A 128,552-nucleotide genomic window follows, 5' to 3' on the forward strand; every position below is an offset into this window, starting at 1 on the left:
GCCTGCATCAGCTGACTCGAGCTTGCACTAGCACTCTAAAACAGCTGTATAGGGAGCACTTTGAAATTGCAGCTCAGGGATCCGAAGCCCGCCCCTCTACCTAGCCGAAGATCCCGAGTTCCAGTCCAAGCTGCCACTTCAAAGCACTGTCTGTACAGCAATTTTTAGAGCGTGAGCATGAGCCCCACTAGCCCAAGACTCTTGACCAGGTTGGGTGGCTTGCTCCATAATGCTATGTAAACATACCCTACGAGGGCTTCAGCTAACCCAAAGGCTGGAGTAGACTCTGCTGCCCCCTTTTGTGGCAACAGTGAATTTTTGGCTCTGTCTCCTGGCCCACCCATATCCCCCCCACACACATACCCCTCGCACACAGTGACATGTAAGGGGCCTCAGTAGAACACCCAAGAACCACACTGGCCCTCTGCCCAGGGAGTCTCCATGTCTATGGAGGAAGGGACAAGATTTGCCCTCTGATGACCTGAGTGAACAAATCTAAGTGTGCTCAGTATCTGGTTTTTAAATGTGCCTAACTAGGTCAAATCAAGACCAGTTTCCTTTGGAACAAGGCCTTGCACTGTTCCTCAAGCCAGATGTCAGCTTGCAGATCTCAGCCACTGTGGTACTAGGATTCTTTTTAAAAGGCTGTAAGAAATTTGCTGTTGCTGAAAAAGTGTTTTCTTTCTTTCTTTCTTTCTTTCTTTCTTTCTTTCTTTCTTTCTTTCTTTTCTCCCCCCTCACATTCAAAAATGACTAACTTGTTTTTCAGAGCAAATTTCCACTCCCACCCTCTCCTTCCCAAACCAAGTTTGTGCACAAACCAATGATGGGAAATGTCAGCTTCCAAAAGGGAACGTTTCAGAAAGATGCAAGCAACTAACGACAGGACTAAAATGGAAATAGTTGTGCAACCTTAACATGATTGGCACCCCACTATAAATAATTATATCCCCTCTGGAAGGAGCAAGCATGTCTAATAGTGGGTGTTGCCACAGTAGGCTCTGGTATCAGTATCCATATCATAATCTTATCCCAGTTTGATTGCTAATACATGGGCCCTACCATAGGACTTTATGAGGGAGAGTAGGACTTTGACCTCACTTTTTTCCTGCCTCTCCACAATGCTTGAAATGCTGTATCTCATTCAATGGCATTTGACAGATGGGACCATAATGTTCTCATCTGTAAACTTCAGTCCACAGGATTGGCAACTGAACATGTTAGTAACTAAAAAATTACAGACCAGATTGTGCCTGGCTCTCGCCCAGGGCTCTCAGAAGGGTGAGGTAGGCGAATGAACAAGTTCAGTTTCCAAGCCCTGCAGAATTACAAGCTTACAGATAATGATTTTATGGTTCTGCATATCATTTGTGATGAACTGAGAATCGGCATGACTGTGAAGGCCCAGATCAGGCAAGCCAGGTCAAATTTACAGCCACAGAGGTGAGTTCTGCAGATTGTCAGAGAGCAGTTCACACCTTTCTAAGTAATGGTACAAGAACCATGACAGCGGTATCCAGGAGACATTGTGACTCAAATCGTTCCTCTGAGGCAGTGGTTTTCAAACTTTTTTTCTGGTGACACAGTTGAAGAAAATTGTTGATGCCTTCAAACCAATGGAACTGGGGATGAGGGGTTTGGGGTGTGGGAGGGGCTCATGGCTGGGGCAGAGGGTTGGGGTGCAGGGGTGGGGACTATGGATGTGTGGGGGTGAGGGCTGCAGGAATGAGGGGTTCAGGCTGTGGGAGGGGGCTCCGGGCAGGCAGTTGGGGTGCAAGAGGGGGTCAGGATTCTGGGCTGGGGGTGCAGGCTCTGGGGTGGGGCCAAGAATGAGGGGTTTGGGATGCAGGAAGGGGGGGCAGGTTTGGGGGAGGCTCAGGGCTGGGACAGGGGATTAGGCCGCCATGACCCAGTCCCTTCCATTCTGCGACCCAGTACTGGGTCACAATCCGCAGTTTGAAAACCCCTGCTCTGAAGCACAGTTCCTTCTTTGCTTCCCCCTTGCTCTGGGGGTAGACAGGGAGAGATAAGTAATCTGCTACTGGCCTATACCAGTAACACCATTACAATCGACTGCACTGCCTGGTGAATGTGTGTGTGTGTGTAGGGGTGGGGGGAAGCCCAGGAGCTTTATCTATTTGTCCTGCTGACTGCAGACCAATGAAAACAATGAAGACAAACTAATCCAGTGCAAAATTTGAAAAAGCAGTCTGAAATTTTGTTTCTAGTGCACAGAAATTTTCAAGTTTCTGAAAAATGGCTACTCATTTGGTAAAGGTTCCATAAAATTCAAACACAGATACATCTTAATAAAACAGTCTGATGTCAAAGAGACTACAGCTGGAAAAATCATCCACTGTAAGTAAATTACCTGATGAATTTAACACTTTTTCTATGTGTTTGATAATTTTGTGTGAACAAATTCTGATTTCTGCAAATATCTTAGTTATTCACAAATACGACCCAAAGAGATGGAATTAACATGTCCCAGGCTATGGCTTGCTTGCAAACCCTTCATTTCAACTACCCATTCCTTGTCATGTGAGACTGGTCCGCTGTCAGATGGCATAATTTCAGCTTCCTAATTGGTTGTCTGCGACTTTAAAAAAGGAATAAAAAGTAACAACTTTGAATAACAAACAGTGAATAATGAAAAGAGGACAGTCTTGGACACACATGTGAATGTGTACATTTGTATGAAGAACAGACATTCATATGAACAAAAGCTGCTCATGTGAATGTTCCTGAATAGCAATTACTTATGTAAGAGTCTAAATGAACTGAATGAATGCTTCCCTGACAGCTAGCTGGGTCGGGGAGAGATAGAGCAGTGTTTTGCTCAAAGTAATCAACTTTGGCTTGTGTTGGGTTACAAATCACTTTAGTACTAAATGCAGGGGTAGTGAAATGCTGTATGTTGTAATGTCAATGTTATAATTATTATAGGAATACAGGGAAGCAGGACTGTGCTAACCCTGTCCCAAATAAGGGGGCCACCCTTTGCTGAAAGGACCTCATTTAGCCAGGGGCATGAATGCCAGAGCCCTGTAAAGGTAAGAGGGGTGGGGACAGGTGTCTCAGTCATGAGGATTGCAAACCCGCCCCAAGGGTTCCCCCTGGAATCATAGAATATTAGGGTTGGAAGAGACCTCAGGAGGTCATCTAGTTTAATCCCCTGCTTGAAGCAGGACCAATACCCTGGTCTGGTTTAACCTGTTCCTCCTCACTCTTCAAAGAAAGAGCTAACTAGGCTTAATTAGGAGTCTCTTTTGTTATTTTAAATGCTCAATCAGAGCTGAAATCACTTGAGATGGGGCAGTGTTTCTGCCCAGCCTGAAAAGAGCTGAAAATCATTAAGAGACTGATGTACACAGCTCACAGCAGAAAGGCAGGTGGTGAATGAATGGCTGAAGAGGCACAGCGAGTGGCCAGCAGGGCGGCTGGTGGAGAGGCATAGGGAGTAAGGTGTCTCCTTACCTCCACCCAGGGTGGGAGGTGAACTCTGCAGCTGTACCTCTGAACTCTAGCTCCGCACTGACCAAGGTCTCTCTCACCAACAGAAGTTGTTCCAATAAAAGGTACTAAGTTACCCACCATGTCTCTCTAATTTCTTAGATAGTCATCACTAAAAAAAGTTGAAGAATGAGTGAAGATTTTGTTTCTCTACCCACACAGAGCTAGGATGAAGAACAAATCCATGACTTTTAGCTTCTATTATTGCACACGCTTTAAAATAGCCAAAGAATATTTGTTAGGGTGATTTTTGTGGCTGAAGAAATCTGACTCACTTTCTGTCTGTATTTTTGGTGGTACTGTGACTATCCCAAAATTCAGCCTCAAATTAGTATTGGTCTGAATTCCAGCCAAAATTCAAACTCCCAGCTTTAGGGAAATACATTTTTCAGCACCTGTTTGAATCTGAATAGTAAGGAAGCAGCACAGCTTAGTCCCTGTGATAACTGCACCATGGGTCTTTTCCTGACGGCAAGGTCAGCCTGGTTTGGGTGAGGAAAGGAGGCTCTGTTCTCTTTTGGTCTCTCCTCACATCACCAACTATTTCTTCTCCCCTTCTCCTTATGGTTTATTAATGACAGCTCCCCTATTGTGCTGTTCCCCTGTCCCATTCAGGCACTTCTTCCCTTCTCACGGTTATTGCCATCCCACTTTCTTCCCCAATGTCAGATTGCTCCCTACTTGTGAGCCAAGCAGACTGAAAGGAAGCTGTGTGGGAGGGGAAAGAGACTATTTGAAATGGAAAGATGGCCTGTGTCAAGGTTCCTTCCCCACTCTGAACTCTAGGGTACAGATGTGGGGACCTGCATGAAAGACCCCCTAAGCTTATTCTTACCAGCTTACATTAAAAATTCCCCAAGGTACAAACTTTGCCTTGTCCTTGAACCCTATGCTGCCACCACCAAGCGTCTTACACAAAGACCAGGGAAAGAGACCACTTGGAGACGTCTTCCCTCAAAATATCCCCCCAAGCCCTACACCCCCTTTCCTGGGGAAGACTTGATAAGAATCCTCACTAATGTGTACAGGTGAACACAGACCCAAACCCTTGGATCTTAAGAACAATGAAAAATCAATCAGGTTCTTAAAAGAAGAATTTTAATTGAAGGAAAGGTAAAAGAATCACCTCTGTAAAATCAGGATGGTAAATACCTTACAGGGTAATCAGATTCAAAACATAGAGAATCCTTCTAGGCAAAACCTTAAGTTACAAAAAGACACAAAACCACAAACATGCATTCCATCCAGCACAGATTATTTTACGAGCCATTAAACAAAAGGATTTCCAGCTAGATAGCTTACTAACTAACAGTTGTAAGGCTGCATTCCTGATCTGTTCCCGGCAAAAGCATCACACAGACAGACGAACCCTTTGTTCCCCCCACTCCACCGTTGAAAGTATCTTGTCTCCTCATTGGTCATTTTGGTCAGGTGCCAGCGAGGTTATCTTAGCTTCTTAATCCTTTACAGGTGAAAGGGTTTTGCCTCTGGCCAGGAGGGATTTTATAGCACTGTATACAGAAAGGTGGTTACCCTTCCCTTTATATTTATGACAGCCTGTGATAAAACCAATGGTGTGGAGGTCAAGATCTGGGTTCCATTTCTGCCAAACTGCCATAAATTTCCTGCATCACCGTGGACCACTCACTCAGTCTTTCTATGCCTTGATTTCCATGTATGAAAGGGGGTTAATAATACTTCCTTTCTCTTGCAAGCATTTGCAGACAGGAACTGCTTCAATGATAGCTGGAGCCTCACAATTCCATTCTAATAGTAAATAGTGATATTAATGTTTTGTATTTTTTCAAATTCCAGTGGGCATATAGGCCAGGTTCCATTGTAATGAAACATAGAAAAACGATCTACTTGACTATCAGTGGCTGATCTCAATTATTAGGGATGAATTCCCAGCATTGTCTTGTAAAGTCAGTTTCCTCTCCTCAAGTGACATCAACAGTAACAAAGATTAAAGCCGTTCCATATTTGTATTTAGTGGATATGTATAAACAAATTACTTGAGCCACATTTCATTTCCCAGCAGGAATGTTTAATCAGGAGGGTTTTTTCCCCCAAATATGTGATCTTAAGTAGTTTTATAATTTGTTGTGATTATGTCATGACTCTTAAAACCAGAGATAGGCCTAAGCAAAACACCCCACAAGTTTGAGCAATGCGGGAAGGAAATCTAGATCCAAATTTTGAAACTTGAGGCCTTCTCAAGAGAGATTTTCTGTAAAGAGATCCTGTCATTCATTTCAGAAGATCAGTTTATTGGAGCTAGATATTCACTTTAGGAACCACCCGGAGTAATGGGTGGTGCAGAAAAGCAACACATGTCACCTCTGAGACACAATTCATTTGCTGCTTCCTTCTTGCTCTGCTGGCCTCTTCTAGTTTCAAATTGTGACACCCTCCCACCAAACCAGTTCAGCTTCTCTGGCCACCAGCTGTGGGGTGCGACCAAGTCACTACCCCTCTTCTCCAGCAGAAGCAGGGAATAAGTAAACATGCAGCACCCATTTAATCTTATATACATGAATCTGGGTAGCCTGTATAGGTGAGTAAGGTAAGGTGAGTTCTTACTTCCCCTCAATCCCTTGCATAGGTGTTTAGTCTGAGTCACAATCTAGCCTGTAGTGATTTGTGTTGATGTAACCCACACACCTCCTGGGTGTGGTGTTCTGTCCCATCTAGTGGCACTGAGACCACTTAGAGAGAGCTTATGACTCTGCTCTACAGCCTTAGTTAACATTGGGCATGGGGAAAGAAAGTGGAAGGTTTTGCAAATGTGGACAAGAGAAAATTATCTGTCCCACTGGTCTTATACAGGACATTTCTTATTTTGGGTATTCAGGGAATCTTACCAGGGACCTTGTGTCACCGTGCCTCAGTGGATCACAACTGAGAACGCCAAATTCAGGACAAACTGCTGAGAAATAGGGCAGACACACTCCAAAACTGGTGGGTAGTCTTCCCTAAAATATACTATCAAACCAGCAACAAAAGTAAACTTCTGTCTCAGCACGCTGGCTAACAAGAAGTCAGAAATGCAGCCTCCCTAGGTATTCCAGTCCTGGATTCAACACTAGACTTAATGATGAGTGGTTATTTAAAACCAGTTTAATCAAACAAAGGGTTCTTGTGATCCCAAAGGACCAACCACAAACCCAGGTCAATATATAACTCAGATCTTACCCAATAATCACGCTGTTGCCAATCCTTTAGTATCTAATATCTAAAGGTTTATTTATAAGAGAAAACAAAGAGGTGAGCGTCCATTAGGTGGGGATGGGCTTCTTCCATGGCCCATTGTGTTCATTGATGGGCCGTCAACTTAAACATTCCCTTCACAATGTGCTGGCTAGACTGTATGTAAATACCTTGTGGGTGTTACCAGGACCAAACACATTTGAAATACAGTTACATAGTCAATATTCATAACTCCAGATACAAAAATGATACGAGCATACAAATAGGACAATCACATACATCAAACCATAACTTTTCCATTAACACCTTACATGGCATACTTTGTACAAGATTTATTGCAATTGTATAACAGTGGTAGATCCAATGAGCTACATGGTCATATTTTACTCATGTAACGTCACACCTTGCTCTTAGATTCATATTGTTTAATGCAAAACTGGTAACTGATACAATTCCCACCATCTGTGATTTAATCATCGATATGGCCTTTAACTCAATGGCCCCTGAGTACTGGTCCATGACTGAAGCGCCTAGGTGCTATCACAATATACATACCTAATAATGATCAGTGGCTGGTGAGTTGCACCCATGTCCTTGGGGCTAGTGACAGGAAGTGGAGGGAAGCATTGGGCCCACTTGTTCCTGTAAGGGGGTGCTAATATCAGCAATAATCGTTGACATTAATGCTTCTCTTCAGGTGGCTATTTCCCTGAAATGAGCAGCAGTTAGGGCATTATTCAGGAAGCCATTACTGGATGTTGGCAATTTTGCCAGTTATTGCCCTGTTTTTAATCTTCCTAACTGAGGGAAGAGTACTGCGTATTGATAACAATAGTTGTCAGCTGAAGCCCTCAGATCTCCTTGAGCCGTTTCAGTCGTATTGCAGCTCTGGGTATGGGACAGAGACCATATTGGTCTTGTTGTTTGTAGTTCTCCATGTGGTGGTCCACACTCACCCTTAGAGAACTGTCAGTAACCTCTTATACCACTGACCATGGATAACTCACCCACAGTCCCCACCTCGTAAACAGGACCTCTTTAGAGTGCTGCTGTCCTTTTACCTCTGACAAGGGTCAGAGGGTTGTTTTAGGCTGCGGTTCTATGTTAAAGGCTCTGTTTTGTGGAATGCTGCAATGGTCTGTTTTGTATATGAGAGCACCAGGGGAAACAGTGAGACATTCTGGGCCGGGCTGTCGTCAGCACACAGAAGTGGTGGCGCACAGCTCCATACCTTGTCTCCGTCATACTTGGATAGTGCACTGTCTGTGCTTCCCTCAGTGCCTGGCTAAGATTGGGACTTCCAAGATGGCAGAAGGAGAGGGGAGCCTGCGACTGTGCTGAAAGTGGAGTGGTAATTGGGATTGTTTGAATTTTCTGCAGTCTCCATCCTCACCAGAGGATATTTTCAAAACCTGCCCGTACTGAATTCAATGACATCCAGCAGTTCTTCCTATTTAGATGCTGCAAGAATCACCAGTGGATCGTGTCTCCGAAGTTGCCACTCCACTGGACAGGAATGCCTCTGCCACGTGGGCATACCCTGTGCTCCAGCCAGCCCTCAACCAGCTGAGAAATCCCCTAGCACAGGGGTTTTCAACCTTTTTCTTTCTCAGGCAACCCACAACATGCTATAAAAACTCCAGGGCCCAGTGGGGAAGGGGGAGCTCTGGGTTGCGGGAGTGGGGTACGGGCATAGGTGTAATTTGACTTCTATTTTGGGTGGGCAGGGGTCAGCAGGGCTCAAGCTAGCTCTGCATGGCAGGGTCCAGGAAGGGAGCACCACCTCCACCCCCTGACTCACCTCAGCAGGCCACTCACCTGTCTGGGTTGTAGTGGGGCGGTGCAACCAAAAATTATAACTCAAAGGTAGGGGGCTCAGCTCAAAAAGTTTGAAAACAGCTCAGGGTGCAGGGAGAGGGGTACCTCAGGACTGTGTATGGGCAGGGGGGTAACTCAGGGTACAGGGAGGGGGTAGTTAGGGGCTGTGTGCGGGCAGAGGGGTAGCTCGGTGCAGGGAGGGGGGGTAGCTAGGTGCTGTGTTCCGGGAGGGCTCCCCTGCGGTCCCTGTTCTCCAAGGGCTCTGCCAGCTGGGTCCCCCAACCCGGGTGGCTCTTACCGACTGTGTGAGCAAAGAGGGCTGGGAGCTGAGGAGCAGCTTCAACTCCCTGCACCAGCAGCAGCAGCAAGAGAGGAGGGAACGCCGTGGCTGCCTGCTCCATGGCACCAGCCAGAGCAGCAGCTGCCCCTCACTGCCTGGCTCCGGCTTCCTGCCTCTGACCTGGCCATGGGACGGGGAGAGAAGGAGGTGGAGAGGGGTGTGTGAAGCTGCCCCGGGACTGCCTGTTCTTGCACTGTTGCTTGGGGAGGGGGGGAACACCCCCTGGCCCCCCAACTCTGCCCATGGGCTCAGGAATTCAGCCCAGCTGCTCCCAACTGCAGCCCCATGGGGGGCGCCGGAGATCAGGACTTCAACCCCACGGGGGGGAGGTCGGGTGCCAGAGATCGGGGCTTCATCCCTGTAGCTCCAACCCCAAGGCTCCTGGCTTTAGCCCCACAGGAGGTGGTGGGGCTCGGGTCTGGGTTTTAGCCATGGGGCCTTGCAGCCCCCCTGAAAGGGTTTGCGCACCCCCAGGGGTCCGCGGACCCCCTGTTGAGAACCGCTGCTCTAGCATAGGGGAATCCTCAGCTAAAGTGGTAAAGTGGTTCTGCCTGCCAGCATAGAAGAATCCTTGGCTGCTGCCTTGGGGCTGCTCTAAGTTCCCATTGCCACACTGCAACAGCGTAAAAGGGATGTAGGAGGACTGAGTGTCTGGTCTATTGTCTTTATAATAATACTAAAAAGTAAACTATTCTAGAGCATCAAACCGAAGAGGTGATGTTGGGAAACAAATTTTGGGAAGCAAATGCCTCTGTTGGGAAACAAAATTTGCTCAAATTGTTCAGCTAACATTATTGGCATTGATATGACTTGAGGAGAGGAAAATGACTTAACAAGTGAGTGCTGGAAATTACATCTCAGAGAACTGAGGTCAGCAAAAGCACCAGATGATAGCAAAGAAGATTGTTTACAATGTTTTGGCTGTTTATCACTGGTTGATTATACTCATCTAAAAAAAAAAGTTCTGCACTCATGCAAATGGACTTTGGCCAACATTTCAAACTTGTGTGGCCTGATTTTCAAAGATGCTTTAATGCAACAAGAGTGTTCTCTGTCTGGTTATGTGTTAATAGCTAGGTAATAGAAAATGTGCGGCTCTTTACATCAGGTAATTAGCGTGTAGCACCACTGAAAATCAGGTCAGAGTTTAGTAACCTGCCTGATATTAGGACCCCAGTTGGAACAGTTCCAAGCTGAGTTTGACTAAATACTAAAAAATAGTAATTTCATAGTCATTGTCATTTCTGTGCATGACTGGCATATATTCCTCATATAAGCTTGACCCTATGCCTACTGCAGGTAAAGGAAAAGTGCCCATTGATGTCAATGGTATAGGATGAGGCCAATAGTAAGGCATAAATCTAAGTGTTTCTGTTATTTTTCCATTTTAGAAATGGCAGGAACTTGATTTAATCTGATTACTTGAAACACCAAATGCTATTAAGAAATATCAAGTGTGTCACATTCATGATACAAAAAATGACACATTTTCAAACTAAAAGACAGTTAAAAATATGCCAGATATAGTCATTTGATTTCTTATTTATTATAAAAATTACGGATAGTGTCAACAAATCAAGAACCAAATCTTGTCCATTTTACATTCATGACTTAGTGATGTATGATGTGTATAACAAAGGGCAGAATTTGATCCTTAATATTAAATGAAACAATCTTTTTACACTGACAGTGGTTTCTGGGAATCTGACCTAAATTAGTGTTACAGTGGTTATTCAATATGCCTTTGACAAACAGTAGCTTCCACCTAATCACAAGAGTACAAGCAAGCCTCATCAGGATATTGCATCACTTCAGGTTTGTAAGAACTGATCACAGTCTCATCCTTCTTTCTCCTAGCTGCAAAAGCCCATTTGGATGACTCTTCACACATTAGAGACCAATTAATTTGCTCTCAGAGATATGTAGACTAATTTGTGATAGCAGACTATAAATCTAAGGCAAACTATTGAGGTTAGTCATGGAGATTAGTATCCTGAAACAACAAACATTTACTGAGTTCACAATGACTGATCCAGTTACCCAGGAAGTAAAGTATTTTATTGTATGAATCAAGCATTATTGTTCTCAATACTTACAAACTTTGTGTTCTTACCTGTTCCTCTTTTAATAAAGCATGTACAGGCATGCAGAAAAAGCTTTCTTACTCTGTCTATGATATATATGTATTTTAGCAATAATAATTTTTTTGCTTAACTTCCTCTTTAGTGACAATTGTTAAGGCTTAAAAATAAGTCATTTTTACATTTGCCTCTTGGATTGTGACAAATAAGATGTGTCTTTACTTGTTTGTTTTCATTTATTCCATTTGCTTATAAAGCAAAGAGAAAGAGAAAATATAAAAATAATTACTATGAAATAAAAAAATAGACTCTTTGGAGGAAAAGACTTGTTCATGTAACATACATGTGTCTTACAGAACTGTCAGTGGGCCCGGGGAATGCACTGTACCATTATAAGTTATTGGGCTCAATACAGTGGTAAATGGGTGAAATTCTATGACCTGTGTTACAGACCACCGAACCAAACTAGAGAACAGGATGAGTTAATCCTTAAACACCTGTGTGTAATGTATACAAAGAAGCATTGTATTGGTATTGGGGACTTCCGCTAGGGAGACAATTGCTGGAGGTGTCATGCAGCCAGTAGTAAATCATCATTACAGTTTCTAAAAGTTAGAGATGATACTTTTCTAACACAAAAGATATTGAACCAAACTCTCCTTTGAACCTCATTATGATGGATAAAGATGGATTAATCACTGGACTAGAAATTGGTGGTTGCCTAAGGACCAGTGATCATGATCCAATTGCATTCAATATGGGCAGAGGACAGTCTTAACTAGTAATATATATACTTGGTGCTTCAAAAGGACAAATTTCCAAAACCTGAGGAAAATTGTTAGCAAAATTAACTGGAAGAAAAAAATGTAGACAGAAAAAATGTGAATGAAAATTGGGAGTTCTTTAAGAAGAGTGTATTAGGTAGCCAAAAAACCACAATTCCATAATCAAGAGAGAGGACAATTTTGGGTCAAAGCCCAACTTGCAACAGGGGTGAAGTGAAGGCAGTAATTAGAAATAAAAAAGCAATATATAACAAATGGTAAAAAGGATAAATAGATAGCAATCAATATAAATTAGAAGTTAAGAAGTGAAGAAAATTTGTAAGAGAAGCAAAAGACATCAGGGAAAGATAGATGGCTGGAGGGCTAAGGTCAATAAGAATTTTTTAAAAAGTATATTACAACAAAAGAAACCCTAGCAGTGATATAATCCCATTACTAGATTTAGATGGTAAAATTGTTAATGATAATGCAGAAGAGGCAGAAATAGTCAATAAATATTTCTGTTCTGAATTTGGAAACAAGCAGGATGATATGTTTGTATCTTGTGAAGTTAATGAAATCCATTCCAGTCCATTAGAAACTAAGGGGGATGATAAACGACATTTGCTAGAGATAAACATTTATAAATCAACAGTTCTGGGTAACTTTCATCCCAGAATCCTCCAACAGCTGGTCAAGAAGATCTCTAGCATGCTGACCTTCATTTTTAAGAAATTTTGGAATACTGAGGACTTTTCAGAAGACTAGAAGAGTCATAATGTTATGCTAATATTCAAAAAGGGAAAGCAAATCCCTGCTAAAACTCATTACCTGTGTAATCCCTGTGAGTTGCAAGTTGATCAAAACAAAGAAAGAACCACAAATAGTAATAATAGCTTGCTTTCCTCTCCTCTTCATTTGCCAGTGCATCCTGTCCTCCTCTATATTTGCATTTTAGAATATAAGCTCTTCAGAGCAGGGAACTGTCTTTCGGTTTTCATTTTGCATAGCACCAAACACATCTTCAGCATTTAACAAATTAATAACTACCAGCAACAATAATAATAAGTGGTCACCTACCCCTCAGACTTAATTTGCTGAGTGGTAATAAACATAAAAGATCAGAAGGAATAGATGGTAGCCTGCTTTCTCACATTTTTATTTCACTTTTTCAATATGTTTGTGTTTCTTGATTTAGTCACTAACTTTGGATAAGACTCAAGCTTGTTTTCATGACAGGGGTAAGTCGACCTAAGTTATATGACTCCAGTTATGTAAATAATGTAGCTGGAGTTGACTTAGCTTCGGTCGACTTACCCCGGGTGTCTTCATGGCGCTGAGTCGATGGGCGATACTCTCCAGTCAACTTCCCTTACTCTTCTCAGAGAGCTGGAATACTGGGGTCGACCGGAGAGTGCTCTGCCATCGATTTAGTGGGTCTTCACTATACCTGCTAAATTGGTCCCTGCTGCATCGATTGTGGAGACCAGCCCATAGTGGACATCAGCCCTCGGGAAATGGGCATTAAAGCACAGATCTAGAGTGAGGTGGGAATATCCTCACAAGAGCTAATATTGTATTATTAATTGTCTTGTGGGGATATTGCAACTGCCTTGGAACATCCACATTTGGGCCTGTCATAGACAAGCGTGATGATCTGAAAAATCTGTCATTGTACAGCTTATGAATACTCATTAATTTTATGAAATTGCAGTTCTATTGAATGCCTCAGTACGTAATACTCAAACATGGGCTGACATTGTCCCTGACATGCATCACCCACCCTATTTGGAAAAAACTAGAGAACAATTAAAAAGACATTGTTAACTTTAATGACTGTGCTCTCGCCGAACAATGGGTATGCTAAGGTGGGTGCCTGAACCAGAAATCCAATTTGACCAAGTTTATCTGCAAAGAGGGGGAAGTGGAGACTGGAAAATCCCCAAACAGGAGGTCAAAGGGGGAAATGTGACAGAGAGGGAGTTTAAAAAGACAAATTAAGTTTAGGCAGGAGAGAGGAACAAAAGAGCATACTTTGGTAGCAGTGTGAACCTTTTCTGACTGAGGGACCAGCCAAGTTTTAAAATGCTGGCTGGAGGGGAGAAACCAGAGCAGCAGGTGAGAGAGAGAGACTCAATGATTTGGAGCAGAAACCATGTGCAAAAGTGGATATCCTAGAGGATTCTGACCAAATTCCAAAGAACACTCAAGGGTGGTGAAACAAACCGAGGCAGGGGATGGCATACTGATGTTTTACTGTTTTTACCTAGTTCTGTATATTTCTTGTGCTGTCTAAAGTAAACAGTAACTGTGTTAGGAACCTTTACAAAGCTTGTGTGTTATGTGCTTCAACCATCATATATCTTGAAGAGGTAGACTGTAAACCAGATTGTGTATGGGTTGGAGCCCTGGAAAATGATGTGCTTAAGCAACTGGGGTGTTTTGGAGGTCAGTACTTGTCTTGGGGCCTAGAGCAGCTGGGCTGTGGGGTCCTACTTGTGTGAAGGGGTCGAAGACAGAGAGCCTATACCCAGGAAGTGTGATAGAGAGGTCAAAGAAAAAAGTGCAGGAGTCTACTCAGACCCAGCGATGCTTAAGAGCACATGGGTCCAGCATGGTGGGACCTAAAGACAACAGCCTGATGAGTGTCCAGCCAGGGCCGTGGCAACAGGATACTGGAGTAAGCAGAGCATTGGTCTGTTCCAATAATGTTCATGTCCCTGTATCTGCTTTTCCTTTTACCCTGTGCACATACCTTATATCTATGTGCTTTGAGATCTACTGATGAAAAGTGCTATGTAACAGCTAGTTATTATTATGACTTCTTTCAGATGACATAAAAATCTTATAAGAAGAAAAGTGTCTGTCTCCCACATATGTTCTGGAAAAATACACAATTTGAGCCATGCAGATAATTCTTTGACATATTCATGGGATAGTTTATTCAGTACATTTCATAACATTTTCTAATAAAATATTCAATAATATATTTTTTAATTATTTGCCCAGTGCTGGCAAAGGAAAAATTAATTCACAGTGAATTTTTACCAAATATTTACAAATAAGTTTTCTCTGCATCATTTGTGCATTTCCTCCCCTTCATATGAATATTTAAGGCCAGATTTGCCTCTTACCCTGGTGTAAAATTAGGAGCAGCTCTACTGAAGTCAATGGAGTTACACTTATATAAAACCAGTTTAAGCGAGAGAAGAATCTGGCTCTTCAGTCCCACTAGCATCAATCGGAAATTCATTTTTGCAAGAGGGAAGAACAGATCCCTAAAAATGAGAGAGAGAAAATATATTCAACTATAATCGCAATAATTCCTGAGCAAATAATGAAAAATATTGTTAGCCATTTGAAAAATATCATGCAATTGGTCAAAAGTCATTTACTGAACGTGTCCAGATTAGTTATGCAAGATGACTAAAATGTTGTGTGAGGATTCTTCATTAATTGTCTCTCTCTTTCTCACACACACACACACACAGAGTGAAAACTGTTTGGTGGCATCTCTGTATTTTTCTTTTCTCAGCCAATGAAGTTTCCTCTCCCAGGAAAGTTAAACAGCCAAATGTGTGCAAAATTCCCCAAATATATTTTTGCCTTCACCACTGTATATCACTTAATTTGCCTTGAAAAATAGCTCATTTGTGCTAGATTTAGAACCACTTGAAAATCATGGATTCTAGATAGAGACCAGAATTCAAAACACTTGAGGTAAGAATTCTGGCTGATTCTGGCAAGTCATGATTTCTGGGATTCTACACATTTTTATTTTATTTTCCTGTCATAAATATAAAGGGAAGGGTAAACACCTTTAAAATCCCTCCTGGCCAGAGGAAAAACCCTTTCACCTGTAAAGGGTTAAGAAGCTAGGATAACCTCGCTGGCACCTGACCAAAATGACCAATGAGGAGACAAGATACTTTAAAAGCTGGAGAGGGGGAGAAACAAAGGCTCTCTCTGTCTGTGTGATGCTTTTGCCAGAAACAGAAAGGAATAGAGTCTTAGAACTTAGTAAGTAATCTAGCTAGAGATGCATTAGATTCTGTTTGTTTAAATGGCTGAGAAAATAAGCTGTGCTGAATGGAATGGATATTCCTGTTTTTGTGTCTTTTTGTAACTTAAGGTTTTGCCTAGAGGGATTCTCTATGTTATGAATCTAATTACCCTGTAAGGTATTTACCATCCTGATTTTACAGAGGTGATTCTTTTACTTTTCCTTCAATTAAAATTCTTCTTTTAAGAACCTGATTGCTTTTTCATTGTTCTTAAGATCCAAGGGTTTGAGTCTGTGTTCACCTATGCAAATTGGTGAGGATTTTTATCAAGCCTTCCCCAGGAAAGGGGGTGTAGGGTTTGGGGAGGATTTTGGGGGGAAAGACATTTCCAAGCAGGTTTCAGAGTAACAGCCGTGTTAGTCTGTATTCTCAAAAAGAAAAGGAGTACTTGTGGCACCTTAGAGACTAACCAATTTATTTGAGCATAAGCTTTCATGAGCTACAGCTCACTTCATCGGATGCATACTGTGGAAAGTGTAGAAGATCTTTTTAAACACACAAAGCATGAAAAAATACCTCCCCTCATCCCACTCTCCTGCTGGTAATAGCTTATCTAAAGTGATCACTCTCCTTACAATGTGTATGATAATCAAGTTGGGCCATTTCCAGCACAAATCCAGGGTTTAACAAGAACGTCTGAGGGGGGGTGGGTAGGAAAAAACAAGGGGAAATAGGTTACCTTGCATAATGACTTAGCCACTCCCAGTCTCTATTCAAGCCTAAGTTAATTGTATCCAATTTGCAAATGAATTCCAATTCAACAGTCTCTCGCTGGAGTCTGGTTTGGAAGTTTTTTTGTTGTAATATCGCAACTTTCATGTCTGTAATCTCGTGACCAGAGAGATTGAAGTGTTCTCCGACTGGTTTATAAATGTTATAATTCTTGACATCTGATTTGTGTCCATTTATTCTTTTACGTAGAGACTGTCCAGTTTGACCAATGTACATGGCAGAGGGGCATTGCTGGCACATGATGGCATATATCACATTGATGGATGTGCAGGTGAAGGATCCTCTGATAGTGTGGCTGCTGTTATTAGGCCCTGTGATGGTGTCCCCTGAATAGATATGTGGGCACAGTTGGCAACGGGCTTTGTTGCAAGGATAGGTTCCTGGGTTAGTGGTTCTGTTGTGTGGTGTGTGGTTGCTGGTGAGTATTTGTTTCAGGTTGGGGGGCTGTCTGTAGGCAAGGTCTGGCCTGTCTCCCAAGATTTGTGAGAGTGTTCCCTCAACCCACCCAGCAATATTGTTAACCTATCCAACTATACTCTTAGCCCAGCAGAAGCAGCTGTCCTATCTCAGGGCCTCTCCTTCTGCCCCTCCACCCCCACGAACATGATATAGTTCTGTGGTGACCTAGAATCCTATTTTCGACGTCTCTGACTCAAGGAATATTTCCAACACACCTCTGAACAACATACTAATCCACAGAGACCTCCCTACCAACACTACAAAAAGAAGGATTCTAGGTGGACTCCTCCTGAAGGTCGAGACAGCAGACTGGACTTCTACATAGAGTGCTTCTGCCGACATGCACGGGCTGAAATTGTGGAAAAGCAGCATCACTTGCCCCACAACCTCAGCCGTGCAGAACACAATGCCATCCACAGCCTCAGAAACAACTCTGACATCATAATCAAAAAGGCTGACAAAGGAGGTGCTGTTATCATGAATAGGTCGGAATATGAACAAGAGGCTGCTCGGCAGCTCTCCAACACCACTTTCTACAAGCCATTACCCTCTGATCCCACTGAGAGTTACCAAAAGAAACTACAGCATTTGCTCAAGAAACTCCCTGAAAAAGCACAAGATCAAATCCGCACAGACACACCCCTGGAACCCCGACCTGGGATATTCTATCTACTACCCAAGATCCATAAACCTGGAAATCCTGGGCGCCCCATCATCTCAGGCACTGGCACCCTGACAGCAGGATTGTCTGGCTATGTAGACTCCCTCCTCAGGCCCTACGCTACCAGCACTCCCAGCTACCTTCGAGATACCACTGACTTCCTGAGGAAACTACAATCCATCGGTGATCTTCCTGACAACACCATCCTATCCTGGCCACTATGGATGTAGAAGCCCTCTACACCAACATTCCACACAAAGATGGACTACAAGCCATCAAGAACACTATCCCCGATAATGTCACGGCTAACCTGGTGGCTGAACTTTGTGACTTTGTCCTCACCCATAACTATTTTACATTTGGGGACAATGTATACCTTCAAATCAGCGGCACTGCTATGGGTACCCGCATGGCCCCACAGTATGCCAACATTTTTATGGCTGACTTAGAACAACGCTTCCTCAGCTCTCGTCCCCTAACGCCCCTACTCTACTTGCGCTATATTGATGACATCTTCATCATCTGGACCCATGGAAAAGAAGCCCTTGAGGAATTCCACCATGATTTCAACAATTTCCATCCCACCATCAACCTCAGCCTGGTCCAGTCCACACAAGAGATCCACTTCCTGGACACTACAGTGCTAATAAACGATGGTCACATAAACACCACCCTATACCGGAAACCTACTGACTGCTATTCCTACCTACATGCCTCCAGCTTTCACCCTGACCACACCACACGATCCATGGTCTACAGCCAAGCTCTGCGATACAACCGCATTTGCTCCAACCCCTCAGACAGAGACAAACACCTACACGATCTCTATCAAGCATTCTTACAACTACAATACCCACCTGCGGAAGTGAAGAAACAGATTGATAGAGCCAGAAGAGTTCCCAGAAGTCACCTACTACAGGACAGGCCTAACAAAGAAAATAACAGAACGCCACTAGCCGTCACCTTCAGCCCCCACCTAAAACCCCTCCAACGCATTATTAAGGATCTACAACCTATCCTGAAGGATGACCCAACACTCTCACAAATCTTGGGAGACAGGCCTTAGGTACTTTAAATAGAATAAATACAAATTAATGACTACAAAACATACACAATTAAAACCGCAATTCAAATCAATATAAAACCATAAATAAAATCAATTACACCAGAGGCTTCCCTGAAATCTCCAGAGTCTAACAATCACTTCCCATCAGAGCACTGGGGAGCTAGACACTCAGAAAGGTGTCTGTGATTCTACCTATGAAGGGTTTCAAAGTTAAGAGCAGGCCCGCCGACATGGGGTGGGGGGGCAAAGGGGGCGATTACCCAGGGGCCCAGGTGATTTAAAAGAGCCTGGGGGCCCCCGGCTCCTGTTGCGGTAGCGGTGGTGGTGGCAGGGAGCCCTGAGCCCTTTTAAATCACCCGGGCAGGCTGCAGGGCTCCTAGGCGCATGTGGGGTGGTACCAGCAGCTGCAATCCCTTTCTAGGGGGCCCACTGACTGTTCTGCCCTGGGGCCCGGAATTGCTGTCGGTGGGCCTGGTTAAGAGGAAAACCTTAAACTCAGTCTAGGCCCACACAGGCAGCTTCACAGCTCTGTGTGGCAGTGGGTGAACAGCATGAGCCTCTCAGGGCAGAAAGTACAATGGGTGTTTATTTTTCTGTGTGGCGAGTTTGAATCCCATTTACCCTAAACCTTTTTAAAAAATTAATAACAATTCTGGGGTTGGTGTGGCGAAAGGGGCTCTGAGGAAAGCATGTTTATGGGTGAAGGTAGCAAGTGGAGGAGATTCCTCCTTCTCACTAGCAGAACGAGCCTGGTGAAGGAAGTAACTGGAAGTCCCTCTTCTGTGATCAGAACTGCTGTAGGGGGTGGAGTTCAGCAGTTGAAACCATGTTCCCCCTCAGTAGCTCTTAGTCTCAGGGCAGCACAGCAGGACCATGGCTCTAATACTGAGAGCCATCTGCATGGTCCTAACATGATAACAATTCCACAGCCCCCTCTTATTAAAAGACATGGAGGCAAGTATGATGGGCTGTTGTGGAAGCTAAAAATACAGTACAGTGTAAAGAATTCCAGCATGGGGACTGGCAAACATGGAAAAATCTGGTTACATGCGTAGAGATTAGAGCAACCCAGGGCACCGTGATTGGGGATGAATGCCAGACTTATCTTTATTTCCTGTTCACACAGACTCATACCTCCTTACTATATATACGCCCTCAAGTGGCCACCCTGAAGAGTGCCTCGAAAGGTCCAAAACTAACACCACACCATGTGCCTTTCCTGCACAACATATGTACAAATGTAACTGATCCACACATGGTAGTGGGAGGTTCATTATGAGGAATATAAAGGTAAACTGAAGGGGCCAGACAAATGGAGAAAAGACAGCATGATCACTTTTAATGGAAATTGAATGCAGAGGGCACAGTCGGCCTTACATCAGTATATTACATGCAGCAGTTGTCAGTGTGACTATGACAACAATATGTTGGGTACATTCATCAAGAGATGTTATCAAAAGAAAATTCCCCAGTGTAGTAACTGTTACCAGATGCCAATGGTTGGACTAACTTGTCTATGTTAGTGCCTCCTCCCAGGAGGCATTCCCAGAAAGAGATTGTCTAAGTTAAAGCGTGTTTCTGCAACATTAGTTTGATTCAGTGGTCCGTAGCCAGATTACTTGTACCTGGAGCTAATAACTCTTTAAGATCATCGACATGACACATGACTCATATGTTTTTGGTTCATTTAGCAGAATGATTAAACGATTAAGGCCTGCTTGGGGCTCTAGTATTTAGCAAAGACCGTTGGCAGGAATGTGCTTTTCCTTGCAGCAGTCATGTCCCCACTTTCCACACGTGGCAGAGTTATGCAGAGGGACACTAAGCAAAGAGACAGGAAACACAGCTGGGACAAGGGAATACTCGGGCAATACCATGGTCTTCTCTCACAGATAGAAAAGGAGTACTAGTGGCACCTTAGAGACTAACCAATTTAGAAGTAATAACTAGACAGCTGATACATGCAGTGTACTGCAAGAGAGAAAACTTTCTGAGTGTAGTTGATCAGATGCATCCGATGAAGTGAGCTGTAGCTCACAAAAGCTTATGCTCAAATAAATTGGTTAGTCTCTAAGGTGCCACTAGTACTCCTTTTCTTTTTGCGAATACAGACTAACACGGCGGCTACTCTGAAACCTCTCACAGATAGTTTAGCATGTGTCTCTATTGAACAGAGCCATGCTAGGAATCATCTCAGTGGTGTGGGATCCATTATAGGTCTTCTGAGCCTCAGCTGTGTTAGGGGTGAGGAGGAACTGGGGTACTGCTTAGCAGCCATGCCTGGAGGTGTTAAGCGTTTGCAAAGTATATACTTCCTGGGCAGTACAGGGAGACATACCTTTGCTAAACCTTTGACAGCAATGTCAGTTCACAGCTAGGGCATGGAAATGATCCCTGCCCAGACATGTCCCTCTGTGACCATTAGCAGCACAGCCAACAACACTAGCTGCCACTCAATCCTCTAAGCTCCCCTGGCTAATGACCAAGTGAAGCTGCCCTTTACACAGAGATACAATGAGGAAGGATTTGCTACAGCTTCTCCCCCTGGAAGGCAGTTAATCTGCAGCTCATATAAATTGGTCTCCACTCCAGCATCAGAGTCATCAACCCCCACAAAGCAGCTGCCATGTGACACTGTCATGTAAATTATGCAGCCTTCCACAGACCTAAAACATGCTTGAGGAAATTCTTGAGCCCCCACCCCCATATTTAAAGCTCTTCCCCCAGCCTTTCCATAAGAGCTATCAATCTTAAGAAGGCTGATCACGACACTAACCCCAATGGGTCAAATTCTGGTCCCATTTACACCCCTGTGAAAACTCAGAGTTATTCCAGATGTAGTCAGAAAGCAGAGTTTGGCCTACTTTATCGAGGGCCAGTGGCAATGGCTATAGAAGAAAAAACCAGGAGCTTTAAAATAAATGGAATCCAGTTCAGATTTCTCTACCATCGACCTGCCTTTCTCTACTCCCTTCCTTACTCTCAACACACAGCAAGTACTTGCCTCTTCTCTGAATTTTCCCACAATCTTGCAGTGTTTGTGCAAAAATATTCTCAGGCCACAGAGCCTTCCTGTATTTTTTCTGCCTTGTCAGCTTCTAACATCTTCAAATTACACCGGAAGATGTATGTGTAATATACCGGTGAGCACATGTCACAGTTCCCATTTTCCACACACACACAGCCCCCATGCCCAATACGCAGGCGATTAACTTATTATAGCCCCTACCTATAGTGCTCAAGCTGTACCAGTTCATGCTTTTAGCTGGAGAGGTCTGCTGTTCAGTCTCTCATGTGTTGGTCAAAAGGGGTGCTGTCCCATACGCAAATTGGAGATTTATCAATTCACACCAATATACTGCCTGGGACTACAATGTTCTTTTCTTCTTTACCATGTATTATTCACTTTATACCTTCTGATCAACTATGCTCAGAAAGTTTTCTCTCTCTTGCAGTACACTGGTGAGTTTCAGTAGTTCACATCTGGAGCTTATCCTTGTAGATGAGGCTCATCTATAACCTTGGAATGCGATCCAGGATAGGTCTCCACATACTCATGCAGGAAGTTCCTACATTCAGTAGTACACCACTATGTTTTTTCATATGAAGCAATAACTGCTAATGCTTCGATCCAGGGTGGTTCATTATCTATCCAGTGTCTATGAATGACTATTTCTGCCACCCATTAACAACACTAATATCATCTAGCATTTATATTATTTGTTCAGCCTTGTCAACTGGGGCCCACTAGTATCCGCTATCTAGTTATTACTTCTAAATTATCCTCTAATATTGAATGTGGGCATCAATGATTTAGATTATGGCATAGAGAGTACACTTATAAAGTTTGCGGACGATACCAAGCTGGGAGGGGTTGCAAGTGCTTTGGAGAATAGGATTAAAATTCAAAATGATCTGGACAAACTGGAGAAATGGTCTGAAGTAAATAGGATGAAATTCAATAAGTACAAATGCAAAGTACTTCACTTAGGAAGGAACAATCAGTTGCACATGCACAAAATGGGAAATGAGTGCCTAGGAAGGAGTACTGCAGAAAGGGATCTGGGGGTCATAGTGGACCACAAGCTAAATATGATTCAACAATGTAACGCTGTTGCAAAAAAAGCAAACATCATTCTGTGAAGTATTAGCAGGAGTGTCCTAAACAAGACACGAGAAGTAATTCTTCTGCTCTACTCCGTGCTGATTAGGCCTCAACTGAAGTATTGTGTCGCGTACTGGGTGCCACATTTCAGAAAAGATGCGGACAAACTGGAGAAAGTCCAGAGAAGAGCAACAAAAATGATTAAAGGTCTAGAAAACGTGACCTATGAGGGAAGATTGAAAAAACTGGGTTTGTTTAGTTTGGAGAAGAGAAGACTGAGAGGGGACATGATAACAGTTTTCAAGTACATAAAAGATTGTTAGAAGGAGGAGTGAGAAAAATTGTTCTTCTTAACCTCTGAGGATAGGACAAGAAGCAATGGGCTTAAACTGAAGCAAGGGCAGTTTAGGCTGGACATTAGGAAAAACTTCCTAACTCTCAGAATGGTTAAGCACTGGAATAAATTGCCTAGGGAGGTGGTGGAATCTCCATCATTAGGGATTTTTAAGAGCAGGTTGGAGAAACACCTGTCAGCGATGATCTAGATAATACTTAGTCCTGCCTTGAGTGCAGGGGACTGGACTAGATGACCTCTTGAGGTCCCTTCCAGTTCTATGATTCTATGTGACCAGATCTGTCAGGTTCTCTGCCCCCTGCTGGAGGTGTCAGTGCCCTGACATCCCCCTGCTCAAGGAAAACCCATTCAGTCCAGGCTATCAACAAGACTTAGCCTCCAGAAGCCTAGAAGAGTCAGGAGGCAACACTGACCAATTGGGAGCCAACAAACCAGTTAAGAAGGCTTGCTTGCTTCTTCTCAGGGCAGTATGGGGTGAGACTGGTTCTTGATATATCTTTCTCTGCAGGACTGAAAAACCCTCCATTATCAGATTTCTGTTTTCCCTGTAGGTACTTACAGAATGTGATCAAGTCACCCCTTGACCTTCTCTTTGTTAAGCTAAGATGACTGAGCTCTTTAAAGCCTGTTTTCACTCCAAGGGCTGTTTTCAAATCCATTAATCATTCTTGTGGCGCTTTTCTGAACCCTCTCAATTTATCAGCATCCTTCTTGAACTGTGGGCAGCAGCAATGGACACTATTCCAGCAGTGCCAGCACCAGTGACAAATACAGAGGTGATATAACCTCTCTACACATCCTCAAGCTTCCTCCATTTATACATCCAAGCATTGCATTAGCCCTTTTGGCTTCAGCATCACACTGGGAGCTCAGGTTCAGGTGATTAGCCATCAGGACCCCTATGTCTTTTTTCAGAGTCACTGCTTCCCAGGATAGACTCCCCCATCCTATAGTACGGCTGACAGTCTTTGTTCCTAGATGTCTGACCTTACATTTGGCCACACTGAAATGCATATTCTTTGCCTGTGCCCGGTTTAGCAAGAAATCCGGATCGCTCTGTATCAGTGACCTATCCTCTTCATTATTTACCACTTCCCCAATCTTTGTGTCATCTGCAACTTTGTCAGTGTTTATTTATGTCATTTTCCACATTATTGATTAAAAACATTAGATAGCATAAGTCTAAGAGCCAATTTGTGAGGGAGCCCAGCTTCTTGGTGATAATTCTCCATTTAGAATTGCATATTGAGACTTCTTATTTCACCAGTTTTTAATCCATTTAATATATGCCATCTTGATTTTAGTTTATTAATCATCATCATCATGCAAGTTAAATGCCTTACAGAAGTCTAGGTATATAACACTGACATGTTTACCTTTATCAACCAAACATATAATCTCATAAAAAAAGATATCAAGTTAATTTGTCCGGTCCTATTTTCCATAGACCCATGGTGATTGGCATTAATTATATTACCATCCTTTAATTTTTTATCAACTGAGTCCTCTATTAGCTGTTCCAATATTTTGCCTGGGATCGACATCAGGCTGACAGGCCTATAGTTGCACATATCATCCCATTTACCCTTTTAAAATAATGATACAACATTAGTTTGTTTGTTTTTTCCAGTTCTTTGGAATGTCCCTAGTGTTCCAAGACTTATTGAAAATCAACATTAACGGTCCAGAGAGCTCCTCAGCCAATGTATCGTGTTGGAATGTAACATCAAAGATGATAACTAACGTGCTCCAAAATCAAGAAACCAAAAGTTCAGCTCTCTGCCACATCCTGCAAATGCAGCCACAAGCATTTTGTACTCGTTTGCTTTTTGTTATTTCATTGATCCTGTAGCGAGGCAGTTACCCCGCTCCAAGAGAAAAGGCTGATTGGGGAAGCAGCCACAGCTGGGGCCATGCCCCAATCAGGCCACACCTGGCCCTGTTATAAGGGCTCAGGGAGGAGCTGGGTCAGTCTCTCTCTAGCAGTGGAGAGAGAAGGACCTGGCTGCCTGGGAGAGACGGGTACCTGAGGCAGAGCAGTGCTGGGGAAGGGCAAAGGGAGCTGGGGAGCTCCAGCCTGGTAAACCCTCAGGCTGCTGGCCTTGTGAAAGGCCTACAGAAGGTACTGGGACTGCAGAGGTACAGTCTGGGGATAGGCAGAGTCAGCTGGTCCTACCCCATTGCCAATGATGAGTGGCCATTACAGACTGCAGTCTGCCCCAGTGAGTGGGGGTAGATGATTAATGGCAGTAGCCACTGAGGCAAGGGGAGGATAGAGGGTTGGGGGTTCCCCTGGGTGGGGAGACCCAGACTGTGGGGTACTGCTGGGGCAGAACACTGAGGTAAAGGGCACTGGGGTCCAGGAGGGACATGGGGGCCTGAGGCAGGTGAGCCATCAGCCTGCAGAGGGCACTCTGGGCTGGAATCAAGCTAATTCCCAGGACAACCAGCAGGAGGTGCCGCACCTGTCAGTCTTTGCTTCGCTACAGATACCAATGAGTGTAAAGGCCAGGCAGTGTGACTGCGTTAACAATGAAGAAGAGGCCTTAATCTTTAGACTGTTCTGACTTTGGGCGCTTGATTTTTTTCAACCTGAATGTGTTGCAGTAGCACTAGTTTGGACTGGATGTAGGGCTTGATTGTCTCAGGGACCAAAAATTCCCTCTGAAGTCAGTGTCGGGCCTTTTATGTAGATATTGAGCAACATTCTTCCCTTGGTTACACATGTGCAACTCCATTGCCAATGTCATTACATACATGCAAATGAGAGCAGAATTTGGCCCATTTTATTTACTCTAAAGCAGCGGTTCTCAACCTGTGGGTCAGGAACCCATAGTGGATTGCGACCCCCTTTTAATGGGGTCATCAGGGCTGGTGGTAGACTTGCTGGGGCTGAAGACTGAGCCCCACAGCCCGGGGCTGAATCACAAGGGCTTCAGCCCTGGGTGGCAGGGCTCAGGCTTCAGCTTCAGGCCTGGGCAGCGGGGCTCAGGTTACAACCCACACCCCCCCTCCGGGGCTGAAGCCTTTGGGGTTCAGCTTTGACCACACACCCTCCTCCCCGGCTGGGGCAGTGGGATTTGGGCAGGCTCAGACTTTGGTCCCCCCTACTGGGGTCTTGTAGTAATTTTTGTTGTCAGAAGGGGGTTGAGGTGCAATGAAATTTGAGAAGCCCTGCTCTAAAGGAAAATGTCTGAATTGCCTTTTCTCTTTAAGAAGATTGTTTTTATGGTATAAGTAATTTGTAAAGCATCAGAAATAACTTGCACCATACCTTTTTCACAAGAAAATGTACTGTAAACAGTTCAAGTACATTTTCTGTGAAATATCATCTGCTCATTTTCCTGCCTAGTTGCATAGGACAGCCAGAATCAAGTTTTGCAGTTATGATATTGGTGACATAATTGATTTGATTACCATAAACTGGCAGCTCTTTAGCCATTTTAAAGAGACACATCTTGGTAATTATCCACTTCCATTTGAATCACTAGTATAATCCTCATCTGGTTTTGGTGAGAGCAAGACATATGAAAGAGCAGAATTTGTAAAATAAAAACAAAGTATGCAATTCTGGAATCAACAGCATATCTAAATTCAGTAGTGCCTCTGTTTTTACTTTGACTTTTGAAGTATATCCCCGGAATAAACTGGCTTTTTCTAAAAGGTCTGTGAAACTGCAACATTTGGAAAAGCTTGAAAACGAGTGAGAAGCAGCATTGTGAATTGGATCAGCATTTATTCCAGATAGGTAGGGCCCTACCAAATTCACAGCCATGAAAAAGGCATCATGGACCGTGAAATCCGGTATCTCCCTGCGACATCTGGTCTTTTGTGTGCTTTTACCCTATACTATACAGATTTCATGGGGGAGACCAGTATTTCTCAAATTAGAGGTCCTGACCCAAAAGGGAGTTGCAAGGTTATTTTAAAGGGGGTCACCGTATTGCCACCCTTACTTCTGCGCTGCCTTCAGAGCTGGGTGGCCAGAGAGCGGTGGCTGTTGGTCAGGCTCCCAGCTCTGAAGCCAATGCCCTGCCAGCAGCAGCACAGAAGTAAGAGTGGCAATACCATAACATGCCACCCTTACTTCTGCGCTGCTGTCTTCAGAGCTGGACGGTTGGAGAATGGCGGCTGCTGACTGAGGACCCAGCAGCGCAGAAGTACAGGTGGCAAAACCATACCATGCCATCCTTACTTCTGCGCTGCTGCTGACAGTGGCTCTGCCTTCAGAGCTGGGCTCATGGCCAGCAGTCGCCGCTCTCCAGCTGCCCAGCTCTGAAGGCAGCTCTGCTGCCAGTGAAGAAGTAAGGGTAGCAGTACCACAACCCCCCTTACAATAACCTTGTGCCCCCCCACAGCTCCTTTTTGGGTCAGGACTCCTACAGTTACAACACTGATATTTATGATTTTTAAAATCCTATGACTATGAAATTGACTAAAATGGACCGTGAATTTGGTAGGGCCCTACAGATAGGCCTTAAGTCAGACAAGGTATGCCAGCCTAGACTGTGTACAACCAACAATTAAGTGTGGGGTTGATTGTACACAGTCCAGGCTGGCATACTTTGCTGGTATATCCTGAAAGAGCTAACCACATGTCCTTGATTGCATATGTGACCTAGATAGGTTTAAAAAGCCCTGTAGGAACATAAAATTCTGTACTGCAAGGCTGACTCACTTTTAAATTGATGCTGTTATATTTGTGGTGGAAAACATTGACGTACAGTGCCAGATCTTCAAATGCTCGAAATCAGCATGGACTTCAGTGGAGCTACATTGATTTAGAGCAGCTGAGGATCTGGCCAATAACTGCTCATGGACAGGAAGTGATGGATTCTTGATATGTTTCCCTGTTTGGAATGTTTCTCAAGAGGTATTCATCAATGACAGACACTTGACATACTGTGCTAAATGTACTGAGTAACCACAGTCCTAACCAAACATCCATTGCCCAGACCTATGCTTTCCTCTTTTTTTTTTTTCCAGAGACAGTGTCACAGAGAGTCATGGTAATAACTTCAGACCAAAGAGAAAAAGAATACTACTGTTTCTAGGTACAGAGTGCCATACTTGATGGGGAAGCTGAGATCTTGAGCATGGCATACCAAGCACGGGAACATGCTCCTTCTTGTACGGTATTTTATACAATCAGAGAAAGTGTCTAAGTTCAGAGTAAATGAATACAGAAAATAGCTTTGCAAGCACAGACAGAATCAGTACAGTTAATATCATTTGCCTCTGTTATCATGTACTGTTGTGTATGGTGTTATTTGTGCCTTAGTTGCAGCTATTCTAAAAATGCTTCCTATGGAGATTTTTGTATATTGAAAATGGATAGTATGGTAGGAAATGTGAATATAAATACATATATGGAATATTTTTCTAATAAGAGTTATATGTTCATTCTAGGCCTAATCCTGCAGTCTATCTTCAAAACTCTTACTGAAGTCAATGGGAAACAACCAGAGTCAGTCTTGCAGATTTGGACGACTGTTGACTTGTTGATACAAATGATACATGGCTACCGGAAATTACACCTGCTCTGGGAAGTATTTAGTAGCCACTCTTGTTTGCACTATAATTATCACTCATTCATGTGTCATAGCTGTACTCAGTCTCACCTCACAATCTCACCTGTTTACAGATGGCTACACCCAAAGAAAAGGGAAGCTCTTGGGATAGTATTGCATCATGATAGTATTGACATTTCTGAACTTCATGGCTGAAATCCTGGCTCTGTCAAGTTAATGGCAAACTCCCATTGGCTTCAAGAGTGCCAAGATTTTACCTAATTTTCTCTATACAGAGTCAGGGAACTCAGGGGGTGGGGGAATGTAAACTAAGTGCTAACATTTGGATTGGTTTTCAAAACCAGATGTTGTAAGCATTCTGCTGCACTAATATGTTAGGTGCCAGAGACAAAGTCCTTGTTCCGAATATCAGACATTTGACTCTAACACTATTGGGTTGGCATCCTGCTAAAAATACACTATGAACGAAGAGAAAAATCTGTTGAAAAAATGGACCAGAGACTAGGCACAAAGAACAGATGCAGGGAGGCTGTGACAATAGCTGTAGAGATGGGGAGAAAGAAAATTTAATTAAAAATAAATACAGCTCCTCAGTTGATGTAACTCACAGCATCTCATGAAATAGAGCAATGCCAGTTTACACCAGCTGAGGCTCAGGCCCACTGTGTATAATGTACATGAAGGACCCAGCTGTGGTAGCCTCACTTGGGGGATTCAGCTAACCCCACCACAAAGCACCATCTTCTTTTTTGGTAAAGACACATAGACAGAAGTGCCTAGCAAAAAATTGATTTGCCCTTCAAAAAAATCCTGTAAGCCAGCCTGATTCTGATCCAACTTACAACAATGTAAACTATTGCAAAACTGGCGTAACTGAGAAAAGAATTAAACCTTATAGGTTAAAATCACTTCAGAGGCTTTGTAATCAAAAACTGAGAACCCTAGATGTAGTTTGAGAGATTTTACAAACCCTTGAATATCATGAGGCTCACCCTCAGTCTTCAGTATATACAAATGTTTGCATTATTTGAAATTATTTGTGTGGATCCAGTTCAACCAGTGTTCGTCAGATCAGATCAAAGGACCTACTCGTGGAGTACTGTATTAACTCAGGGCTTATCTACACTACTACTTCAGTCGACGTAAGTTACTTTGCTCAGGGGTGTGAAAAAGCCACACACCCACACCCCTGAGTGACATAAATTACATTGATTTAAAGCAGGGTCTACACCAAACTATGTCGTTGGGAGATGCTGTCCTGCCGACACAGCTTCCACCTTTCACTGAGGTGGAGTAATTATGCCGACCATAACCAGAACGCTCTCCAGTCAGCATAGCACATCTTCACCAGATGTGCTGTAGGGCTGTGGCTGCATTGGTGCAGCTGCGCCAATGTAGCATGGTAGTGTAGACGAGCCTTCAGTGTGATAAAAGTTGGCAGAACTGGGCCCTATGGGTTTATCAGAATGCAACATAACTGCAAACATGTTTAGAATTTCCCAGGGAAAATTATTCAAATAAGCCAGGGATTCTCACCCATTGGTGGGGTATAGAAATTCCTGATTCATGCACAAACTCATTGTAATTTTGTGTGCAAATGTAGGCACATAATTGCACACACGTGGGTTTGTCCATTTGGAAGCTGATTTTTAGCCCCCTCCAAAAACTGATAAAATAATCAATTAATTTGTTCCCAAAATCAGGTCTGCTGTTCCAGAATGCTTATTCCCCAACTCAGTCAGTTTTTCTTTTCTCCAAATCCACCAGTTCTTCCTAAAACTCATTAAAATTAGCTCTATGATATTTCAGTATGTTCTTGTAATATAAATCCCAGGATCATCTACAGTCCAATTTAGGGAAACAGGCGAAACGGTATAAATCCAGAGCTGATTTCATGGATGGAAAAAGCATACTACGCTTGTAGTAAACGAGTTGCTATTCCAGTGTGGTTTAAAAACTCAGTGTCTCACTGTCATTTCAGTTTCCTCTCTTCTAGTTTGAGATGAGCAGCTTTACAATTTGTTCTATAGAGCTATGGTACAGACCAATTCCTTCATTGACACCATATTCCAAGCTTATTTATCCCTTTTTAATGGAACAGCCCCAGGGCCCTTTAAACATTCCACTCTGGCCGAATGAAATGAACATTTATGTAACTTTAGGGCAGGTTGTGTTGTGAGTTTGTACCTTCTTGTTGAGCCCTGAAGGCTCTCCCATGTCTTAAAAAAAATCTGTTCTAAACAGCCAGGCCATTTCTGTTCCAAGCACCCTTTATCAACCACCATGAGCTGTACTTTCTCCATAGCCTTCATCCCCAAAAGATTTGGCAATCTTTTCAGAATGATCCCACTGACTTGTCCACTTCCTTACTTTGAATCTTTAGTTATTTCCCTCAGGTTTCTTAGAGGTTGCTATATTTCCATTCGCTTCCACTGCTCACCTCTTGGGTCTCTGTGCTAACTTGGGAATCCCATGCCATTTGCTGTGTCCATTAGTCCTGTTGTGCGTTGTGACACTTAACTGTTAGGTGCCCTGCCAGCCAGTGAAATGGACAGCTCTGAGTCAGGTGCCCAGGTTCTCTATACAATGAATGGGGAGAGTTAGGTGCCCCTGAATGGGATTAACAAAAGATAGAAAGCTGAGTGGGAGCTGTCAATACTAGGTAGTAGGAAATGCCAAGGAGAGGGGCTTAAGTCCCACCCCTCAAAGAATCTTAGGTGCTTAACTCTAGACTGGAGGGGGCATTAATTTCCACTTGGGATTCTCAGTTGTGAATCCCCTCCTGCATTTTACGTACTTAAACCAGGTCAGCCTTTTCTTGCAAAGACACACTGAAAAGGTGCCCTTACCTTCTGGTCCTGTGGTTACAGAACTCACTAAAGATGTGCGATGTCCAAGTCCTCACTCTGCCTGATTTGGAGCAGGGACTGGAACTTGCATTTTTTTACTTCCCAGGTGAGAACTGCCATGCTGTAGGGTATTCTTGGGTAGATCTTTTGCAGTCTCACCTGTTGAAGCTGTTCCACTTTGTACAAAATCATTTAATATTCATGGGAGTAGGGACTGGAACCTGGGTCTCCCAGGTGAGTGAACTAACCACTTGGCTCTAGAGTCATTTTTACACTCTCAGCTGGTGAAAAGTGAAGTATTTCATATGAAGTGAAATAGCTTCAACAGGAGTGAGAGAGTGAGATCCACCACAGAGGACTGGGTACTCAGCTGGGAGGTAGGAGACCCAAGTTCAAGCACCTGCTCTGAACCAGACAGAGTGATGACTTGAATGTGGGTCTCCAACATCCTGGGTGAGTGCTCTGGGCATAAGGACACATGACCACTCTCACGGCAACAAATTCTTGCAGGATTTAGGAGGCTTTGTGCAGGTCCACTGGTAGAAATTTAGGCACCATGGGACTTTAATGGCAGAAACATACATGCCTACAAGGCTAGGCAGCAGATGAGGAGAGGTTTTGAGGACCTAAATTTTGGACTTAGGCACCTAATTCTCTTTGTCGATCTAGCCCATTGTAGCTGCAGGAGAAGAGCAATGTTAAGATTCCAGGACTCTAAGAAAGACTCTAAGAAAGGTGGATATAAAGCTGGCTAGGTCGTCTGGCTCAATGGGTAGTGATCAATAGGTACTAGGTAAGGTTACCTAGGGAGGTGGTGGAATCTCCTTCCTGAGAGGTTTTTAAGATCAGGCTTGACAAAGCCCTGGCTGGGATGATTTAGTTGGGGATTGATTCTGCTTTGAGCAGGGGGTTGGACTATATGACCTCCTGAGGTCCCTTCCAATCCTGATATTCTATGAAAGTGAGTGGAGAATGATGTGGCTACAAGACAAAAAGGGGTTATATGTAAAACAGGCCTGGCAAACATGCACTATTACGGTAGTGTCCAGGGCCCCCACTCAGGATCAGGATCCTATTCTGTTACACCTTGTCCAAACACAGTTCCTGCCCCCAAAAGCTAAGAATCTAGGGAAGAAAAATGTTCACCCTGAGCAGAGTTATTCTTTTCTCTCGGCACCAAGCTGGTCTTATCACTATGCTCCCATAATTGCTGTGCAAGTTTTAGCAAGTGTTGCTTCCTGTTACATAATAGCCTAATGCTCTGGTACATCTTTTCTTTTACTGGGTGTGTCAGGGCTCTCACGGTCCTAGTTCTTTAACCCTTTCCTCTTGAGCAGGGAATAACTACAACTGAAGAATACTGACCGTCTTTCTCTCCACCCTACCTGATATCAGATGGGATGCCTTAAAGGTGGTCATTTGAGGAGAATGTTTTTCATTCTGTACATCACAGGCCACAGAATGTTTTTCATCCCATCTGAAACAGGATTGGCTGACAAAGTAAATGACAGGGGATTCCTAGACCAAGAGACCAAAGTGGTAAGAAATGAAAGAGACTGGTACTATAGCAACTTCTAAGCAGCCTGAAGAAAATAATTAATGATTCAAACTAAGGAAGTGGACACATCAATTGGATCATTCTAAATGGATACAACACCCACACAGACAAAGCTGGGATATTCCCTACGTACAAGTTGAAAGCAATAGTTGCTTATGCAGCTCTCCAGTATTAGAAAATATTCAGGAAAAGTAGAGAGGAATCTACTTGGTAGATTCTATAATTCTAGATAATGGATTCTATTATCTTGGTAGATTCTATAAGAATCTGGATAATGGATTCTATTATCTTGGTAGATTCTATAAGACTTAGAATCAGAGTTTAAGGCCAGAAGGGCCCATCTAGATAATGGATGATCTAGTTAATACTTAGTTCTGCCATGAGTGCAGGGGACTGGACTAGATGACCTCTCGAGGTCCCTTCCAGTCCTATGATTCTATGATCATGATCATCTCTGACATCCTGCACATCACAGGCCATAGAATCTCACCCACGCAGTCCTGTAACAGGTGTATAACCTCTGGCTGCATTACTGAACTTCTCAAATCTTGATTTAAAGACTTCAGTTTTCAGAGAATCCACCATTTACTCTAGTTCAAACCAGCAAGTTACCCAGGCACCATGCTGAAGAGGCGGGCAAAAAAGCTTTGCATAACACTGATAAGAACAGGTTCTGTACAAGGTTACATTGATCAGGTGCTAGCTGACTTGTATTTATGTAGTCAAAGAACAGCTGAAAAAGCCAGCCTGGGGACTTAAACGGGTAATAAAACATTGCTGGAGGGAATTAAAGCAAGGCAGTGTGGGAAATCTACAGGCCATATATCATTAAAAATGTAGTTCATGCATAATCCCGTTACTGATTTAGTTATTAATTAGGGCTGTCAATTAATGACAGTTCTCATGATTAACTCAAAAAAATTAATCACGAGTAAAAAAATAAAGCGCGTAGTTTTAATCGCATTGCTAAACAACAGACTACCAATTGAAATTTATTAAATATTTTGAATGTTTTTCTACATTTTCATATATATTCTATTCTGTGGGGTAATTGAAATCAAAAAGTGTACAAAAACAAAACAATGCAAAACTTCCTACAAGTCCACTAAGTGCTCCTTCTTGTTCAGCCAATGGCTAAGACAAACAAGTTTGTTTACATTTAAAGGAGATAATGCTGCCCTCTTCTTAGAATCTTAGAAGATTAGGGATGGAAGAGACCTCAGGAGGTCATCTAATCCAACCCCCTGCTCAAAGCAGGACCAACCCCCACTAAATCATCCCAGCCAGGGCTTTGTCAAGCCGGGCCTTAAAAATCTCTAAGGATGGAGATTCCACCACCTCCCTAGGTAACCCATTCCAGTGCTTCACCACCCTCCTAGTGAAATAGTTTTTCCTCATATCCAACCTAGACCTCTCCCACTGTAACTTGAGACCATTGCTCCTTGTTCCGTCATCTGCCACCACTGAAAACAGCCTAGCTCCATCCTCTTTGGAACCCCCACTTCAGGTAGTTGAAGGCTGCTATCAAATCCCCCCTCACTCTTCTCTTCTGCAGACTAAAGAAGCCCAGTTCCCTCAGCCTCTCCTCATGAGTCATGTGCCCCAACCCCCTAATCATTTTCGTTGCCCTCCACTGGACTCTCTCCAATTTGTCCACGACCTTTCTGTGGTGGGGGGCCCAAAACTGGACAGATGTGGCTTCACCAATGCCGAATAGAGGGGAATAATCCCTTCCCTCAATCTGCTGGCAATGCTCCTACTTTCAGAAGTCTTAAAAGAGCAACACTCTGATGTGGAAACTACAGAACCTGAGCTACCAAAAAAGAAAATCAACCTTCTGCTGGTGGCATCTGACTCAGCTAATGAAAATGAACATGCATCAGTCCACACTGGTTTAGATTGTGATCGAGTAGAACCCGTCATCAGCATGGATGCATGTGCCCTGGAATGGTGTTTGAAGCATGAAAGGACATATGAATCTTTAGCACATCTGGCACGTAAATATCTTGCGACACCGGCTAGACAGTGCCATGAGAATGACTGTTCTCACTTTCAGGTGACATTGTAAACAAGAACTGGGCAGCATTATCTGCATTACCAGTCAGCTTAACTTCTGCAGCCGGAAAGATAATGGAGCAAATAATTAAGCAATCAATTTGCAAACATCTAGAAGATAATAAGGTGATAAATAACAGTCAGCATGGATGTCAAGAACAAATCATGTAGAACCAACCTGATAGATTTCTTTGACAGGGTAACAAGCCTTTTGGACAGGGGGGAAGCAGTAGATATGGTATATCTTGACTTTAGTAAGGCTTTTGACCTTCTCATAAACAAACTAGGTGTGACAGGTTTCAATCGGTCCACCGAGCCTCTAGGATGGAGAGCTACTGTCCCACTGGCAGGCCTTAGTCACACCTTTTGGTCACTGGGGAATTAGCGGAGAAGGTGTGCCAGCCAGAGTCTGCAGCGCATCCCTCAGGCAGGGGAGCGCCGGCACAAGTCTGCGGCACGCCCCTCAGGCAGGGGAGTGCCGGCACGAGTCAGTGGCATTCGGGATTCTACTACCCAAGGTGGGTTGGCCGGGGCAGTGGAATGCAGGCCCACCCAACTCCACTGCGTTCCAGCCCAGGGCCCTGACAGTGGCGGGAGGAGAACGTCCCGCCGCTGGGTCAACAGGAACCATCTGCACCATGCTGACCAAATACACCCACCACACGGTGCAGTTCTGCCCCTGGGCTACTTCCTATCCGGTCTCTGAAGCAGGTCTCTCCGGTCCGTCCAGCTCGTCCAGGTATTCAGCTGCTGGCAGCTCCAACTCCCCCTCGGTGTCACACTGGCCCGGGTTACAGCCTGGCCCCTCCAGGTCCTCCGGGTACTCAGCGGCGGGCAGTTCTGGTCGCCACAGTCCTTCCTCCCGATCAGGTTCCTCCTGGTCCAGGGCCTCCCCTGGTTTGGCAGCAGGGTCCGGAGGGAACAGCCAGCAGCCTGTGTCTGTCTCCTTCCCTGGTGCTGCCCTCACTGGGCAAAGGGCCCTGCCCTTTGTACTTCCTGTCCCACCCCTCCCCTTCCGGGGATTGAAGTAAACTTGGTCTGGCCCCGCCCACTCAGGCTGAGAGGGTGGCTCTTTACCCTCTGATTCGGAGGGAAGCCACCCTGGCTCCCTACACTAGGGAAATACAACGTAGATGGAGTACTATAAGGGGGTGCATAACTAGTTGGAAAATCATTCCCAGAGAGTAGTTGTCAGTGGTTCACAGTCATGCTGGAAGGGCATAATGAATGGAGTCCCGCAGGGATCATTTCTGGGTCTGGTTCTGTTTAATATGTTCATCAATGATTTAGATAATGGCATAGAGAGTATAGAGAGTATAAGGTTTGTGGATGATATAAGCGGGGAGGGGTTGCAAGTGCTTTGGAAGATTAAAATTCAAAATGATCTGGACAAACTGGAGAAATGGTAAATGATGAATGGATGAAAGGATGAAATTCAGTAAGGACAAATGCAAAGTACTCCACTTAGGAAGGAACAATCAGTTGCACACATACAAAATGGGAAATAACTGCCTAGGAAGGCGTACTGCCCCTTTCTGAGGGTCATAGTGGAGTACCCTCTTTCTGGGGGTCATAGTGGATCACAAGCTAAATATGAGTCAACAGTGCAAAAAAGCAAACATCATTCTGGGATGAATTAGCAGGAGTATTGTAAGCAAGACACGAGAAGTAATTCTTCTGCTCTACTCCGCAATGATTAGTCCTGAACTCAATCTTGACCTGCTGCTCACAAACCAAGAAGAATTAGTAGGGGAAGCAAAAGTGGATGGGAACCTGGGAGGCAGTGACCATGAGATGGTCAAGTTCAGGATCCTGACACAAGAAAGAAAGGAGAGCAGCAGAATACGGACCCTGGACTTCAGAACAGCAGACTTTGACTCCCACAGGGAACTGATGGGCAGGATCCCCTAGGAGAATAACATGAGGGGGAAAGGAGTCCAGGAGAGCTGGCTATATTTTAAAGAATCCTTATCGAGGTTGCAGGAACAAACCATCCCGATGTGTAGAAAGAATAGTAAATATGGCAGGTGACCAGCTTGGCTTAACAGTGAAATCCTTGCTGATCTTAAACACAAAAAAAAAGCTTACAAGAAGTGGAAGATTGGACAAATGACCAGGAGGAGTATAAAAATATTGCTCAGGCTTGCAGGAGTGAAATCAGGAAGGCCAAATCACACTTGGAGTTGCAGCTAGCAAGAGATGTTAAGAGTAACAAGAAGGGTTTCTTCAGGTATGTTAGCAACAAGAAGAAAGCCAAGGAAAGTGTGAATGAGGGACACAATGACCCTTACTGAATGAGGGACACAACCTAGTGATAGAGGATGTGGAAAAAGCTGAAGTACTCAATGCTTTTTTTGCCTCGGTCTTCACAGACAAGATCAGCTCCCACGCTGCTGTCCTGGGCAACACAGTATGGGGAGGAGGTGAGCAGCCCTCAGTGGTGAAAGAAGTGGTTTTGGACTATTTAGAAAAGCTGGACACGCACAAGTCCATGGGTCCAGATCTAATACATCCGAGGGTTCTAAAGGAGTTGGCAGATGTGATTGCAGAGCCATTGGCCATTATCTTTGAAAACTCATGGTGATCGGGGGAGGTCCCGGAAGACGGGAAAAAGGCTAATGTAGTGCCCATCTTTTAAAAAGGGAAAAAGGAGGATTCGGGGAACTACAGGCCAGTCAGAGTCACCTCAGTCCTTGGAAAAATCATGGAGCAGAGCCTCAAGGAATCAATTCTGAAGCACTTAGAGGAGAGGAAAGTGATCAGGAACAGTCAGCATGGATTCACCAAGGGCAAGTCATGCCCGACTAACCTAATTGCCTTCTATGATGAGATAACTGGCTCTGTGGATGAGGGAAAAGCAGTGAATGTGTTATTCCTTGACTTTAGCAAAGCTTTTGACACGGTCTCCCACAGTATTCTTGCCAGCAAGTTAAAGAAATATGGGCTGGATGAATGGACTATAAGGTGGATAGAAAGCTGGCTAGATTGTCGGGCTCAATGGGTAGTGATCAATCGCTCCATGTCTAGTTGGCAGCTAGTATCAAGCGGAGTGCCCTAAGTGTCGGTCCTGGGGCCGGTTTTGTTCAATATCTTCATTAATGATCTGGAGGATGGCATGGACTGCACCCTCAGCAACTTTGCAGATGACACAAAACTGAGAGGAATGGTAGATACGCTGGAGGGTAGGGAAAGGATACAGAGGGACCTAGACAAATTAGAGGGTTGGGCCAAAAGAAATCTGATGAAGTTCAACAAGGACAAGTGCAGAGTCCTGCACTTAGGATGGAAGAATCCTATGCAGTGCTACAGACTAGGGACCAAATGGCTAGGCAGCAGTTCTGCAGAAAAGGAGCTAGGGGTTACAGTGGACAAGAAGCTGGATATGAATCAACAGTGTGCTGTTGTTGCCAAGAAGGCTAATGGCATTTTGGCCTGTATAAGTAGGGGCATTGCCAGCAGGACTTGATCATTCCCCTCTATTCGACATTGGTGAGGCCTCATGTGGAGTACTGTGTCCAGTTTTGGGCCCCATACTACAAGAAGGATGTGCAAAATTGGAAAGAGTCCAGCGGAAGGCAACAAAAATGTTTAGGGAGCTGGAGCACATGACTTATGAGGAGAGGCCGAGGGAACTGGGATTGTTTAGTCTGCAGAAGAGAAGAATGAGGGGGGATTTGATAGCTGCATTCAACTACCTGAAAGGGGGTTCCAAAGAGGATGGCTCTAGACTGTTCTCAGTGGTACCAGATGATAAAACAAAGAGTTATGGTCTCAAGTTGCAGTGTGGGAGGTTTAGGTTGGATATTAGGAAAAACTTTTTCACTCGGAGGGTGGTGAAACACTGGAATGCGTTACCTAGGGAGATGGTGGAATCTCCTTCATTTGAAGTTTTTAAGGTCAGGCTTGACAAAGCCCTGGCTGGGATGATTTAGTGGGGATTGGTCCTGCTTTGAGCAGGGGGTTGGACTAGATGACCTCCTGAGTTCCCTTCCAACCCTGAGATTCTATGATTCTAATGTGTCCAGTTCTGGGTGCCACATTTCAAGAAAAATGTGGAGAAATTGGAGAAAGTCCAGAGAAGAGCAACAAAAAACATGCCCTGTGAGGGAAGATTGAAAAAATTGGGTTAGTTTAGTCTGGAGAAGAGAAGACTGAGAGGGGACATGATAACAGTTTTCAAGTACATAAAACGTCTACACAACAATTTTTCAGCCGCGGAGTTGAGCCCCAAGAGCTTGAGTCAGCTGACCTGGGCCCACCATGGGATTTTTATCCCTCTGTAGCCATTGTGTAAGCCCTCCCCTCCTTCCGCTGTCCTGCCCCTATTAAGCCTTCCTCATCTCATCCCCTATACTGAGTTGGGGGAGGGGTGATATGAAAACCAACCCTGTCTATACATCAAACCCAACATGTTTCTGTAAAATATTTCAGGATTGATGAATCAGCATTTTCCCACAAAACAGGGAAAACTCCTGAGCTGCTCCAGTTCTGGTGGTCTGGTGACACTGGACCAGTGAAGCCAAATGGGGGTTTTGCCATTCATTTTTAACTGGCTCAGGAGAAGGCCCTTATTAGCAGTCTCAACAGATGGTATTACTAAATATGATAAATTAATTCTCACACCACACATACTGTGTGCTTATATCCTGATTAGACACATATACAGTTTGTTCACACACAGTCATCAGAGACAGAGGAAGTTAGGTTAGTTCCGTGGTTACAGTATACATAAGAGGGTATGTTTTGCCAAGGGAACTGATCTAGCAAATGATCTCAGAAACCAGTTCTTAAAAACAAATTACTCTGCTTGGAAACATCAAAAACTGCTCTGATTCTATCATCTCAGAGAGTCCAAACATTATGTGAAATGTATATATAGAGGTACCATTTCTGCAACTGTTGTTAAGGTTATATAAAACCATTGATCTGGACTGAAGTTGGGTGCATCATGGCCTAATCTGGGAGGTGACGCATGGTTTAATCTCTCATTGAAACGGAGGGTGCTCAGTTCATAGAATCTAGGCCCAGCTCCTCAAAGGTATTGAGACCCCTAACTTCCATTGACATCAATGGTAGTTAGGAGTCTAAATACCTTTGTGGTTCTGGCTTCTGGTCCTTAGTTTCCATAGGTGGAGCATATTTTTTTCAAAAACCGGTTTGGCACTTCTCACCGATGGAGTTTTGCTTCTGTAAGGGTACAAGTGTTCTATCATTTGAGGAGCCCAGCACTGGCAAAGCTTGCTAGTGAACATAGCACCGCCATTTTCCCTGAGGCTACACCTCATTCCTGTGCTGCACCCCAAAACCTGCAGTCTGAACACCCTCTAAATTTGTACCCCAACATGAACTGGAGCTTATTTCCAAAGGGCTTCACTGCTTCCCATGTGTCCTGTCAGACAGGATTGTCTTCTTTTCCTCTTCCTTGTCATGGGAGCATAATATCAAAATCTGGTTTCACGGAAGCTCAGTAAGTTTGAGCTATCCTGCCTGTGTGTCTGTCTGTCTGTCCAGGAAGTTCTGCCATTTCCTGTATAAAGACCAGGGATTATCATCCCACAGGACCTCCCCTGGGTTCTTCTGATCAAACCATTGGGTCACAAGCCTCTCACCCCAGCTGCATTGTCCAGTCTCATTAAGTGTTGTCCTCTAACTCTTGGCCACTTTTGGGGTTCTCCTTTTAGGGTCCTGTTTCTGAATCATGTCCAGTAGTCAGTGTTTTTCCCAAATAAGGAACATTGAGGGACTAATAGGAGGCGATGATTCCAGCAAGATGATCTCAACCCTTTGTGTTTAGGTGAACAGCTGAGACTTTTCAGTGGCATCTTGACTAGTGGGGCCTGTCATCTTCCTGGCCACAACTCATGTCCCTTTGTCCTTTAACTTACAAATGTACAAAAGTACTTCCTTACCCACTCACACGTCTCCTTCTTACACTTCCTCAAGATGGACAAGGCCGCTTAAATAATATAAGAATTTGCAGAACTATCACCGCATCTGGGGTGGTGGGTGAAAGGTTGCTTCAGTCTATCAAGGCTCAAAGTCAAGCTGCATCAAAGCTACTTATTAATGCCATTAACATAAAGCTCAGTGTCTCCGTGACTATATGCCTATATGTCCTGCACAGGTCTTCTACATGGCAGTAAAGAGCGTGCTGCTAGGTCACTAGGCCAGGGCAGTCTTTCGTCTCATTATCCTAACAACTCTATGGTTGCTGTTGACATGGGGCTATGGTTGTCTCTGATCCTCTCAAGTCATGAATGCCCATTTATGATTTTTATGGACCTTGGGAGGGGGACAGAGTTGTCCTTAATTGTTTGCTCTTTACTGTGAGCATTTAACTAGATATCCTTTTTCTAAGTGGGTTTACTGATATTTCAGCTTTATGGGGGGGGGAACTGAGTTTTTTTAAGTGAGTTTTTTATTTGTTTTTGGCATCTATCATGCTTCAATCAGATCTTTTCTTGTGCTTTCTTTCGGCATTTGACTTTGTCCTTTTCCCAAGCATTGCTTTTCGTATTTAATTCTGGTAAGGTTGGGCCCAGTGTGTGGAATAAGGGCCTGCTCTTCATAGATTCATAGATTTTAAAGCTAGAAAAGACATCATCATCTAATGTGACTTCCTGTACAACACAGGCCATAGAATTTCACCCAGTTACCTCTGTATTGAGTCCAATAACTTGTGTCTGACTAAACTATATCTTCGAGAAAGACATTCAGTCTTGAGATGAAGACTCTCCCACTTCTGTAATGCCCCACCTGTTCTGGAGGCTGTTGGGTCAGGAGAACAAAGGAAGGAAGCAGCATAAGTTGGCGGCTCAGAAATAGCTTTGTGGTGTTTAGAATGTTGGGGGGGGGCAGTGTTTAAAAAAAGTGGAGAGCCTGAAACATCTGCTCTGGGAGCAAGGGGTCTGGAGAACTCCAAGGACTCTGAGGTAGTTGAAGTGGGCTGAGTTTGAGCTTTGGATGGTTTGGGGGGGAAAGAAGAAAAGAAAAAAATTAGCAGTAGCTTCTCCTCTCCCAACAAAGTGCTGCTGTGACCAAGCCAAAAGCCAGTGGTGGAAATGGCTGGTGGAGTTTGGAGAGAAGCTGCATGGTGCTGGGAGAGAAAGAGGCCAGAAGCAAGCAAGGCAGCAACTGGCACCAGTGAAGAAGGGACACAGAAGGAGGCCAGTGGATATGGACCCCAGCCGCTGAGTTGTGGCATTGGAGAGGCTGAAAGGGAGAAAATCCAGGTCAGGAGTGACAGGAAAAACAGAAATAGTAGGAACAGTAGGGATAGTAACAAAAGGGACTGTAGCTGGAAAGAGGAAAGGCAGTAGTATAAGAGGAAAAGAATCATAGACTCATAGACTTTAAGGTCAGAAGGGACCATTATGATCATCTAATCTGACAACTCAAGCCACAGAATCTCACCCACCCACTTCTGTAACAAACCTCTAACCTATGTCTGAGCTATTGAAGTCCTCAAATCATGGTTTAAAGACTTCAGGGTGCAGAGAATCCTCCAGCAAGTGTCCCATGCCCCACGCTGCAGAGGAAGGCAAAAAAATACCCCCAGGGCCTCTTCCAATCTGTCCTGGAGGAAAATTCCTTTCCAACCCCAAATATGGCGATCAGGTAAACCCTGAGCATGTCAGCAAGACTCACCAGCCAGAGAGCCAGGAAAGAATTCTCTGTAGTCACTCAGATCCCACCCCATCTGACATCCCATCACAGGCCATTGGACATATCTACCGCTAATAGTTGAAGATCAATTAATTGCCAAAATTAGGCTATCCCGTCATATCATCCCTTCCATAAGCTTATCAAGCTTAGTCTTGAAGCCAGATATGTCTTTTGGCCCACTGCTTCCCTTGGAAGGCTGTTCCAGAACTTCACTCCTCTGATGGTTAAAAATCTTCATCTAATTTCAAGTCTAAACTTCTTGATGGCCAATTTATATCCATTTGTTCTTGTGTCCACATTGGTACTGAGCTTACATAATTCTTCTCCCTTTGAGGTATTTATCCCTCTGATATATTTATAGAGAGCAATCATACCTCCCCTCAGCCTTCTTTTAGTTAGGCTAAACAAGCCAAGCTCTTTGAGTCTCCTTTCACAAGACAGGTTTTCCATTCCTCGGATCATCCTAGTAGCCCTTCTCTGTACCTGTTCCAGTTTGAATTCATCCTTCTTAAATATGGGAGACCAGAACTGCACACAGTATTCCAGATGAGGTCTCACCAGTGCCTGGTATAATGGTACTAACACCTCCTTATCTCTACTAGAAATACCTCACCTGATGCATCCCAAGACCTCCTTAGCTTTTTTCATGGCCATATCACATTGGCGGCTCATAGTCATCCTGTAATCAACCAATACTCCAAGGTCCTTCTCCTCCTCTGTTACTTCCAAGTTATGTGTCCCCAGTTTATAACAAAAATTCTTGTTATTAATCCATAAATGCATGACCTTGCACTTTTCACTATTAAATTTCATCCTATTACTATTACTCCAGTTTACAAGGTCATCCAGATCTTCCTGTATGATATCCCGGTCCTTCTCTGTATTGGCAATACCTCCCAGCTTTGTGTCATCCGCAAACTTTATTAGCACATTCACACTTTTTGTGCCAAGGTCAGCAATAAAAAGATTAAATAAGATTGGTCCCAAAATCGATCCCTGAGGAACTCCACTAGTAACCTCCTTCCAGCCTGACAGTTCACCTTTCAATGTGACCCGTTGAAGTCTCCCCTTTAACCAATTCCTTATCCACCTTTCAATTTTCATATTGATCCCCATCTTTTCCAATTTAGCTAAGAATTCGCCAGGTGGAACCGTATCAAATGCCTTACTGAAATCGAGGTAATCGTATGATATCTTTATCATACTCTTATTTCAGCAAGATAAACAAAGGAATGGAACTATCAGTACATTAATGGCCCTGTAAGACACACTGTCTTTTGTCTTATGGTAATATACACCTACTGTTCTTTTTTCATTCGGCTTTGTTACATTTCACATAGTGACTGGATTTTTCTGTTGACTGACTCTATTCTCAGGTGTTGGAAGATGTTGATTGGTTCATCTTGACTCACTATGGCAAGTGTAGCTGGTTAACTCCACTCTGGATATAAAGAAGGTTATGTGGCGTCTCAGCAGAGGGAACTAGGCGCCTGGGAATAGAGGGTGGAACAGCCTAGCCTGGGATTTATGTTGTGTTCTTATATACCTTGTTTGAAAAAAACAGCTGAACCCCAGGAGGTGGGTGAGTTTGACCGTTTACAGTGTGTGCAGACATTACTGAGAGCAGAGTGGGAATACCACCTGCTTTCACACATACACACAAGATAGATATATGGTATATGAAATAGCAAAGTTGATATAAGGAAAATGATACCACTCCCTAGGTTGCCCCATAATTTATAACCAGGCACAAAAAAAATTCTTGGAGAGCAGAAACTAGGGAAATTGTTCTCTTAAGCCAGTGGGGAATTAACTTCAATTATTGAGAGTTACAGAACGTGAAGAAGTTGTCATTTCAACGGGAGCCATTTGGGAGAAAAGTATCTAATAAATGGAAGTCCTTTAGTATTCCCACCATGCAGGTACTGAGGTACAGGAAAAAGACCAGCTTTCAATATTTCTATTTCATAATTTCTTCCCTGAGACATTAAACGGGCTGTAAACCATGTAAACTGAAATATAAGAATCACAAAACCTCGAGTCTGCACACCACCCTATTTGAGGATAAATGCCACTTGGAAGATTTAAACTTGAAGGTGATCACAAAATCTTTTTCAAAGAAAAATGCAAAACTGTTTAGGAAGATCTCAAATTGTTATGTAAAAACAAATATTTTAAAATCATCCTATCTTCAATTCACTTGCTGAGACCCGAATTCAGGATTCTATTAGTGGTTTTCTATGTGTGACCCACACACCTCCTGGATGTGATGCTCTGTCCCATCTAGTGGCACCAAGACCACTTCTAACAGATTAATGAGTCTGCTACAGCCTTAGCTAAAAGCCATGTGGCTTTTAGCTCATGCAGTAGAGGCTCAAGCACGAAGTTTCAGAAGTCCGACGTTCAATCCTGCCCGCTGATGACTGGGGTCTGTCGGTGTTATATGTGCAACAACCAGTTCCCCATTCTTGCCAAATGAAGGATGGCAGAAAACTGCATTACTTAGGGCTACACTTATTTTTCCCTAACAACTCACAGTTCAGTTGCTGTTTTTACTATCTGCTTTAAAAGATGATTAATATGTTTAGTGTTTATTCCAATTAAGCTTGGCATCTATTCCATTCTGTTATTATCTTATACACTGGGTTAAATATGTCATTGATTTTTAATAAGCCAATGGCAAATAGAAAAAAATTCTCTAAGTAATAAGGGTCATCTACTTGGCTGTCATTTGTTGATCTGTTATTGTAGATGAATATCCAGTACCCTGTTCTCTACGGTAATTTCCTCTCATCAAGTGATATCAACAACAAAGGTTAAAGTCGGTTCCTTAACATATAGCTATCTAGGAACAAACTACAGAGTTACGATGTATAAAGAATGAGCCTGACGATAAGACTGGAAATATTATAGGAGTTGTAGTAAGATAAGGCCATGAAACATAAACCCTGGTATCAAAGGCCCGTTATGAGGCCTAAGGCCTGAACTAAAGTAATGGTCAAGACTGTTAACATAAAGCAAAGTTAAACTGTGAGCCCGAGGCAGGCCCTGCTCACAGAAGCTGGCAAGAAGAAGGCTGATATTGCACGTATACACATACCTAAAAGGTACTAAGCACTAGTAAGATAAATATGTGCCAGGATGGCACCAGAACATTCCGGTACTAACACATTCCACATAGATAATAAGGAACAGGCTGACCCATCCTAAAGACACGGTCAAAAGGCTAATATGATGGATAGAGTTGTTTTGTTCGAACCAACATGTACTAGGAGAGAGGCAGCACCCTTACACGTAGAGGAGTTGTACCTCAATACATGAGGAGTGATGTGTAACTTGTTTGTACCTGTGTATAAGAATGCACTCCTAAGGAGTTATCTTTGTCTTGCCTAGAGGGCAGTGGAGAATCCTGCCACTGACTGAGCTGGTCCATTGTCAGGGAGCACATAGGTACTAGCAGACCTGTAGACATCTGATCCGGGGAGCTAGAGACTGTGTTTCATTTGGCAGTAAACCTGGCTGGGTACCTTAGTGCCTTATCGGAGTCTGTGGTCCTTGGGGTTTCTTTCGGGGTCTGCTGTGCCAGGTATCTGAGCAGAGCCGGGGCAGCACACAGAGGGAACACATGCACGTAGCCGACTGTGGGGGCAATTCCTATGTTTCTAACTTTGATCCTTAGAATTCAGGCTGAAACTGCAATTTTCACACTGTATTGTGCAAGATGTATTGTAGCAGCATGACACATAAGTCAATGTTTGGAATCCATCAAAAAATTAAGTGCAAAGAGAACTAAGAATGTAGTGAGAGGCAACCTTGGCACTCTTATCAATGAGGTTTCCAGGGTTTACTCAGGGCTGAGTCCACAGCACTGCATTTGTCAAGACTGATTTTCAGAAAATATTTCTGTTCTTTAGTTAATGCTTGTGCAGTCTCATATGCACGTGTTAAACCCACATCCGATATTTATTTGGTATATCATGTGAATCACTTTCGGAGTCTGTAACTCATAATGCTAAGTCCAAAGTACATCATGCAGAAAATTCCCAAATGCAAAGTAGTGAGTTATAAGTTTCCTTAGCTGTGTCCAACATAATGCTGCCAATCTGCCTCTGATTTCATCTGTTGGAGATACTTAAATGTCCCCTGGGACCAGTGGCATTGCTGCATGGCATGCCAACAAAATTCATACAACCTGGTGACATTCCTCAGCAATCTGCTGTTAAAGGTGAGACTGCCCATCTGCAAGGAATGCAACCTATTCTCACTCACCACTGAACCAAAGCTCACTGAAGTCAATGAAAACACCCCCCAATGATTTCAGTCGGTTTCGATCAGGCCCTTAGATGCCTCCTAGGTGATTAGTTCTTGCATTGTGCCTAGAAGGTTAGATGTTCAGGATAGTCATCGCCTTGATCAGTCGGTCCTCGTACAGATTGCACCAATCACAACACGTCTTCCATTCTTCTTGTATCCTGGCCTTCCTTCTCCATGTGCAGCATATCTTTTCATGATAAAATCTTCCCATCTCTTTGGAGGTGGGCCGAGTGGTCGTTTCAGTTCCCGTGGGTACCACTCAGTGACAGCTGCAGTTCATCGATCGTCAGCGAGCCTCGTTATAGCCCCGGCCCATCACATTTTACTATGCCTGCTCTCAACAACAATGTCCTGCACTCCACTCTGCTGTCTGATCACTTCATTGGGGAATCGGTCACGGATTGAAATTCCCAGAATTCTTCTTTCCATCTCCTGCTCCGTGACAGACAGTTGCTGCTCCTCTGTCTTCATCAGCGTTCATGTTTCCCTGCTGTACAACATTGCCGGCAGTACTGTTGACTTGAAGAGGCTGGCGCGTGTTGCCTTGTTGATTTTTCTTTGGAGGACATCCTTGATAGAATTGAGTGCACACCAACCTGCTTTTTTTCTTCAAGAGAATTCACCTTCCTGATTGTGGTGCATGTTAATTTCTTTGGCCCAAATAGGCGTATTGCTCAATTTCTTCTATTTGTTCTCCCTTGATTGTTATTTGGGTTTTTGGCAAGGTATCAGACCGCATAAATTTCCTTTTGGAGCTATTAATTTTCAGTCCGACTTGGCTGCTTTTTGTGTCGAGTTCTTGCAGCATTTTCTGTAGTTTGATAGTATTTTCGGCAATCATCACAATATCATCCACAAATCTGAAATGGTTTAACTGCCCTCCATTGATGTTGATTCCACCCTTCCAATTCATCCACCTCATTACCATTTCGAGGCAGGCAGTGAAGAGTTCCGGTGAAACCATGTCTCCCTGTTTCACACCTTTCTTAACTGGGATGCAAAGGGGAGTATCAAATAAAGTTATATCTGTAGTTCTGTCAGAATTTGCTTCCTTTAATAGTTTGATGTAGTTTGTGTCGATGCCCTGCTCTGCAAGAGCTTTCAAGACTGCATTGATCAAACACTTTCTCATAGTCGATGAAGGCAATACATAGAGGGAATTTTTATTCCCTTGAGCATTCCAATAGCTGGTTGATAGTGAAAATATGGCCCATTGTGCTGAAATTCCTTCGAAAGCCTGCCTGCTCACTTGGCTGCTGCTCATCCAGACTCTGTGAGAGTTGGTCTGGTATTATTTTGGTGAACATCTTGTAGACATGTGAGAGCAGGCATATTGGACGATAGTTCTTTAGATCTTCATGATCGCCCTTCTTGTACAGCAGAATAGTGTTGGACTCCTTCAGGCTAGATGGAATCTTCTGCATTTCCAAGTAACGGCTAAACCTCTGAGCAAGGATTTCCCAGCGGTCTTGGCCTCCCGCTCTTATCGTTTCGATTGTCAGTCCATCTTTACCAGGGGCTTTTCCTTCCTTCATTTGGTGAATTTCATGTCGAACTTCGCTGACAAGGACTGGGAGTACATGCTCGTTGGTCTGTTGAAGTGTTGGTACTGGGACAATTATCTGAGACACGAACAGTTCAGTGACATAATTAATTGAAAATAAACTAGCTTAAGTTATTCCCTCCTCTGGGTTTCCCTCCTGTTCACTTTTAGCTTATAAGCTCTTTGGGGCAGAGATTGCTCTTATTTTTTTGTAAAAGCGGCAAAGAGTCCTGTGGCACCTTAATAGACTAACAGACGTATTGGAGCATAAGCTTTCGTGGGTGAATACCCACTTCGTCAGATGTACCCACGAAAGCTTATGCTCAAATACGTCTCTTAGTCTATAAGGTGCCACAGGACTCTTTGCCGCTTTTACAGATCCAGACTAACATGGCTACCCCTCTGATACTTATTTTTTTGTGTTTTATATCACTGAGCACATATATTTAGAGCAGTGGTGGGCATCCTGCGGTTCATGGGCCGCACGCGGCCCATCAGGATAATCCACTGGCGGGCTGCGAGACATTTTGTTTACGTTGACCGTCCACAGGTACGGCCCCCCCACAACTCCCAGTGGCTGCGGTTCACCATTCCCAGCCAATGGGAGCTGCGGGAAGCCCACCAGTGCCCACCACTGATTTAGAGCATTTACAATTTAAAAACCGGTGTTGCACTTGCCAAATAATAGTAATTACCTAGTAATAATATACCTAGTAATATATACCTAGTAATATAATTAATATAACATATGAAGATGATTCTGCCATGGCAGAAGGGTGGTCCACTGGATAGGGTTCTAACTTAGGACGCAAGGAACCCAGGTTGAATTCTGTGCTCTGTCACAAACTTCCTGTGTCAGGTAGGCCCAGATCTTCAAAAATATTTAGGGGCCTGACTCCCACTGAAATCAATAGCAATAGGCACCTAAATACCTTTTGAAGATCTGGGCCATAGCCACTCTGTACTTCTGTTCCCTGTCTGTAAAATTCAGATTACAGCACTTGGCTATTGTGAGAGAATGAATACAACCAAGATGGCGAGGAGCCCTGATGCTATGGTAATGGGGACATATAAGTACTTTGGATAGATAGCATATAAGTAAGAAAATGACATGTTTTTCTCAGTTGCCTTGCCTTGAAATATTTCTCTTAGAGCAAAATGCTCCTCCATCCCTCTTCTGTGTGGAAGGGTGTAAATTAGTGTGAAAGGCCCAGTTAGCATTATTTGTAGAAGATTTGGGAACTTCTGCTCTGCCAGTAAAGAGCTGCAAAAGGAATAATGACCTAAGCCAGCATGCTTATAACAGCAAAGGGCTGGGCTTTTTAAGCATTCCCAAGCAACACTGATTGAAAAGGCAGAGTGCAGCCTCCAGTTATCTTCTGTGACCAAAAAGGATGTTGTCCATGCCACATGAAATGTATGCTACACCTGGAAAGGAAAGGGTAGGGTTCAGAACTCAAGCCTCCAATGAGCAGACTACTACCTCCTGTGTCATCATCAGCCCTCTCATTGATAGCTGTGGAAATTAAGGAGACTCAATGCCTTTCAGGATCAGGCCCCTGTTCCCCGGTTATTACTAAAACACAAGGCTGGAAGTGTCAAATCCAAGTAATTGTTAAAGCCTGTTTCTAATGTGTCTCTGAATGGTGCTGATTATCCCTTCACTGCATCAAAACACGGTCATGTACCTTAAACTATGTAAATTTTGGGAGGTACTAATATTGTCCTACTTGGGTTTCTCTTAACAGAGCAGTCAATGTCCTTCTGCTTTATTTTCCAGAGTCCGCTCCCTGGACTGGTTAATTTTTATCTTTTCTGAAGACATGAGGCTTGCAGCCTACACACTCTGCTGCACTCTCCTGTAGCTATAGGCTTGGATCATTTGCCTCTGTGTGGGTAATGGGGTTAAATTCAGAGATTATGATATTCCTGATACTGTTTAGGAAATACATTGTTTACAACTGCCTGGCACTGGTGTTGAAAAAAGAAGGGATATTAGTGAATTGAAAAACTAAATGGACTTGCCATCCTTTAACACATCTGACAGCTGCTGCCCTGACATCCTCCCTCATTCCCTGTTCCACTTTGAATTAATCTTTCTTAAATATGGGAGACCAGAACTGCACACAATATTCCAGATGAGGTCTCACCAGTGACCTCATTCCCTCAGAGGTCCACTTGCAGCCCTTCGTGTATCATAGAATCATAGAATATCAGGGTTGGAAGGGACCTCAGGAGGTCACCTAGTCCAACCCCCTGCTCAAAGCAGGATCAATCCCCAATTTTTGCTCCACATCCCTAAATGGCCCCCTCAAAGATCCACTCTCCACTATATCATATCCATTGTGGTTGTTTAGTAGCTTCACTAAACTCAAGCAGTTTTCCTTGCTGGAGCCCATAAAGACAATCTCTCTCTAGGAATGAGTAGTAACTTTCTAATCAGCTGTGCCACTCTTACCAACCCATGCATTTTATTGGTTTCACAACACTCCCACTTAGTATTTCTGTGCCTTGTCCTCTGAGAAAAAGTACCACCACTGCCATCTAGTGGATCTGTAGCAGTTTTGCATTTAGTACATTAATGTGAAGTCTCCTTTAAATTAAAATTATTTTCTTTCTTAGTAGCTGGTCCATATAGCAGACCACAACTCAGCAGTTACCCCAGTTGCTGCCTTTCCAGAATGTTGCTGAGTTTCAATGAGTCCAGTATATTTGTAATATCAGTTCTATTTGTCTCATTTTTATTTTGTGAGTGGAACTGTGCTTCAAACAGTTATGTTTCTCATCTAATTATCTCTCTCTTTTCCCTGGCTCTAGTATGCGTTAGATCTATAGAACAGAACCTTTGTCTAGTGATACAGGGTTTTACAGAATAGACTCACTGTCAAGGCTGAATTCCCACTCTGTCACTTTGAGTACCGAAGGTGGGAGTCCGCAAGGATTTAAAAAATTAATACTTACAGCTTTTCTCTGACCTTGGCTTGGTAAAGGCTGCCACCACCCAAATGCAAAAAAACCCCGTTGGACCCAGGAAGGAGCACCTGGGAATTTCTCCCTGTGGGGTACCCTCAAGCCCTTTCACCCCCCGCCTTCAGGGAGGAGCTGAGAAAGAAAACAAAGGAAATTAGCCTTTGCTACCAGCTAATCAAACAACATGCACAAACCTCCTAGGACACCACAAATCCAATCCACTTCTTAAGAAAGGTAAATTTTGTTAAAAACAATAAGGAAGAAAATACATCTGGAACTTAGGCTTTTGCTAGATTTTAAAAGAGCAATTCCAAAAATTAAGCACCCAAAATAGCTTTCTTGGGGTTTAGCTTAAAGGTTACAAGCAAACAAAAGCATCTGGGGTTAGCACAGAGGAGTCCACAAGCCTTAAAAAATAAACAGAAATAAACCTAATCGCGTCTTTTAAACATGCCCTGTCCAATGATTTCTTCTAGGTATGGAAGATAAATTTTTATACCTGGTTCAAGTCTTACACAGTATTCCTGCTTATAGCATTGCTGCTCCATGTCTCCTTCTCCGGAGATGAACAAAGGCAAAGTTTCTTTCCCAATTTTAAAAAGTTCTATCTTCCCATTGGCTCTTTTGGTCAGGTCCCCACTTTTTTTTTCCTTACGTGGGGGACTTTTTAACCCTTTATAGGTAAAGCAAGTAGAGAACAGCTACCAAGAGGGATTTTACAGCTAACTGGCTGGCTGCATGTCCATCAAAGGGAGCTATTCCCCCCGCCCCACAACTTCATTTATCACACTCACCATGAGCCTAACCCTGTTCTATTGACATTGCTACCCTAATAGGTCATTCTGTAAGAAGGGTGTTTGGGGTTCAATGTTTATGGTGTTACAGTGATTTCCAGGCCCTATCAAGTATTCCCAGTTTGCAGGGTAAAGGATGGTTTTTCTCACTGCAGGACCTGAAAACTCAATGTACCCTTGAATCAATCAGTGGAAGCTGGGTTCTTTCTGACACCTGGATGATGTAACTTGCCCTGGGCTTCCTATGCACCCAGAGAGCTTTTCCAGCAGCCAACAATAGCTTGAGCACAGCAGTGCTTCCACCATGCACAATTTCCCTGGCTACACCCCCAGTTCCCCGTGGTGGTGTGAGTAATGGCATCAGAGAGGAAGTGAAATGGCTCTGTGCTACCCAAGGAAGGGTATGAAAAGGGGGGATTTCCTTGTACCTCCAATCTTTAGATTTCCTACCTTCTTTACACTGCCAGAACAGTACAAAGGGGCCATAGCACAAAGGAGAATCAGATCAGGAATTCATATACGAAATGTAGCCAACAAGATATGTTCAAAGAGGAGCATCTAACTGGGCCTTGAATGGATCAAGAACCTTTATGACTCAGGAGAACATGTCCTCACTGTCTTTTGAGGTTACTGAGGTGAAGTTTAATTATATCAGAAGACTGAAGTCTTTGTATACAGAGGGATGAATTTTCTGGGAGGGGAATGTTTTGAAAACTTCTCCATGCCGTTGTGCACTACATGAAAAGAAAATCATGAACACAAACACTGCCTGCTGAATGTTCTTCACATTTAAGGTGGTTGGGTCATTGTATTTGGTGGATGAGATACTATGCAATTACTGTGCAGTGCTGCAGTGCATTTTGTTCTATACTGATATTCGTTTGCATAATAGGTCAAATTCAGTGCTATCTGAAGGTACAGATTCACCTGAGGGCTATAATTGGCCCTGTGGCTATTATTTTGCAGCTATACATAGTTCAAAAGTGTGGTCTAACGGTTAGCACTGATGGATGTGAGTCAAGACTCATAGGATCTGTGCCCAGTTCTGCTTCTTACTCTTCTGTGAGACTTTGGGAAAGTCACTTTAACCTGTTTCTACCTCAATGTGCTTATCTGTACAATGAGGATAATACTTACTTAGCTCACAGGGGTGCTGTAAGGCTTAAATTAATCTTGTTCTTAAATCATAGAATCATAGAATATTAGGGTTGGAAGAGACCTTAGGAGTTCATCTAGTCCAACCCCCTGCTCAAAGCAGGACCAACACAAACTAAATCAGCCCAGCCAAGGCTTTGATAAGCCTGACCTTAAAAACCTCTAAGGATGGAGATTCCACCACCGCCCTAGGTAACCCATTCCAGTGCTTCACCACCCTCCTAGTGAAATAGTGTTTCCTAATATCCAACCTAGACCTCCCCCACTGCAACTTGAGACCATTGCTTCTTGTTCTGTCATCTGCCACCACCAAGAACAGCCTAACTCCATCCTCTTTGGAACCCCCCTTCAGGTAGTTGAAGGCTGCTATCAAATCCCCCCACACACACACACTCTTCTCTTCTGCAAACTAAATAGCCCCTGTTCCCTCAGCCTCTCCTCATAAGTCATGTGCCCCAGCCCCCTAATCATTTTTATTACCCTCCGCTGGTCTCTCTCCAATTTGTCCACATCCCTTCTGTAGTGGGGGGACCAAAACTGGATACAATACTCCAGGTGTGGCCTCACAAGTGTTGAATAGAGGGGAATAATCACTTCCCTTGATCTCCTGGCAGTGTTCCTACTAATACAGCCCACTATGACGTTGGCCTTCTTGGCAATGAGGGCACACTGCTGACTCATAAATGGGCAGAGTAGGCCCGTTCAACATAGCTCAGACAGGGGCCGGTGGGCAGCTATCCCACCCTAGAGGGGGCAAGAGAGGTCTCTGTCAGAGAGGCAGACTGTCTTCCAGAACTCCTTGGAGTGCTGGTAGGACTGCAAACTGCCACACCCCTTTAAGGGTACAGGGTAGTTACCTAGTTGTGGCTGTCCAGCTCTTCCGGCCAGCACATAATGCAACTTTCTCAGAAGAGTATTTTATGTTTTTATCCAACTTCTTTCTATTCCAGGAACAAACTAGAGAACTACTGCTCTCATCTTTGATCTCTGCAAAATAAGAACTACCCTTCCAGGTGCTGAATGTGTTGCCTCTGCAGTGCTTCCAGCCATGGACGAATCCCTTCTGTCAGCCAGCTGGGCTGTGATGTCTTTGTCTCTACTTCCATTGAAAGAGGACATAGGAACATCAGCTGTTGATTTTTCATCATGGTGACCTCAAGAGGAACACATCTTCCTCACTTACGTGGTCTTTTATGGGTAAAACTCAGGGATTATCATCCAACAGGACCTCCCCTGTGTTCTTCTGATCAAACCATTGGGTCACAAGCCTCTCACCCCAGCTGCATTGTCCAGTCTCATCAGGTGTTGTCTTTCTGACTCTTGGCCACTTTTTGGGTTCTCCTTTTAGGGTCCTGTTTCTGAATCATGTCCACCAGTCAGTGTTTTCCCAAATAAGGAACATTGAGGGACTAATAGGAGGTGATGACTCCAGCAAGATGATCTCAACCCTTTGTGTTTAGGTGAACAGCTGAGACTCTTCAGTGGCATCTCGACTAGTGGGGCCTGTCGTCTTCCTGGCCACAACTCATGTCCTTTTGTCCTTTAACTTACAAATGTACAAAAGTACTTCCTTACCCATTCACACGTCTCCTTCTTACACTTCCTCAAGATGGACAAGGCCTCTTTAATAATATAAGAATTTGCAGAACTGTCACCGCATCTGGGGTGGTGGGTGAAAGGTTGCTTCAGTCTATCAAGGCTCAAAGTCAAGCTGCATCAAAGCTACTTATTAATGCCATTAACATAAAGCTCAGTGTCTCCATGACTGCATGCCTATATGTCCTGCACAGGTCTTCTACATGGCAGTAAAGAGCATGCTGCTAGGTCACTAGGCCAAGGCAGTCTTTCGTCTCATTATCCTAACAACTCTATGGTTGCTGTTGACATGGGGCTATGGTTGTCTCTTATCCTCTCAAGTCATGAACACCCATTTTTAATTTTTATGGACCTTGGGAGGGGGACAGAGTTGTCCTTAATTGTTTGCTCTTTACTGTGAGCATTTAACTAGATATCCTTTTTCTAAGTGGGTTTACTGATATTTCAGCTTTATGGGGGGGAACTGAGTTTTTTATTTGTTTTTGGCATCCATTATGCTTCAATCAGATCTTTCTTGTGCTTTCTTTAGGCATTTGACTTTGTCCTTTTCCCAAGCATTGCTTTTCCTATTTAATTCTGGTAAGATTGGGCCTAGTGTGTGGAAAAAGGGCCTGCTCTTCATAGATTCATAGATTTTAAAGCTAGAAAAGACCATTACATCATCTAATGTGACTGTCCTTTACAACACAGGCCATAGAATTTCACCCAGTTACCTCTAAATTGAGCCCAATACCTTGTGTCTGACTAACCTATGTCTTCCAGAAAGACATTCAGCCCTGGTCTACACTTGGGGGGGTGTCGATTTAAGTTACGCTACTTCAGCTACATTACTCATATAGCTGAAGTCGACGTACTTAGATCGACTTACTGTGGTGCATTAACCACGGTGAGACGACTGCTGCCGCTCCCCCGTCGACTCTGCCTATGCCTCTCATGGTGCTGGAGTACAGGAGTCGACGGGAAAGCACTTGGGTGTTGATTTATCGTGTCTAGACTAGATGCGATAAATTGATCCCCGCTGGATCGATTGCTGCCTGCCGACCAGGCGGGTAGTGAAGACATATCCTCAGTCTTGAGATGAAGACTCTCCCACTTCTGTAATGCCCCACCTGTTCTGGAGGCTGCTGGGTCAGGAGAGCAAAGGAAAGAAGCAGCATAAGTTGGCTGCTCAGAAGTAGCCTTATGGTGTTTAGAATGTGTATGTGTGCATGTGTTGGGGGTGGGGGTGGGGGTTAAAAAATGTGGGGAGCCTGAAACAGCTGCTCTGGGAGCAAGGGGTCTGGAGAACTCCAAGGACTCTGAGGCAGTTGTAGCGGGCTGAGCTTCAGCTCAGGATGGTTTTGGGGGAAAAGAGGGGGAAAAAAAACAGCAGCAGCTTCCCCTCTCCCCCCAAAGCGCTGCTGCGAGCAGGCCAAAAAGCCAGTGGTGGAAATGGCTGGTGGAGTCTGGAGAGAAGCTGCACGGTGCTGGGAGAGAAAGAGGCCAGAAGCAGGCGAGGCAGCAACTGGCACCAGAAAAGAAGGGATACAGAAGGAGGCCAGTGGATAGGTACCCCGGCGGCTGAGTTGTGGCGATGGAGAGGCTGAAAGGGAGAAAGTCCAGGTCAGGAGGGACACGTAAAACAGAAATAGTAGGAACAGTGGGGATAGTAACAAAAGGGACTGTAGCTAGAAAGAGGAAAGGCAGGTGGTGTAAGGGGAAATGGGATAAGTTAAAGGAAGAACAGTGCAGTTAAACAAGAGGCAAAATAACTAGAGTTTTAAATTATATGCAGTGTTGTTGTAGCTGTGTTGGTCCCAGGATATTAGAGAGACAAGATGGGTGAAGATAAATGTTTAGATAGACCTAATCGCATCCATCTAAACATTCCCTGTCCCAGTGAATCTTTTTCGGTATGGACGATGAATTTTCATACCTCGTCCAAACTTTACACAGCATTCCAGCTGCCCCCAGAGAGAACAACAGAGAGAACAGAGAGAACAAAAGAGAGACAAAGGGAAACCCTTTTTCCCATTTTAAAAAGTTCTAGCCTCTTTTTAAAATTGGCTCTTTCGGTCAGGTGCCCACTCTCTTTTCTTTACCTGTGGGATATGTTAACCCTTTACAGGTAAAGCAAGCAGCTACCAAGAGGGACTTTATAGCTAACTGGCTGGCTGGGTGTCCATAAAAGGGAGCCCCCGCCCCACCCCTGCTTCATTTATCAAACCGGTTAAGAAGGCTTACTTGCTTCTTCTCCGGGCAGTATGGGGTCAGACTGGTTCTTGTTACATCTTTCTCTGCAGGACTGAAAAACCCTCCATTATCAGATTTCTGTTTTCCCTGTAGGTACTTACAGAATGTGATCGAGTCACCCCTTGACCTTTTCTTTGTTAAGCTAAGATGACTGAGCTCTTTAAAGCCTGTTTTCACTCCAAGGGCTGTTTTCAAATCCATTAATCATTCTTGTGGCGCTTTTCTGAACCCTCTCAATTTATCAGCATCCTTCCTGAACTGTGGGCAGCAGCAATGGACACTATTCCAGCAGTGCCAGTACCAGTGACAAATACAGAGGTGATATAACATCTCTACACATCCTCAAGCTTCCTCCATTTATACATCCTTTGGGGATGAAGGCTATCTGTTCAGAATGATCCCATTGACTTGTCCACTTCCTTACTTTGAATCTTTAGTTATTTCCCTCAGGTTTCTTAGAGGTTGCTATATTTCCATTCACTTCCACTGCTCACGTCTTGGTTCTCTGTGCTAACTCGGGAATCCCATGCCATTTGCTGTGTCCATTAGTCCTGTTGTGCATTGCGACACCTAACTGTTAGGTGCCCTGCCAGCCAGTGAAATGGACAGCTCTGAGTCAGGTGCCCAGGTTCTCTATACAATGAATGGGGAGAGTTAGGTGCCCCAGAATGGGATTCACAAAAGCCAGAAAGCTGAGTGGGAGCTGTCAATACTAGGTGGTAGGAAATGCCAAGGAGAGGGGCCTAAGTCCCACCCCTCAAAGAATCTTAGGTGCTTAACTCCTGACCGGAGGGAGGCATTAATTTCCACTTGAGACTCTCAGCTGTGAATTCCCTCCTGCATTTAGGTGCCTAAATCAGGTCAGCCCTTTCTTGCAAAGACACACTGAAGAGGTGCCCTTACCTTGTGGTCCTGGGGTTACAGCACTCACCAAAGATGTGAGACGTACAAGTCCCCACTCTGTCTGATTTGGAGCAGGGACTGGAGCTTGCATTTTTTTACCTCCCAGGTGAGAACCACCGTGCTGTAGGGTATTCTTGGGTAGATCTTTTGCAGTCTCACCTGTTGAAGCTGTTCCACTTTGTACAAAATAGTTTAATATTCACGGGAGCAGGGACTGGAACTTGGGTCTCCCAGGTGAGTGAACTAATCACTTAGCTCAAGAGTAATTTTTACTCTCTCAGCTGGTGAAAATTGAAGTATTCACACAAAGTGAAACAGCTTCAACAGGAGCGAGCCAGTGAGATTCACAACAGAGGACTGGGTACTCAGCTGGGAGGTAGGAGTTCAACTCCCTGTTCTGAACCAGACGGAGTGATGACTGGAATGTGGGTCTCCCTGGGCATAAGGGGACAAAACCATTCTCACGGCAACAAATTCTTGCAGGATTTAGGAGGCTTTGTGCATGTCCACTGGTAGAAATTTAGGCGCCGTGGGACTTTACTGGTAGAAACATAGCTGCCTACAAGGCTAGGCAGCAGCTCAGCAGAGGTTTTGAGGACCTAAAGTTTGCACTTAGGCACCTAAATCCCTTTGTGGGTCTAGCCCATTGTAGCTGCAGGAGAAGAGCAATGTTAAGGTTTCAGGACTCTAAGAAAGTAAGTGGAGAATGACATGGCTACAAGACAAAAAGGGGTTATATGTAAAACAGGCCTGGCAAACAAGCACTATTACGGTAGTGTCCAGGGCCCCCACTCAGGATCAGGATCCTATTCTGTTACACCTTGTCCAAACACAGTTCCTGCCCCCAAAAGCTAAGAATCTAGGGAAGAAAAATGTTCACCCTGAGCAGAGTTATTATTTTCTCTCGGCACCAAGCTGGTCTTATCACTATGCTCCCATAATTGCTGTGCAAGTTTTAGCAAGTGTTGCTTCCTGTTACATAATAGCCTAATGCTCTGGTACATCTTTTCTTTTACTGGGTGTGTCAGGGCTCTCACGGTCCTAGTTCTTTAACCCTTTCCTCTTGAGCAGGGAATAACTACAACTGAAGAATACTGACAGTCTTTCTCTCCACCCTACCTGATATCAGATGGGATGCCTTAAAGGTGGTCATTTGAGGAGAATGTTTTTCATTTACATCCCATCTGAAAAAGGATTGGCTGACAAAGCAAATGGCAGGGGATGTCTGGGTTAGCAAGAGACCAAAGTGGTGAGAAATGGAAGAGACTGGAACTATAGCAACTTCTAAGCAGACTGAAAAAATAAGTAATGATTCAAACTAAGGAAGTGGACACATCAATTGGATCATTCTAAATGGATACAACACCCACACGGACAAAGCTGGGATATTCCCTACATACAAGTTGAAAGCAATAGTTGCTTATGCAGCTCTCCAGTATTAGAAAATATTCAGGAAAAGTAGAGAGGAATCTACTTGGTGTTTAACTCTATAAGACTTAGAATCAGAGTTTAAGGCCAGAAGGGCCCATCTAGATAATGGATGGTCTAGATAATACTTAGTCCTGCCTTGAATACAGGGGACTGGACTAGATGACCTCTCAAGGTCCCTTCCAGTCCTATGATTCTATGATCATGATCATCTCTGACATCCTGCACGTCACAGGCCACAGAACCTCACCCACCCAGTCCTGTAATAGATGCATAACCTCTGGCTGCATTACTGAACTTCTCAAATCTTTGTTTAAAGACTTCAAGTTTCAGAGAATCCACCATTTACTCTAGTTCAAACCAGCGAGTGATCCAGGTCCCACGCTGCAGAGGAAGGCAAAACAGCTTTGTATAACACTGATAAGAACAGGTTCTGTACAAGGTTACATTGATCAGGTGCTAGCTGACTTTGCATTTATGTAGTCAAACAGCAGCTGAAATAGCCAGCCTGGGGGCTTAAACTGGGTAATAAAACATTGCTGGAGGGAATTAAAGCAAGGCAGTGTGGGAAATCTACAGGCCAAATAGCATTAAAAATGTAGTTCACGCATAATCCCATTACTGATTTAGTTATTAATTAGGGCTGTCAATTAATGGCTGTTAACTCGCGATTAACTCAAAAAAATTAATCGTGAGTAAAAAAAAACACTGTGATTAATCGCAGTTTTAATCGCACTGTTAAACAACAGACTACCAATTGAAATTTATTAAATATTTTGAATGTTTTTCTACATTTTCATATATACTCTATTCTGTGTGGTAATTGAAATCAAAAAGTGTACAAAAACAAAACAATGGAAAACTTCAGAGCCTACAAGTCCACTCAGTGCTCCTTCTTGTTTGGCCAATCGCTAAGACAAACAAGTTTGTTTACATTTACAGGAGATAATGCTGCCCTCTTCTTAGAATCATAGAAGATTAGGGATGGAAGAGACCTCAGGAGGTCATCTAATCCAACCCCTTGCTCAAAGCAGGACCAACCACCACCCAATCATCCCGGCCAGGGCTTTGTCAAGCCATCCCTTTAAAGCTTCTAAGGATGGAGATTTCACCACCTCCCTAGGTAATCCATTCCAGTGCTTCACCACCCTCCTAGTGAAATAGTTTTTCCTAATATCCAACCTAGACCTCCCCCATTGTAACTTGAAACCATTACTCCTTGTTCTGTCATCTCCCACCACTGAAAACAACCTAGCTCCATCCTCTTTGGAACCCCCCTTCAGGTAGTTGAAGGCTGCTATCACATCCCCCCCTCACTCTTCTCTTCTGCAGACTAAATAACCCCAGTTCCCTCAGCCTCTCCTCATAAGACATGTGCCCCTGCCCCAGAATCATTTTCGTTGCCCTCCGTTGGACTCTCTCCAATTTGTCCACATCCTTTCTGTAGTGGGGGACCCAAAACTGGACACAATACACCAGATGTGGCCTCACCAGTGCTAAATAGAGGGGAATAATCACTTCCCTCCATCTTCTGGCAATGCTGCTACTTTTTAGCCAGCTTTGCAAGGTATTTATGTGCCAGATATGCTAAACATTCGTTTGCCCCTTTGTGCTTCGGCCACCATTCCCGAGGACATGCTTCCAAACTGATGACGCTTGTTAAAAAAATAATGTGTTAATTAAATTTGTGACTGAACTCCTTAGGGGAGAATTGTATGTCCTCTGCTCTGTTTTACCTGCATTCTGCCATATATTTCATGTTATAGCAGTCTCGGATGATGACCCAGCACATGCGGTTCATTTTAAGAACACTTTTACTGCAGATTTGACAAAATGCAAAGAAGGTACCAATTTGAGATTTCTAAAGATAGCTACAGCACTCAACGTAAGGTTTTAGAATCTGAAGTGCCTTCCAAAATCTGATCGGAATGGGGTGTGGAGCATGCTTTCAGAAATCTTAGAAGAGCAACACTCCGATGCGGAACCTACAGAACCTGAACCACCAAAAAAGAAAATCAACCTTCTGCTGGTGGCATCTGACTCAGCTAATGAAAATGAACATGCATCAGTCAACACTGCTTTGGATAGTTATCGAGTAGAACCCGTCATCAGCATGGATGCATGTGCCCTGGAATGGTGGTTGAAGCATGAAAGGACATATGCAGTGATGAGCTGCCAGAAGCTGAAGAACCAGTTCCTTCAGTCGCTCCGGGTCTTTGGTGGCACTTCGGCAGCACGTCCTTCAGTTGCTCCCAGTCTTCAGCGGCACTGAAGGACCTGCTGCCGAAGTGCCGCTGAAGTGCCACCAAAGGCCTGGAGCAAGTGAAAGAACCACCACCGAAGTGCCACCGAAGGCCCGGAGTGCCGCTCAGTGAGTAAAAATTCTCAGGGGAGCTTACCCAGCCAAGAGCTCAGGCGGGACGGAAAGGATGGTCCCGCGGGCCACACAGTTTGCCCACCGCTTTAACAACCGGTTCTAAACTGGCTTCAAAATTTAACAACCAGTTCACAGGAACCGGTGCGAACCGGCTCCAGCTCACCACTGGACATATGAATCTTTAGCGCATCTGGCACATAAATATCTTGCGATGCTGGCTAGACAGTGCCATGAGAACGCCTATTCTCACTTTCAGGTGACATTATAAACAAGAACTGGGCAGCATTGTCTGCATTACCAGTCAGCTTAACTTCTGTAGCTGGAAAGATAATGGAGCAAATAATTAAGCAATCAATTTGCAAACACCTAGAAGAAATAAGGTGATGAATAACAATTTTAGAGGCGTAGCCGTGTTAGTCTGTTTCAGCAAAAACAACAAGGAGTCTTGTGGCACCTTAAAGACTAACAAATTTATTAGAGCATAAGCTTTCGTGGGCTAAAACCCACTTCTTCAGATGGAGTGAAAATTACAATGGGAAGGCATAAATATGAAATTGGCCTCGTTAGCACTATAAAAAGTAATTTTTACTCTGTTGACATTCACACCTTCTTGTCAACTGTTGGGAATGGCACCCATCCACCCTGATTGAACCATTGACCCCCCACACACACACTTGGTAAGGCAACTCCCAGCTTTACTTGTCCTGTTCTGGGACATTGACAACATTGTAGGAAAAATATAATAAAATTATAGATTGGGGGGGAAAATGTTGGGGCTTGATCGTGGACTGCTGAAGCCGATCAGTGTTTTGCCCTTGATTTTAATAGGCGCAGGAGTGGGCTCTTATTGTCAGTCTCGACACATGGTGTTACTAAATATGGTAAATTAATACTCAGGCCGCATCTGCTTCGTTCTTGTTTCCGGATGAGACAGACACACAGTTTGTTGGCACACAGTCATCAGAGACAGAGGAAGAGAGGCTAGTTCTGCAATTGTGGCATGTATACAAAGGGCTGCTTTGCCAAGGGAAGTGTTCTCGTGAATGATTTTAGAAATCAGTTCTTAATGACAAATTGCCTCCTTGGAAACCTCCGCAACTGTTCTGATTATATCATCTCATCACAGCACAAGGATGGTGTTGAGTTTATACTGTTGTTCAGGTGATGTGATTAGGGGGTTATAACTCAATGTACTGAGAGATCTGAAAGAATAAGCAGGCATACTGAGCTGGACAATCTCCATTTAAAATTAAAAATTCTCTGAGACTAGCCTGATTGCTATTTTCTTTGTAAAAGGTGCGCTGTCATCCCATGCTTTTGCAAAAGAACTCATTCACCAAGTCAGCGCTGACATCAAGTTTTGGGACTATTTTGTTGTACTACCCAGTATGACGAATTATAGAGAGCTCAGGGCACTTAAACATCTAGTTAGTCACTCCTCCTGCCTTTCATACCCCCCTCCTTCCTCCTCTCCCTCTTCCACCTTACCTTTCACCCCTCATGCCCTTCCCTCTAAGGTCCCTCTCCCTTCCTTTGTCTTTCTGTCAATCTAATCAACTCCCAGCAAAACCGGACTCAAACATTTTTTTAAATAATCATAACATGACCATGACATTTGCAGGCCATCATTATTCACTCTGTATGTGTGTTATATATCATTCCCCTGTGGGGCTCAGGCTGCAGGTCTATAAATCACTGTGTAGATATTTGGGCTCAGGCTGGAGCCTGAGCTCCGGGACCCTCCATCCTCATATGGTCCCAGAGCTTGGGCTCCAGCCTGAGCTCAAACGTCTACACAATTTTTCAGCCCCGGAATTGAGCCCCAAGAGCTTGAGTCAGCTGACCTAATATCCCTCTGTAGCCATTGTCTAGGCCTCCCCTCCTTCCGCTGTCCTGCCCCTATTAAGCCTTCCTCATCTCATCCCCTGAGTTGGGGAGGGGGTGACATAAAACCAACCCTGTCTACACAGCGATTTGTAGCCCTGCAGCCCAAGCCCCACAAGCCTGAGCCATCTGACCTGAGCCAGCCATGGGTCTTTTAGCCCTGGGCAGATGAACCCTTAGAGGTCAAAGAAAATTCAAATATAAAGGGTTGAAATGCATTCCATGTTTATTGTAGGATCCAGACCTTGTTTATACTATCACAGATACAGTCTACAATAACTGACAGGGGCTGATCTTTAACTACTGGAGTCAGCGAGTACTGGCCCCAGCTCTGTGACAGGAACATTGTGACTTTAGGGGCTGCTTTTCTTGTGAGACCTGGCAAAAACTCAGAATTTCCTCTGCTCAGGAAATTTTGACAATTTGAAATTTCCCGGGAATAGGAAATTTTAAAAAAAAATCCATTTGGGAATCACTGACACACAGTGCTTCCAAAATGAATTATGTTCCTCAGGACACCAGCAGCTGCTGCCTGAAATGGACGTGATTCTTTTCAGTTTCACTACTGTCAACCAGTCTGCAGGAGCCAGAGAGCCCAAGGATCCCCCCAGCAAGGTAGGGCTGCCCCAAGTCACATACTCTAGAAGACGTGAAGTCCCTGGCCCGAGACCAGAACCTGGCCTGTGAGTCAATTAATGTTCATCAAACCCAACTTGTTTCTGTGAAATATTTCAGGATTGATGAATCAGCATTTTCCCACAAAACAGGGAAAACTCCTGAGCTGCTCCAGTTCTGGTGGTCTGGTGACACTGGACCAGTGAAGCCAAATGGGGGTTTTGCTATTCATTTTTAACTGGCTCAGAAGAAGGCCCTTATTAGCAGTCTCAACAGAAGGTATTACTAAATATGATAAATTAATTTTCACAACACAGATGCTGTGTGCTTATATCCTGATTAGACACATATACAGTTTGTTCACACACAGTCATCAGAGACAGAGGAAGTTAGGTTAGTTCTGTGGTTACAGTATACATAAGAGGGTATGTTTGCCAAGGGAACTGATCTAGCAAATGATCTCAGAAACCAGTTCCTAAAAACAAATTATCCTGCCTGTATGTCTGTCTGTCTGTCCAGGAAGTTCTGCCATTTCCTGTAAAAAGACCAGGGATTATCATCCCACAAGACCTCCCATATGTTCTTCTGATCAAACCATTGGGTCATAAGCCTCTCATCCCAGCTGCATTGTCCAGTCTCATTAGGTGTTGTCATTCTGACTCTTGACCATTTTGGGCGTTCTCCTTTTAGGGTCCTGTTTCTGAATCATAGAATCATAGAATATCAGGGTTGGAAGGGACCTCAGGAGGTCACCTAGTCCAACCCCCTGCTCAAAGCAGGACCGATCCCCAACTAAAGCATCCCAGCCAGGGCTTTGTCAAGCCTGATCTTAAAAACTTCTAAGGAAGGAGATTCCACCACCTCCTTAGGTAACGCATTCCAGTGTTTCACCACCCTCCGAGTGAAAAAGTTTTTCCTAATATCCAACCTAAATCTCCCCTCTGCAACTTGAGACCATTACTCCTTGTTCTGCCATCTGCTACCACTGAGAACAGTCTAGATCCATCCTCTTTGGAACCCCCTTTCAGGTAGTTGAAAGCAGCTATCAAATCCCCCCTCATTCTTCTCTTCTGCAGACTAAACAATCCCAGTTCCCTCAGCCAGTCCTCATAAGTCATGTGTTCCAGTCCCCTAATCATTTTTGTTGCCCTCTGCTGGACATTTTCCAATTTTTCCACATCCTTCTTGTAGTGTGGGGCCCAAAACTGGACACAGTACTCCACATGAGGCCTCACCAATGTCGAATAGAGGGGAACGATCACGTCCCTCGATCTGCTGGCAATACCCATACTTATACATCCCAAAATGCCATTGGCCTTCTTGGCAACAAGGGCACACTGTTGACTCATATCCAGCTTCTCATCCACTGTAACCCCTAGGTCCTTTTCTGCAGAACTGCTGCCTAGCCATTCGGACCCTAGTCTGTAGCGGTGCATGGGTTTCTTCCGTCCTAAGTGCAGGACTCTGCACTTGTCCTTGTTGAACCTCATCAGATTTCTTTTGGCCCAATCCTCTAATTTCTCTAGGGCCCTCTGTATCCTATCCCTGCCCTCCAGCGTATCTACCTCTCCTCCCACTTTAGTGTCATCTGAAAACTTGCTGAGGGTGCAATCCACACCATCCTCCAGATCATTTATGAAGATATTGAACAAAACCGGCCCCAGGACCGACCCTTGGGGCACTCCGCTTGATACCAGCTGCCAACTAGACATGGAGCCATTGATCACTACCCATTAAGCCCAACAATCTAGCCAACTTTCTATCCACCTTATAGTCCATTCATCCAGTCCATACTTCTTTAACTTGCTGGCAAGAATACTGTGGGAGACCGTGTCAAAAGCTTTGCTAAAGTCAAGGAACAGCACTGTTTTCCCCTCATCCACACAGCCAGTTATCTCTTCATAGAAGGCAATTAGATTAGTCGGGCATGACTTGCTGACTCCATGCTGACTGTTCCTGATCACTTTCCTCTCCTCTAAGTGCTTCAGAATTGATTCCTTCAGGACCTGCTCCATGATTTTTCCAGGGACTGAGGTGAGGCTGACTGGCCTGTAGTTCCCAGGATCCTTCTTCTCCCCTTTTTTAAAGATGGGCACTACATTAGCCTTTTTCCAGTCGTCCGGGACTTCCCCAGATCGCCATGAGTTTTCAAAGATAATGGCCAATGGCTCTGCAATCACATCCGCCAACTCCTTTAGCACTCTCGGATGCAGTGCATCCGGCCCCATGGACTTGTGCTCATCCAGCTTTTCTAAATAGTCCCGAACCACTTCTTTCTCCACAGAGGGCTGGTCACCTCCTTCCCATGCTGTGCTGCCCAGTGCAGTAGTCTGGGAGCTGACCTTGTTTGTGAAGACAGAGGCAAAAAAAGCATTGAGTACATTAGCTTTTTCCACATCCTCTGTCACTAGGTTGCCTCCCTCGTTCAGACTTTCCTTGGCTTTCCTTGGCTTTCTTCTTGTTGCCAACATACCTGAAGAAACCCTTCTTGTTACTCTTAACATCTCTTGCTAGCTGCAAGCCCAGTGTGATTTGGCCTTCCTGATTTCACTCCTGCATCCCCGAGGAATATTTTTATACTCTTCCCTGGTCATTTGTCCAATCTTCCACTTCTTGTAAGCTTCTTTTTTGTGTTTAAGATCAGCAAGGATTTCACTGTTAAACCAAGCTGGTCACCTGCCATACTATTTGTCATAAATAGAAAGGGAAGAGTAAACCCCTTTAAAATCCCTCCTGGCCAGAGGAAATCTCCTCTCACCTGTAAAGGGTTAAGAAGCTAAAGGTAACCTCGCTGGCACCTGACCAAAATGACCAATGAGGAGACAAGATACTTTCAAAAGCTGGTAGGAGGGAGAGAAACAAAGGTTTTGTGGGTCTGTCTACATTTTGACTTTGACGGAGATAGACCAGGAATGAAGCCTTAGAACTTTTAGTAAGTAATCTAGCTAGGTATGTGTTAGATTATGATTTCTTTAAATGGCTGAGAAAAGAATTGTGCTGAATAGAATAACTATTTCTGTCTGTGTATCTTTTTTGTAACTTAAGGTTTTTGCCTAGAGGGGTTCTCTATGTTTTGAATCTAATTACCCTGTAAGGTATTTACCATCCTGATTTTACAGGGGGGATTTCTTATTTCTAATTACTTCTATTTTTATTAAAAGTCTTCTTGTAAGAAAACTGAATGCTTTTTCATTGTTCTCAGATCCAGGGGTTTGGGTCTGTAGTCACCTAGGCAAATTGGTGAGGCTTTTTACCAAACCTTGTCCAGGAAGTAGGGTGCAAGGTTTTTGGGAAGTATTTTGGGGGGAAAGACGTGTCCAAACAGCTCTTCCCCAGTAACCAGTATTTGTTTGGTGGTGGTAGCGGCCAATCCAAGGACAAAAGGGTGGAATATTTTGTACCTTGGGGAAGTTTTGACCTAAGCTGGTAAAGATAAGCTTAGGAGGTTTTTCATGCAGGTCCCCACATCTGTACCCTAGAGTTCAGAGTGGGGGAGGAACCTTGACATGGTGGCAGAGTGGTGGGATTAACCTGAAATCATTTTGAGATCCAGTTGAGATTTTTTTGAACTAGAAATACAGATTTAAAAAAAAAAAAAGGAAGTCCAGAAGCAGCTGAAACTGAAAGCAGCTTGTTTTTCTCTGCTTTGTGGCCAAGCAGAGACAAAAGGGGATTATCTTTGTGAATTGCAGGTTTTCTTTGCCTGGAGGCAGGGTACTTAACTCCTGCAGGGAAATTCACAGTCTTCCAACCCAGAGTTTTTTGTTTCCCTAAAAGTAAATAGAAGGAGGGGTGTTCTACCCATTTGCCTGGAGACAAAAGTGGCAGGGGTTTTTTTTTTGGATTTTGATTTTTTACAAGGAGCACAAGTTTAAAAAGGAAACTTGTTTTTTCTTTGGGCTGGGTAAACAGGTTTCCAAGTAGTTGGAAGTTTTTGCTTTGATTTGGGCCCAGAGCAGAGACAAGGGAATTGTCTTTTTCTGTAGGCTGACAATCACTATCAGAGAATAGGTATTCTATTCCAGCACAGCAAAATTTTACAGCCAAGTTTTGTTTGTTTATTTCTAAACCTCGGGTGTAAAGTTAGTTAAAAACAGAGAGGTTAGAATGACAAAATCTGCGGCTAGACTACAGCTGGAATTAGCCAAATTTCAGGCTGAGGAAAAACAAAGGGAACATGAAAGACAGATAGAACTCATGCGGCTGGAGAAGGAGGTACAGGAGGCTGCCCACAAGAGGGAAATGGAGGCAAGGAAGCATGTGGAGGAGGAGAAGGAAAAAGAGAGGAAGCATGTGGAGGAGGTAGAGAAGATAAAGGCTCAGCAGAATATACCAACAAACCCTAGCAATCCTTCTCCAGGTACCACTTCCCATCCCAGAAAGTTCCCCACCTACAAGGCAGGTGATAATACTGAGGCCTTCTTAGAAAACTTCGAAAGGGCCTGCCTTGGGTACAGCATCTCTACCGACCAATACATGGTAGAGCTGAGGCCACAGCTCAGTGGACCCTTAGCTGAGGTGGCGGCTGAAATGCCTAGAGAACACATGAATGAGTATGAACTGTTTAAATCCAAGGCGAGAGTCAGAATGGGGATAACACCCGAGCATTCTCGTCGGAGGTTCAGACCCCTAAGGTGGAAACCAGACGTGTCATTTACCCGACATGCCTACCACATTGTGAAACATTGGGATGCCTGGATATCAGGAGCAAGTGTTGAATCTCCAGTAGATGTGCCCTTCCTAATGCAAATGGAACAGTTCTTAGAGGGTGTTCCTGAGGAAATAGAAAGATACATCCTAGATGGGAAGCCCAAAACTGTAATCGAGGCAGGAGAGATTGGAGCCAGATGGGTGGAGGTGGCAGAGAAGAAAAAAACTGGTCGCAGTTGGAGCGGAGACCAGAAGGGACAACCCCAGACCACACCCTATTACCGGGGGCCACCCAAAGCCCCACCTACCTCCCAAAGAACCCTCCAGACCCCTTATCGTCCCACCACCCCGTTCTCAAGCAACCCTCCTCGCCCCAGTGACCCATCAGCTGGACGATGTTTTAAATGTAACGAGCTGGGGCATGTAAAGGCCAACTGCCCCAAGAACCCCAACAGATTACAGTTCATTGCACCGGAATCACACCAGAGGTCCACAGGCCCAGATACCTCCCAGATACCCTTGGAGCGGAGGGAAACTGTGAGTGTGGGCGGGAAGAAGGTCACCGCGTGGAGGGACACCGGAGCACAAGTGTCAGCTATCCATGCTTCCTTGGTGGACCCCAATTTAATCAACCCAGAGATCCAAGTGACGATTCAACCCTTCAAGTCCAACTCTTTCGATTTGCCTACAGCCAAGTTGCCTGTCCAGTACAAGGGCTGGTCCGGAACGTGGACTTTTGCAGTCTATGATGATTATCCCATCCCCATGCTGTTGGGGGAAGACTTGGCCAATCATGTGAAACAGGCCAAGAGGGTGGGAACGGTCACCCGCAGCCAGGCTAAACAAGCCGTGAGGCCTAGCTCTGTTCCGAAAACTTCTATCAGGACCCAGTCAGAGGTGATGGACCTGGACCCCAGACCAATGTCTGCAACAGCAGTAGTGGATCCAGTCCCAGAGACCCAGACGGAACCAGTCCCAGAACCGGAACCAGCCGAACAACCAACACCAGACCCATTGCCAGCACTGAATCCAGTACTTGCAACCTCAACACCAGAGGGCCCCACCGACCCTGAACTGGCAGCAGCCGATAACCCGACACAAGAGGCTCAGCCGGAGCCTGAACCCCAACATAGTGCACCAGCGGAGAGCGGTTCACAGTCAACAGAAACAGCTCCATCCCCTATATCGCTTCCAGAGGGACCAAGCCTAGGTCCACAATCCAATGAGGAACTGATGTCTCCAGCATCAAGGGAACAGTTCCAGACCGAACAGGAAGCAGATGAAAGCCTCCAGAGAGCTTGGACGGCGGCACGGAGCAACCCACCGCCTCTCAGCTCTTCTAATCGATCCAGGTTTGTTGTAGAAAGAGGACTTTTATACAAGGAAACTCTTTCTGGTGGACACCAGGAAGACTGGCATCCTCAGAGACAGTTGGTAGTTCCAACTAAATACCGGGCCAAGCTCTTGAGCTTAGCCCATGATCACCCTAGTGGCCATGCTGGGGTGAACAGGACCAAAGACCGTTTGGGGGGGTCATTCCACTGGGAGGGAATGGGCAAGGATGTTTCTACCTATGTCCAGTCTTGTGAGGTGTGCCAAAGAGTGGGAAAGCCCCAAGACCAGGTCAAAGCCCCTCTCCAGCCACTCCCCATCATTGAAGTTCCATTTCAGCGAGTAGCTGTGGATATTCTGGGTCCTTTTCCGAAAAAGACACCCAGAGGAAAGCAGTACATACTGACTTTCATGGATTTTGCCACCCGATGGCCGGAAGCAGTAGTTCTAAGCAACACCAGGGCTAACAGTGTGTGCCAGGCACTAGCAGACATTTTTGCCAGGGTAGGTTGGCCCTCCGACATCCTCACAGATGCAGGGACTAATTTCCTGGCAGGAACTATGAAAAACCTTTGGGAAGCTCATGGGGTAAATCACTTGGTTGCCACTCCTTACCACCATCAAACAAATGGCATGGTGGAGAAGTTTAATGGAACTTTGGGGGCCATGATACGTAAATTCGTAAATGAGCACTCCAATGATTGGGACCTAGTGTTGCAGCAGTTGCTCTTTGCCTACAGAGCTGTACCACACCCCAGTTTAGGGTTTTCCCCATTTGAACTTGTATATGGCCGTGAGGTTAAGGGGCCATTGCAGTTGGTGAAGCAGCAATGGGAGGGATTTACACCTTCACCAGGAACTAACATTCTGGACTTTGTAACCAACCTACAAAACACCCTCCGAACCTCTTTAGCCCTTGCTAAAGAAAACTTACAGGATGCTCAAAAAGAGCAAAAAGCCTGGTATGATAAACATGCCAGAGAGCGTTCCTTCAAAGTAGGGGACCAGGTCATGGTCTTAAAGGCGCTCCAGGCCCATAAAATGGAAGCATCGTGGGAAGGGCCGTTCACGGTCCAGGAGCGCCTGGGAGCTGTTAATTATCTCATAGCATTCCCCACCTCCAACCGAAAGCCTAAGGTGTACCATATTAATTCTCTAAATCCCTTTTATTCCAGAGAATTAAAGGTTTGTCAGTTTACAGCCCAGGGAGGAGACGACGCTGAGTGGCCTGAAGGTGTCTACTACGAAGGGAAATGTGCTGGTGGTGTGGAAGAGGTGAACCTCTCCATGACCCTTGGGCGTATGCAGCGACAGCAGATCCAGGAGCTGTGCACTAGCTACGCGCCAACGTTCTCAGCCACCCCAGGACTGACTGAACGGGCATATCACTCCATTGACACAGGTAATGCTCGCCCATTTAGAGTCCAACCTTACCAGGTGTCTCCTCAAGCTAGAACTGCTATAGAACGGGAGATCCGGGATATGTTACAGATGGGTGTAATCCGCCCCTCTGAAAGTGCATGGGCATCTCCAGTGGTTCTAGTTCCCAAACCAGATGGGGAAATACGTTTTTGCGTGGACTACCATAAGCTAAATGCTGTAACTCGCCCAGACAACTATCCAATGCCACGCACAGATGAACTATTAGAGAAACTGGGATGGGCCCAGTTCATCTTTACCTTGGACTTAACCAAGGGGTACTGGCAGGTACCGCTTGATGAGTCTGCCAAGGAAAGGTCAGCCTTCACCACACATCTCGGGCTGTATGAATTTAATGTACTCCCTTTCGGGCTGCGAAATGCACCCGCCACCTTCCAAAGACTTGTAGATGGTCTCCTAGCGGGATTAGGAGAATATGCAGTCGCCTACCTTGACGATGTGGCCATATTTTCGGATTCCTGGGCAGACCACCTGGAACATCTACAAAAAGTCCTTGAGCGCATAAGGGAGGCAGGACTAACTGTTAAGGCTAAGAAGTGTCAAATAGGCCTAAACAGAGTGACTTACCTTGGACACCAGGTGGGTCAAGGAACTATCAGCCCCCTACAGGCCAAAGTGGATGCTATCCAAAAGTGGCCTGTCCCAAAGTCAAAGAAACAGGTTCAATCCTTTTTAGGCTTGGCCGGTTATTACAGACGATTTGTACCGCACTACAGCCAAATCGCCGCCCCACTGACAGACCTAACCAAAAAGAAACAGCCAAATGCTGTGCAGTGGACTGAAAAGTGTCAGAAGGCCTTTAACAAGCTTAAAGCGACACTCATGTCTGACCCTGTACTAAGGGCCCCAGACTTTGACAAACCGTTCCTAGTAACCACAGATGCGTCCAAGCGTGGTGTGGGAGCAGTTTTAATGCAGAAAGGACCTGATCAAGAATTCCACCCTGTAGTGTTTCTCAGCAAAAAACTGTCTGAGAGGGAAAGCCACTGGTCAGTCACTGAAAAAGAATGTTACGCCATTGTCTACGCTCTGGAAAAGCTACGCCCATATGTTTGGGGACGGCGTTTCCACCTGCAAACCGACCATGCTGCACTGAAGTGGCTTCACACCGTCAAGGAAACTAACAAAAAACTTCTTCGGTGGAGTTTAGCTCTCCAAGATTTTGATTTTGACATCCAACACATCTCAGGAGCTTCTAACAAAGTGGCTGATGCACTCTCACATGAAAGTTTCCCAGACTCAACTGGTTAAAATCATCCTTGAGATGTGGAAAATATTGTTAGTCTTTATGTACTTGGTAGCATATTTAGAGATGCATGTGTCTTATTAACTCTGTTTTCCTAGAGCTCCAGGAAGAAATCCCAGCCAGTGTTTCACCCTAGCTGAGATTTGGGGGGCGTGTCATAAATAGAAAGGGAAGGGTAAACCCCTTTAAAATCCCTCCTGGCCAGAGGAAATCTCCTCTCACCTGTAAAGGGTTAAGAAGCTAAAGGTAACCTCGCTGGCACCTGACCAAAATGACCAATGAGGAGACAAGATACTTTCAAAAGCTGGTAGGAGGGAGAGAAACAAAGGTTTTGTGGGTCTGTCTACATTTTGTCTTTGCCGGAGATAGACCAGGAATGAAGCCTTAGAACTTTTAGTAAGTAATCTAGCTAGGTATGTGTTAGATTATGATTTCTTTAAATGGCTGAGAAAAGAATTGTGCTGAATAGAATAACTATTTCTGTCTGTGTATCTTTTTTGTAACTTAAGGTTTTTGCCTAGAGGGGTTCTCTGTTTTGAATCTAATTACCCTGTAAGGTATTTACCATCCTGATTTTACAGGGGGGATTTCTTATTTCTAATTACTTCTATTTTTATTAAAAGTCTTCTTGTAAGAAAACTGAATGCTTTTTCATTGTTCTCAGATCCAGGGGTTTGGGTCTGTAGTCACCTAGGCAAATTGGTGAGGCTTTTTACCAAACCTTGTCCAGGAAGTAGGGTGCAAGGTTTTTGGGAAGTATTTTGGGGGGAAAGATGTGTCCAAACAGCTCTTCCCCAGTAACCAGTATTTGTTTGGTGGTGGTAGCGGCCAATCCAAGGACAAAAGGGTGGAATATTTTGTACCTTGGGGAAGTTTTGACCTAAGCTGGTAAAGATAAGCTTAGGAGGTTTTTCATGCAGGTCCCCACATCTGTACCCTAGAGTTCAGAGTGGGGGAGGAACCTTGACACTATTCTTTCTACCCATTGGGATGGTTTGTCCCTGTAACCCTCAATAAGGATTCTTTAAAACACAGCCAGCTCTCCTGGACTCCTTTCCCCCTCAAGTTATTCTCCCAGGCGATCCTGCCCATCAGTTCCCTGAGGGAGTCAAAGTCTGCTTTTCTGAAGTCCAGGGTCCATATTCTACTGCTCTCCTTTCTTCCCTGTGTCAGGATCCTGAACTCGACCATCTCATGGTCACTGCCTTCCAGGTACCGATCCACTTTTGCTTCCCCTAATAATTCTTCCCGGTTTGTGAGCAGCAGGTCAAGAAGAGCTCTGCCCCTAGTTGGTTTCTCCAGCACTTGCACAAGGAAATTGTCCCCTACAGTTTCCAAAAACTTCCTGGATTGTCTGTGCACCACTGTATTGCTCTCCCAGCAGATATCAGGGTGATTGAAGTCTTCCATGAGAACCAGGGCCTGAGATCTAGTAACTTCCGTGAGTTGCCGGAAGAAAGCCTTGTCCACCTCATCCCTCTGGTCCGGTGGTCTATAGCAGACTCCCTCCATGACATCACCCTTGTTGCTCACACTTCTAAACAGCTGCATTGTCCAGTCTCATTAGGTGTTGTCCTCTAACTCTTGGCCACTTTTGGGGTTCTCCTTTTAGGGTCCTGTTTCTGAATCATGTCCAGTAGTCAGTGTTTTTCCCAAATAAGGAACATTGAGGGACTAATAGGAGGTGATGACTCCAGCAAGATGATCTCAACCCTTTGTGTTTAGGTGAACAACTGAGACTTTTCAGTGGCATCTTGACTAGTGGGGCCTGTCATCTTCCTGGCCACAACTCATGTCCCTTTGTCCTTTAACTTACAAATGTACAAAAGTACTTCCTTACCCATTCACACGTCTCCTTCTTACACTTCCTCAAGATGGACAAGGCCTCTTTAATAATATAAGAATTTGCAGAACTGTCACCGCATCTGGGATGCTGGGTGAAAGGTTGCTTCAGTCTATCAAGGCTCAAAGTCAAGCTGCATCAAAGCTACTTATTAATGCCATTAACATAAAGCTCAGTGTCTCCATGACTGCATGCCTATATGTCCTGCACAGGTCTTCTACGTGGCAGTAAAGAGCATGCTGCTAGGTCACTAGGCCAGGGCAGTCTTTCGTCTCATTATCCTAACAACTCTATGATTGCTGTTGACATGGGGCTATGGTTGTCTCTGATCCTCTCAAGTCATGAACGCCCATTTGTGATTTTTATGGACCTTGGGACGGAGACAGAGTTGTCCTTAATTGTTTGCTCTTTACTGTGAGCATTTAACTAGATATCCTTTTTCTAAGTGGGTTTACCGATATTTCAGCTTTATGGGGGGGAACTGAGTTTTTTATTTGTTTTTGGCATCCATTATGCTTCAATCAGATCTTTTCTTGTGCTTTCTTTAGGCATTTGACTTTGTCCTTTTCCCAAGCATTGCTTTTCCTATTTAATTCTGGTAAGATTGGGCCTAGTGTGTGGAAAAAGGGCCTGCTCTTCATAGATTCATAGATTTTAAAACTAGAAAAGACCATTACATCATCTAATGTGACTTCCTGTACAACACAGGCCATAGAATTTCACCCAGTTACCTCTAAATTGAGCCCAATACCTTGTGTCTGACTAACCTATGTCTTCCAGAAAGACATTCAGTCTTGAGACGAAGACTCTCCCACTTCTGTAATGCCCCACCTGTTCTGGAGGCTGTTGGGTCAGGACAGCAAAGGAAGGAAGCAGCATAATTTGGCTACTCAGTAGCCTTATCATGTTTAGAATGTGTATGCGTGTGGGGGGAGCGGTGTTTAAAAAAGGTAGAGAGCCTGAAACATCTGCTCTGGGAGCAAGGGGTCTGGAGAACTCCAAGGACTCTGATGTAGTTGAAGCGGGCTGAGCTTGAGATGGTTTTGGGGGGAAAGAGGAAAAGAAAAAAATATCATCATCAGCTTCTCCTCTCCCCCCCAAAGTGCTGCTGTGAGCAGGCCAAAAGCCAGTGGTGGAAATGGCTGGTGGAGTCTGGAGAGAAGCTGCACAATGCTGGGAGAGAAAGAGGCCAGAAGCAAGCGAGGCTGCAACTGGCACCAGAAAAGAAGGGACACAGAAAGAGGCCAGTGGATAGGTACCCTGGCAGCTGAGTTGTGGCGTTGGAGAGGCTGAAAGGGAGAAAGTCCAGGTCAGGAGGGACAGGAAAAATAGAAATAGTAGGGATAGTAACAAAAAGGGACTGTAGCTAGAAAGAGGAAAGGCAGGTGGTGTAAGGGGAAATGGGATAAGTTAAAGGAAGAACAGTGCAGTTAAACAAGAGGCAAAATAACTAGAGTTTTAAATTATATGCAGTGTTGCTGTAGCTGTGTTGGTCCCAGGATATTAGAGAGACAAGGTGGGTGAGCTAATATCTTCTATTGGACCAACTTCTACTGGTGAGAGAGACGAGCTTTCAAGCATACTGAGAGCTCTTATTCAGGTCTGGGAAAGGTAACCAGAGTGTCACAGCTAAATACAAGGTGGAACACATTGTTTAGCATAAGTAGTTAACACATATTTCAAGGGACCATACAAGGTAAAGTGTTGGTATCAGTTATTTGTTCTTTATTCATCATTCAAGCTAGAAGGAAATTATATTCACTTCAGGTAATTTACTAGTAATTGTCATTTCTTATATTCTGTGCAGTCATGTAATTTATACTTGGTTCTTGTTCTACTTATTTTGGGGCCAATACTGAATACTTTTTGCAGAATAAAGCAAACTATTTTCATAAATTTTGAAGGGAAAACAGAATTCTCCTGAAAAATCGAACTATGGGTAAAAAAAGTAATTATTAAAAACCCCAAGTTCTGTTACCGGATTTCTTTTGTAAATACCCTGTATAGTAGAACCTCAGAGTTACAAACACCTCAGGAATGGAAGTTGTTTGTAACTCCGAAATATTCATAACTCCGAACAAAACGTTATGGTTGTTCTGTCAAAAGTTTACAACTTAATACAGATTTTAAACCTTATTATGAAGAATGCTGCTTTCCCTTGAATTTTTAGTAGTTTATGTTTAACAGAATACTGTATCGTATTTGCCTTTTTTTTTCTTTTTCTTTTCTGCTGCCTGATTGTGTACTTCCAGTTCCAAATGAAGTGTGTGTTTGACTGGTCAGTTCATAACCGGTGTTCGTAACACCGAGGTTCTACTGTAGTTCTCTTTTGCCTTTTTGGCACGCACTAGTCCATATTAATGAATAAGACTCAAAATTCACTTTAATTCATTCAGTTTATTTAATACCTTTTAAAGTTGAAAAGTAATCATAGTCATGCATTGTTTGAGTTGACTGAAAAAACAGAGGACTCATAAGGCACTGGAACAACTGAAATAAATATCAAATGGGTGAAAAACTTTGACTTAAAACACCAAACGGCATAATTTTAACATTATTTTGAAGTGGATTGACAGATTCTAACTGTTGTAAGTCAGCATAACTCCAGTGAACATCCGTGGAGCTGCATCAGTTTACAGCAAGGGTGGATCAGGCCTGGTGTGCTCTCAATTGATCTATATTAGTGCTAGATTGCAGCCGCCTTCCCTGAGTATCTCATAACTCTTGGTGTTTGCCATCTCTTCCTGGTTTATACAGTGTATTCAGGCTAGTGGTTTCCTCCGAGCCTAGTTTAGGCACATTGCTGTTTCACCATCCTCACTCTGGCTTCTTGTAAAGATGCCATGGTCAGTGGTTTCCATGGGGACATGCCAGTATGAAAACATTTCCATATTCGATAGCTCCAATATCTTAAGCTGGTGTCTCCACACTCCTGGTGTCAGTCCTGCTGTCCTGACCCATTCTTTACATGCATGAAATCCCCAAATGATCTAATGGATTTTTTACTAAGGTACAGACTGCAGGATTAGCCCTAATTACTTAAATAGCAGTCACCATTGCTCTGTTCCTAAGAGGTACCAAGAACCTCTTGCAAGATGCTCAGCACCCTCAAATTATTGGAATTGTTTGTACTTGCGACCTCACAGGATGCATTCAGCATCTTGCAGGGGGATCTGGGTTAGTTCTGCATTGATTTTAAATGGTCTAATGTCCCTTGAAATGCTAATCATTGTCTTCTCTCCGCCTATTAAATTAATTCAGTTCCAGACTGACATAAGCTACATAGTTCCCATATATACAGTATAGCTTTGGTGGTAGATAAACAGAGTTTGTTCACAGAAGCATTCTCTATAAATCCCTGTTCCCACAATAATATTTCCATTGGCTATCGGCTGTTCTACAGCCTGCAGCATGGTACCCAGGTAGAAAGCGATTAGCACCAGAACATGGAGTTAGTTTTCAAGACACGAACAATTCTTTTCCTCCAGATGCTATATTGAAACTGCAGTGGTCCGTTGGAAAAGTAGATGTAACCTATGGGGGAAAAGACTTGTTAAAAGGAATTGCAAGCAGAAATTAATGCCATTTGTTAAAAGTATTACTCAAATAAAAAGAAATCCCGGGTCTTCAGACTAAGTCTATTCAGCAAAATGATTTGCTATTTGAAACTCTGAGGTAAATTTTCAAATTAGCCTCATTCTGGCTCTTAAATTAGTGCCAACGGTCAATATTTGGGATGCGCAGAAACTTGGTTCTTCTCTTGTACATAGCACATGCCTGTGAAAATCATGTGGTTACTCATTTATTTAATTCTCTGATTTTGCAAATGCTATTTAAAGACGATATAGTCTGGTCTCAGAGACATGGACACATTGTGTAGAGCTCTGAGGCTGAGTTCTGACCCAGGTTTTACCAGAGACCTGTTGGGTGGTCCTGGAAAAGATACTTCACCTTCCTTTCTGACAGGTTTCAGAGTAGCAGCTGTGTTAGTCTGTATTCGCAAAAAGAAAAGGAGTACTTGTGGCACCTTAGAGACTAACCAATTTATTTGAGCAGAAGATTTCGTGAGCTACAGCTTATGCTCAAATAAATTTGTTAGTCTCTAAGGTGCCACAAGTACTCCTTTTCTTCCTTTCTGAGTTTCCCTCCTACAAAATCCTAAAACCTGCCCACCAAACTCACTCTTTTGAATATATATAAAGCACTGTACAACAACAAGTGTTCTTATCAAAAAGGAAGGAAACAATTTAAAATATCAGGAAATAATACATGGTGATTAGAGCTGGCTGAAACTTTTCAAATGGAACACTTTTCTATCAGAAAATGTTGAATGAATATCACGAGAACATTGATTGCACTGAAAATTTTGACAAAATCATTTAAACATTTCCTTTCTATAAGATCAATATTCTTTGTTTCAACTTTATTGCTTTGATTTTCATAGATTATGTTACTTGAAATTTAACATTTCTATAAGATCAAAATGAAATATTTTTAAACTGAATGGGATAAGGTTGTTTCAAAATTTCCAAAATGAATTTTTTTCAGAAATTTCATTTCACAGGAAAATTTCAACTTTTTGTTTTGCTTTGGGACGGAAGGAAATTTGTAAATGCTGGGAATTCTGAATTTGGACCACTTTAATGATAATAATGAAAGGGAAGAAATACCATTTTTTTGGTAGACTGCATCCACTCTATTGCCAATTCCTGGGAATTCTTCCTCTATCAGTTTGGGGTAGCCTTTTTCCATAACTTGGTTTTCTTCATCATAGCTATGTTAAACATGGAAAAAATACAAATTCAATGAACCTGCATGGCTTGCAATCTGACAAAAGTCCTATCACCTTTAGGTACCTTGTTCAAAGATACCCAAGTTGTAAGTGGCTGGAAGTCGCTAGATTGTCTATGCCAAATGAAATGGTGAGTATAAGTTCAATTCTCCAGGCCTCCTTATACCAGAAACACAACCTCAGCTGGTACAAGAACAATAAAGGTAAATTTTTAAAGGTTGGTTAATAAACTACAGAATTGAAAGGCTAGATTCTACATGGATTGTACGTAGGTATATAAGGGTGATGGTGCTGCATGTCTGTCACTGGAGCAGGTAGGCAGAAATTGTCAGGGGATGGATGGAACATTGGCTCTAAACCCAACTCATTGGACAGCACAAGAAAACTAGAACAAAGTGGGTCATATTGGCTGCCTGTTTAGGGCAGCAGTAACTTACAACCCTGTGCCACACATATCCAGGAAGAGGGAAGCAGGGAAGGAATTGTGTCTAAGAGGTATATCTGAGTTACAGTTTCTCCTGGGGATAAATTCTTATGACTCTCTTCTCAAGGTTGTGCTGAATGTCATAATTTAATCTTAAGTGTTTATATAATTTTGTTACTTAAATCTTTATGGTACATTCTAAAGAGCTGCTATCCCTATAAAACTTTGAAACGAAAGAAAACATATGATCCATGAGGCCATAAGTGTCTATGCTGAAACAAATAAACAAAAAATTGGCCCTTTTGCACACAATTAAGCTTGGCAGAATTGAAAATAAGAACTCATAAATCTCTAACATACCTCCAGTACTTGTTTCCAGTAAAAAAGAGAGTCTTGCCAGTGTCTTTAATGTGGACAGCCCCATCTATTGTTTTCATCTCTCTGGGGAATCCCAATTCATATATTTTTTTAGGGTACCCTTCAACTATGTCATAGCCATTCAGAGCCCAGAATTTCCTGCCTGTAAATAATGATGACAAAATGTTAATCTTTTATGAGCATCAATGGAAAGGTATTAGAAGAGTAAAACCCAGCAATAATTATTACATTGTTATTATTTGACATTATTAGTTTTATGTGACTTAGATTATATGGGGCCAGATCCTCACCTGGTGTAAAATGAAGCTATTACACCAGATGAGGACCTAACCTTCTAGTCTAAATGCTGTACTCTCTAGCCCATTGAAGATCTTGTAGTATTGCCTGGGGTGAAACCAATGGAAGTTTGTCTGAGTGAGGACTGTAGATTTAACCCTAAGTAGTTTTATTCAATGAGACTGATTAAGATACTTCCACTTTTCTGCCATTTGCAAAAGGCTTACCCCTAAATATGAACACATGATCTTTCATGGGGTTTTCATAGGCAGCATCAATCTTGTTTGGAAGTTCTGGCCAAAATGATTTAATTAACACCAGTTCTGCGTCAACCACCTGAGGATGTAGGCGCCAGAAGAACCTAAGTCAGAAAGAGAAAATGGGCTTTTTATCATCTTCTTTATGATATCATTTTCACAGTGTTTCACAAATATTAACTAATTTTGGGTTCTCAGTCTTTTCTACAATGTGGAACACATTTTAATTCAAGAAGAATCTTATAGACCTCCACCTCCTCTCCTAGCCATGATGGTTCAGACTACCTAGCTCATTCATAACGTGAACACTTTCACAGAAGAGAACAAACCGATGTCTTGATTTCATTTTGTCCAACCTTTTTTCCTTAAGAAGAGAAACTACAGATAAACATGGCAGTGCATCACGTAAGATTGCTGCGTGCAGTGCAATTTTGCCCAGAAAATTAAATAATTTCTGAATTTTAGAGAAAAATCCAGTGCAATCCCATGAACCAGTAAGTATGTCTGCTTGATCATGTGGAGACTGAGCCCAAGTCACACCAGTTTCACATCAGTTTAACTGCATTGACTTCCAGGAATTCTTGATTGTCACCAGTGTGACAGGGAGTCAAGCCCATATTTATGTTATAAAGGCTGCTTAAATGTGAAATGCTGTATGGCCCTTACAGGTATTTCTGTTGATTTTACAACCTATTTTAGTTGCGCTTAGAAAAAGAGATTAACTTCTAAGGGAGAAAGATAGCAGGTTTTTTGGAAGATAGGAAAAGATCTAATCAATTATATTTTCAGAAACAAATGATAAAGTAATGGAAATTAAAAAGGGTTTTGGGCCAGTTTCTTTTCTCAGTTGTACCAAGTGTAGTTCTAGCAGTGAGTTGGCTGGGCCCTATGCAGCAAAAGAAGCATATAGGTAAACCACACATTGCAACCTGTCCTTGAAGATCATCATTTCTCCTCGAAGTTCTGTTATTGCATCAAGTGACAAATTTTCATCACATTTCTCTGGAGTTTTGGGGTGTTCGGGGTTGGGATCTCTGTCTCCTGCACCTGTAACCATAAATTATAACTTAGCTTTGACTGCTTTTGTTCTTCTTCCATGTAAGATAACTATGTACTAAATGGGACACTGAAGAGTCCACCAGTGCCAGAATGAATACAACCATCAAGGACAAACTGTCTGGACTAATGATATTCACTTTCCCTTCTTATTCTTCCTCTGGCAAATCATGTCCCTATGTTTTGGGGTTTAGTTACATTGCAAAGATATTTGCGGCTAAAACTAAATGGGTGCCATTGACACCATGTCTTTAGGGCCTCTGAGAAGATTGCTTCCTCCCAAGGTCTCCCCTATGGGCATTTCTGTTTCTCCTACTTCATAGTCTCTGATCATCCTCCCATGGGAGACAGCTCAGGGACCTTAAGTCCACTAAAGCAGGATTGCAGCCAGCAGCAATCACCTGTGCACTTGACACTGCTTGCTGCAGTTTCTACCTGAGTGTTAAATGTGGATATCTTCTGACCCTGAGGCCTGGTTCCCAGGATCCAGGGTTTCTATCTTAATTTACCATGGTAGTGCAATTGAGCAATAGGAACAACAACAGCAGATTGCTCACCCTAAGGTAAATTGCAGTGCAACATGTACATTCCAAGATACATGGATAAAATGGCAAAAGGAAGACAAACCATAGAGAGCTTGGATCCCTTGCACATCATCGTCAGGAAGCAAGAACCCAGTGTTGCCAGTGTAGGTGTAAATAGGGAACATCAGAGCTCCCGGGTCTCTGGAGTGCTCAAGTCCCAAAGAGTGACCAAACTCATGGGCAGCCACAAGAAACAAGTTGTATCCTATAAGAAAGCAAAGCAAACGCAAAAATACATGTTAAAACAATATACACGTGTATCTGAATGCAGTTTATTGCCTGATCCTCTTTCACAATGTCTTTTTTGCACTGATGATACAAAACAATTATATAGATCTCTACATCATCTAAGAAGTGAACAAACATGAAATAATTAACCCTAAATATTATTAACTCCATTTTACAGATGGGGATGCTGAGATACACGGTCCAATCCTGCTGTCTTCATTCAAGACAATGGGAATTTTGTTTGAGTAAGGGCCTAATAGCCTGAGCCCTTTAAGTTTTTTCTTACACTAAATTGTATTTGAAAAATTTCCCACTATCACCAACCCCAGTTCAACTCAATCATCTTAGCAATGTTGGAAATTGTAGGGTGAAATCCTAGTCCAATGAAGTTAATGGAAGTTTTACCAGGATTCCATCCCTAGTGTAGGTAGTCCATTGACCATCAATGCTATTTCCAGCATTGGATCAAATAAATCTGCTCCCAGCAAAGCTAGATGACACAGTGCTGAAAAACAGTGTCCGCAGTTGAAAAAAACAGTGACAATTGGATCCATTTTTCAAAAATGGCTCCTTGTGCAGACAAGGGCAAATATTTTCAAACTTCATAAAAGTGGCCTGATTTTCAGATATGGTAAGTCTCTACAACTCCCACTGGCTCTACTGCTGGGTAACACCATCTGTCTGAGATCCAAGCTGGACACCCTCAAATTGCAAGCGAAACAATGAGATATTTGAATAGTAAAAAATCCAAACTGCCTTGTTTCTCTGGGTTCATGGATCATGTGATTCATTATTCTCGTGTATTCAGACAACTGACAGGTATTCTAGAAGAGAGTTGCAAATTCCAAATTTTAACACAAATAATTGTTTTGTCCATAATTCATGCAAGACGTGTACCATACTCCTATCTACAATCTGGGATTAAAAACAGCTCCCTGTGACTTCAGTAACCAATCACGCAACATGAATAATAAAAAACAACTACAGAACAGTCAAAGCAAACTGTTTACAAACAACATATAGGGTGAAAATTATCCATCCAAAGTATCTGGCAAATATTCTGAATAGCAAATACATTTTATGAAATCAGGATGAGATTGTGAATGATTTGCTATCCAAAAAGGACAAAATTCATAGCCAATATTATTTGAAACAAATAATGCACCCAGCTCTAGTTAAAATGATCTTTTGAACAGGTTACCTCTGGAATCAGTTGACCAGGTTTCATCATCGTCAAAATGGGCATCTCCTCCATAATTTGGTCCAGGAGGAAAAGCATGAGCCAGTAATCCAGAAGGTCCATCAAAGGGATAAAAGTCACCATGTTCTACAAAGCAATATTTAAAATACCGACAGCATTTACATCTCATTTTTAAACATGTGAAAATATAATTAAACTGCCAAAAAGTAAACTTTCTCTGTTACCTTTAGTTCCAAAGGAAATCATGATATCAGCAGTGCCACTACGAATTCTAGTAAAGTTCAGTGGTGTCACTTCAGACCAAACCTTGAATGCTTTTTTGAATGCTCTGTCCACTTCAGCACGTGTCAGATCTCGAGTGTAATTCACAATTCTATCAATCAGATAAAATATCTTCAATTAACTTTTCTGCAGGTCCAAGGAACTTTGCAATGTACCTCCATGAAATCCTACTTTTGACTGGGAGACAGCCATTTCTCAAAAGCTATCCCTAAAGTGCACTTACCTCAGAACAAAGAATTGGATTACTAATGTACAGTACTCCAGAAATAAAAATGTACATTTCCATCTGTCAGTATCATTCAGAAAGATAATGACCTAACAGTTTGGGATTTGGGGTGTGTTTTTTGTTTTTTGGGGTTTTTTTGCCATTATTATATGCACTAGAAAAACCCCAGAAAACAAAAAGTTTGTTTTTTATTAAGATATTTTGTATAGATAATATGGGACTTTATTCAGTATATTTTACTAAAAATATTTTGAAGAGATATGAAATATCTCATGCACCTGACCATTCTGGAGAGACAATACATGATCAAGGAGACATTGAAGAGATACAACGGTCACCATTACAAAACCATGTTTGTTAACAGTTTACTACATAGCATTATCAGAGATACCACTTATTTCCATATTCAATACATAGGGAAAATAGCCCTCTCTCTTTCTTATCACTCTTTGGTTTCCTGCAAATAGTGACTTTTTAATGGCACCATTGTATCATATTGTGATCATAGAATATCAGGATTGGAAGGGACCTCGGGAAGCCATCTAGTCCAATCCCCTGCTCAAAGCATGACCAATCCCCCATTTTTACCCCAGATCCCTCAACAGCCCCCTCAAGGATTGAGCTCACAACCCTGGGTTTAGCAGGCCAATGCTCAAACCACTGAGCTATCCCTCCCCCAGCACAACCAAATGCCCAACATGGGGCTTGAACCCACAACAATGAGATTAAGAGTCTCATACTCTACCAACTGAGCTAGCCAGGCTGACTGATAACTGAGTTCATTAAAGAAATTTAGATAGGGCCTGATCCAAAGCCCACTAAAGTTAATGGTAAGACTCACATTGAGTTCCATGAGCTTTGGATCAGGGCCATATAGATTTTAAAACTGCAACATGAGATTTTTACAAAGTCTGGACTACCCTTTCTTCTTGCTGAGCTTGTCAACCTAATATACGACATAATGGCTGTTGAACAACTATATAGCAGGATAACTTGAAAATAAGAAACAATAACACTAAATGTTATAATTTTACCTGTATGTTAAATTATTTTTTGACCACTTTAGTTTTCTAGGGAAAAAGTTGTATTCCCCCACATCGGGGACACCACATCTTGGCTGTTGCATCAGCTCATATGTTTCTTCATCTAATATGCCAGTCACCTCCAGCCCAAAAAAAGACTGCATTTCTCGAAGTTTGGCTGCCACTGAGTTGGCATTCTTCTTCCTTATGCCAGCAGGATTGGAATGTAGGTTGTAATGTGTCTTTAGATAGCGCTAGGGGAAAAAAAATATTATTTCCAGTTTCCAAAGAACAAAGGCAATCAAACAGCCGACCTTAATATGTGAAGACTGATTTTATACTGTACCTCTGCAAACTGGAGGTCTTCTGTTGTGAATTCATCGCTGTCTTCATGGGGAATAGGCAGTGTCAAACAGCATGACAAGCCCAGCAAGAAAAGGAAGGCAGCTGCAAGGCTTGGATGCATCATGCTGAATTCTTGGGTTCTGAAACTCTGATTTTTTAGAGTGTAAATACCTTTACTTTTATAGACCTAAACTGGTGAGTCATCTCTTGTGGACAAATTAGAACATCCTTGTCATTGCAAAGTAAAGATGCTTACACAGCTGGTTTATTTCTTCATTCCAAGAAGTCCTGGTTTGGGCATCTGTGGTCCCACTAAGGGCTTAGAAACTATATCTTTATATAAACATGCTCTCAGCATATTTACAGATGCTGTGGGAATTTTTGTGTAGAAGCAACTCAGCATTATTTCATTATTTTGCAATAACTTACACTGACCTACTTTTTTCGTCTTTGATAGGATAATTACTTTCCTTTTATTTTGTCAGACAAAGCGACACTATATGACAAGCTCTGTGAACAGATGGATTGTCTTAAAGTAAAATAATTGCATAATTTTAATGTCTATAGTAATTCATTAGCACATCAATTGTTTTGCAAACTTACCATCTTGATTCATAAGACAACAACAATGTGGAGTATATTATATTACTAACATGTTCCTGTTTTGGGGTTTGTTTGTTTGTTTGTTTTCATTTTTAGTCTAAAACTCTAACAACAATTTTGCTGCTGGAATCGTGGTAGTAGTGGGTCTCAGTACAGATCAGAATCATTTACAGACACATTTTCAGAAATGGTTTTGGATGACTCAGGTTTTGGCTACTGAGCTGAGATGTACCTGAAAACACAGCAACTGAAAATCAGTATTCACTTTTGAAAATGCTGGCCTTTGAGAAGTATTTGATCAATGGCAAATATGAGCCTGTAAAATGGCCAGTTCATGGAATCTGACTTCCCTTAAAAACAATAATATAATTTAAATGGGATACCATCATAGGTCCATTAGGCACACAGTTACTACTGTCATGTGGGCTGTGTAAAAGCCTAGATAGGTAGATTCTGTTTGTGTACAAAGCATGATAGAAGCATGTGATTATGATAATTTACAAAGCACAAGATGTAGTGAAACTGGTAATATGGCAGCAGTGAATGCTACAGTATTTTTGAATTTGAGGCTACTCCTTCTCTCTATAAAGTCAACTCAATCTAAGCTCATTCTGCACTTTGGAAAATACAGACTGGCTACCATCACTGATTCTGTCCACATCATATTACATTCCTACTGGCCTGTAAGTCAGATCAAGGTTCTGTCAGTGTTGAAATTTACCCACCACTTTCATTTAATCTGATCTTTCATCAGAGACCTCACCCAGCTTTATACTTACTACACAACACGTCTCAGCATAATTCAGCCTATTGATGAAACAGGAGCCAGTGAAGCTAAATGAGTAAAAATTCAGCCAGTTGCCCAAATGACAAATAATGTTTTATCAAGTGATGACAAATTGCAAAAATAGATGAAAGTGAGTGGAATTTTGCGCTGGATTATTTGGCCAAGTTTCTAATTTAACTGCAAGTTTGAGCCAGTAGTTTGAGCTAAATATAGTCATAGCAATTAGAGATGGAAAACCCCTATTAAATCATCTTGTCCATTCGCCTACAAATGCAGGATTTTCCCTTTCTAATATGCTGATATTGGTACTGAAGCGATGAAACACATATACCAGAGTATGGTTTAATGTGGAGGCCTCTGTTTTTCTAAACTATTAGCCAATGAGAAACGCCTCCCTGGACTACCCAGCAGGGCTGTTCTAATGTGGAATTTAGCTGGGCCCTGGGTTCTACAAACCTTAGGAGGGTCTGAGCGCAATTCCCCTTCTACATGTCCAGGCCTGCCCTGACAGGCAATCAGAGTCCCAACCTATTCCCCTCCTCCATGCTGGAGCTAGGAGAGGTAAGCCATGAAGGTTTACCCTCTTATCATGCAGTGTTGTGCTCTGAGCCCATTGGGTTACAGAGACCTCACATCTGACCCTTTCTTAACTCACCAACCACACTGGAGTTTGCCAACATTGTGACAAATGTAATGTAAATCCCTAACCCGGTCGTCCAAGATGCCAGATGGAAGGTGAAAAAATCCCACAGTCATTTCTCAATTTTCCCATATGGGAAAAAAAATCCCTTTCAGACCCTCCATAAAATCTGGTGATCAGTATAGTCCCCAGCAGCCCAAGAACTCCAGAAATAAGGGTGTGAAAGGCTGATGCTGGAACAAAGCTAAAATGGCTACAAGCCAGCAGTGGGCAGAAACAACCTCTGCTTCCTCTCCCTGCCTCTGGAAGTGGGAGCCAGTGGGTCAGTCTGTCCTGACCCCAGTCATCCAGTTGCAGTGGGAACAGGTAGGACAGGCTCAGAGCTCAGACCCAGTTAAAGCCAAACCCTGTCCCAGGGAGGGAGGGGGAAGGGAAATAGGGAAATCAAGAGGAGCCAAATTCCCCTCCCTTTCTTCCCCCTCCCATCACCCACAGGTGAGGGGAAGGCGAGGGATACCGGCATCATCGCCACTCCATGGATCTCTAGTTACACGCCCCAGTTAGCAGGTGAGTGTTATCCAGTCCACCTTTAGATCCTTCCACATGCACTCAGATACTGTGGTGGTAGGACAGTAAATTCTTATCTCTTCTTAAAATACAGTTCTACGCTAAGAAGGAACTTTGACATAATAGGATTGTGGGGTTTCACATTTTTGTGTTGCATTCATTCCTTGTCAAACTCATTCAGTTTGCCACTAAAAAGATAATTTTTCTAACTGCAGCATCTGCAAACTCCCTCTGGGTTGTGACAGTTACACTAGTTTCTTTTCCTCTCATGCATCAACATCAGCAATAAGTAGCTACGTTCTTTTGCTTTGCTCATCCCCTCTCTTCTGCCCCTTCTCACCTGGCTGTTACTGGCAGCTCAGTTCTGGTGCTCTGCCCAGCCCCTACTCCTCACCCTACACTGATGCATTTCAGGTCATTGCTACATTCACATTCAGGCCACATATCGTATAGCTGGCAACTCAATGAATAGGCAAATCACAGGTAATAACATTGTAAATTCTGGCATACAATCTTTCTAATAATGGATGCAATAATGATTTAAACATCTCCTACTTCCTTCCCTCTAAAAAAACCCCACCCTGGGTCAGTCAATTCTCAATATTGCATTACTGACATATGTGGTATTGCTTTTAACTGGATTAAGTGGTAGTGGCAGATCCTCAGTTAGTATTATCTGCATAACTCCACTGACATCAGAAGAGCTCTGACAATTAACCCCACCTGAGTATCTGCCTGGTAGTGCTTAAAATAACCTTCCAAAGTAACCTTTTACTAAATTCAATCCCAACTGTTGTTGTGAAGTTCTGAGCATCACTCCTGTGTGAAACAGCAGCAAATCTGAGTCCTAAGCAGTCTCAAAGATACGTGTTAGTATCCAGAAATAATGTAAACTGCTGTGAATCCCAGATGCTCTGAAATTAGCTTCCTCTAACTAAGGGAGTATGTAATAGAACAGCTGGAGTGTTTGTGCACCACTGCCCACTACAGGCTGGAATTAGAAGTGGCCCACTGTGTGTCTTAGGCTCTATGCTGCTAATATCAACTCTTTTCTTGCTCAGGTGGTAGGAGCAGTGCTTAATTTGTAATGAAAGAGTTGCCGGGGCTCAAGCAATTTTTTTACTTTCTTAACTGACATGGCAAGCCTAGAGGTGCTGGGACTATGAACTGCCAAACCTAGAGGTGCCAGGGCTAAGCTCACGCAAGCCCTGGCACAGATCAAGCACTGGGTAGAAGCCTGTGCTTTTGGTATAGGAGGCTACAGTTTCTATGCTCATTGTCATAGTGAAGTTCTGAGTGGCCATGGTGTGCAACATAGTGACACCGGCAAATTCCTAGGTGGTCATAGAGAAGGGTGATGAGATAGCAAATGTAAAAAATCGGGACAGGAGGTGGGGGGTAATAGGCACCTGCATAAGACAAAGCCCCGAATATTGGGACTGTCCCTATAAAATCTGGTCACCCTATCATAGAGTTATTACAATAAGTATAGATTGGCTAAGTGATGCTTAAAGGTGAGGATGGATAACCACCTACAAACATTTGAAGGTTATAAACATAGGAGGGAGAGTAATTATTTAGGGACAAATGGACAAAATTATGAAAAGAGAACAGTGTTAGACTGTAGTATCATTCCCCCAAGGAAATGGTTTGAAGCCCTGAACTTCGGATATTTAAGGTGAGACTAGTCAAAACACCAGTAACTATACTGTCAAGGACTGCCCTGCACTAGCAGGAGGATGGACGAGATAGCCAAAAAGTCCTCTTCCATCTCTAATTTCTATGATTTAATGAGTGTTTTAAAGTAACAGGCTCCTGAGTACCTTGAAGTCCATAATGAAAGCACTCTTCTAAAGACTCTGTTTTGGAGGCCTTTTCAATAATTGCCTTGAGGCCTCACAGCCCAAAGGCACAGACATTTTATTTGTAGAAAAAAATTACAGTGGGAATGATTTTTTTTCCAGGCAAACACCATACCTTATTCAGACATGTATTAAAAGGTATAAAGTTAAATATAGAAGGAAAGGGGGTATCTTTTTGAACTTTAAATATTAAAACAAATAAGAAAAACAATCCACCCAACAGAAGATTCTGCATAATAAATGTTGGTCCTTTTCTATTTAAAGGCAACATCCACAAATGAAGAGAAACTTTGCTTGTGGGTAGAAAGACACACCAAAGAAAAGGGATAGGCTGAAAGGTTGTTTGAGTATGTAATTATTTTATCACAAACACTAAACAAAAATTTCTCAGAACATTAAAATAGAAGTTGATTCATGAGAGATAATTTATAATAGCCACCTCACGTGCAGGCCATGGGCTGAATCCTGCATTCTGCGCACACCCAGTTGTTTTCATTAGGGAATTTTGGACATACAAGGAATGCAGGCACGGATTGTATTACTATCATTATTTCTATTACCCTCACGGCTCAAGGCCCCAACAGAGGTGCAGGCCTCTTTTGCTAGACACTAATGGGAAAACACTATCTAAATAGAAAAGGCAGACAAGGGATTGGAGGAACTGGAAGTGAGTCACAGAGAGATCACGTGACTTAAGATGAGAGAAATTCCATGACAGAGCTGGGAATTGAACCCAGCTCTCCTAAGTCCCAGTCCAGTTCCTTAACCTGACACAGCAGTAAAGCATGCTGTTAGGCGCTGGTGTTTTCAACTGGCAATTATTTGCAGAGATACCAAAGCAGCCTGACAATGTGAAGTAGAAAATGCTATCCACACAGGTTCAGCTGATCACAGATAACACCACTATTAATGTTAAAAACATCCTGTGTAGAGGGCTGTGAAATAAAGCTTAAGGTGGGTATTGAGTGGGCCATAGGCCTTGTGCTGATCCTTTGCACACAGGTAAATTTCACCCAGTACAAACATGCCAGCACAGACTGTTACCTAGACAAACACCCGTCAGGAATGGTCTAATTTTACTTAAGTGCAGGGGACTGGACTAGGTGACCTATTGAGGTCCCTTCCAGTCCTACACTTCTGTGATTCTATGATTTTGCAAGTGTTGCGAGTGCCAAATTGCTGAACAATGTGCTAACAACCAATATGCTAACAACAATTTCTGAAATTCTCGTATTTTGGGGTCATGTGTAAGGTAAGTGGAACTGATGGTCATTTTCCAGGAAGCTGAGAGGTAGGAGTTTTCACTAAGAATCTTTTTTTCCCCCAGAAAGACATAGACAGAGAAGAGAGATGGTGGGATTGATTAACCCCAAACAAGCACTCAAGTGCTAATCATTCAAAAGCAAAGACAGTGCCAAGAAAATGGTTTCAAAACAAGTTAAACAAATGAAAATAAATGAAGCTGTGTCATATTTTGATTTATTCCAAAACTTCAGTGCCCAAAATAGCATTATAAGGCATATTTTTTCTTCATTTTTTTTATGTGACCCTAAGCTGGCAAACAGTGAACTTTAGAAAAACAAATAGAAGTGAATAGGCCACTTTGTCAACCTCTGCTATAGCAAGTTAACTTTAAAATAGAAACATCTCTAATACTTAGGGCTAGCTCACCACATTCAGTAACACTTTTCTTCCTAACATCCCTGTAAGATAGGAAAGTAGTAAAAGGCCTATTTTGCAGCTGAGTAAAAGTAAGTATGGAGCAGTTAAGTAGCCTGCCCAAGGTCACACATAAGGGCCGTGCTCCTGCAACTGAAATTATACAGGCAAACAGCTGCATCTGTGTCATTTTAATGGGGCTCCACCCACTTATGGGAATCCAGTTGCAGCACCAGAGCCAAGGAAAGTTGGGAATAGAACCAAGGACACTTGGGTTCTAGTGTCCTGGTCTAACCACTGCATCCTCATTTCACTTGCAGACAGTTGTCAGTGGTATCTAATACAGCTGGTTAGGAAACGGTTTTCCTGTCCCTGGAAAACATTTGAGATTTCAAAAAATGTTCCCATCACGAATCAGGACAAAAATTCAATCTCCAAAATTTTTGCACATTGACAAACCATAAACATTTCAGTTTGGATCAATCAAAATGTTTTGTTTCGATCATTTCAAAATGTTTCATTTTTATTTTGGCCATTTTTTGTTTTTGTACAAGTTATTTTTTTTACTATAATTAATTCACAGTTCAACACAAGAAGTTGTTTTGAGCTGGGACACCAGAACTTTTCATTCTGAAAATGTCAAAACAGGCTGATTCAACAATTTTGAAACTTTTTGAAAAACAAATTTAAGTTGAGAAATTCATCAAAACTGACTTTTTTTCCTTAAACAGTTTTGGTTTTGACAATTTGACCTTTTTTTTTAAACAGGAAAACAGTTCATTAAAAAATTCCTGTCCCATTCTAGATTCTGAGCTACTATAGTTTCTATTTTGCTTCAGCAGTGAATGTATTGTGCTAACTATGTGGTATCTCTTGGCAATTGTTGACTTTTTAATGGCAATCACAGTAGAATCATAGAATATCAGGGTTGGAAGGGACCTCAGGAGGTCATCTAGTCCAACCCCCTGCTCAAAGCAGGACCAATCCCAATCAGATCATCCCAGCCAGAGCTTTGTCAAGCCTGACCTTAAAAACTTCTAAGGAAGGAGATTCTACCACCTCCCTAGGTAACGCATTCCAGTGTTTCACCACCCTCCTAGTGAAAAAGTTTTTCCTAATATCCAACCTGAACCTCCCCCACTGCAACTTGAGACCATTACTCCTTGTCCTGTCCTCTTCTACCACTGAGAATAGTCTAGAACCATCCTCTCTGGAACCACCTCTCAGGTAGTTGAAAGCAGCTATCAAATCCCCCCTCATTCTTCTCTTCTGCAGACTAAACAATCCCAGTTTCCTCAGCCTCTCCTCATAAGTCATGTGTTCCAGACCCCTAATCATTTTTGTTGCCCTCTGCTGGACATTTTCCAATTTTTCCACATCCTTCTTGTAGTGTGGGGCCCAAAACTGGACACAGTACTCCAGATGAGGCCTCACCAATGTTGAATAGAGGGGAACGATCACGTCCCTCGATCTGCTCGCTATGCCCCTACTTATACATCCCAAAATGCCATTGGCCTTCTTGGCAACAAGGGCACACTGCTGACTCATATCCAGCTTCTCGTCCACTGTCACCCCACGTCCTTTTCCGCAGAACTGCTGCCTAGCCATTCGGTCCCTAGTCTGTAGCTGTGCATTGGGTTCTTCCGTCCTAAGTGCAGGACCCTGCACTTATCCTTATTGAACCTCATCAGATTTCTTTTGGCCCAATCCTCCAATTTGTCTAGGTCCCTCTGTATCCTATCCCTGCCCTCCAGCGTATCTACCACTCCTCCCAGTTTAGTATCATCCGCAAATTTGCTGAGAGTGCAATCCACACCATCCTCCAGATCATTTATGAAGATATTGAACAAAACCGGCCCCAGGACCGACCCCTGGGGCACTCCACTTGACACCGGCTGCCAACTAGACATGGAGCCACTGATCACTACCCGTTGAGCCCGACAATCTAGCCAACTTTCTACCCACCTTATAGTGCATTCATCCAGCCCATACTTCTTTAACTTGCTGACAAGAATACTGTGGGAGACCGTGTCAAAAGCTTTGCTAAAGTCAAGAAACAATACATCCACTGCTTTCCCTTCATCCACAGAACCAGTAATCTCATCATAGAAGGCGACTAGATTAGTTAGGCATGACCTACCCTTGGTGAATCCATGCTGACTGTTCCTGATCACTTTCCTCTCGTGTAGGTGCTTCAGGATTGATTCCTTGAGGACCTGCTCCATGATTTTTCCGGGGACTGACATACATACATGTAGACTATGTCATTAAGAACTAGAACCCATAGGACTAGTAGTCTGACATGTTCGACTGCCTCACTTGTCGTGCCCACAGACTGAGATGTGGGTTAACAGCACACTATGCAGTTTGCACTCAAAGTACGAAGAACACACTTATGGCAGATGCTATATTCAAATTGCTTTGATCCATGGAAGAAATAGATGGAACCTACAAGAAAAGAAAATCAGTTTAAGAATCATCACAGCCATCATGTTACTTATTCTTTAAGAAGGTAGAAATATTATCACTTTGCTACTTTGAACAATGTAGCTACAAAATATCCAGTGATCACTCTGGCTATCACAATATTGGAAAACAGCCACTTTGTAGTCCAGACAACCTCAGATCACCCTTCTTCGAAATGGGAAGGAATTGGTTTGGTTTATAGTATTTAAAAAAAAAAAAAGGACAAGGAAAAGCCAGAGGTTGCAGTAATAGTACACAACTTAATTTTCTACATTGGTTTTGAGCTTTCTAACACATTATATTTCTATTTTAAAGACTTCTAATATTTACATTATACAAAAATCTATTTCAACACTATGTTGGTAGCACCAGGCCTCTTTTACATAATTAGATCTTGTTATGTTTTAATGCACTAATTTCTGTATGTCAGTCAATGGGCACATCCAACCATTATGGCAAAGCATTTTTACTAGCATGAAAATTTACCATTTTCTCAGTATGCTGCATCAATTTTATTTTCAGTTCCTGGGAAATCTTTCGCTATTAGTTTTGGATAACCATTTTCCATAGAATGACGTTCATCACAGCTGTAATAAAAATGAACAGGAAAAAACAAATTGAAACAGATTATCCAATTTATGGTGATTCAATAGTTATTTTAAGCTGAGACAGCTCAGGGTGGAGACATATTAGTGGGAAGGAAGGGAAAAGCTTGCACATCTAATGCCTGTCCTGTATCTGTTCTGTGGATAAATTGAGGACTTTGATCTCCAAGTCTATGGATTCTACACCTCCCAAACTCTAAAATAGAGATATTAAATATAGAGCCAGCACTAACCTTGGTGAACCCAAATATTTGGATTGAATTGACAACACAAGCAGGTTACCCAACTTCTTTATGTCCCACTAATATTATACCTCCAGTACTTGTCTCCTGCAAAAATCTTGGTCTTTCCAGCCTTTGTATCATGAAATGCAGCATCTACCTTCTGGAGAGTTCTTGGAAATCCAAGTTCATAAAGTTTCTTGGGGTAGCCCTAAAGTATGACATGTCCTTTTCGAGCCCAAAATTTCTTTCCTGCATGAAGTATTTATGGAAGGAAAAACACTATACATTTACAAAAAGAAAAGGAGTACTTGTGGCACCTTAGAGACTAACTAATTTATTTGAGCATAAGCTTTCGTGAGCTACAGCTACATGCATCCGGTGAAGTGAGCTGTAGCTCACGAAAGCTTATGCTCAAATAAATTGGTTAGTCTCTAAGGTGCCACAAGTACTCCTTTTCTTTTTGCGAATACAGACTAACACGGCTGTTACTCTGAAAACTATACATTTAGTGATACCAAATCAATAGGGGAATTTTCAAAAAAGCAGAGGTGAGCAGCAAGAGCAACCCCTACACTTTTCTATCCCATCTAAGTTTTTATATCACACACACTATTGCAGAATCTGAGCAACTGAGAGAAGCCTGCCAGGGTGGCACATGATTCTGTGCTTTCTCAAACCAAACTCAGGCACTATGGCCATGAACTCCTCTTGATGGGATGCAGTCAGATGGTACCAAGGATTCAAGTGGTCTTTGTAAAAATATAAACTCACCTATTTTAATATGAAGAAATTGCCAAAAATAGATTAAGGACACAATCCTGTGGGATCTTGTCCTTAGTCTACTTTTGGCAACTTCTTTGTATTAAAAGAGGTGAGCTTGCACTGGTCTCAGTTTAAGCCAGTGGGTAGTGCCACTGGCACTGCGTACATGCATAAGTGTTTGCAGGATTGTGATCTTAATTAGGACAGCAGTTTATTCAAGGTAATAGAATTCCTCTACCCCTACCCTCTGCTCCTGTAGTCTCAGAGAAGGCTTTATCTGGACCAGCAGGAGAAAGAAAACCCTTGGCCCTTTTAAGGATTGCACCCTCCTTTTTTCCTCCTCTCTTTGTGGGCACTCAGCACTACTTGTGGGTTTGAGGGGTGGAGTAAGGAGGCTCTGTGCCTGATTGGTTGGACAGAAGGGTGCACAGAAATCCCATTGGCTCCCACACACACAACAGGAGAGTTTATAAGCCCTTCCCACTGCCTCAGGGTGCCATTCTGTGCTGAGAAGAAATGTTCCTATCCCACTCATGTCCCTTAGGACTGGAGCTTTGGGCTTTGCTATGGGTATTCTGCTAGTCACCTTTTCAGGGCTGGGAAGGAATTTTTCCCACACTTTCAGACTGGCCTAGCCAATGTGGGTTTTCACACCTTCCTATCAGCAGCACAGGAACAGACATGATGGGTAGGGTAAGGTTGTAAAATTCATTTGTTGCAACTTAGCAGGCGCCCAGTGCAGGTGCTTGTTCAGTAGTAAGCCTGATTCCCTGATAAACCAGAATTGAAAGTGGATTGGGAAAAGGCATCTCCTAAAGAAGGTGGGGAATGGGGTTGGGCCTCATAATGTCAGGTACAGCAAGGAGACAAACCTCTTCCCTCCCCACTCCCCTTGTATGAGCGTGTTGGGGTGCCAGCAGTGTTGTGGGACCAGATTAATTATGTAGAGGGGGAGGAGGCTGATGACAGCCCTCCCCCAGGTGGTACAGATGACAGAAGGAAGGATAACCTGCACTGGATGAGTTATTGCTGGTAGTTCCCAGGTGTGTAACTTAATAAAGTTGTGGCCTAATTAAACCACATTCCTGCTGTCTTGTCCTTCATTCCTTGCAGAGCCAAAACCTGCCATTGACTTCAGTGGGAGCTGTGAGATGCACAAGTAATTCAGGATAACGTCAAAAGATTCTCCTGAATCACACTAACATTGAAAATTAAGGCTATCATCAGTGCAGATTGAAGACGACAAGCTGTCCTTCAAAAAAAAAAAAAAAAGAGAGAGCTGGAAAAAAGTAGCCATTGAGGTGAGGGTGACTGTAAATGTTTGTTTTTAGGAATTTTGAGAAACAAGAACAATATTTTGTTAAAGCATTTACGTAAAGAAAATAGAATGGTTCGAGCCCTGGTTTTTGTTTGCCAACCACAGTTATTTTGTATGTTCAGCTGCTATTTTTAAAAGAAAACTTTCAACTCCATTGTAAAATCTCTTCACACAAACATTTTAGGAAGAAAGAAATAGAAATTCTCACAGAACATCTGATGCATTAAGTTTTCAATGAAAAAACTACAAGAAAGTAATAAACTTACCATTTAGGATTTTAATTACTGGTAAATTATTGCCCAAATGAGGACTTAAGAAAACTCCTAATGCTGCCTGTAGAGTGAATGTTTTCAGCCTGCAGAGATGATCTTTATCACAGGTGGCATACAAATAAGTATTTGATATTTTTCTATAATAGTGAGGAATTATGTTGAATCTTTATTTACTTTTTCAAAAGCTCAATCCTTCACATCTTGAAAATCAGTTATTGATCATTTGTATACAAATGATATAGCTAATTTTCCAAGTCAAGAAGGACTATACACATCCAAGGAGATACCCAAGCATTGGACAAATCATTCATATGGTTATTATTTGTTGTTTTTTATGTAGCACCTAACCTTCAGTCATGGACCACTGTGCTAGGAACTGTACAAATATTTAACAAAGAGATAGTCCCTGCTTGAATGGCCACATTTACACTTTGGATGGTTACATGAATGCAATATAAGAACTAAAATAAAGTAGAGTTCTAGTCTGAAGGCAATGGAAAAGTTACTTACCTCTAAACATCAACACAAGATCCTTGCTCGGGTGTTCATGAGCTGCATCAATCTGGTTTGGAAGATCTGGCCAAACTGAATTAATAACCATTGCATTTTCTCCTGTCATCTGAGAGGTTTGATGCCAGAAAAATCTAATTTAAAAGCAAAAATATATACTTATACTGATATTCATTTATTTATGTAAATGATCTTCAGATTAAAGAGGGAAAAGATAATGGAAGACATATGCAGAGAACGCAAAAGATCTTGATACTAGGAATTACTAAGATGACGCCAGGGATACGTTAAGAGTAAGGAATGTCCTATGGAATGACAATAACTAGCACCGTGAGAACATTTCCAAGTTCTGTTCATGAGAGCTTTGTGACTATTTTGTGACTATTCATACACTTGTCTGAATGGGTTTGTTGGCTCTGAAGCTTATAAAGTTTGGGTATGAATGAACCTAGTTTTCCCAGGCTTGAATGTCATTGTGAGCCAAGGTTCAATGAGTTCTTGCATGTTCACACTGGGTTTGCTGGTTCATCCTGAACCAGAAGCAGGAATGGTGGCCACACTGAGAGAATGTCATGTGACCTTCCTCATGTGACTTCTCCTAGTAAACAAAGTTCAAACTCAGAATTCCTTGATGAACAACAGCCCTAGTGTATCAGTAGCTCTCCAGTTGGGGCCAAATTTGGCACCTAGTTTTTGGTGAACAATTCATGAAAAGTAAAAGGTTCTGATTTACAAATGCAGGTCAAATTTCAACTAATGCTGATTCTGAATAGGTCAGTCTGATTAAGGCCTCTAGGTGCTACCATTATACAAATAAATAAATAGATAATGATTCACGCATTTTGCACAGGGCCACTTAATCTAATGCTATAAAGCGCCATGCACACCGACACGATAGTGTTAGTGCAGTTAATGGATTCTGCTATATGTAAATAACATTATCAATAAAAATTTACTTTTCCTTCATTCTTCCTTCCCCTCTTCTTTTACACTCAACACAAAAAAGCCCATAGGTACATAGGTGAAATAATAAATAGCAGTACTCTGGGGATAAAGTTTGGAAAGCTTTGTTCCCCACATGGTTCCTCAGTAGGATGTGCTCACCATCTCCTGTTTTGTGGCCTTAAAAGTAACTAAGCGGATAGCTGTGAAATGAAATGCAAATGGTAGGGATGAATTTTGTCACATTACTTACATGTCCTTAAAGATTACTTTCTCCCCATGTATCTCTGTAATGGCATCTGCTGAGAAGTTTGGATCACATCTCTCTGGGGCTTTGGCATTCACAGTTCTTTCTTCTAGACCTGCAAACATTGTTCACTCAGCCATTACCTCTTGCCCAGCAGGCACAGTGCTTCTGTTCCACTTCTGTGATAAAGACCATCTGCTCATAAGCAGGATTAGTTGAGGAGGTTAAAAGAGAAATAGAGAAAGAATTGCCAAAGAGAAATAGTTTGGAATAATGTTGTTAGGCAGACATGACAGAAACTGCAAAAACGACATGAGCTTCCTCAGAAATGCTAGTTAACTTTCGCACAATACCATGAAGAGCTTGGATGCCTTCCATATCATCTTCAGGAAAACCAAAGTCCCTAGTTCCAGTGTAGGTGTAAAGAGGGTACATTAGAGCTTCGGGATTGCTGGAGTGGTCTAGTCCCAAAGCATGGCCAATCTCATGGGCAGCAACTGTAAACAGGTTAAAGGCTGCAAGACAGCAAAGCCAAATCAGAATTAGCCAAAGCAATTCAGTTTACATTCTATACTACAAAAGTGGCTGGCAGGGTCACTGGCTTTCACTGAATTAGATGTGTGTCCCAGACCCTCCCATCAAAGCACACATACACCCATGCTGAACCACTCCCTTTTTCATAATGGACCCATGAACAAAAACTTTCCCTTTAATTGGCACATAAATGACCTCCACACTCCTCTGTGCTCCTAGATGGGCTCTCTCCAAGATTCCCTGAAAGAGGGTCTTGGCAGCTTCCTCACTTTCTCCTTATTGGGTATTTATGCTGCTCTTTTTCTTTCTTTCTTTCTTTCTTTCTTTCTTTCTTTCTTTCTTACGCCATTTCTCCAGGAGACCAGGCAGCACCAGTGCAGTGCACATCAGAACACTGAATTAACAGACGCAAAAGAACATAAGAACATAAGAATGGCCATACTGGGTCAGATCAAAGTTTCATCTAGCCCAGTATCCAGTCTTCCAACAGTGACTAATGCCAAGTGCCCCAGAGGGAATGAACAGTACAGGTAATCAAGTGATCCATCCCCTGTTGCTCATTCCCAGGATCTGGAAAACAGAGGCTAGGGGTACCATCCCTGCCCATCCTGGATAATTGTCATTGATGGACCTACCCTCCATGAATTTATCTAGTTCTTTTTTGGACCCTGTTATAGTCTTGGTCTTCACAACATCCTCTGGCAAAGAGTTCCACAGGTTAACTATGCATTGTGTGAAGAAATACTTCCTTTTGTTTGTTTTAAACCTGCTGCCTATTAACTTCATTTGGTGAGCCCTAGTTCTTGTGTTATGAGAAGGAGTAAATAAAACTTCCTTATTTACTTTCTCTTTACCAGTCATGATTTCATAGACCTCTATCATATCCCCCCTTAGTCGTCTCTTTTCCAAGCTGAAAAGTCCCAGTCTTATTAATCTCTCCTCATATGGAAGCCATTCCATACCCCTAATAATTTTTGTTGCCCTTTTCTGAACTTTTTCCAATTCCAATATATCTTTTTTGAGATGGGGTGCCCAGATTGTTGCTCAGTATGTCAACACCCAGGCACCCGATACTTCCATTAAAGGGCCCAGACTCACAAAATGTTAATCAACCTCTATCCCCACTGACTCCTTGAGAGCACATGATACATTAAAGGCAGCCATTAGCACATCACAACACAGGGCCCAAGTCACTGAAAGTTGCAAGATTTGGCCCACAGAGTTTGTAAAGTGCTTTAAAACAGAAAATGCTATAAAATGTAAGATGTTGTTACTAGATCAGAAGCTCTTGAGACAAGGACTGTATTTACACAGCGTATACCACAATGAGGTCCCAGTTCTGACTGGAGCCTCTGGTTGTTATTGTATTATAAATAGTAATATTGAATAGTTATTAACATTCTGGTATCATTAGTCCAGGTTTCATCGTCATCAAAGTGGATATCTCCTCCAAAGTTTTCTCCGGGTGGGAAAGCATGAGCCAGTTGACTGAAAGGTCCATCAAAAGGGGAAAAGTCACCATGCTCTGTAAAGCAAACAGAATGTTAAATGCCCCATAAAACAGCTGATGAGATTAATGCAAGAAGCCAAGTTCTAACCTGGCATGTAACCAGGTCAAACCACTCTGGAGTGGTGCAGGGTGTAAATCAAAGCAGAATGTAGCCCATAGAATTTTAAAACACTAATAGCTACTTCCCGCAGTCACCTTTTGTTCCAAAAGAGATCATGATGTCAGTAGTGCCGAAGGAGAGTCTGAAGAAGTTAAGAGGAGTCACATCAGTCCAGACTTTGAATGCCTCCTGGATTGCTTAATCCACCTCTTCCTGGGTCAGATCAGGAGTGTAATTCACAATTCTGTTCATTAGCACATGCATGGGTTAGAAAACCTTTCTGTCTACTCATGGCAGACTATTTGAAATGAGTGAGATGCACAGCCTCGCAATTTTTCGGATGCTTGTCCTAAAGTGTAAAATGCAATGTCCTGAATAAAGGTCACACTGCAAGGAATGTTTACAAGTACAATAAAACCTTTGCTGTCTCTTTGTTTCGTTTCATAGCAAAATTATTTATTAAACGTGTTCGAGGCTGATGAAGTAAGTACTGACTAATTAAAATCAGCTGTGATATAGTTTAACAACAAGACTATTAAAATTTCAGACATAGATAAATGTTAGAAATAGAGCTTTTTGGAGAAAAACATTCAGGGAGTAGGGAGAGGGAAGATTTGCAAAAAATAAACAGCATCACAATGATGAAAACCAAAACCTTTTCAGTTTTGTTAACAAACACCCCCCCCCAATTTTAAGGAAAATAGAGTTTCTGTGAAAATTTTGTTGCTGCAAAATAGCTATTAATAAAAAATTTCTGAATGAAAAGTGGTGAACAGTTCCAGTTAGACACTTATATACATCTCTTTCCCTCTCCTCCTGTCTTGAGGAAAAAGTGTCGTGTCTATGCAATAAATTAGTCCACACTGCTTTCCAGTAACAGAAGGTCCAATTCTGCTATCCTTGCTCAAAGTAAGTAGAACCTTACTCTGTGAGTAGGCCAAATAATATGCATCACATGCAATTCTTTGACAATCTTAATGGGGTGGTCTTTCAGCTCCCCCGACCTTTTTAAAATTAAAGTCAGTTTTACTCTGTAAATACAATACCTACGTATCAAAGACAATATTAGCAATCCGAACACTACAAAGTCAACTTTGACATTTTCAACCCAAAGAAGCCCAAACTGAATTAATCTGGCAATATTTACCATCTAAAAATGATTCCCCCATCTCTAAAGTTTGCCCAACTTCATCACCTTAACCAAAACCTATTACACGTTTTTGTGCTTGGACTCGGTCAATAATAACAATACTGTATTTTAATATATGTATGTACAGCACCTAGTACAATGGGACCCTGAACTCACTTGGCACCTTTTGGAACTACCATAATACAATAAATAATACTAATGCATAATGTAAACTGAGACCAACGGGCTTCAAAGGGACTCTTGCATGTAGTGAACAAACAGGAGTGAATTTCCATTACAGATAAGTAAAAAACATTTTGAACCTGATTTTGCAGCATTAGACACTCTGAATGACTATGAAGAAAGAGAGAAGAAAGATCTAGGCGCAAGAAAAGGATAACCTGAGAGATTTTAAGCACAGATGTCATGATCTGAAACGCCAGAAAGGACTTCTGGATCTAGTTTTGAATTTGTTGAACTTCAATTCCCACTCACTTATGCCTTGTTCTGTAAGGCTGAAAAGCCTCCCACCTTCAGATATCTTTCCATGTGTTATGTACCTATACACAGTGATTAAGTCATTTCTCAGACTTCTCTTCAATAAGCTGGATAGATTGAGCTCCTTAAGCCTCACATTTTATGGCTTGTTTTCCAGTCCCTGGATCATTTTTGTGGCCCTCCTTTGAACTCTCTCCAGTATTTCCACATTCCTCTTGAAGTGTGGAGAACTGGATATAGTATTCTAATGGTGGTCTTACCAATGTAGTATACAGAGGCAAGATCACTTCCCTACTTCTACTTGATATTCCTTTTTTATATATCCCAGGATGACATTAGTCCGTTTTGCCACAGCATTGCACTGAAAACTCATGCTGAGGTGATTATCTACAAAGACCTTTAAATATTTCTGGATTATTATAGCTATATAGTAAATATATGCACACAAATTATATAGCGTTGATTTTTAGCAATACCAGCAGCAGCAGGGGAGCAAGAGACCCTTTTTTTCTTGAAGCGCTATAGAAATCAGTGGAAAATATTGCCCAACAAAAACAGAGAACTAAAAGGGGGGAAATGCAAAATATAGCAGACTCCTTTTAGCTGTATGTCAAGTTATAAGTTGGCCATTTGATTTTCCTGGGGAAAAAGTTGTATTCTGCCACATCAGGGACACGACATCTTGGTTGTTTCATGAGATCTAAAGTTTCTGAATCCAGCCAGCCAGTTATCTCCTGGCCAAAGAGTGACTGCATATGCTGGAGTCGACATGCCAAGGAGTCCAAGCTTCTTTTCTGCACAACGTCTGGATTAAAGGGAGCTTTGTGGGTTAGATGAGCTAGATACCTCTGCAGAGTCTAGGTCACTATCCATGATGGCATCAGTTTCTAATGTTGCCATTCTAGGAATTGGCAATGGCAAACAATGTGCCAGGCAACAGAATAGGAGGGCAACGGAAACAGACATCTTCATCTTTATCATGTCTGATTACCAAATAGTGTTGAGCACCTTTTTATCATGAAATAGTCTTTTATAATGAAAAATACTGAGCATTTGACTCATCTCCTAGCCACATGATACTGGTACATCCTCCCTCTAATTCAAGGACACAAATGGTCTGTATCACATTCTTTTACAAACAGTCAAAGCCTATGGTTTAAAAGTTAAAAATAGTGTAATCTCTCTTTTTCCTTCAGGGCTCTGTCTCAAGGAAGGTAGCTTATTTTCTACAAAAGTGGTGTAACACAAGCAGTGAGTGACAATAGTAAGCACACACAGAGTACCTCATTCTAAACCGGAGAGACCACCTCTACGGTAAAAAGATATTAAAGTCCCAGTTCACAGATCTTCTTTGGTCTCTCTGCTGACTGACCCAGGAAACCATTTAGAGTTACATTGTGGTGTGTATTTAGATGAGGACGGACACCAATTTCACACAGGACCACTGAACATCTCTGACACTGATCGTTAATTTTAATGACACACCCTGCCCAGAGCACACAAAGGATTTATTGTTGGCGCAGGGATCTGTACAGGAGAAAAGGCAGACAGCGCAGATTAAATAATAAAGCTTTAAAAAGCTGGACTTGGTCATTCTTTTGTGGATAAAAGCATCTAGTTCAGTTTGCCATCGTTAATTGGAATCAGGTTATTTGTTACTTCCCAGGATCCACCAAAACGCTCATGAACTCCAAGAGTTCCATGACTTCCAGCACAAATGATTATCCATAATGGAAGTGCATTATTTGTCAGCCATTATTCACTGCTCTTTATTTCCCCATTTATAATATGCCAGTCATCCAATCAGGGATGAGAAACAAAACCATATGACTGAAGTGACCAGACCTGTGCCACAAACAGTAAAACACTGCAATAAATAGCTTCTAAAAGACACATAGGCCTCAGTACAGGAAAGACTTAGGCATGTGCTTCAACATATGCACAATGAGTAGTTCTATTGGCAACAGTGGATCTTAGTTTGAAATTACTCATTTGTACTATTTTGTGACACACTGAAACATTTTTAAGAATATCTAGCATGGTTTGCAAATGATTCACCTTGATCACCTTGATCCATCGGTCCTTCAGCCCTCATATAGATTCCGTCAATTACAAAATGTCTTCCATTCTTCTCTTACCCTGCCCTTCCGTCTCTATGCGTGGCCATGCCTTTTTATGATAAAATCTTCACATCTCTTTGGAGGTCAGCCAAGTTGTCATTTCAGTTCCTGTGAGTACCACTTGGGAACAGTTGCAGTCCATCAATTGTCAGTGTGCCTAGCTATATGCCCGGTCCATCGCATTTTATTGTACCTGGTTTCAATAACAACATCCTGCACTCCACTCTGTAGTCTGATCACTTCTTTGGGGACTCGGTCGTGGATTTAAATCCCCAGAGTTCTTCTTTCCATCACACTCTCTGTGACAGACAGTTGTTGCTCCTCTATCTTCATCAATGCCCAGGTTTCGCTGCCATACAACATTGCCGGCAGTACTGTTGAGTTGAAGAGGTTGGCGCGTGTTGCTTTGTTGATTTTTCATTGGAGGACATCCTTGACGGAACTGAATGCGCACGAACCTGCTTTCTTTCTTTGCAAGAGTTTACCTTCCTGATCATGGTACATGTTAATTTCTTGGCCCAAATAGGCGTATTGCTCAACTTCTTCTATTTGTTCTCCCTTTACTATTATTTGGGCTTTTGGCAAGGTTTCAGACCACATACATTTCGTTTTGGAGCAGTTAAGTTTCAGTCCAACTTGGCTGCTTTTTGGGTCGAGTTCTCGCAGCATTTTCTGTAGTTTGGTAGTGTTTTTGGCAATCAGCACAATATTGTCCGCAAATCTGAGGTGGTTTAACTGCTCTCTGTTGATGCTGATTCCACCCTTCCAGTTCATCTGCCTCATTACCATTTGGAGGCAGACTGTGAAGAGTTTCAGTGAAACCATGTCTCACACCTTTTTTTGACTGGGATGCGAAGGGGAGTGTCGAACAGACTTATAGCCGCAGTGCAGTCAGAGTTTGCTTCCTTTAGTAGTTTGATGTAGTTCAGGGGAAGGCAACCTATGGCACGCGTGCCAAAGGCAGCACGCAAGTGATTTTCAGTGGCACTCACACTGCCTGGGTCCTGGCCACGGGTCCGGAGGGCTCTGCATTTTAATTTAATTTTAAATGAAGCTTCTTAAACATTTTAAAAGCCTTATTTACTTTATATACAACAATAGTTTACTTATATATTATACACATAGAAAGAGACCTTCTAAAAATGTTAACATGTATTACTGGCACGCAAAACCTTAAATTAGAGTGAATAAATGAAGACTCGGCACACCACTTCTGAAAGGTTGTCGACCCCTGATGTAGTTTGTAGCATCACTCTCCAAAAAAGGGGCTAAATTTGTAAACAATGGTATCTGTAATAAATAGTTTGACGAGATCTAGTGTATGTAATAGAGATGAAACCAAACTGCAACATTTAGATCTGGATCCTAGTTTCAAATCTCTAGAGTTTCTGGGGATCTGCAATTGAGATCATTATAGAAATAGAGGTCAGCCATGAAATTAGGATCTAGATGTAAATTCAGATGCTATTCCCCCCACACACACAATATTTGAAGGTGTTCAAGGTCGGGGGGCAGGGGGTTGATGTGGGCCAGTCGCTAGTCCAAATGGTAGCAAATTCATAATTTTAGGGACAAAGATTTCAAAAGCATTTAATAGTCACATTTTCAAAAGTGACTTAGGTATTTAGGAACCAAAGTCTCATTGACTTTCAATGACACTTAGGTGCCTAAGTGCCTAAGGGGCAGATTTTCAAATGTGTTTAGGTGCCTACAGATTCAGACTGGCACCCAGCAGGATTTACAAAAGCACCTGAGCAGCTTAGGTGCCTAACTCACATTGAAATCTATGGGAGTTAGTCACATAACTTGCTCCGATGCTTTTGTAAATACCATCAGGAGCCTATTTGCATCTTTAGGCACTATAAATACCTTTAAAACTCTGGCCCTAAGTTGCTTTTCAAAATGGGACTTATGTTCCCATGTCACTTAGACACACTTGAAAACGTTGCCTTAGAAGACTAGATGACTAACAGAGAGAGCACCACTTTAAAAAAAAACAGATTTCTATTCAAATTGTAACGTATACAATACAAGAATAACCTGAGCAGGAAAGGAAGAACAGAACACCAAGAATGCAGCTTTCTCCATGCAATTTCCAAACACAAGGATTGTTTTACCTTGTTGGGCAATTCTAACTACAGTGTGTCATCATTATCTCTGGCAGGAAAAGAATAAATAACAGGAAGAAATGCTAAATTTCATGCTCAAAGCTGAGACTCCAAAAAAACCATTTGTGACAAAGTAAACTGTCAGTGACTCAATTTATAGGATATATGGTTCAGTGGCCACCCGGTAAGCAACATGGAAATGTTTGTTTCTTTCAGATAAATGTTGTTAGTAATAAAACAGTGGGAAAAAATGCTAGTATTTAGCACTTATAAAGGGCTTCAAAGGGCTTTACAAGCATTAAATAATCTTCAGACAGCCCAGTCAGCTAATTAAGTGATGATTAATATAATAGAGAAAAATGTAAAATTTGGAAACCTGAGGTAGTGAGATTAAGGCCCAAAATTTCAAAAGTGGCCTTTATTTTGTGTGCATTAATTTATGGCTGTCCAGCGTTACACATGTAGGGTCTGATTCTCAGACAAGCTAACACCCCCAACTCCATTTGAAATCACTGAGTAGTTTAGGTGCTGATGCTTTTGTAAATACCATTAGGAGCCTATTTGCATCTTTAGGCACCATAAATACCTTTAAAACTCTGGCCTGAAATCAGGCCCGAAAACTGAGCCACCCAAAATTACAGAGCACTTTTGAAAATGTGAGCCTAAACGACTTGATCAAGGCCTCAGAGAAAGTTAGCTGAAAGCTCAGTGACAAGAACTGGCTCAGTGAATATGATGGCAAACTTGCAATCCCAAACAGCTGGCAATTGTATTCCCTGTTTATAACTAGGCTTGGCAGAATTTGTATTGTTTTATAATTTTGATGGACAATATCAATATTAACTTTTAACCTTTTTTAAATTTTTTATTGATTTAAATGTTTACAATTGTGGAAAATTATGCGGGGGCAGACAATTATTTAATGACAGTAGTTGTTCAGATTCAGTAAGTTAAAGCTTTATAACCATTAAAACACAAACTGTCAACACCACAGGTCAAAATATACAAGGTAGATATCCTTAAATAAAACTCTAAGAAGTTATCAAGGAGCATTTTTTCTTACTTTGTCTATTGTAAATTTCAGTTATTATCAATTGAAATATTTTTTCGTCTGTTTGTGTGTGTGGTGAAATTGATGTTTATTGACATTTACTGATAAAAATCTAATCCTTCTAAGCCTATTTATAACATTTCTAAAACAAATTAGGGCAAAATATTCTTTGCAGTCCAATCCTCCAGCCAATAAGTCTAACAAAGTAATGTCTATTAGCACTGGTCTTCCACATCAAATCACTATCTGAGCTCTCCTTGCCACCTGCCTAGTTCCAACCAGATGTCCCCATGATGGCGACTCAATACGGAAAAGAAAAAACATGTAGGTTCCTTCCACTTGAACCACATGCAATGCACAGTAGTGATCAATATGCTTAGAAACAGGAATATGGAAAGGGAGAAAAGTTCCAGGTGATGAAATGACTATTTGATGCTATCTTCAAAATGCTACTTGTAAGAAGCTGAACATTTGGTAGTAACTTGGATCTAGTATTTAAGTTGGGCCCTTCTCTAATTCTTTCATTAGGGGATTCAGACTACAAGTCAGTACCAAGTCAATAAAAGTAACAAACTGCCTGTGACACCCAAAACAAGCATTTGTGTTGCATGCAGCTTATGTGCACAGTTGTACAGGATCAATTAATTTTATGCTTTCTATGATTGAAGTGAACTAAATCTAATCTCTTATGAAATGATAAAATTCAGTACAAGGCCCTGTGAGTCACCTGAATACTGTGAGTCAAGCTCTGGTCTCAAACTTAGACAATACTTGTGGTTTATTAAAGAATGGGAAGACAAATAATGTGCGGAACTTCCTTGTCCTGTTCTCTGGAAAAAGAGAGAGGAAGGTGTTGCATACCTTTCACAAACATTTTAAAGCTGATATTTTTCAGTGAATCACCATTTCTGCAGCTAGTAATAAATAATAGCCCAAAAGCACAAAAACAAACTGTTGACATGCAAAATGGTTTCATGTTAAACAAGGGTCAAACTTCATTGCAGAAAGTGAAGAAAGCAACTAGGGGACAACCATTTTAGACTTGATTCTTGATTCTACATATTTTTAAATACCTATATATATTTGACAATATATGGGCAAACACTGCTAGGAAAAATATAGAGAGCATTTCCTCATCTCCCAGTCTTCAGGCACATGATCCATTTTACTGTATGTTATGCTGCTATGAACTTTTGTGCTGCAGCTCTCCTTTACCAGTCACTAATTGCACCGGCCACGTCTTCCAACAACAGCAGCTGGTTGTTTGTAGAGTTAACCACTTCTATTTGAAACATTCTAGTTAATATATTTGACTTGCTTACATCAATATTTCCACATATCCTATAATGTTTCAAGTTTCTGAATACTGGGTACATATGGTAAAGTGCAACCAGAGTCTTCTATCCGTTAATCTGAATTGTCGTATACTGCGGGGGCTGGGATAGGTAGAGAAGGTAGTTAAATTCTAATGTAGTGATGACCATCTTGATCACTACCAGGAACTGCTGGGACTTCCAGAACTAGAAGCATGGGCTGCGACAACTTGAGCTAAATGTCTAATTCCCATAGCTGATATTTGTAACAATCCATATATTCTTTGGAACGGACACTGGGGAGGATGCGTAACACACAGTGAAGTAGGTTACTCCTACATGGCATGAGTTCATCACAAATATCTGGGTTTGGAGGAGGGCACAGCTTGCCAGAAGCAGTTAAGATTTCTTCTAATGAAAAATGACTAACTATGGACCCACATGAAGGAAAATGAAATGAATTTGCATTAAAACTTAATGTGTCATTTGGATTCCAATTACAAAATAAAATGTTTGTTAGAGAAACCTGTTTTCACTTTGAAGTGTGTATGTTATTTTGTGAAAATCCTTATGATTGGTACTGGTGAAAAAGCTACTGAGCCTGATTCTTGTCTCACTTACACCCTAGTGCAACTCCATTGAAGTCAAAGGAGCTACACTGAATTTACACTGGGATAAATTGATTAAACTCTGGCCCATTATTGTCTTAGCATGTTGGAAACAGCAGTGTTGTTATGCACCTGAATTATGACAACAAATGAAAAGAAATGTAGTGGCTTTAAACACCTATAGCTAGATTCTTTATACAGTGTATTCTTGTTCTCCTTTGCCATATATGTCCCTTTCACACACAGAATCTGATTCTTGCTTGGAGACAATGCACTTCTCAGGGATGAGTGTGTGTGCCTGGGGAATTCTCTCTCCTTGTGGGCACACTGTCAAACTTTCTTAATTCCTGAGATTTACCAACCTCCAGACATGCCCGATTAATGAAGGATTGTTCCCCACAATTTGATTTCAAGTACTTTTTCCTGACAAGCTTTACACCTCTCAATCAGTGGGGTTTCTGACATTTTCCAGGATGGGCAGGGATGGTGTCCCTAGCCTCTGTTTGCCAGAAGCTGGGAATGGGTGACAGGGGATGGATCGCTTGATGATTACCTGTTCTGTTCATTCCCTCTGGGGCACCTGGCCTTGGCCCCTGTCGAAAGACAGGATACCGGGCTAGATGGACCTTTGGTCTGACCCAGTATGGCCGCTCTTATGTTCTCATGCTGGAGCCCAAGCTCTGAGACCCTCCCCTTTGCAAGGCTTCAGAGCTTGGGCTCCAGCCCAAGTCCAAATGTCTATACAGCCATTTTTAGCCCAGTGAGCCATACTCAGCTGAGGTTAGCCAGCTGCTCTGTGACACGGGACTTTTATTGCAGCGTAGACATACCCTTAGAGTCTGACTACCAGTTGCAAGGGCGCTGTCCGCTCTGAAAGGGGTGGTGGATTCTCAGCAAATCACAAGATCAGGCTCCTATTGAAAAGAAAAACATTAACAAATTTGAAAAATTGTAGAACTGACAACACGGGTGCTTAACTTTTCCGTTTCTTCACCTAGCCCTTACTCACCCATCCCCTCTTTTGTTTGTAATGTGTCCATTCCGATTCTTCAGGGCAGGGACCTGGTCTCACAGATGTCTATAAGGCACCTGGCATGCTGTGGGGGCTCTGCAAATAAAATAAATAACAGAACAGTTACCAGCCCTTTCAGTCTAATCTAATAGTTACCTAATTTCCAATCACAGCCGAAGCACTGACCAGCTATGCAAGTTGAACAGTAACCACAATAGTTTTCCTCATCTTTTTATGAAGGATTAACGTGTTCTTCCACATCTCCTCATCACGTTAAGGAAAGGGATGGCATTCCTCCTAATGCCCTCTGTGCATCCCATTACACCTCTATGCATCTCACACCTATGCAATGGTAGTCCTGTTCCAACCAGTGTTGCCAACTCTCGTGATTTTATAGCAAGTCTTGTGATGTTCAGTGTTTTTCTTAAAGCTTCAGCTTTTGGAGTCACATGGCCACTCGCATGAGTTAAATTTCTCAGGTGTATAAATCTTTGCAGCATCAAGCCCTTACATGGGAAGTTCTGATGAGACTATTCTTTTATGGGGGAGGGGGTCGCAAGAAACTTTTCTTATATATGCATCATTATTTAATACAGTGTTTATAAACAATATTCTCTAAAGCAGAGCAAAAGTAGAGAAGAGCCATGTTTTACATGAGAAAAGTACTAAATAGGGCAATATTTTGAAAAATGTACAAAGATGCATTTTTCAGACATGTGTTTTCCCCTCATACTGGAAGGAGCTTGTTCTCAGGGGCACAGTAAGGCAGTAACCTTGGATCTGGGCACCATGAGCAAGTTGGTCCCAGATGAAGCAGCGAATCAGAGGTAGAACAGTGGAGAGGCACATGCACCATGGGCTTGGGAGGATGATAGAGTGCTCAGGAATGGGTGAGAAAGACAAGAGTACTGTTGGAGGGGTCTGAGAAAGAGTCCATCTGTAGTGAAAGGATCTAAAGCCTATGGAGTTAGGCTGGATTTACACTAATGTAACAGAGAGCAGAATTGGGCCCGCCTCCATTTGTTTTCATAGAGTAGTCAAAGATTGGATCTCAGTCTCAAATGGTGAATGCGTCATTTACACGGCACTGGTTTGATTTGATCAGTCTGTTGCCTTTTCTCAGATTGGTCAGTTGCATCAATTTGGCATTCAGTGTGTAATATGTGGGTGAATTTAGTGGATGCACATGTCAAAGGAAAAGAGCATATTCTTATCTTGTTTTGCTGTATGTTATGCTACTTTGCCACTTTACATCCATTTTCTGGTCAATTTATATTCAATTTACAGTGACATTTATGTCACTGCTGCATTTGGCCCATAGACTTCCATGGGAGTTACCTCCTCTCATTCTAGGCTGTCTCCAAAATGAATGTGAATGGAGAGCAGAGAGGCCTTTCCTGCTGTTAGGTTTCTGTCAGGAGCCAAGGTTTGGCCATAAATCCTCTTCTGTACAGTGTGTGGTAAAGTAAAAGAAGTAAGTTTGTGTTGGAACCTTATTAAGGATATGACTGGCCTTAACCAAAGATAGGCAAGCAGCTGTATTTTTTCCCAGCAATATAACTAGATGGAGAAGCAATCCATGGCTTGATAGTTTGTTCCTGAAATTTCACTTCTTCCTTTGCCCCAACTCCAATTGCTAAAGGTCCCACAAATTGTAAGGCTGGCCAGAGTGAAGCAAATTATTTATGCTGCAACTGGGATTCCTGTTGGAGGAGTGCATTAAAACTAAAAGGGGAGTTTCCCTTAGAAAAAAGTATGGGCCCTCCTGAGGCCTAATATTCCTTAGTTACATACATTGTGCCTGGTTTGTAATTAATGTGAGTGGAAAAAGAAGGAAGTTAAATGCTTATCCAAGCAACTCCAAAACTTTTCCATGCTGGTGAGGACTGTAATGGTGTAAAGTTTTACTGTGTTGTACAACTAAAGCCTGAGTAAAGAAGGACTAGTTGCGAGTAGGCGGTAGGTTAGAAATATGAAGCAGTTAAACTCAGTGAGGAGGTAAAATGAGTGGGTGAAGGAGACTGTGGCTCATAGCGGGTATGGAAAGGTAAATGCATTTGTAATCTTAGCTGTCTCAGGACTCACCCTCTTGTATTGTAATGTCACAAAAATGATGGATGAAGCCTAATGAACAAAACATGAGTCATATTCTGGCATCAAACTCAGACAGCACCTAATAATTAGGCCAATAAAAGTGTGCAGGGGAATACCTGCTGCTTATCTTGAAGTTTAATTTTTGCACCCGAGAGGGAGAATTTGTACTTCATTGAGGAAATATTTGCTGCCTATTAGCAAACAAGTTAATATGAAATGCTAGATGTGAAATAATAACAATATCTCACATACAACATAATTCATTCCAAAAGATCCCAAAAGAACTTCAGAGATTATAAACAACAAAAGAATAATTTCCTTCATCAATGCAACAGGGCCAGCTTTGAGATGGCACAGCAGCTGTTTACCACTGCATATCAACCCACACTACGTATGAACATATTTAAAACTTGAGATCTATTTACTTCAACTTCTGCCTTGAATAGCTGTAAACATGATAGATCCTAAAGGTATAAACCACACCCACTCAGTGTGGCACTCTGTCCACCTCGAGCTGTAGCTGAGATATACAGGGGTTGATAAATGTGTTTCCTATAGGTAACAGGTGGAAGTCTTTTAACTCATTCAATAGCGGCTCATGCCTCAAGATCCAGAGGTACCAGGTTCACTCCCCACGGCCAATGACCCACAGTTCTGTTACAAAGACAATAAATAACATATTCTAGAAATGATAAACTCTGAAATCCAATACAATAAGACATTCATGCCAATGCACTACAGTTAGTTTTATATGAACAGTACTTAACACTAGCCGAAATAAAGATTTTAAAAAAAATCATTTTCTATTTGATTACCAGATGATAAGCTGCAATGTTTATTTTTAAAATACTTACTAGTCTCATATTTTTATGCCCCCAGGGCAAAAGTTAATACCGACAATAAAACAGAATGAACATTTGCACAAGCCTGAGATCTGTTTTTTCATACCGTTGCACAATACTTCATCTCATTATGTATGTTGTTTCTGTTATTTTAAGTTAGTCATGGATGGAAAATGCCAACTTGCAATTAAAACACTTAGTGTCCAATCCTGTTGTTTTTCTACAGGCAAAATTTAGGGCAAGATCCAAAACATAGGATCAGTTCACTACTTATTACACAGATATCTATTATGTACCTTACCGAACTTTAAGAAAAATAAGTTTTATATTTAAACAAAACCTTATGCACAGGATAGGCCACAATGTAGTACTAGGAGGAATTCACTCATAATTATTACATGGAAATGTAGTCTGCCCTTTTAGATATAGGTAACAGATTTTTAAGCTATCCTTTACTTTGTTAACAAAATTAAACAAATATGGAAAGTTATAGTCGCTGTTTGCATTTCTGATATTTGATTCTGATAAATGATTGGAGATTTTATAAGAACACTATATAGCTGTCTGTTGTCATATTTGTAAGCCAACACAGATTAATTTTTTGGAATACTTCAGTGAGTCTGGCACTTATTTGTAAAGGAGACATTGAACAAGTTCAGAGAACTACATCAGAACCAGGTCAGGACCATATCATCCACTTTCAATAGAAGAGTTATTTTCCCCAAAACAGATGAAAAGCTGTGATCATAAGGACTGAGCAAAAGACACCATAAGATTTTTAGGTCAAATTAATTGCTAGTGTAATTCCATTGGTTGCTATAGAGTTACATCAGGGATGAACTTGGTCCTGTGTTTTGGACTTGTCATCGTATAATTATAGAGGCAACATGAGCATGAGAAGTGGTTTTCTGGCTTTCCCATCAGTGTAGTGAGTGATCATTTTGGGAACTAAGACAACAGCAGGCTACATTTGTATTGTTGTTTAGTATTTTATTTTTCATTAAATGCTTAGGGAAATTTTCCCTTCCCTCTGACTCTTTCTTGGCCTGAAGAGCTATGACTGATTCTTGGAAACAATATCCTGAATCAATTGAAATGATTAAGAAAGTCCTGTTCATTGAACCATACTGACAGAACTTTTCCCCACATTCTCCTTGGCTTGTAGAACCGGTTGAACTTTTACTGTATCCTTTACAGATCTCAAGTGAAACTAAATAAAAACTACTTGTTTTGGGACAGCACAGCCACATACATAAGAACGGCCATGTTAGATCATATTAATAGTCCATTTGCTCTGTATCTTGTCCCTGACAGTGGCAGTGCCAGATGCTTCTGGCAGTTGGAGGTTTAGGGACACCTGGAGCCTGGGGTTGCATCCCTGACCGTCTTGGCTAATGGTCATTGATGGATCTATCCTCCATGAATTTACCTATTCTTTTCTGAATGCATTATACTTTATGTCATTCCCTGGCAATGAGTTCCCCAGGATGACTGTGTGTGGTGTGTGGAGAAGCACTTCCTTTTGTTTTTTTAAACCTGCTGCCTTTTAATTTCATCAGGTGACTGCTAGTTCTTGTGTTATGTGAGGGGATAAATAACACTTCCCTCTTCACTTTCTCCACAACAGTCATGACTGTATAGGCCTCTATCATAAGCCCCCTTCATCAACTCTTTTCTAAGCTGAACAGTCCCAGTCTTTTTAATCTCTCCTCAGATAGCCCCTAATCACTTTTGTTGCCCTTCTCTGTACCTTTTCCAATTCTAATATATCTTTTTTTGAGACGAGGTGACCAGAACTGCATGCAGTATATAAGTTGTGGGACTACCATGTATTTATATAGTGGCATTATGATATATTTTGTTTTATTATCTATCCCTCTCCTAACGGTTCCTAACATTCTCCTAGCTTTTTGACTGCCACTGCACACTGAGCAGATGTTGTCAGAGAACTTCAGTAGCTATATTAGAATCTCGCTAATTTGCACTTGCTACCGATGATGGGAAGTTACAAATCACTGGGGTTAGATCTTCACTGCCCTTAGGCACTTGTGCAAGGAAGTGAGCGGGTGTACAGCACCACCAGTTGTACTCTATCAATTGAGCTACCTGTACTGTGGGTTGCAGCATGGGGGGGAACACAGGCTCTTCCTCACTTCCACTTCCCTCCAACAGACAGGTGGGAGGGTATGGCAAGGACTGGGTCAAGACTTGGCTTCAACGCATCAGATGGTGTAGCTATGCAGTTGTGGCGGGTGATGTACGCTTGGTATAGGAGCAATGCAGTTTACTTCCTCCCCAGAGTGCAGGGGAGGAGAAGACAGGGAGTCAGATAGTGATTCTCAAATCACAACCTGCGTCTCACACTGCTCCTGGGGCAGTTCCACGACCCACTGCCTCTTCCTCTGGGCATTTTACAAAGTGACCATCTATCCCTGAGTAAGCAAAAGAACAAAAAAATAGGCGATGTTGCATCACAAAATGTACCTTAATCATCTTATTTGATGAGTGTAACTTATGCCTGATTATTTATGACCCTTCATAGTATCCTACTAAATGCACTGAGGTAGATTGTGTAGAAGTAACAAAGTCTTAGCAATATGAAACATTGCCAGTGCACTCAGTTAGTAAATCTTGGCTGAGAGGTGATGAGCAGCTGCTGACGGCAGCATGTGAATTACAGGGTATGTGGATTGGTGAAGTCGCACTGCAGTATGCGGACATCTCAAATTATGGAGAATGAACAATCACTTGTGTTGCCTCAGAGGCTGACCACAAAAGCTAATCAAATAGATGATTTCCCTGTTCATTTATACACAGGAGTTTTCCCAAGGGAATCATGAAATTGATTATCTTGCAGCATAATCTAACCTTTATTGCCTGTTTATAGTAGGATAATATAGTTTTTAGGGCCAGATCTTGCTTGCATTGAAATTGTTTGGGGTTTTACTATTGGCTCCCATGAGAGTAGCATAGGTCTCCTGGGCCCTGATCCAGCAAAGCACTGAAACGTTCTTAACTTCAAGCATTAGTCTCATTGCCATGATTTCAATGGACTTTGTGGGACTTTTCCACTCCCCTCCCCATTAGAGAGGTTCATTCTTGCCTCTGTCACAATAACAGAAGCAAGATATTGCAAACGTTGTTTCTTCTGGAGGACCTTACTGCAATATTCCGTTTAGCCATTTACTCTCCCAGCTTTTTAACAATGAAACGCTAATGAGATCTTATTGCATTACTTTTCACAGCTAGCTGTGTGCAACAGTATTCATTGTGGACTACAAACAGATTGTTATATTTCAAGTGACATGGAGTATGATTCTGGGCTCAAATATAAGACTGTGCACCTGGCATCTGAATTGACTGAATAATTTCGGGACACTCATAGCAGAGACTGGTCTATTCAGTCAAACCAAATATATGATAGTATTAGACAATGTATATACAGCATATCTTAGAATGAAGATAACACTTGATAAAGCTGGATGAACCTGGCTCTTCCAGAATGAAAATGTATGTGTCAAAAATGGTTGGTTATTGAAAATTTCAATCAAGTTTTAAAATAGAGCAATTAAATTTCAGTTTTGGTAGGAAAATGGGGAAGATGGGTAGTTATAATAATAACATATAGCACTTATATGGGATTTTTTGTCAGTAGCTCAAAATTTCTTTATCTCACCCCCCATTTTATAAATGGGGAAACTGAGGCACAGAGGGGGTGGGATTTGCCCAAGGTCACTCAGCAGGCCAGTGGCAGAGCCAAGATTAGAACCTAGCTCTTTTGAAGCCCAGGCTAGGGTGTGACCTACCAAAGATGTTATACTAGTGTAAAGCTAGTGTAACTGATGGAAGAACAATTGAGCCCAAAGAACATAAGGATGTCACCTGGGCTTCACTCCCTTTCCTTATTGTTACACCACATGTTTTAAAAACTAAAAGTGGGGAAAGGGGACAGCCAAGGTTCAAGAAGGAGGAATTTTCAATATGATGAGAAGTTACAGGAACTAGCACATACTGTACACTGGACAACATCTGTTAGTCAATGAGGCAAGCAAAGCAGGGCCTCAGCAATTTTGTGAGAAGCCTGGACCTCAAGCTGCTCAGGCTAGTAAAAAGTCAGACAAAGCCACTCGCCACAAACAGCTGGGAATTGAGAGGGGGGCCCTAACCAAGAGCACTGATATTCCCAATGGACACATCAAGCGCTGAGATCTAATTAAGTCCTGTGGACATGGCCAGGCAAAGACAAACTCTGCCTAAAAAAGAGCAAACAAGTATTTAATATGATCCAAAGTCTGTGGTTAGTGTGGCTGGGAGACTTACTGCTTCCCAGTAGAGGTGGGTTGTACAGGTTTTACAACACAGGCTATGCCAAGGGCAGGGAGAGCATCCTCCACAGAGGCCTCCGGAAGGACAGCAGCCGTGCAGACTAGAAGGGGAGAGTAGAAGGGTCACTGCAAGGGCTGAGCATAATTGCATCACGCCTCAACTATTTGCCTCCATAAGTGCTTGTATGTATAAGACAGTGACCTTTCTTTTTTTTTTTTTACTACACCACAACTCATAAATATACTTTCTACCTGGCTTTCGAGACTCAGTCATGAGGAGCATTTCTCACCACTTTTGTCGTCCAGCACCAGCAACTCTTGAATTATCCATAGTCACCTGCTGCTCTCCCCCATTTCTGATTGGATGTTTATGAACACTCCAGCATGCCCAGTCCACTGCTAGCCAGCAATTACTGTATCTCAAGCACAACGTAAGTCAGATTCAGCTCTCTCAGGGTTACCAGCATAACGAATACACCTCATCCAATTGCCATCAGACACATGCCATTTAGTATTTATATTCATAAACATCCCTAGGCTGCACTCTCTCCAAAGCAGTAGTAGCCTTCTAAATAACACAGCTCTCTCCAGAAAGGCTAGGTGGTATTTCTTTACTTTTTAGCTGTTGTTTTACTGTTTGTAGCTGGAAATGGGATATAAATCAGCATAGCCAGTCTGCTAATCAAATGTTAGTTGTTATTTGGCTGGAAGTAATTAGTGCCATCTGACATAACTAATGCAGAATACTTAAAACTACTATTAATAAATATTATTGCTCCACCTAGAAGCCTCAAGGTTCTAGGTGCTGTACATAAACTGTCCTGAAACAGTAAAATTACACAAAAGGTGGAAGGGAAATGACTGGTATAAGGTCACAGAGTAGGTCAGTAGCAGAGGCAGGATTAGCGCCCAGCTATCCTGAGTCCCAACTTAGTTCTCTCTCATTCTGAACTATGGTGCCTCTGAACATTCATGTAAGCAGAGTCAGGATGAGCTCCACCCTGACATCTGGTGGTGAGGTGTGGAAAAGAACTTCAGGGGCCAATCTCATTTGCATAGGCACACCCACCCCATGTAGAATGAGGCCATAGCTGCCCAAATGGTCACTTTGGCTGTTGTGGGATCAGCAGTGTCTCTGTTATTGGGGCAGAAAGAATAAATTATTACCCTGATTATGGGAATCAAGGACAGTGGAACTGTATTTGACCTTTTGTCATGATGGAGGGACTCGCCATCAACTAAGTAGCACTCGCTAGGCAAGGGACATGGGTTCCAAAACTCTGTGAATTGAGAGAGACTGTGGACAGGTATTAATACTTGGTGGTATGGGCCCCCTGGTGAGGGTCTCATGTGCTAATTGTACTTCTTCCTCTCTCCAGTGTAGAATATCAGAGCTAATTTTGATTCTATTAGGAGTCTAATTACAGGCTGCTGAGCTGAATTCACTTTGGGCTAATGGTGGATCAGCACTGAGGCTCCCCTACCACAAGCTGAAATCACAAAAGAGCTAAACTTACTAAGAGATGAAATCACTGAGTGTTGTATTAGGTAGTGGGGGAGCCTGAAGATATATGGTGGAGCAGTTTGCGGGACGGCGAGCAGAGCAGTTTGTCGGATTCCTAGAGCAGCTCATGGGGCGGCTGGCAGAGCAGAGCCCCATGGAGAGGTGGGGCCATCAGCTTTGGACCATGTAAGGTGCCCCTTAACCCCCCTCCTGCCCCATCTCCACCCGGGTTGGGAAGTAAAACTCTGCAGACAAAGTTTCAAACTCTGGGGCTGCCCTAACCAGGGACACAGACTTTTGGGTCATTGGACTTGTGGGACTTGGGTGATTTTGGGTTGCTGGACTCAAGAACCAAAGGGAAAGGACATGCCCCAATTTGCTTGAGGTGGGTTTTTTGCTCATGGGTTGTGTTATGAATCCTGTTGGTGGTGTTTCCCCAACATAATGCCACATTGTTTCTCTCTGTTATTAAAAGGCTTTTTGCTACACTCAGACTATGTGCTTGCGAGAGGGGAAGTATCGCCTCTTGGAGGCGCCCAGTGGGGGTGGTATATATTTGTCGCAGGTCACTGGGTGGGGGCTCGAGCCGGTTTTGCGTTGTGTTATTGGAATGGAACCCCTAGATACTGAACCCAGCCCTTGTTGCTGCCAACTCTGACAGGCAGAAGGGTTACATGCACATGATGACTATGTCTTTGATTTTTACATTAGTTTAGTTGGCATAGAAGAAGCTTACCAAGGATGAAATATCCAGAGTTAAACATAAATGTCTGCCAGATTGAAATAGCCTGGTTATAGGAACAGTATGTTAAGGAAGGTGTAGTAAAGAGGTAATCTAGTCTACCCAGAGTACTAAGGCATGTTGGCAGGCTCCACCCCTTCCTACTTCCTGTTTGTTCATGGGAGTCTCCCTTCTCACCAGCTTAGGTTGTGGTGCAGTTGAAGAAAGCAGCATTTCTGCAGTCTGGTAAGTATAGTGTTGTTTTTGTTGCACTGAGTCTCTTCACAAGGAGAGAAGCAAAACAGAAAGAGCTGTTTGCTCTGAACAGTGTAATTAATGCTGAATGTCATTTGCTCCAGTTCTAGCTAACCCTTTAACTGAAATGTAACCCACAGCTAGGGTGACCAGATAGCAAGTGTAAAAAATTGGGTTGGGGGAGTAATAGGTTGCCTGTGTAAGACAAAGCCCCTAATATCGGAACAGCTGGTCACCCTACCCAGCTCAGTGTGTGTGTCATGTCCCCACTCTGGCTAATCCATACAGTGGTAGCTACTGCTCCCTGTTAATGGATACAGTCCTTTAGCTCAAGCAGCAGAGGTCTGTCTATCTGTCTGTGTTGTAATGCTGAAGGTCCCCAGTTCAAAAATCCCTGGTGGTCTATGCGGGCGGGTTACTACGTGAACATACAACGTAACAAAAGTGAACCCTTATTCCTTAACGTAGTCATACACAATAAACTGAGGTTCACGTTATAAGTGTCCATCTTTCAAATAAGACATAAAACTGAGGTCCTGGCTTCTAAAGAGTAACAGATGAGGTACTAACCCTCAATGATCTGGCATAAATTCCCCCTGAAGTTGTCTTTGTATGTTCTTCTTTACTTCCCCTCTAAAAGTGGTGCATAACGAAGCCATGCACTGTTCAGCAACTTGCCACAATCTTGTCTTAGGGCAGTGTAGCTCTGCCCTCCCTCTTCCTCAGCTCCGTGGTTACGAGCCACAATTTACTCTTCTGTGTAAGTAAAACCAATGACATAATTTTGAAGTTCAGCTGGAACCAGGCAGATGGAGTCTGATCAGCTGTGACCTATTCACTGGCAGAGTTCTGCCTGAGTTTAGAGAGAGTGTGGAAACTCAGCTAAACCTAGAATTCCCAACTGGAGATATTTTCTGACTATGCATTTTACTAGACATTTGAATTAATGGCACTATTTGTCAAAATTCCCTTAGAAGGTTCTTTCTCCTTGCTGGCCCCTCCCCTTTCCAAAATCACAGTTACTACTATGACTCAAGTTCGGGGTCAATACTAGAACACAAAATGCATTGGTGGGGCCTGATCCTGCAAAGAGTAGGCTGCCTCCAAAGAGGGGGTGAGCACCATCACTTGGCATTGAAATTATTCAGGGAAGGAGGAACACTCTTAGTGCCTCTTGAGATCAGGCTCTTTCATTTAACCATGTCTACACAAGAAAGATAACCCTGGAATCCCACATCACATTCTTTTTCCGATCTCAATTCTAGCACTTTTATAGGCATTGGTCCAAATTCTGCTGTCAATTACACTAGTGATATCAGAACATTTATTCCAGATTTGTACTAGGAACATTGACCCATTGTTTTTAAAACCCCTTTCCCCCCCAAAAAGCCGTTTCAGGACTCCTTTAAGTAGCACCTGCTTGCAACAGCTGCCTAAGAGCTGTTACACTGGCTTGGGATTTCCAGAGTGCAGGATGTTTCATGTGGGGGGAGTCCCTAGCCACTCCATTAGGGCAGCTTTTCATTTCCTTTGCATTGCTGACAAGGCAGAAATGGGCTGGCACGGAGGCCAAGATCAGGCCCTCTAACTCTTTATTTCCTGTTTATCATTCTAGAAAATTGTACAACTAATCAGGTTTTTTTTAAATGGCAGCACTTGGTTCTTACTAATTTCAGCTCCATATAGCACCAGTGCTGTAAAATAAACTAATCTGGGGTTGGCCCTGACAGCTTATTCCCAAAAGCACTGATTTTTGCCAGGAATGGTAACCACAAAAATTGCCATTTAGATTATGAATGCTGTTGGGACAGACAAGAAGTCCCTTCCTTGTTAGAGTGTGGAAAAGAAACAGGAGGCCTAAGGCTCCGCTGGCTAAGAGGTGACATGCTCTCTGACCTAGCATAGCAGAACAACATGACAGGAAATATAACACTAACAGTGGTTTTGTTGCTGCCCGTAAGGGTTGCATAATGCCACGGAACACATTTTGGAGCTGCTGCTGCTTTTTTTTGTTTTGTTTTTTTGTTACAGGTCAAGTCCTGCCTCTAAAACAAACCCCCCTTCCACAACTGGTACCTGTAGTAAAACTAATTCGTATTTATGCTTCTTAGGTTACACAGCTCTAAACAACAGACTAAAATTCCAGGGAAATGGGAAAGCATGCTTCCCCTGAAAAATATTTGCAACTTTTGATCAAAATGAAGGCAATGTGTGGATATGTACAAGAAAATATTAAAGATCATAACACTGAACTCTGAAATTAGAAACAAAAAGTAGGAGTGCCAGCATATTTTCCCCAAGATCTTTTAAAATCTCTTTTACCTTCCTTCCTATGTAAAACACACAGGAAGATGATGGCTTTGTATAAATAATGTATGATCAGGAGCTCAATCCTGCAAGTTTCTTGAGCACTCTGGCCCTGATCCAGGAATACAATCAGGAATACAAGTAGGCCAATTGAAGACAATGGGATTAGGGTAAACATGCTCAAAAGCTTGCAGGAGGGAACCCTATGTATGGAATACCTATACCACACTGCCTGAGCAACAGGTTCAAATCCTGCTAGGTCCAGTTTAACCCTTCATCTTTACAAGATGCACTAGTTGCGTTCCAGACAGGTTTTTTTTCTTTTAGTTAAGAACTTGAACACTGGGATGCTACCTGAATATTAAAAACTCCCATGGCAATTTTTATAAGAATAAGGATTTTCCTTAGTGCCCTTGGACAAAATTTTTCCCTCTGCCCTTATTGTGCAGTGTGCTCATCTCAAATTGTTCTCTTGGCTGCTGCCCTGCACTTAGAAGTGACTGTTTCACAGGTTCTCTGAGTGTATACTTTGTCCCTATAGAATTTTTAAACCACCCTCTAGAATTCTATAGCAGGAATCTAATTCTGTATTATAATCTATTAGTTGGTTAAAGAATCCTGTAGAAAGGATTTCATTCTCTACTACTTTGCATAGGTTTTTAGAGTAATATCTATATAAACTGAATGAATTTCTATAGAACCCTCCTGATTCCATCTCTACTTAGTCCTATAAGTCTTTTCTATAATGGAATATATGTTTTTGAGATCTTTTGGGATAAAGGTAAAATACAGTGATTATTACTGTTGAGCAAAATCAGTTATAATGAGCAGTTACATCCAGTTATGAATCACTGAAAGAAAAGAAACTATTTAAAAATAAAATAGTAATAAAATACTTTGCATCTGAAAAAAAGCTGGATAAATTATTCAGGCATCCTATTATCAGTGTGGATCATCACCTAACAACTGAGATGAAAAACTCCATTTTGTTTTGCCACAACTTTCTGTTCTCTGACCTATATAAATGACATGTCCTGGCTGATTTGGGGGTATTACAGTACTGTGAGCTCTAGGTCTGAGATGAAAGATGGATTAACAGTCGTGTTTCTTTTTTGATTGGTTGTCGCCCATCTTACCTTCTTATTATAACATGAAAAAATAGAAACAGTACTTTTTGTAACCTCTGTTGTTAGTGGTTCCAGTAATCTTGCCTTAGGTGCTGGGGTGATAAAACTTGTACTGTGGCATCCCTTTGGGTTAGAAAAATACTGCCCATGATGTTCCCCTCAGCTCATCCTTCTTTAAGAAAAATCAAAAAATTCTCCCTTTGCAAAGATGTTTTAGTGCTAAATACTGTAGGTCCCTGCTTGGGATCTCCTTTCTTCAGCTGGTGACATTTTATTTATCTTTGTAATATTTTAGTTGTCTTTTCTATTGTGTAATCTATTTTGTTGTCTCTTAACTGGATTGTCTGCTAACAGAGTTTTCAGCAGCCTGAGTCTCACTGTGACACTGAGCACTTTACACATAATAGACCCAATCCTGATGACTTCACTTAGCTTCTCTGAGGCAAAGCTCCCATTGAAATCAATGGGCCTGATTCTGATCTCACATCAGTTTTACAGTAGTGTAACTTGGCTGATTTTAATTGAGTGATTCCTGATTTTTCTTGGTGTGAGAGGAGAAGCAAGTCCATTGACTTGAACAGGAATTTCACCTGAGTACAAACAGAGTAAATATTAAATGTCAAGATTTGGCCTAAACTCAGTACCATCAGGAGGGCTATTGGCCAAATGGCAAGCTAAACTGGGCTAGAAAGGCAGCAGGTCCAACCCCCTTGCCAATGATGAGTGGCCATTACAGACTGCAGTTTGCCCCAGAGAAAGGGGGCTAGATGACAACTGGCAGTAGCCACTGAGGCAAGGTGAGCATAGGGGGAGGAGACCCAGAGTGTGGGGGCATTGCTGTGGGGCAGCATCCCAAGGTAAGGGGCACTGGGGTCCAGGAGGGACACGGGCCAGAGGTGGTGGAGACGAGGAAGCAGGTGCTGGTAGGGAGAAACCGGACAGCAGGAGGTGCTCTGGGGCTGGAAAGAACTAATTCCCAGATGACCAGCAGGAGGTGCCATGCCGGTGAGTTAGCAGCATGCTACAGTCACCCACCGGTAAGGCCAGCCCTGCCCTCCCCAGCAATGACCACCCTCACTTCTGCACTGCTGCTGGTGGTGGTGCTGCCTTCAAAGCTTGGCTCTCAGCCAGCAGCCGCCCCTCTCCAGCCACCCAGCTCTGTGAAATGTGGTCTCCCCTACAATAGCAAGATTTCATGGGGGAGACTAGATTTCACAGTCCATGATGTGTTTTTCATGGCCGTGAATTTGGTAGGGCCTTACCCATTACCATTCGCCTATGTGGTGACCACTATATTTGAAAAAGTGTCTTTTAGTGAATAAACAGTAATCTCAGGTCTATAGTTGCTTTTTTAACATTAGATACAATTATATTCCATTGGGTCAGAGAGAGTTTTGTATCCAAATCTCTATTCCAAGCAACTCCCAAATTATCAATCTTTGGCAGAGATTTTTGGGCCAGAAAATTGTAAAAGGATACCAACTGGCCAATTGAATCCAGGAAGTTTTCACCAAAATAATAAAAGCTTTGGAGGTTCTGGAGTTCCCAATGCATCTGGTCCAAATACATAATTAGAGCCTAACTGCTGTCTCTGTCATTGATAATCTGTAGCACTGAACAGCTTGCATGTTGAGAGTAGACATTACATACTCCTGGGGGAATTCTGCACCAAAAAATTAAAAATTCTGCCACAATATTTTAAAATTCTGCAAAAGTATGCATATTTTATTTGTCAAAATAACACAATATAATCACACCAGTTTCAATTATTTTTGGTCATTTATTTCAAAATACCTGTTAGCAAGTATGTCTGTAACAATACAGACATCCAAAAAGATTCAGAATTTTTTTTTGACAAATAGATTCCTTACTAGGCATATTAATACAGAACTCTGAGTAATAATTCATTTAAACTAAAATATAGAACCATATTTCCTGCAATCCTCAGAAGCAGTGCAAAGGCTTGGGGGAGTCAGGGGTAATGTAGGAGCTGAGAAAGAGGGAAGTAAATTGCTGGGAATGAGCCTGAGTGTGAACTTGGAGGGTTGTTGGGTATGGGTGGGAAAAGTATGGAACAGGTTTTTTTGCTGGACCGGGAGGGATTGTTAGGGAGCTTCCCGCATGCAGATCCTGGCTGACCCCTAGCCCCTCCCATTCAGTCAGGCACATTTGCCCCTGTTCACATGTGTTCCTGCACCCCCTTGTGTCCTTGTGTAACCCACACACCTTCTGGGTGTGGTGTTCTGTCCCATCTAGTGGCACCAAGAGCACTTAGAGAGAGAGAGAGATTAATGAGTTTGCTCTACAGCCTTAGCTAACAGCCAGCTGGCTTTTAGCTCATGCGGTAGAGGTCCCAGGTTCCATCCTGCCCACCGACAACCAGGGTCTGTCAGCATTACACTTGCACCCCCTGTTCACATGTCCCTCCACCCCCATATGGCCCTGCACCCTGTCCCCATGTGGCTCTGTACCCCCTCCCCCACCCTCATGTGGCCCTGTACCTCCCTCCCCCCTGGGGCCCTGTGCCTCCGCTCCCATTCAGCCCCTGCCCTGTCTGTCCTCCCCAACTAGCCCTTATGAGCCCCTCTGCAGGCTCTCTCTCTTCCCTTGCTGGCTGGGAGCTGTTGTGTTCTATTGCCACAGCACCCTCTGGTGGGAAAAAGGCAGAACTGCAGCAACGTTTCCACGGAAGCTTTTCTCTGCACACAAAATTAAAAATATGCACGGCTCATTAATTATACACATGCGCAGTAGAGCAGAATTCCCCCAGGGTTAATTACATATGACATATTCTTGTCAGCATGCCATAGAAGTCTAGAGTCCCTTTTGGTTCTTTTGAGCCTAACTTCTTGACAACAGTAAACATGAATTCTTAGAAGGTCTAGCACAAGAGCTACATGGTCTTTGGCTTATAAGTAAGGCTCCGTCTTTGTCACAGCAGTCATGGAAGTCACAGATTCCATGACTTTCCATGACCTCCATGACTTCTGGCGGCTGGTTTGGCTGACCATGGGGCTGCCTGAGCAGCTCGGGCAGCCCCCAGGCCAGGTGCACCAGCTGCTGATGGACCCCCTGCCCCCCAGCATCAGGAGTTTGGTTGTGGAGGGGCTCAGGGCTGGGGATTGGGGTGTAGGCGGTACTTACCTGGAGGGGGTGGCTCCCCTCCCTCAGCTCCTAGCTGCACATGCTGCCTCTGCGGGCAGGCACCACCCCCGCAACTCCCATTGGCCGTGTTTCCCAGCCAATGGGAGCTGCAGAACTGTGGCTTGGGGCAGAGAGGAGGCAGCACATGGAGCTCAGGAACTGGGTAGGGAGCCTGCCCCAGTCCCACCAACCCTCCCCCGCCCGAGCACCCGTAGCAACCCCAGGCCGTCCCCCAAGCCCTCTTCCCAGGTTTTAGTCAGGGGTATATAGTAAAAGTCATGGACGGGTAACGGGCTGTGAATTTTTGTTTACTGCCCATGACCTGTCTGTGACTTTTACTAAAAATACCCATGACTAAAATGTAGCCTTCCTTATAAGTGACATCAAATACTTTCTGGAAAACAGAGATTAAATAAATTTTGGGTTTTTACCACTGCAGCCAGTGGTGAGCTGGAGCCGGTTCGCTAGAACCGGTTGTTAAATTTAGAAGCCCTTTTAGAAATTTAACAACCAGCCAAAAGTGGCACCTTAGGTCCCGACTCCGTGGGTGCTCTGGGGCAGGAGCAC

The 128,552-nt window shown here is 42.8% G+C and overlaps 1 protein-coding gene, 1 non-coding gene and 1 pseudogene across 2 annotated transcripts; all 3 read right to left on the bottom strand.

Annotated features, from left to right (window-relative positions):
* Positions 1 to 77,604: 77,604 nt before the first annotated feature.
* On the bottom strand, positions 77,605 to 86,343 carry LOC141981690 (collagenase 3-like). Its single transcript, XM_074943327.1, has 10 exons — positions 86,221 to 86,343; positions 85,887 to 86,128; positions 84,569 to 84,717; positions 84,345 to 84,470; positions 82,959 to 83,120; positions 82,205 to 82,322; positions 81,246 to 81,379; positions 80,725 to 80,884; positions 79,819 to 79,922; positions 77,605 to 78,682 (listed from the first exon to the last, which is right to left on the bottom strand). The coding sequence occupies exons 1-10, from the start codon at positions 86,341 to 86,343 to the stop codon at positions 78,582 to 78,584; spliced, it is 1,419 nt and encodes a 472-aa protein (XP_074799428.1). The 3' UTR covers positions 77,605 to 78,581.
* Positions 85,543 to 85,615, bottom strand: TRNAK-CUU (transfer RNA lysine (anticodon CUU)). The gene has a single exon. It is a non-coding gene; the product is annotated as a tRNA-Lys (tRNA).
* Positions 86,344 to 94,684: 8,341 nt separating the features above from the next.
* LOC141981379 (collagenase 3-like) lies at positions 94,685 to 106,399 on the bottom strand (annotated as a pseudogene).
* Positions 106,400 to 128,552: the final 22,153 nt, after the last annotated feature.

This window comes from Natator depressus, chromosome 1 (genome assembly GCF_965152275.1).
Source record: "Natator depressus isolate rNatDep1 chromosome 1, rNatDep2.hap1, whole genome shotgun sequence".
NCBI classification, from domain to species: Eukaryota; Metazoa; Chordata; order Testudines; family Cheloniidae; genus Natator; species Natator depressus.

Coding starts and splice junctions, on each gene's coding strand:
- LOC141981690 (XM_074943327.1), bottom strand. CDS start 86,343: ATGATGCATCCAAGCCTTGCAGCTGCCTTCCTTTTCTTGCTGGGCTTG. Junction 84,471..84,568: donor GATTTCCTTTGGAACTAAAG/GTAACAGAGAAA, acceptor ATTGCTTTGTAG/AACATGGTGACTTTTATCCC. Junction 81,380..82,204: donor ATGATGATCTTCAAGGACAG/GTTGCAATGTGT, acceptor TTTCTGACTTAG/GTTCTTCTGGCGCCTACATC.